Source organism: Harpia harpyja, chromosome 5 (assembly GCF_026419915.1).
Source record: "Harpia harpyja isolate bHarHar1 chromosome 5, bHarHar1 primary haplotype, whole genome shotgun sequence".
Lineage (NCBI taxonomy): Eukaryota > Metazoa > Chordata > Aves > Accipitriformes > Accipitridae > Harpia > Harpia harpyja.
This window is the reverse complement of record NC_068944.1, coordinates 60543366-60687544: the sequence shown is the minus strand read 5'-3', so window position 1 is coordinate 60687544 and position 144179 is coordinate 60543366.

The following is a 144179-nucleotide window of genomic DNA, read 5'->3' as shown; positions in this document are numbered from 1 at the left end:
GTTACAGGATGAAACATTTTTATGCTGAAATCTTTCATATTTTTAAATGACCAAAGACATAATGGTGGAACAATTTTCCACTAAGGTAGTTCAGATATTTCAAGGCCTATCATGTAACAGTAACACTCCCTCCTTGTTGACTGTTAAATGAAAGTACATCAATTAAATTTGCTGTTCTTTAATGTCATTTGTCATTCCAAACAGTCACAGGAATATATTAATTCATATTTTATTACTAATGTCAAATATTATATTAACATTATCAAAAATTTCTAATAGTAATTACATTCACAGCTTCTCCATCTTGTTAGAATAAGACATATAACAGACACTAATGATATTCCTTTGTGGGGACAGATTATTCTTTAAATGTTCCTTAACACATTCTTTTGATCTTCTGAAATTATCTAGCCCACATATGTATTTACAATTTTTATTTATGACAATGCAGTATATTTTTTAATCTAATTCTATTGATAACCTTATTTTGCTATCACTCTGTTTTGCAGTATCACCATGCTTAAAATAGTGTTGGATACTGAATATTTATTTTAATTGTTGCTCATAGAAACACAGCCTCACTGCACAACCACCTTATAATGAACTTCAATATTAATACTTAATTGTTATCTTCTCAACACACATTTCAAATGAACAGGCTAACTGCACCTGTTAGTCAAAACCAAACCTTTTTTCATTTCAGATATAACTAACGTATATTTCTGTCCAAGGTCATACATTTGTTTGTGCCATAAGAAACTAATAAGACTCAGGTAAGTAAGTAAAAAATATAATTGGTTTATGCTTGTGGAGCCTTTTGTATCCATTATGCTGAAAGCCTTCATATAAACCACACATGAAAATATTAATATAATAAAAATCTACTAATGAAACCCAGTTCACATATACAAGAGGAATTACTATGTCTTTGTAGTTATTTCCTCAATACCAGAAATCAACAAATTGAACATCAATATAAAAATGATCAAGACTAAGTTAAATATGTTATTGAAGACTAAAAAACTTACTTTCCTTATTTTATTAGACTTTTTTGGCTATCCTACCATTGGTGTGAAAAAGTCACATTTTCACTCCTGAAAAGAACTGTGACTGTTTTCAGAAAGCTCTTACACAATCTCAACATTCATGCAAGATAATTAGCACAGTTCTTGAACCAAAATGATCTGGATATATTTCTGATTTCCTACTTTACTAATTACTCAATTACAATGAAATAATAAATCCTATAGGCACTTTCCCTTTTCTTTTATGTCCAACTTCTGGACACAATACCTGCTCTGCCTATCAGACAGGAATGACTCTACCATGGAGCCATAATCACACAGGCCACTAGCTAGAAACACATTAGATTAGATTTAATTCTTTGGATACATATATAGGCTGACTTTTCCTCCTCTATGAAAGTTACTAATTACTTTTTCTTGTAGCTGTTGGCCACTGAATTTTACAGTTTATTTCTGCATATGCAAATTTTCTATTATGGTTACATTTCTATTTACCAACCTTTCAAACAAAGAAAGACTCCTTTCTTGCTGCACCAGAAGGTGCCATTTTACATGCAACTTGTTGCAGAAAAGACAAGAGAAATTATTATAGTCTTGCCTGAATTTTCATTTCTGAAAGAAAGGTCATTCTGACTGCAAGTAGTTATTGTTCTTTGTGTGAAAATCCTTTTCACTTTGTGTGAAAGTCCTGTGAACTTTGGGTCCTTCCATTTAGGAGTCAACTTATACCACTGAAAGAAAGGGGAAGTCATTCTGAATATTATCTACTTTTAATATATAATGTTTTCCCATAAAGCAAGAATGTCTCTTTCTGTGATTTTTTGCTTTAAAACCTCTAAGACTGGTTTTCATAATTATGTTTAAAGACATCCAAATTGAAAAAAGACAAGAAATGCTTCCAAATCCATGCAGTTTTAATATGTCTATCTCTAGAATCTGAAGATTAGAAGGAAAACTGAAGTAATTAAACTTCATGTTCACAGTCCTAACACATGAAATGGAATAAATTTATCTTTCTGTCTATCTTCTTATTTCTTTTAACTGCCATTACATATTATCTTGATTTATTTTTTTTTTAGATGACCATCATCAGGTCCACCTCCACAATCATTACTCAGGCATTACTCAAAGAAAATTCCCATTAAAAAAAAAAAAAAGATTTTATTGCATTCAGAGAAAAGAATTCCATTCACTGGTTGTGATTCCCATTAAAAAAATCCTTGATATCCCAAACTCTGACCATTGCATTTTGTTAAACCTTTCTGAAACAAAATATTCATTTAAAACTATATGAGAATTGTTATTAACTAGTAAAGCAGAAGAATGATGTTGTATGTACAGCTAATTTGCCCTTTGTTACAACCTAGTCATTGTACCTCTGTGACGAAATATGGCTATGATTTTACAGAGTGATGCAATGCTTTCTACCATTTTAATGAAAACAGCAGTGTAAATTGTGAAAAACAAAACTTTGGTTTGGGCAGAGTATACAATCATCTTTTTAGTAGTAAAGAAATGGTAACATTTCCAATGAGCATAAGAGATCAATAAGCTATTAATTTTATAATTTTATCTGTGTGAAGTTACTTGCACCAGCTCTGTGTCTTCCTCTCCCTGAACTTGGGTGCCCCTTCAACACTGACTCACAGGGAAAACCATCACTCACTGAACATGACCACTGCCAGGAACACTTGCCTAGAAATTTCACAGGAAATATATCTCTTAGATGATGGTTATCAGTTTGAGTGACCCGTTGAGGTCAGAAGCCAAAATAATATATGACAGAGTATTACTACACTCTCAAAGGTACTTTAGTAGTATCTGGGTTTTTTCTGAGATTTGGGGCCTGATCTTTATTTATTGATTTATTTAACATACCCCATCTCCACATCTGTCCTTCTTTTATTCTTCAGTTAACCTGAAGATTTGCTTAAACAAGTCATGAAGATCCAGCTTCCTTTATGAATCTTCTTACCCCACAGTCACCACGACAGCACCAGTAAGGTTTACAGCCACTTTGACTTTGCATAGATTCAGCCAAAATTATGTTGGCTGTATACTGAAGCAGGAAACTTTTCCTCCTAATGATCTCATTAGACTGTGATGAATAATCTCCCCAGGGAGGTCATCAAAGCCATGTCATCAGCATTATTTAAACCTTCTACCCCTCTTAATCATTTTTATTATAGCATTGTCTATGAACCCAAGCTAAGATTGGAAATCCCATTGTACTGGGTGCATGGTTAAATGCAGTCCTTGCCCTGAAGAGCTTAACATCTAATTAGATTAGACAGCTGTGACAGCGATGTTCAAAATGTCACAAACATTTTTAAGGCTTGCCACGTGTTTGCCACCAATACCACCTCAGGCTTGAAATGTGAAAAATGTAAAATAGCAGGACCAGGATTTTCAAACAAATCTGAGGCTTGCACACAGAATAGGCAATAGGTGCCTGAAGTGGGATAAGTTAGAGCCTAGAAGTTTATATTCACAGTTCTCACCCTCCCTTTTTTTGATTTGTGCTGCTATTTTCATCTCTAGGAGAATTTTACTGTTTTGACATACAGCAAATAATGCTTTCTCTAACTCCCTCATTTAGAAAGACTGACATGTTTAAGTAATTCTATAAATTAGACACAAACCTGAGGTGAGCATAATTAATTTTTGCTGTAGTTCTGTCCAAATATAACTTAAATCCTTATACACACATTTACACACAAAAACATCCACATCCACTGGTGCCTGATGGTATAAGCGTTATTAAAGACACAAAGGATGTTGCAACACTGGCAACATTTTTTAGTGGTTTATCTATCTAAGCAGATTTAACCCTTGGCTCACTGGAGAGAGGAAAGAACATGCAGTCACCCAGATCTGAAACCTTTTAGTTAAATGTTATGTACAGTTATCTTAGTAGGCATCTCAGTACTGAGTCACAAAACACTCACATACTTTAAGTGTAATTACTTATACCATTCTCAACACTGTGGTACCCAACTTTCTTGCAGAGGGACATTAGGCAGTCTGACCAGTATTTGTCAGCTATGGATTGTTCTCCACTTTGTCCTTTCCCCAAAAGACAAATTCTGTGTGCAGTAATGTAATTTGGTTTAGTAGCATTATATAAATGTGAGAAACAGGGGGAGAGAGAGCACACTTTCTTTATCTCTCCAGAGATATTACAGTGTGAAAGCATATGTGAATACGCAAGCATGTCACCTTCTTGCTTGGAAAAATGAGAAAACTTAATTAAAGTTTACACACCTGTGGATTATGTGTATTTTACCTGCAACTCATAAAACGTACATAGTAGATTTTATCCATTGTCTTGTGTATCACGCAACATGTCAGTGTATTGCTTTCAACATTATACGTCAAGCTGTATTTTCTATGTACTCTTATTTTGTGCCTTATTACCACCTGACTACATTTAGTATTAAATTTCCCTAAATGGTGAAAGAAGGATTTAGGAAGACCTCATATGGTACCCACTGATTAAAGAGAGTTATTGCCTAGTGGGCTGGGACAGAAAAGAAGAGTTAGAGTACCTGAGCTGTCTATGAGGCAGAAAGCATGTGTGAGCCCTGTAATCAAATGTTTCAGTGATTAAACAGAAAGTAAAGCACTCACCGTGTTCATGCTCCATGGGGACATTAGGCTTCAAACTTTTTCAGAGCTCAGTGAAGCAAACTGTAATGAGAAAGTCATTGGAGAGAAGATCAAAGAATGTTCTTTCTGGGGGGACCTAAAATCCATGTTGCCTTTTCATTCAGGAAAACCTTATTTAGGCTGTTGTTCTTGCACATACACCTCCATTGCTGAAACCATGTAACCTTTAAATGAATTATTAAATAGCCAAAAGCTAAGAAAGAATGGCATTATAGCGTGGTGAGCATGGAATTCCGCAGTCTGAGGAATATCTAGATCCCAATGAAAGGAGCCTATGACTTTTTATATTTATAATGAAAATCCAAGTGCTTCAGTAGTTACTCCAAAACAAAAGTTCAGTACAATACAGTTTAGTAAACTCTAATAACTGAGTATGGAGAAAATTGAGCAGACATAAAATCATGCCAAAACATCTAAGCAAGTTAAGAGAAGTGTTTTGATCATTTAGTTAGAAAAGAAGGGCTGACTATGGAAGTGTATAGGGTTTACATGGCAAAGTTCTGGTAGTGGTGTGAGGGAGCAGGGGCTGTGTCAGACACAGCTAGTTCCAGTCAGCCCCAAAATGGACCCAACACAGGATCATTAGCCAAGCTGGTAATGGCTCTGTAAGAAAGGCTAAAAACCACTGTGCAGCAGCTGTCAGACAGAGGAGCAAGAAAAATGTGAGAGAAACAGCCCTGCAGAGAACAAGGTCAGTGAAAAGGAAGGGGAGGAGGTGCTCCAGGGGTCGCAGTAGAGATTCCCCTGCAGCCCGTGGTAAAAATCACTGGAAAGCAGGTTGTCCTCCTGCAGCCCATGGAGGACCACACCAGAGCAGATACCCACTTTGTGCCCTGTGGAGGACCCCATGCTGGAGCAGGCTCCTGGCAGGACCTGCAGTCCATGGAGACTAGCCCACACAGGAGCAGGTTTTCTGGCAGGACCTGTGGCCCATGGGGGACCCATACTGGAGCAGTCTGTTCCTGAAGGACTGTATCCCATGCAAAGGACCCATGCTGGAGCAGTTAATGAATGACTCTGTTCTGTGGGAGGGTGTCCATGCTGGAGCAGGGGAATAGCATGAGGAGAAATGTGTGGTAGAAATGAAGCGTTATAGACTGACCACAACCCCCATTCCCCATTCCCCTGCACCACTCGGGGGGAGGAGGCAGAAGAGTCAGGAGTGAAGGAGTGAAGTTGAGCCTGGGAAGAACAGAGGATCCATCTCCCTGTCATTATCTCAACCTGGGAGTTTTTTCACCTTATTTTCTTCTCCTGTCCTGTGGAGGAGGGGAGCAAGAGAGCAGCTGGAGGGGGCGGTCTGGCAACTAGCCAAGTCAATCCACAACAGGATGAAAATCTTTCAAGGATGCATAGAATGGAAAGTGAGAAAGAGCAAAAGGGACATAAGAGAGTGGACTGAACTGTGCCTCAACTTGGGAAAAAAATCAGGAATTAATTCATAGGTATGAAGCATTTTTTTTAATCAGATTGGAATCAGTACTTTAACCAGAGTGCTAAGTAAGAATGATTAATGGCAGAAGTTATATTACAGCATTTTTTTTCTGAATTTGTTATAAATACAGACTTCTCTAAAAAAAAAGAGAAATTATACTAATTGCAAAGAAAATGTAATAAAGTATAAAAAAATCCATGGCTGCATACATCAAAAACAATTTGTGTCCCAATTTAGCCTGAAACTCATAAAATAAATTTGCTATCTGAAAAAGAATAAATGCCATCATCGTAAAAAGTCATAGCTAGTTCTTCAGACTTTTTTTGATATGACTTTTGGATTTTTAAATAGTGATGAGTATATACAGGGTATTTCAGCTTTTTTAAAGTTAGCTTCGAAATAAACAGTTTAGAAACAACAGGAAATGCCACAGGTTATTTCAGGTACTTCTTTTTATTTCCATATTAAAGGCATGAATCTATATGAAACAACATGAAAAACACAGCAAAAACAGTTAATGGAATGACTCACAGCTTAAGGTCATGATTCTACATATACATAAGCACATTTGGAATAAGCATGTACTTTAAATAAGAAGCTGCAGATTAAAACATTCTTAGCCAGCATTATATAAACTTGACAAATACAAGTCTTTGAATCATGAAATTCTGAGTAAGTGCTCACATTTAGAAATATTTCTCATTATTTTAGGTTTAAATTTGTGATTTACTGCAAAATACTATTGTCCTGGTTTCAGCTGGGATAGAGTTAACTGTCTTCCTAGTAGCTGGTACAGTGCTATGTTTTGAGTTCAGTATGTGAAGAATGTTGATAACACTGATGTTTTCAGTTGTTGCTCAGTAGTGTTTAGACTAATGTCAAGGATTTTTCAGCTTCTCATGCCCAGCCAGTGAGAAAGCTGGAGGGGCACAAGAAGTTGGCACAGGACACAGCCAGGGCACCTGACCCAAAGTGGCCAACGGTGTATTCCATACCATGTGACGTCCCATCTAGTATAGGAACGGGGAAGTGGGGGCAGGGATTCGCCGCTCGGGGACTGGCGGGGTGTCGGTCGGCGGGTGGTGAGCAATTGCACTGCGCATCATTTGTACATTCCAATCCTTTCATTATTTCTGTTGTCATTTTATTAGTGTTATCATTATCATTATTAGTTTCTTCTTTTTCTGTTCTATTAAACCGTTCTTATCTCAACCCACGGGTTTTGCTTCTTTTCCTGATTTTCTCCCCCATCCCACTGGGTGGGGGGGAGTGAGTGAGCGGCTGCGTGGTGTTTAGTTGCTGGCTGGGGTTAAACCACGACAACTATTTAATTAGCAAAGTTAAACAAATGCTATTCTATACCAGTACTATTTGAAATATTGAATTTTTCCAGGGTCATTTAATGCATGAAAGTGGAAGAGAAAGCTCTTGAAAAAGTAGCCACCAAAATAATTTTTGATGACAGAGGCAAGATCCGTTGCTAACTATGATTTGGGCAAGATCCTTTACTAACATTACTAAAAAATAGGTAGTCTAAAAAAATAGTTTCTGATTTTCACATATGTCAATGGAAAAAATAATCTCTTCACCTGCAGGAGCACTGTAATTAGATGTACTGTTTTTCTTTGTGGAAAATGGCTTTCAATGAAGCAACAGACACAGGTTATTTCAGGATTTAGATGATTATGTTTTCCACTAACACAATACACATTTCAAGGAATAGAAGAATGCCTGCTTTGGTAGTTTGGTTCAGATACCGGACATTATCCAGCATGTAATATCCTTTTCTCAGGGAGCAAAACACTGAAAAAAAGTTTCCTCCTTATAGCAAGTCTACTGAAAACATAGTTCCACTATAGGTGGCTTAAAACATGAGCATCACAAGAACAAAAATATTTTTGCAAAGCAATAAATGCAACCACCCTCTAAATTAGAAAAATAAACTGCTTAATCTTGTCTAGAATACTCTTGATGTTGTTCAATGGGTCCCATTAGTCTCTACAAGTCATTATTACATGATTTGTCATCAGCCAATGAGATAATGCATTGAAATAACTAAGATTATAAAATGATACATATATGATGGTGTCTCACACATGATAGCTTCTGAAATGAAAGGAAATACTGCTTTCAGCTGAATTAAAATGAGATTATGCTTTCTTGACAATTGATACATATTTAAATTAGAACCATATACAGTGACGCACTTATACAACTTACTTGCAGTAATATGTAAGGTATACTATTAAAACAAATGGGTTTTGTTTGTAAAATAAATGCAGAATGTTTTGCTGATATTCAGAGATACAGTTTTAAATGCTTTTCAGCTGTAATTTTTAGTATATTCAGGGACAAAAACATAGGTCTATCATGGGTCTATGCACATTTTTTTCTGGCAGTTACTGTACAGCAATGTTTACTACTTTTCAGTGAAAAGTGGGGCTGAGGTTTTCAAGGCAACAGTTCATTAAGCCAGAAAAACATTAGGTCTTATAAACTTGTCACAAGGTTGCAATATTTTCTTTTCTATCTTGCTTGTAACCCAAATACAATTTCTAGCAATGGAACAGTGATGGGTTTTGATTCTACAATATAGTACAAATTTAATTAAGTGATGCACATTCTATATAAAGAAAATGGTTTAGTCTCCTGACATTTCAAAGGAGAAAATTCAATCACAGGAACAATGAAGCATAGCCATTTTACTTATTTATTTATTTTACTCTTGATCTCCAAAGTTTTATTTTATTAGCCTGCCTTATATTTCACAACTACTCTGGCAGTCTGTAGATAACTGAAATAAGTATTGAACATATATTTATGGCAGATAAAAATGTCTTCATTCACTTTATCTCATCCACTGAGAAACTTTATTTTATTGTGATTATATTAAATCCCAGGCCAACTGCAATTCATGCTGTGGTCTAGTGAATGTCATCTCTGATTCTGAAGATGAGTCACACTTAAAATAGTTATCCAACTAGCCTATATAAAATTCAGCTAACATAGAATAATTTTTTTATAGCCATAATAAACTAATTAAAAATAACAGATAATTAAGTTGATTAAAGTCTTTCCAAATTATCTGTGGAGAAATCTTAGTTTGTTCAGACAAAATAGCAGGGCTCTATATTCACCTATTTCTTCCAGTGTAAGTACAGCTACCACTGCGTTTTGCCTGCATGGAGTGACAAACTATTACTGTCTCCATTTTCTTAGGTCAATAGGACTGTGTAATGGATTTAATATCTAGGATTTTGGGGGAAAAAAAACCAGTGATACCATTGCTGTGCAAGGATGCCTACAGGATAACAATGTGTGTCAGTGAAGAAAAACTAAAAGGCTGTAGTCTGAATACAAACAGTTTTACAGTACTTGAACATAAACTCACAAGAATATGTATGTACATACATGTGTATTAACAGCATATGCTTGGAAACAGTAAGACTTAGCAATTGAAATGATCAAGCAACAAACATACCATTCTGGCGATTCCTAATGAGGACAGGAAATAATATTTTATCTTAGCGTTGTTTTTAATCAGCTATTTACACAGCTTAAGAAACAACAGTTAGGAAAGACCCTACAATGGCCCACATATACTGTTAGATCGCTGTTAAAAATACATGCATTATTTGTAGCATCTGCTGAGACAGAATATGTGAGTTTTCTTAGCAAGCAATCTGATCTCATTTTTTCATAAGAGTACCAGTGCATAGCGGCTTTGTAAGTTTGAAGCTTGATATTTCTCACTAGTTTTTTCTAATGCCCAGAAGCAGCAAAGATATTCCTTCTTTTCCTTTGTTTCTATTCCTTCGTTTCTCCCCTTATCAAATTGTTAACGGTAAGTGAAGCCTCTTCCTATTTAAGCTACCTACCCTGCTGAAATGCAGGATAGATTAGACCATCTTTCCCTGGCCTGCAGTCAGAGATTTTCTGTTGGAACACCCACATGCATAAAGTAGAAGCTTATATGGGTCACATACCCATATGATATTCTTAAATCAGTAGCATTTCAACTTGTGCCACCCCACTTCTCTTGTTCTTTCACTGGATACCACTAAGGAGAAACTGGCTTCCTCTTCTTTACTTCCCCAATCAGGCATTTATACATATTGGTAAGATTCTCCTACCACCCCCATCCTACGCAATGAAACTGAACTCGCAACTAAGACTCCCACTTCTTGAAACTAAACAGTCCCAGCTCTCTCAGCCTCTCCTTGTATGTCAGATGCACCAGATCATCTTTGTGGTCTTTCATTGGCTTTGCTTCTGTATGTCCATGCCTCTCTTGTACTTGGGAAAACTGGACACAATACTCCCAATGTGTCTCACTAGGGTTTAGCAGAGGGGAAGGATCATCTCCCTCGACCTCCTGGAGATAGCCAGTATCCCAGGATACCATTAGCCTTCTTTGCTGCAAGGGCACATTGTTGGCTCATGGCCAACTTTGTGTCCACCATTTTCTGTAAAGCTGCTTTCTGGCTGGTTTTCCCCCAGCATGTACTGGTGCATGGGGTTGTTCCTTCAAGGTGCAGGACTTCGCATTTTCTTTTGCTGAACTTCATAAAGTTCCTCTCAGCCCAGTTCTCCAGTCTGTCAAGGTCCCACTGAACAGCAGCACAACCCTCTGATGTATCATTCACTCCTCTCAGCTTTGTATCATCTGTGAACTTGCTAAGGATGCCCTGTCCCATCAAGCAGGTCATTAATGAAGATATTGAACAGTGTTGGCACCAGTATTGAACCCTGTGGTATACTATTTCTGACTGGCCTCTAACTGGACTTCATGGTGCTCATCACTATCATTTAAGTGTGGCAGTTCAGTGAGTTTTCAATCCACTTCACCGTCTGCTTATCTAATTTATACTTCATCAGATCATCTATGAGGATGTTTTAGGAGACTGTGTTGGAAGCTTCACTAAAATAAAAACAAATAATATCTATTGCTCTCTGTTCAGCCACCATAAGCAATCATTTCATCATATGTTCTTTCACGGTTTCTAATTGTGTCTCACTTCACTATCCTGAACAAGTCATGTATGTGATGGATTTTGCATTTTCTTTTGTTTTTTACTATCTACACCTTTAGCATCATGTTCTTTTGTCTAAGACTGATTCTGAGTATTTATCGTTCTTAATTGTTGTTTATTTTGAAATACTTTTCTAAAATCTAAATATATCTATTTTTTTTTAATATGGAATGACTTCTTCAGTCTCTTCCCTAATGTGTCTTCCTATTTAATTTGCTTATTTATAAACAGTGTCCTGGAACAGAAGCCACAGCAAATCTCCTCCCATTCTGCAATAGGAAATACAGAGTTGCAAAAGTTTCAGCCTCTCGACTAATAATTGAATGCAGAAGATCTGCTCCATCCTGAAATGTACAGAATAAAACCAGACTAACCCTTCTTTTAACATGTAAACCCTGCATTTTAAATAACCTCTATATAAAACTGACAACAATACAACATTTAAAAATGTTAAAGATTGTTTCATACAGAGCAAAAAAACCAGCACCAGCTAGTGCTAACTTATCATAATAAAAGATATTTTCAAGTCTAGTTATATAAAAGTCATCACCTTTTTAGATAGTTATGAAATATCTTTCCTTTGTCCTCACTGAAATAACTGCTTCCTTCCTTCGTTCTCAGTATGTTTTTCCTTGTTTTGATAGGTTAGTAGTTAAAAAAAAATTGCTAGAGCTACAAGTATTTAATTAACATAACAAAAAAGTACTTCTATCCTTCTGGGATCTCCTTTTGACTCAAATACATTTAGAGATGATGAGAGGTACCTTTCATAGGTCTCTCTTGGGAAGTTATGTGCTCAAGTCACGTTTACATTAAAAAGATTTGTTTGTGTAGCTCCCTGTACACCATTTTGAAGACCTGCTTCTTGGAATATCAAATTATATTTTATTTGATAGATGTGAAGTCTGGTAAGAATAACACAGTGAATGCTGTTGCTTGCTTGTCCTTCAGTTCAAAATTAGCATTTTGCAAGTTATTTAACTTAGACTGATAGGCATATAGGAACTGAAACTACATGGGCTTACAAATACTTTAACTAAAATATTAACACATTTAGAAATCCCTGATAGCACTGGTGGTTTGGGTTGGTTGTTTTTTTTTTTTAATTACTATGAGAAATAACTTTTTTTTCCTTACTTTTAGAAGTCTCTGTTTTGCAGAGGACAAATAAAGAGGCATTCGAGATAAAAAAATACTGATGTTTAAGATCAGCTTTGATGGTGAAATATGCAGTTTATGTACCTGTCCTTTATAAAAGTAAGTCCAACAGATTCTTAAGCCAGAAAACCAATAATGTTCTAATTATAGTCAAATTGTGAAAAACTACAGTTTGTGTGTCAATTTAGGGGTCACACTGCAGTGGGTTACACTCAAAATGAGAGCAATTCCTGAAATCAGCAAAATGTCCTTATCATGTATTTTTAGATATATAAATATATTTATATATAGCTATATATTTAATCTTAGCATTAACTGAATCCTAGTGCCCTTAAAGAAAATATGAAGCCTCTGGCTGAAATCAATGGGGACAACCTTTGGTCCCTACAGGTTGCAGTAATGCTTCTTTTCTTAATGGAGGAAAGTATTTAAACCATAGCCTCTAACTTGGTGGCACTTCTTAATATTTTAGGTCAGATCATTTTGCTGCTCTGTGACTCTGGTTGTCTTCTTTCTCTGATATTTTTCCATTTCGTTCATGTCCCCTTCTATAACCTGAAATCATATTGACAATTAATGAAAAAATGTACTGGAAGAAGGTGTTTAAGGTGACTAACTTATTTAAAACATTAAGATGAAAAAGAACAGCTACTTCATCTTACTTCTTTGTTTTTCCCAATTAATATCTGTATTGATTAAGAAATTACTTTGAAAATGTAATTCTTTTAGGAGGGGAAAAAAAAAAAAAGAAGAAGAAATAATGACAACAAAAAGCCAAAACTGGACTGAAACATTTATTACAAGCCCATAATAATTTCCAAGGAACTCAGATGAAGGATTTCTTACTGCACAAGGGAAGTGTTTGGAGAAGGTGATAGGAGGTTGGTCAGTTTGCATAGGACTGAAATACTAGTTATAGTTACAGCATTTCTGTTAATATTTTTAATTGATTTTTCTAATTTATTATTTCAGCAAAAGTTCCTTTATTTCAGATAATAAGGTAAAATAAGGAAAAAAAATATTTGTGGGAAAAATTAGATTCTAATGTTTTTGCAACCCTTTGTTTTGATGGTTTGGTTGTTCCTGTGAACGCTCTTTACTGAACACGAAAAAAACCAATTTAATTTGCTCACTTCATAAACATCTGAATAACCACAATGTGCATCTAATCAGTAAGACTTAAATAGAGTGTAACAACTCTTCTTGTGCAGCACATTTGAGTTTCTTTCAATTTCTAGTGCTGGACAGAAGCGCAAGGCATGCATCATCCATAGAAAAGAACCTGAAAGGAGCCCATTGAAAGCAAAAAAACCTGGAGAGCTTTGCTGGAATTTCTTCATCAAGCTCTCTGAAGGTAAGGTATGGCTCTGGAACCCTGTCTTTTCTATGCTCTTGGTGACCGCTTAATAGTTTGATAGAGAAAAACAGAGGGCAAAAATTCAGAGCGGGGGAAAAAAAAATAGATTGGGACATGAAGTCTGCTGAAAGTGGGAACATAGGAGCTAGGACTGAGTGAGAAACAGGGCTGTAACTACATGGAAAAGAAATTACAACAGAAGGAAAGAAAAGTTGGAATTGGTTGGATATTGAGACTGTGACTAGTAAATGTGATAGAAGCAGCTGAGGAAAAGGGAGAGATGCAGGTAGAGGCTTGGGGTGGGAGGAGACAGGCTGCAGTGCAAAGTCCCTAAACAGAGAATGGGCTGGGTCAGCAATAAGTCAAAGAACCTGGTTGAACACTAGAGGATAAAGATGTGACACAAGACTTCAGATAAATGGGCAGAAGAGTGTGCTTACAAAGGCATACAGGTTGCAGATTATGGAAATGAAGCCATTTTCCCCTGATGTTTACAAGTATTTGTAGCATGTACTGGCACAGCATGTAGTGTGAACAGCGTGAGGTAAAATGTAAAGCACACTGAGAGAAAGACTTTGTCACATTCTTCAGCCTTTCCATTCTTTGGAGCTAGGAAGCTAAATGCAATACTTTGAGACGTTATCACTTAAGCATGAGTCTAACATGGTCTTGGAGAAAAAAACACAATGGTGTTACATTTTAAAAGATACCATATAGAAGGTAAGAAGTTCTCTCTGTTTTGCCTTTGTCATATTACTGATAGTTTGAAGAATTAGTATTGTATGCATTCATATGTCAGATAGTTATCAATATATCACTCACTTCATTTATCATTATTATCTTATAACAAATTCCATGATCAGATAAGAATGTATAGTCTCTATCTCGTGAAATAACACATACTAGATTACCTTCTATGTTATATTTAATTTTAAAAAAATTATTAATATTTTGCAAGATATTTTAGTAGGACATGGTCTGCTCCAATTCTTTGGTTAATTGCTACTCTGTGCTATAAACTGTTTTAGCAACCTTCATTTAAGAACCTCTGGCCCCTCCATTCACTGTGGTAGGCCTTTTCCATTTTGCACCTCAGGCTAAAGCTGTGCCTTTTCTTTGTCCCATGAATTTTGTTCTAGTTTAGCTGTGATTTGAAATATGAAGACATTATTTCCCTTCTCTCATTTCTCAGGAAAAGTGTAACATTACACAGTAGTAGAAGCTGAACCCAAATATTTTGGCTCTTCCGAAAGGACAACAGCAGCAGCAGCAGGTTCTGTGGTGGGAAGATGGAGAGGACAGCAAGGCTGGATGGGACTGTCCTCTCCTGGTCACAAAAGCTGTACTTACATTAATAAACAAAAGAAGATTGTGCCTTGAGTTTTTACAATGGTACATGATCATCCATGCTGTTTAATGATTCTTCTGTTTCCTGGAAGAGTTTTGGTCTGTACCAGCTTACATTGATGCAGACAATCCCTGGTTGTTATTGGGGTCCCTGATTACCAGAGATAACCTGATCCAAGGACCAGTCCAGCAGACTATATTTGCAAGGCACTCTGTTTTGGAGGGGAAGAGAATTTAACCACATGGACATAAGCCAGATTGTGCCATTTTCCCTCAGGCTCAGTGAATGTGACCTGGCCTTGTTCTGTCCAACACGTGGGGCTAAGCTCAGATTTGCCCATATTTGAGATGTAATGTGTGTACCTACACACACATCTGCATAGACACATAGTGTTTTCTCTAACAGTGCCAAGATGAGTTAGGTTAAAGTCAGGATATGCCATACTCATTTGTGAGTTTACAATCTGATATAGTCAGGGGACTGATAGATTAATCAGTACACATAAGATTTAAATTACAACAAAGAAACGTATTTGGCATTTCTTAAACTTCAATATTTGATCTTTGCAATCTAGCCAACATTTTCAGAGGTGCCAGATTTTTCTCCTAAGGAACATATAGACTTAAATTTTTTGAAAGTTTTGATGTCGGTACTGTCAGAAATCATTAAAACCTTAAAGACTCAAGAGACAAAAATCAGTGACAGAGATTTTAGGGGGGGGGGGGGGGGAAAGATAGTTTAGAACTACCTTCTGTGTTCTTGAAAAGAGATAAACATAACAGCAAACCAGAGTCTGAGAGCTGCTGGCTGATTTTCTCATAAGCTCTTCTTTTTCTTTTACATTAGTGTATTATAGCCTCTAGGTAGCATTAAAGTGATAGTTGCATATTATTTTGGGGGACACTTTTTGCCCTGTTAAGGTCTACCTCTTCTTATCTGTTTATTACTCATTTTAGCTAGATGCCATGTTGTATTAGTGTATTACTTATGATTCTTTCACTTCACAATTAAACTTGTAGGAACTTAAATACATCATTAAAAGCAATTTACTTGTTTTTTCAAAGATTTTTGTCCATCTAATTTAGCTACTAAGGAAGTTCTTGCTGTCCAAGATGTTGAAGTTTTTAGTCTCAGTTTTGGTTAACTCCTAGAAAATAAAAGTTAAAACCAAAAGGAAATTAAACCAGAAAGAGAGAAGTAGCCATCATTAGTCCTGAAGTGTATATGGTGGTCTATATGGCGCTCTGCTCTTATGCAGAATGGCACTTCTTTTGTGCTATAGATAACACAGATATAGAATCGTAGAATCACAGAGTGATTTGGGTTGGAAGGGGTCCTTTAAAGATCATCTAGTCCAACTCCCCTGCCATGAGCAGGGACATCTTTCACTAGGTGGACATAAGCTAACCTAATTGTCAACTTTTTATTCACATATAGATGAAAACTTTTTTTTTTTTCCCCTTGTCAACAAGTTATTCCATAACCATCTACTTCAGAACTCTTAACGTTATCTTGTGGGAGTATATGGACCACTGTTTTGCCTTTTATGCTTTATAAATCTGAACATTTAAATAACAAATCTTGTATTTAAAATGCTTTTCCTCTATTTCCTTATTATTTGGTACAGTTAAGTCCTATACATGGTGTTTCAAACCAAACTTATGTATAGATAAACCATTTTAGATAACTGGCCAGAATATTTCCTGTGGGAGCTTATGAAAAGAAATCTACAAGCTTCAAGTCAAATCTTTTGATCAAGCTCTCATCTTCACACTTTCCAAAAAAAAGAGAAAGAGAGAGGTGTAAACCTGAGGACCAAATGATTTATCAAGGGGAAAAAATTATTCTAGAGAAAGATCCCTGAGCAATCCAACAAAGAAGGTTTTTTACACCCCTCTCATTTTTTTAAACACAAAGCATAAGAGCTGGTTTGTTTCTTAGGCAAAGCTTGACCTATGACCCTACCTGCCATAATTCTCCCCACCATCTTTTTGCTTCATTCACCTTGATTCTGAGCTCAGTTTCTTTGCAGGCTGTTAATGACCAACTTGTATGGTTGTTTACTATGTTATTGTCAGTTATGCTACTGAGACTGTGCTATGCCAGGATATTGCAATCAAGGACCTGTGGTCCAAGGCACACTGTCAGTGCCATGAACTCACTTTCCTGCAGACTATTGTTGTTTCCAGACATATTTCCTCTCCTCTTAGACTTGAGCACACTTGTTTACTGTTCCTAAGCCTAACCCGTGGAAAAGATCAGTATTCAGACTGTCTCATGGAGGCACTGGTGCTGGTAATTGACCCATGAAGAGACCTTGGGAGCCTTGATATCTCCAGGTTTCACCATCATGTCCACTGTCACCCTGCTTGCCTATTAAATACAGTAAGGTAAGATATATTGCAGAGGATGTATATCAAACTGTTGTATGCATATAAGTCAGTTCAGATGTAGAAAACCAGTCTCCAAACTAAACCTCTGATCAAACTCTCAGACACATTATAAAGTCTAAACCAGAAGATTTTGCCCTATGAAACACAAGTGTTTTTCCTCATCTTCCACTTGTATAGAGACCCAAATTATTTAACTGCCAAATTCAGTTAAAATCTTTAAAAAGGTCTGTAAATGTAAGCTTTCCCTTCCCATGAAATATGACACACAAAACCTTTTCCAGAAATCATCATTCATTTATACAGTATTTTCCTTTTCTTTGGATGCTTCTGCCAAAAGTTCAAATAAGAGAGGTCCCAGTCTTCCAATGATCAGATTTGTGACCAATAGTCATCATAATTAAGTACAAATTTTGCTATACTGTAATTTCTTGGCCAGTTACTCAGTTACATCCAAATAAAGTAACGGAGTTCCAGTTACATTATGACATCCCATTTCCAAAAATACCTTAAACAGGGAAGAAATGTAAACTTTCAAGAAGGCCTTGTAAAACCTGTTACAGCATGATTATAACACTTCAGCTATCAGAGACAGAAAAAGATCTCTGTGTTCATCCACTATCAATAAAAAATTGATCTCCATATTATATGCTCATCTGTAATACATACAGCACTGGAAGGAAGATCCCATGAGTACAGAGCCTCGGGCTCTGCCACTGCCCTCTACCTTTTCCCTGAGCACATTAAGTGCCATGTTTTTCCTTTCATTGCTCTCCTTTTATCTACTCTTCTAAACCTCTTTGTTCCTCTGTTTGGTTTTCATCTATTCTGAGCTGCCACTGTGGTACTGAATCCTGATGAGACAATAAAGTATTCTAACTCAGAAGGTTATTTTTCAGCTATATTTCTTAGCATAACACAGTCATCCTGTATTTATATGGGGAATCTCTGCATCCAAGTACCATGTTAAGGGCAATTAACTCAGCTGCTTGCAAGTACCCTGGATTGTGAGGGATTGCAGACATGGGTCAACACTGCCACATGGACAGAGACTGATAATGCAACACCCTTTCAACTCATGTTGCTGATTCTCACCCTCTCCCTGCCTTCCTAATGGTTTGCTGGTTCTGTGCTTCTGCTGTTTCAGTCCTAGCTCTGTCACTGTCACTGTCCAGGTACATTCCCAGTCCCATCCCTCCTTTGCTGGCTTCTCAGGTCAGTCTGTCGGCATTTCTGATTCCTTTCTTGACCTGACTGTGCCAGTTACCACTTTCAACAAAAATATATGTACAGTTACATTAGCTCTGGGTTTTTTTGTTTTGTTTTTCAGAAGTGGAAAGAACAAAATTAAAAACCTAGGACTTAAGTGATCCTTCAAGGTCACTGAGTTCACTTCCCCCCACTTAAGAACACTTGTAGACTATACAGTAAGTGCAGAAGTAGTCATGGGAATGCTCATGTTTGTACTATGAAGACATACTACAAATTAACTTTTAACACTCAGCAAAATAATAAAACTAATCAAAGAAAACAATAATGCATTGTGTCAAAGAAAGCAAAACTCTCAGGAAATAAAGCCTTCAGAGGAAATAATACAGAGTTTTTAAACTCAGTCTCTATTTTTCTCCTTAATAGGAGAATAGTAAGGCAGAAGGGCTGAATTTGAACAAATAATATAACATATACATCATGTATCATGTGTATGGAAAAAAAAAAAGTCAGATTTCTTTCACAAGTTTCATAAGAATTTGACTTGAAAGGACCCAAAATAACTCAAGAAAAATTTTTAATTTTTTTTTGGCATCTCTTCTCCAGGAGGGCAAATCAAGAATATGTTGCATTGCTGTATGGTATTTAAGCCCCACTAAATTACATTTGAAACCTTTGAAAACAAAAGCTATTTTTTATTTTTCTTAGTTGCTTAATAATTTCCTCTGTAACTGATAGAGATAAAAAGCTGTCTTTTTCCACAGACAGTGCAGACCTCCTCTTTACCCTTTCCACTTCATAATCACTCATAGTGATCCATCTTCTAGAACAAACACAAACAAGATGCATTCAGCAATTTTTCCCATCACTGCAACCCTTGGCAGAATATAGATTAAAAAAAATTCAATTCAGAGAAGGTGAAAGCGGTGCTGATCAATTGGTGGGAGCAACTTGACGAAATAGGAAAGCTGAAGCTTTTTCAAACTGCATAGTGAGCCATAACAATGCTGCTGATATGCTATGCAGGTACCAGTTTTCTCCGCATGAGTAAATGTTATTATTTCTTGTAAAAGACACAAACTATCGAGACTATCAGATCTGCCAGTGCTGCTATAATATCAGACAAACACATGGATTTTATACATATATATATGTATGTATATATGGCTAGTAACTGAAGATATTCTAAGGTTATTCTACCATTTATTACCTCAATACAGAGCTCCTGCTTGTAGACCAGATAACTTTATGGAAAAGTCCACAGAATTTAACAAGGGTGAAACAGTATAAATTTACTGAAATATCATTTCCCTTACATAGAGGATTATATTCTTTCAAAAATTCTGTGCATGTAATTCTTTTTTATAAAAATTTATAGAGTGTTAAAAGTCTCAGGAGAGATTTTTGTTCTCTGCTAAGCTTTACAGAAATTTCCAATAAATATAAGCTGCTTCTAAAGGCACGTGTAGAGTGATGGCAGCAGTGATGTTTTTTCCAGGAAGCATGTTAGCACTGTCTTCTTAGGTTGCATCTGTTCACCTTTAGCTGCAATGCTGTTGTCTAGATATTCCAGGTGCTTGCTGCTTTGGAAGAAGACTCCTGTCTTGTTAGACATCCTGGAAATTAGCATCTGCTTCAAACAAAGACCAAGGACTGAAGAGAGGTTGTTGTTGATAAAGAAAAGGCAGTTCTGCCACCCTCTTACTAGGCATTATTTTAATGACATTCTCAGCACCCCTAAGCCTGATTATTTCAATGGGCTACTCCCCCAGAGGATTTTCGGTAAAGATTTCCCAGGTCTTCTATTTTAGACAGGAACGGGAGAGATTTAAGATCACTTCTGGCCCTGAATCAATCCATAAAAGTAGTATAAACATGGATTGTCTGAAGAATATCTAAAGGGGGTGGATGGTTGTTTCAGTTTACCCAGGAAAGATTGGTTTATGGTAGCAGTCAGGTGACAGTGAGCACACACTACAGCCCACACTCGGCTGCTCGGCTGGGTAAGCACGTCCTGTAACTCCCTCCCACCTGCCATATCCATGCCCCGACTGCTGCCAGCACCTGTGGATTCACTGGGAAAGCTTTAGAAAATAGACAATGAATGGCATTAGTACTGTTCAGACAAAAGGATTCTTTGATCCGAAAGATTGGATCCAACAGCATTACATTTTCTGTGAATTTCTCTAGAAACCCTTCAAGAATGATAAAGCAGAGAAATGTTTTGCCATTCTATGGATTTAAAGAAGAAAAGTAACATTTTTAAGATGTTACTTCTTTTGAAAATTTTGACATTTGGATCTTAAAAACTCGACATGTCTTTTGAGAGTTGCCTGTTCAATACATTTTATAACTGTGGCAGGTTGACCTTGGCTGGTTGCCAGATGTGCACCCAGCCACTCTCACCCCTGTCCTCAACGGGAGTTGTGGAGAAATAAGATGGAAGAGCTCATGGGTCGAGATAAAGACAGCTAGATCACTTACAAATTACCATCATGGGCAAAACAGGCTTCACTTGGGGAAACTTAATTTATTACCAGTTAAAAATAGAGTTGAATGGTAATAAATAAAGACAAGTTAAAACAACACATTCTCCCTTCCCCCTAAGCAGCAGAGAGGGGAGTGTGGGGCTGCAGTCAGTCTGTAAGAGTTCCTCTTAGCCGCTTCTTCCTCCTCAGACTTCTTCTCTACTCCAGCGCGCAACCTTTCCATGGGCTGCAGTCCTTTAGGGTAGAGTCCTTCTCTACTCCAACATGGGATCTCCCAGGCTGCAGCTTCCTTCAGGGCACATCTACCTGCTCCAGTGTGGGGTCCTCCATGGGCTGTAGTGTGGATATCTGCTCCACTGTGGTCTCTCCCATGGGAGGCAGGGGAATCTCTGCTCCGGTGCCTGGAGCACCTCCTCCTGCTTCTCTAACCTTGGTGTTTACAGGATTGTTTCTCATGCTTCCCCCACCCTTCTTCACTGCTGTGCAGTGTTTTTTACCATTTCTTAAATATGTTCTCCCAGAAACACCACAAACTCCTCTGCCAGGCTCAGCTGTGTCCTGCAGTGAGTCCTTTTTGGAGCCATCTGGAACCGCCTGTGTCCGGCACAGGGCAGGCCCTGGCTTCTGCTCACAGACAGCACCCCTGCAACTCCCACCATTACCAAAACCTTGCCACCTGCATCCAATAAAAGAAGTTACAAGATAAATGATAATTATTGCAAATATATAGAGTCACACATACACTGTTCCCAAACACACTGTGACTTCTAACCTTCCCATCAACTTGCCTAACATTGACGAGCTGAACATATTCAAACATTTATGAATAGGGACAATTGCAGGGACTGAACAGGGAATTGTGATACTTCTGGTAGGCATAATATTTAAGAAATTGTTTTGCATTTTCCCTGCATTTTTACGTTAATATAAAAGAAAACCTGTTAAAATCTACAATGCATGAAAAAAGGAGTGGTCTAGCACAGACATCTTTTAAAAGTCAATACATTTAATCAGTTAAAATTTGGTGCGGACCTAACGTCAAGATGTTTGTGTCTTTTTTTTTTAGTATTACATCAGATATGGAGCTGAAATGGACTGCACTAAAGTGCAAGGAGCTGAACTGTGTGCTAATCAAAAATATAAAGAGATGATTGCAGCACTGATTGTCATAGCAACTGGAACATAACAGACATGAAATATTTTGACATTATTCTGAGGCATAGGCTCTCTACTTATCAACTTGCTGACACAGTATGAAGCAAGCACTCACACTTAGCAGGGCTACCAGCCAGTGTAGCAGCGGGGAATGAAAGGTGATAGGAAATTATTGAGGATCTAATTGAAACAGCCAAAAGTCCTGGGATGTGCATTATATTTAGCCTATTAGAAAAAATAGATTATTAGAAACTCCATTCCACATCAGAAGATAGGGAAGTAGAGAGAAAACTAGAAATAACAGCTGACTGAGCATTCATATCAAGCTGCCAGTGTGAGTGAACGTGTTGTCTCCATGGTCTGGGGAAAGGATGAAGGATAATTGGCTCAAAGCCTGCCAGCACACATTGGTCTGGAAGCCTTCCTACAGTAGCCCCACACACCACCTCTCTTGGCCTGGTCCTTTGCCTTTGCAGGTGAGTTCACCTGTCTATGAGTGTAAGCAGTGGCAGAAGGGAGTAAGAGATGAAGAGAGTTGTGTATCGGAGGACAGGACCAAGAACAAATCTTATGAGGAGAGGCTGAGGGAACTGGGGTTGTTTGTTTAGTCTGGAGAAAAGGAGGCTCAGGGGAGATCTTATCACTCTCTACAACTACCTGAAAGGAGGTTGGAGTGAGGTGGGTGCCGGTCTCTTCTGTCAGGTGGCTGGAGATAGAACAAGAGGAAATGGCCTCAAGTTGCAGCAGGGGAGGTTTAGGTTGGATATTAGGAAAAATTTCTTCACTGAAAGGGTTGTCGAGCATTGGAACAGGCTGCCCAGGGAAGTGGTTGAATCACCATCCCTGGAGGTAGTTAAAAGACTTGTAGACATGGTGCTTAAGGACATGGTTTAGTGGTGGACTTGGCAGTGCTAGGTTAATGGTTGGACTCGATGATCTTAAGGGTCTTTTCCAACCTAAACAACTCTATGATTCTATGACCTGAATAAACTTTTTGCCATGGATTTTTAAACTGCTTCTCCCACCCTGCTATTGCACACACGAGCTTTGTCCTAGAGCCCTCCTCTGCTTTAAGACCAGAGAACTGTAGGAGCCATCTATAAACTGTGACAGGAGCTTTTCTAGAAAGAGCAGGAGACTACTGTGACAAAGCTAATGCTGGTCATATATTGTACTATTTGCTTATATAGCTAAGTGCCAAAAAATAAATTAATAGCGCTATATTTGGGCTCTTAAATAAGTTTAGCCTGGTTTTCAAGAATGCTGAGAAATATCCCTTCTCTGAGGAAACCCATTGTCTTCACTCAGCAAGAAGAAAAGAAACATTTCATTTCTGGAAAAGGTAAGCTTTTAAGGTGCATTAACATGCAAAAAATGTTTGGAGAACCTGCAAACTTCTATCTTGATTTTCAATGAAGTTATGGTTTAGCCTTAACATAATTATTTATATTAGTAAATTGACAAAAGGAGCTGTATATTCATTTCATTCTGAGTTGTATTAGTTATCAGAATTAAAAATATTGTACAGGTAATGTAAGGGATCGGAGGACAAAAATTTAAGATATTTCCTTGTTTGCCCACATCACATTCATGCACAGATTTTTAAGGCAGACTCCTTCACGACAAAAAATTTGCTTTTGTTTCAACTTCCCAGGGACCAAACACCAGCAGTTTAGTGTAGTAAAAACCTGACCATGTTAAATTTTTGCTGCTAACATCACAAGAGCCAGGAAAGGAACATAGCTATTTTACTCCACCATGCCAAGAATCATTGCTCAGCAAGATCTCTCCCATTAACTTCTGTTAAGATCAGAAGAGCTTAAACAGGTATTAAGATACTAGTGCAGACTACAACATTGCTATGAATAGTAGCAGTCACCTTCCGTAAAGAAGAAAAAGATTCTGAATAAGAGCCAATTTACATATATATTTTTATATATGTATATAATAGCTGGAACAGAAACTTGGGACTTCTCCATGTGTCAAGTCTCATTCATTTTAGCAATGTGGTGTCAGTATACTGCCAACATTCAAAACAGAACTGTCGCAGATGGTGTGTTTAAAATAGAACTGGCAAATTCTGTTATTTCACCTGAGGTGCATTGAAGTGGCGCAATACTTTATGGGAAACCTGAAAATGTTATTCTAGATTAGGCTAAGGAAGATTGGATTAACTCCTCAAATGTAATAGTCTCTTTTTTTAGCCAGCCAAGGACCTCATTATGAGGTATTGTGTTCAACATCTTCACCAGTCATATTTTGTATAACAATGCAAAGAGTACAAAATACTCATAGATTTCCAAGTTCCAGTATTTTCTGGATGTGTTTACCAAAGATATGGAGCTGAACCTAGAAAATCATTCAAAAAAAGAAACCTCATTGTCATCAGTGTGGATATGTTCCTGAGGTCGACAAACCCAATGTGTTATATGGTCCCTAAAACAAAATGCTGCAGAAACATAAATTAGAATAACAGTATAAATATGTGATTTAGACAGAATTACTCATTTGTCACATTTTACCATACCTTAAAAAGTTATTTCACCTGGAAAAACTGAGGAGGAGTCTATCATGTACCTTCTGAGGCCTTACGAGTGCTTTTTGTATTTTAGGTTGACAGAAAACAAACTTACATTATTTCTAACTTTAATGTGAAGTTATGGGTCAGGGGAGTTGCAAGTAGATGAATTTAAAATTGTGGTTTTATTTCACAAGGCAGAAAACTGGTTGTGTAGATAGAGCATAGATTTCTGCAATCTGTTCCTCTAATAGATCTCCATTAGGAAGGGACTACACATGAGAAGTTACTTCAGTCACAGCCACTGAAAGCTTGATCTTTTTTTTGTTTTGTTCAAAACTACCATTGAACACTATCACCTGATGTACTGATGATCTAGATAGGTCTCTGTCATAGTCCGAGACTAGGCAGTGGAAGAATAATGGACTTTCAAGCACAGTTTCAGACTAATTTAAATTAGTGATAGGATGATAAAACTTTTAATTCATAACATCAATTCTCTTACCATAAATATGGTAAAATATTACTGATGTATGACAATAAATGAGAGTCTAGCTTTATTGTTACAGACTGCTCAGGTATAAGCTTGTGCAGGCATTGAGTTTCACTGCACAATAGTAACATAGCGAGCAGATAAACCACTATTTCTAGTAATGTAAAAAATTCCTGAAGTAGAAAAGTATTATTATAGAAGAGCTGGGCAAACTCAACAAGGAATGTTGCAACATCTCCTGATTTAAATATTTAAGAATAATTTAAAATTAAGAAGTCACAGATGCAACTCTCCTTTCTTTGCAGTCCCCCTAATCAAGTCAGTTGCATTGATTACTCTTTATGCAGTTGTCCTCTCTTGCTATCCACTCTGCTCCCCATTCCAATCCTGCCAAGCCTGCCCTGAGACTCAAAGGTGCAGCTGCTCAGTGATGAACTACACCTGCCTGACCCACGGTCTGTTCCCTCTCACGCCTCCGACAGGTACCACGCTCACTCGTCACTGTCTGTGGAGAGGCTGGACCTGACCTTGGATGCATTCTGCTCACTTGGCTACCAGGGCAGTGTGGTAGCTTGGCAGCATGGCTGTCAGCAGCTGCTGACAAAAGCAGATGTGGCACACAGCTGCCCAATTCCAAAGATATCAACCACAATTCTGCTCAGTAAGTTATTTATATGTTATATCACACATTCTTCTATTGCTTATTCTCCTCTATCATGCATCCTACATTCAATTCTATTTGCTTACCCATATGCTAAACATGCATTGATAGTCTCATCATTAACAGCACCACATTTTGCAGTCATTCAATACATCCTTAGATGTTGTATATTGTCATTTCTCTGTTTAAAAATTGTCTTCATATAACACTACGGGTATTTTCTACAGACAACCTGCTTGTGAGTCAGTTACCTACACAAGTTCCATATTAATTCAGTTGCACAGCTACAATAATTTGAGATCAACTCTTTCAGGCTGGCATAACTTTTCTTTATCTTAGAGAATAAATTTGATTTCCTTTTCAAAAGAGATCTTTTAGAGTTCTTTTCCTCCTTAAAACAAATAAATAAATAATGCAGTGCTTCTACTAAAACCAGACATACTAAATATGGGACTGTATGTATTGAATAGCTACAAACATAAGGATACCATTTTGTAACGTTATTAAAACTGTTTTGAATTGTTTTCATTCAGTTTCCATACAGGAGAGAAAAAAATATATTGTACTTTTCATTCTGAACTCTAGGAAATGTTGAACATATTGAGGCTTTAGAGGTGGACGGGGTCTCCTTAAAGACCTGTGAATCTTCACTAAGTATTGGTTTCTCCCTTTTGTGCCATGTGGTACATTTATTATTCCTTCCAATACACTTTTCCTTTCCTGATATCAAGACCACCTCTGTGACTCTGCTGTTACCAGTGTCAGGTGACTCTCGATCTACAGCAGTGTTTTGGGTTTGTGTGGTGGGGTTTTGGTAGTGGGGGAGGGGCCACAGGGGTGGCTCCTGTGAAAAGCTGCTGGAAGCTTCCCCAGCTCCAAGTCGGACCCACCTCTGGCCCAGGCCGAGCCCATCAGTGATGGTGGTAGCGCCTCTGGGAGAACAGATTTAAGGGGAACCTACAGTGGCAGGGAGATTGGAATGTGAGAGAAACACCTCCGCAGATTTGAAGGTTAGTGAAGAAGGAGGGGGAGGAGTGAGTGAGAGGCTTCGTGGTAATTTGTTACAGGCTGGGCTTAAACCACAACAAGCTGATCTTATTCAAAGAAGAGCTGAGAACCTCAAAGTCTTTCTAATGCCAAAGGGAACACTACTTGCTTCAGGGAAGTCACATTTAAATGTATAAACACAGTTTACAGATCTGATTTTTAAGCACATATGAGAGAAATGTTTTGTATAACTCTGTATGCAATCCCTTTGTGAGTAAAAAAGACATCTATTTTACCCAAAGCCCTTCTTTTTTTGCTGTAGCTATAAATATCTAAAACATTTTGCTTTTTTTTCTTTCATAAAGCAAAGATAAACACTTTCTGAGCTGTTTCCTAAAACAATGGTGGGCTGTACTCTCACCAACTGTTTATTCTCTTTTAAAACCCTACCAGAGCTTTACGTTCAGTTGTAGTTCAAGCAAACAGCAGGGGAAAATAATACATGAACTATTGATTTTTTGTCTATATTCAATTAAAGATGTCTTGAATACTCTAACCCTAAGAAATATTTTGTGTTGTTAAACAATATCCTTCAAGGTAAAGCTTGAATTTATTAAGAATATAATCAGGTTTTATACCTTTTTCACTCTTCAGTCTGTAATCTACAACTCTCTTAGGCTCTAAGAACAATTAATTATAATTCAAGGATATGATAAAGAAGGTCTTGAAGGTTATTGGATTTTTTTAGTCAGCTTGTCTTTTAAAGTAAATTCATGTTCACAAATCCTAATATGTTTGTTGCAGTCTAGGATGAAATTCTTCTGACAGCTATTTTAAGAAGTAAGCGCTAAAGTAAAAGATGCAAAAAATATGTTTATAAATTAAGATAAAATAAGAAAAATTGTAAAAATCAAAGACTTCATAAATATTTGATAAATTCAGGTTAACACTTAAGCTTAATTCTGGATGGAGAAATAACAATTATGCAAGGTTTCACTTTTCTTTAGGTTGACATGAGTTTAGATCTAATTTACTAATTATGCATGATATTGGGGTGTATTGACTTTTGTCCAATAACTACGTCTTTAGATTAAGCCAATACTTCAACCATTTCCCTTTCAAAAATGACTTGGCTCCTTGAATTTGGATTCAATAGAAAGCAAAATAGAAAATTAATACTTAGGCTTCCATTTAACCTTTTTGGATATTTAGATACCTGACAAAATTACATCTAGACAGAACGTGCCAAAGAAAATGGTTATAATGAACAATGGTAATATTTCCCCCAAACTCCTCTTTATTTGTATATTCCACCTGATAGTGACCATTGGGAAAAAAAGTTGATGAATCTGAGACATGTCCTCTCTGTCATCTGCTATAGTTTGAAAACCCCATTTATCTTTGGCTAAAAATACAAATCTAGCCCCAGAATCCAACAACAGAAGGTCTAGTTAGGGCCTTCAAACACTAAAAGGCACAATTTGATCTTACATCAGCTATTCATGTTAGGACAATAACACAAAATACAGCAATAGCTGCCTGGTAAATCCTCAGGCAAGAGAAACTGCAAATCAGCAGCGATCCCCTTTGTCCTTCTGTGCAACCAGAAACCTCCCATCTAAGACAGTCCTCCAGCCAGACTATATCTTCTTGGTTAATCGACCAAATTTCCTACTTTTGCCACATCCTCACAGTCTGTTTTCTGGGAGTTGCTGACAAATTTTTCAAAAGGAGCAAGGGAACCCTGACAATATCACCTTCTAGGATTGTGAGCAATGCTCATCTCTCAAACTTAATTTTATGCACTCTGAAGACTCACATTTGTGTAGATGCACTGGTTATATTTGACTCATGTTTGAAAGCTAAATTTACTTTAAAGTAAAAGAAGGTTATACAGCAGTTACAGGATTTGAAGAGCTTGCATTCGAAGCTAAATCTGTAATTTTTTTATCTTACATTTGATGTGAACATGAAGATGAATACATTGCTTTCCCACTTTGTCCAACTTTATTAATTGATATATTTAAATAAAATAATGGATATGTATTTATTGAATGTATAAATGGACAAAAATCCCTTTTTATTCAGGATTCTTACAGAAACCACATTTATACAGGTGTGGTGTGTACATATGTGTGTTAGCTGAGGATTTCTGCATACACTTTTCACTTCTAATTTTTTTAATCTTTGGAAATTTCAAACAAATTTCAGTTTCTTAGAAGAGTAGTGATGTCACAGATATAAATTTCCCACATATTTTGAGAAAATAGTTGGCTAATGGATGAGGGAAAGAGGCACCCCACTGGGACAATAGTTTGTTAGGTACCTGAAAAACTAGAGTTGGACTTGTTACCGAACACCAAGAATTCACCAGGAAGAAAGACACCATATCTGCCAAAATAGCAGAAAAAAGCTCATCATTCTGTAAGATATTAGAGGATTCACAAACATGACAAAGCAATTGCAAACCAAGTTCATAGGTTCTACTATTCATGGAATTATTTTGAATTACTTATGTTCAAATATTAACATATGTGTGGGAACTGCATTTCAGAAATTAGTGATTCTGAGCGAGACTTAAGAGACAGGAAACTGATCATAAGGATGAAAGGTGATACAGTAGTAAAAGAAGACTAGTAACATTTTTTGTAGTATAAATACTGAAGCCATGTTAAGAGTATAAAAAGGCAGTTTATCACTATTGGTCAGATGGATTCCTCAATACAATCAGTTACATTTTCCGTATTGGTTACATTTTTAAAAGAATGTGGAAAACTTTACAGGCCATTCAAAAATCCATAAAAATAATTTTAGAGCCAGGATAGAACATAAAATAGTGGAAAAAATTAAAGAGTTAAATTGCTTTAACTTAATACAAAAGGATGTGTCTGTTGGGGGTGGAATTCAAAAGCTGACTTGGTAACAATGTCTAAATGTTTTTTGCTGGGGGGATGAAGACACTGAGTAGTAAAATGACTTCTCAAACTGCTGGAGAAGAACAGGATGTGAAGGGCAGGTCTGAAACCAAACATTCTAGTTTGTAAGGAAGGGTCAATCTCTGGTATTATGTTTATCTTTATTGTACCCCTGTATTCCTCCATGCCCTGTGCAGAACTGGTCCTGCAGAAGCACATAAGTAACAGCTGTATCAATGTAAAGTATATTATATATGAGGGTAAGAATCAATCTGCACAGATAATACCAAAATATATTATTTCCAACTTTCAAACACATACTTTTCCCAATTAGAATAACAAAATGTAAAAAAAAAAAAAACAAAAAACAAAAAAATTGACTATAAAATATTTAACTCTAATAATTCTCCCTTTATTTGTACTGTAACCAGCATTTGAGCAGTTACAAGACAGCAAAGCACCCATATAATTCCAGAACTGCTACTACTTAAATTTTGAGACCAAATATTATCTAAGATGGGAACAATCTAGTAACCTCTAAGTGAGGATGGGTCTGTGACATGTTTTGCTTTGTCAGAGTAGTCAGAGAACACATAATGCAGATGTCCCATTCTGAGGCAGCCAGAAAAGCATTACTACATGTAATGACCTCAGAGTAAAAGCTGGGTAGCTAGTGTCACTGGCCTATTTCTTACCTCACATACATGACAATAAGCTTTTTATAATAAATTTTCGACAACCAAAATAAAAATGTTTTCTATGCCAGTTCTGCCTATAAGAAACATTATTGTCAACTGTGTGTGTATGTCCTTTGAAAATGAGTTTAGAAGAGAAATTTTGATGGAGAGAAAATTATAAAATTGGCATCTGCCTGACAGTGGTCTTAAGGAATAGATAAAATAACTTCAGCTCCAGCCCAAGGACTGCTTTAAATGCTGAATCAAACTTTCAACAGTCACTCACATTACAGCTGATTAAAAATAAAATAAAATAAAACACTGGGGTTGCAGTTCTTTCTTTAGGTGACTTTTTCAAATTAAGGCAGAATGATTTCAAGACTCATTAGTTTCTTTCTGCATCTGGTTATAAATAAGTATCTAAAATATCAAATATCACCCATTTTAGTGCATTGAGTTTACAAGTATCACCCGGAAGTGAGGACTGCAATTTGAATGAATGATGTTAGGTATATCATAATTATCATTTTACTTTGGATTATGCTTTTACTAATTCACATTTAAAAAAAAAAAAAATCTGCCTATGAAACCACTAAAGCAAAACCTTCCATTTGTAATGCAATCCTCACTTCCTAATTTCCCTTTGTGAATTGAGTACAGGGTTGCACAAATGTAACTGAGAACAGAATTTGATCTGAGCTCTGACTTGCAGCATCTCATGTACTCTATTTCAGAAAATCTTCATTTCTGTTAAGAATTGAAGACATTGTTAGGTCAAAAATGATCAATGGTCTGAAAGTAGCAGTACAAAAATAATGAGCATTGGAATGCCTGACTTCTACATCTGGCCTTCTTTAGGCAAAAAAAAAGATCTCTATGGAAGAAATTATATTGCTCATTCCCTCTCCAACCTCAGGCTCTCATGTGTACTGCCAGGACGCATCTGCCTCTGCCTTGGAATTCCCAGCCTCAAACTTCCTCCTGAAGATCATGATTTTATCCTTTCTTTGAATAATAAATGTTATAATTCTTTTCAGACTTCAGTGGAATAGGTTGCCACTACACCGCCATCATCCATCTGCAACTCAGTTCAAAAGTAAAAGCATTTACCCATGATGTGGGAGATCTGTGGAGATTCAAGCCCATGTCTTTTATACAACAGTACGTGTATATATGTGACAGTCTGACAAATTATAGTCAATGTCTCAAACATTTGTTAAAGAACTTTGGTGGAGAAGACGGCCTCTGTAAAAGCGCTGGAGTTGTGTGAACAAGAAAATGTGGCTGGAGGAGAAGGCCCCACGGAGGGTGGGACCGCGCTTCTCCAAACCCGCAATTCCTTATCTCAAGCAACCATGAGAAGAAGCACAACATATGTGCCTGGAGGAAAGGGCCCCATGGGGGATGGGACTGTGCTTCTCCAAAGCCACATTTCCTTATCTTAAGTGGTCGTGCCCACAGGGAGAGAGAGGCAGCTCCCCAATGACCCTCCAAACCCACCGACCCATTTCCAGAGAACCCTGGGAATGTGAACTGCGCATGTCAAGACCACTGACTCATTTCTGGAACACTCCTGAGCTCACACTGTGCTTGCTCAATGATGGCAAACCCCACCTACAGGGACGGACCCTTTAGGTATAAAAAAAGGGGGGACGAGTTCTCAGTGTGCGCCCTCCAGAACTGGATCTCTAGGCTGGCTGGACCAACGCTGGGCCCAGAACTAGTAAAACCCTTTTCTTCTCTCTTTCTTCCTCTCTCTCTCTTGCTCTCTCTTGATCTCTCTCTCTTCCACAATCCCTACACCTCATCCTTTTAAACATAAACCGTTGACCAAGTCTGGGACTAGGAGAGGATCTAGCTGCCCCTGGGCTCCTCTTTGAGAAGAAGTCCAGAAAGCAAGGGGGGCCACTTTGAACCTTGTGACTCAATGGGAGGGCTCTCCTTCTGACACAGTTTCATGTTCCTTTTTCCGCTTCTTTTCCTACACCTCCCTTCTCTCTTCAAACAGCAGCTTAATGACATGGTGCGAGGTTCATATTGATAAGTTCACTTGTACTTGGGCAAGGTTAGGTTGGTTGAATAAATGTTGATTGCTGTTTGAACTCCCCTGGTGTCGTTTCACCTTAATTCTGGCAAAGGAAATCCACGAACCTGAGTCACTCCAACCTTGGGACACAACAATACAGAATCACTCTGACTGGACCATGGGCCATTTAGCTCTTCCATATAAAATGTTGATGGTAAGAACAACATGTTCCCATGGACAGAAGGTTTCTAGTTTGTACAGGAATGCTTCAGAATAGGTTACTGGAACAGCTTTGTTGAATTTTGTTAAATACTTTCAGGCAAAGATATAATTGAAAGCTGTGTCTCTGTGTAAGTGCACTAACACATCTATGAGCCTCATTTTGATAGAGTTAATAGAAACTGCATTTTCAGTGCATTGATTTGTTGACTGTATTTGAGATACTCTTACCAGCTGAAGCTGTTTAAGCTACACAAGATTAAGTACTGGTTCAGCAATGACTTTAAGAATCGTTATTCTGGAATTTGAAAGAGTTTAAAGGGTTAAGCAACAGAATGTACTTGAAGTTCTTAGTAACATGCCATCAAGATTTCTTTTGTGTATGCTTTTAAAAATACCTCTGTAAACTACATTTAGTATATTTTTTCTTGGACTTTTGTATACTTTGCTTAACACTTAGATGTTCTATTATGATTATTGTTATTATCACAATGTGCACAAATATGAAACAATTAAGCATTTTTACAAAACAAATAAATTTTAATAAGATTTTGTCTAAACACTTTCACAGATTCACAGAAATTCCAATCTCTCAGGGAATATTACCCCAAAAAGAGGAAGTTTAAGAAAAAAAAATATTCAAAGAAAAAAGCACAGAGAAGAAAGTTGAAATAAAAAGACAACAAATGTCTGTACCAAAGCTCAAACAATAGCAAGCATAACTTCTATTCACAAATTTATATGCTAAAATGAATGCTGTTTTTAGTATCATAGATGTGGTTTGAGAGAATATCTGCTTAGATTATTTAGAAGAAATTAGATTAGGAGGCACTTGGATAGCAAGAGTGTACCTACTGAAAACTTTTTTTTTTTCCATACCTTACCAGTTTTAAAGACAACTTGAGAAGCTCGTTATTTTGGTTAAAAGAAGTTTTTGCATTCTATATTACTTAATACAAGACAAATGGACCTGTTGTTCATACTTTCAATGGCTATCTTGCAACAAAACTAAATTTGATTGCCATTGTATATCTAATTTCTCTAAATGAGGCTGATCTGGATATCTCTCATAAAGAAACCCATAGTTCAATAAATGATCTAGTCTGTGAACTGAAGCTCCTAGTTTAATTTTACATTCAATGTTTGAAATCAATGAGGGTCTCCTAATTTCCTTTACTGTGGTCAGAAACTTCCTTCACATCCTTTGTGGTGCTTTCACAGTTTTCACAGGGAAAGGTACTTTGAAATCTCCCCATAGTTAAGTGTGTATATATATATATATATATCTCAGATGAGGTACGTATGAAATACACAAGCTAAATGTTCTAATTCTAAAATTTTTCATAGGTCTTACCAAAATACAGTGCACAAGCTTTATATAATGATTCACCTTTTCTTACTCAGATAGACTATGGGAGTAAAAGGTGCAACATGGTCCTTAATTGCTACCATTTAATGTAATTCTTCATGATAAAATAAATTGGCTCTGTTCTGGTTCATGTTCTCAGAAATGCTAATTTTAACCCTTCCTCATAAATAAAAAAGGTAATAACAATTTGTCTTCAAAGCAATTCCCAGTACTCACGAGTAACTTAGATTTGAATGTGAGGGGGTTTTGTGTGTGAAAGTTTTCCAAAAACATTCTGTGAAATGCTTTAATCAATATGCATATAATGATTTCAGATTATCTTCTCTATCGCATTATTTCAAAAGGTCACTTGTTTATGACTGTGTATATACAAGGCTCTATTACTGTTACTGCTATTATTAATAATACTATTTCTTTCAATTCAATTTTATGAGTGGAATAATTCTACTTGCTTTGACTAACATGCAGGTCTGGTCAGCAATTACTAGAGTTATCCTCCCATCTTTGTATTTATTTTTGCATTACTCTTCTGTGCAGAGATTTTTTTTTCCCCTCTTCTTCACTTTATTTGTTTACCTTAGAGACTGTTTTACTAAGTAAATCAATAACTCCACAATTCTCATCCATCTCATTTATTAATGGGCTTACTTTCTTATTTTATTCCCATCTGTCTTTTTTTTTTTTTTTTACTTTCTGTATAGCCTTTTATGCAGAGTGATATCTGCAAACGCATGCAAAATTAAATGACTTTGCTGAATCATCAAAGCAGTGTTACAGAGGACTATCCATAAGTGTAGGATCCTATCAATAGTTTTAGGAACTGTGTTAAGTATTAATGTGGAAACCAATATAGGCATGTTGAAAACTCATAGATGAAGCTTATGCAGAGCATTTCTAGAGCCAGGCACTACATTTATCAACATGTTCTCTCGAAGGCAAACAGTAGTACCACAAAGCATAGCATCTCTAAGGGCAGACACTCCATGGCTGAATACATCTTGAATGATGTGTCTGCTGCTACCCTGCATTCTCCTGACAGTCTTCTAGGAATTTGATGCACTGCCTGAAAATGCTCCAAGAAATCTGAGAGAGTGTTAATTCTTAAATCACAAATCTGACATCTGCGGGAAGTGCTGTTCATCTTTCTGGTGAACCTTACTTGACTTTCTTGCTCGGATGAGCTGAACATCTCTATGTTCAGCAAATCATTTTCTTCTACTATTGAAAAATGATGTATGTGTTCCAAACATTTTACTCAAGCAATAGTTCAAGAAACATCACTAGTTTTTTGAGAAGTTGAATTTATCTGAATTAAAGGCAATTTTAGCTATCAAGAAGGTCAAGCAATGTGATCAGCATAGCAAGCCTTTCAAGGGAAAAGTGTCTTTAAATTCTACTCTGCTCTGTTCTCTGGATAAATTTTAAAATAACTAGTGCTGTGACTAAACTGAATAAACCTAAACAAATAGTCCAATGCAGTATTCTGCATGAAAAGGACAATTGGCTACATCATTATGTAACCTCTTAAAAGGTTTTGTTCTTTAAAGTTAATTTTTATGGGCTTTTTCAACATTTGGCATGGCTGGTAAGTCATGTAACTCTGGGAGGGCAGAAGAAGCCCCTACATGAAACAGGCATGTTGTTTCAATGATGACTGTAAAAAGAGTTTATGAACAATGAAGAATTCAATTTCAGAAAATTGAAAGTCTTTTTAGGAAGTAGTGGTAGCTGTTACCAATGCAAGAAAAGATAATACAATTATCCATGATGTTTACATTTTCTTTATCTTACACCTACCAGAGTGGTGTGATCCCAAAGTTCACCACTCTGTCATGGTGAGTTTTGTAGACAATGTGTATAACCTGTGTACAGCTAAAATTAGTGGAACATAAAAGTGTGGAGATTTTTGGTTTGTTTTGTTGTTTTTTTGTTTGTTTTTAAATGAAGTATGATACAGATACTTACTAAATGTGATGCACGCATCCATGTAGTTATAAATTTGAAATATTCTTTAACTCACTGGCTTCAGTTCCACATATGACTCACTTGTTCTGCAAGATGTATCAAGAGATGAGCTAAGGGGCAAGAAAAGGGTGCTTTCCTACATTCCACCTAAGTGTTAAAGAATGTCTGCAGCCCAAGGTAAGGGAGAGGAAAATGGAATTAAAATAACATTACCTACATTACATAAAAGCACTATTAAAACATAAAGAAGACATTTTGTGATAGATTTTAAAATCTCAGTGCTTATATTAAAAGAAAATTGATAATTGTAATTTTGTTAGTGTTCTGTAAAATAAACACAAATGACATAGGGATCTTAGATTTAGGCAAAGGCAAATTCTGCTAGTCTTAAGTAATTACTGACTCCAGAGGATAACAGTGATTTCAGTGAAAGCCAGTGAACAGAAATAACTACTTTCCAAAAAAGAGTAAGATAGACTAGGAAGAAATCTACATTAGATTTGGCTCTCAAATATAAGATCTCTTAAACTTTAAAACTGCTGTCAACAATCCTGAAATTTTCTCTGAATTTCTTAGGTTTCTCTATTTTCTTTACTTTCAAAGCAACAGAAGAATGAAAGAAGGCACCTTAAGAGAAAATCAGTACTCAAAATGCAGAATAATAAATTTATATATTGATAAAGATAGTTACTGGCAAAGCCATGCTCATCAGGTTATTATTGCCTATAAACAGAAAAGATGAATATAGAGTAATACAGTGCATTAAAACCAAGGAGTTACTAGAGCCACTTGCGTAACTTCATTCATTTTCTTTTTCTTACTTGCTTAGCAAAACAAAACATTACTGAGAAAGTAAAGCCTATGAAACATCAAGTATTTGTATGCATCACACATAGCCAAACTCTACTTGCTAATGAACTGCTGATATTTAACCTGCTCATTTAGTTACCATGCCTTTAGCTAGGCATCCAGCTTTTCCAGTGATTTATCTTCTTGGCCCTACATCTTGTCCTGCTGTTACAATGTTGCCTCCTGCTAGCAGGGAATGCACAGAAGCTCTTTCACCTCTTTGAAGATAATTACAGGATTTCAGTCACCAGAGCAACTAATCAATGTTCTACTAGTTTTCTGGAGCACTCAATTCTCCTTTTAAAAAAAAGGAAAAATAATTGAAAAAGATAGAAAGAAAAATCTCATTACATGAAACAGTTTCAGAACTTTTGTACTTTAAGAGCAACCACTTTAATAATTCTGAAAGAGCTAATACTGAACATATTGGATTTTTATGGAAAATACTGTGGTTTTCTTAATTGTTTATCACTGCACTGCACATACACACATGCTGATATAAAATCCAAACCCAACAATATATCTTGATCATTACCACTAAATTTCTCTTACTCTAAAAAAAAAAAAAGAAAAGAAAATCTTATTTTTATCCAATCTTTAAAGTAATATTAAAATGCAACTCTAAATGGTAGTGCTATATCCTTTGCTACAAAATCAGTTCACATTTTCCCCACAAATAATATGAAATTAAAATATGTTGATTCATGCATTTCAGCATAATCACAAGTTTGGGATCTTGAACTATGCTTATTTACATGAGTAGTACTGTATGTGCTTAGGTTCCTTGATAGGCACAAGCTAGTGCTCAATGCCTGGTAGCACCAAACACAATCAGCACCTGCAGGAAACTCATGATGTGAGCTAGCTAAAATAGGGACCTCTTCTTTCCAGACCACAATTTTGAATGGGCCAGAAAAGGAAGAATTAAATGAATGGAGAAGAAAAATTGAGATTAGGTAGGATTTCTACTTGCCTTCCCCATGGATTATAGAATTAGGAATAAGGATGTGCCGCCTTCCCTTTTTCCTTCTCTATTTTTGTATTACCTCTTTGGCAGATCACATCCATCCCATTCATGCCACCAATGGATATGGGGAATAAGGTGGGTAGGTTTGGGGGGACTTAGTTATGGGAAGAGGAGAGGTAATGAGGATACTGTGATTTACTGGTTCAGCAAAACAGAACCTCTGGCTCTCAGATGATGCTGGAAGCCAGCAGATCTCCAGTTCTGTTGGAAAGGAACAAAATCACAAATGTGAAATAGTTAAACTGCTACAAAGTGTGTCATGTTCTGTCCAGCTACCTGGAGTCGAAAGGGATGAGTAAATTCTAAAACAGCAATAGATCCAACTTCAGCAAGGTCTGTCACAGTTGATGATTCAGTAAGGGATCTGTTCAATTGCCTGAAGGTGGATTTCTATGCTGTTTGAATTGCCCTAAATATCAGAGACATTTGCATGGGCCTGTCAGATACAGGAAACACACCATTTCAGAGTTCAGACAGGATACCTAGGATATCTCCAAGAACAATAAATGCTTCCAATTAGGCAAATGGATCAAGCCCATAGTGTTTAAATGCATGCCTTGTAAATCAGCAAGTTGAGTGGTATCTGATATGCACACCCTCCCCAGGTTGTTATGATTCTCCAAATTAAAATATAAACACAACTCCTTTGTTCTGATGTTGGCTATATCCTTATATCAAAAACCTCATGAGATCTGTGATGAAAACATATTCCATTCTGCCTACCATTTTATATGCACCAGCCCCAGGAATTTATATACCTGCTACTGAACTGCTGAAAAACAAAACATTTTTTGCTTAGAAGAACAGACACGATTTTAAAAATCTAACTTTAGGCAACTGAGGTATGATTTAAACCAAAATCCAGAAGTGAAATTTTCTATATCCCATCCCCAAGTCACAAACAAGAAGGTTCTGATAAGGAAACATTTGGGGAAAGGTAGAAACAGGTTAGAGCTCCAACATTTTGTGGGAGAACCCAAGCTTGTCACAAGTGCAACAGGTAGAGCTGTAGAATTGTTTGAACTGAACATTTTGTTAGTCTCAAAATTACCTTGTTGGTGAAAAGGAACACAGCAAATAGCTGGAGCTGGCAGCACCCAGAGGTCCTTGCCAGGAGGAATACAAACTTCATGGTTCCTTCTCAGTCTTGAGTTTATTGCAGTACCTTGTATTACCCTGGTCTGCTTTCTTCTCACTGGCTCCCAGCCCCGCCTCTGGCGCAACCTTCCCCAGCTCTGAGGGACATCATGGGTTGACGTGCGGAAACAGACTCTACAATCAGTGAGATTGTAAAGTAGGTATATTTATTCAGCGCTGGACAGCACGGGGGGTAGTCCCACCAAAGTCGTGCGTGCCTGACATGGCAACTTACTTCAAATTTAAACAGTCAAGTGTTACATATACATAAGATTTTCTAATACGCCTATACATATGCATGACCTATCCCCGCTTCATATTAAAATTAGTTCCAAGAAGTCATTTCCTTAAGTCCGTCCTAACTGAGTCTGCGCAATGCCTCCTTGTGGTGGTCGTAAAGATGAAGGCTGTATGTCTTCCTCGCGATGAACTCTTTACCTCTTGCTCCTGCACAGGCTCAGGCGCCCTTTGGCTTTTGTTCAAATCGCGTGGCCAATCTTGGCTGGTTCTTGGGGTTGACTCCTGCTTCTCATCAGGAACTATCCCTTGCTTCAGTTGGTTACAACAACATATACATTAATCATTGTCCCTCATCCCTTTCAACTACGTCTATTGCCATTAAAACTCTATTACAATTTAGATAATCATTAAACAGCTCCTACCCAAATCCATTCTTTACCATAATCATTAAACCCTTACCTATATCTAAAATAAGTAACCATGCTGATATATTTCTCCTAAAATTTCTAGCCCCCCGTCTCAGGGTGACCGCCTATCTTGTGGTCGCTGCCAAGTTTATCCGGCCTTGCCCATCTGTGACCATCACAGAAATTCAGTTCAGGGCAGACAATGGTCCTGTGGCCACCAGGTTGCTGTTAGAGCAAGCTGGCAACAGCTCCAGCCCAGGCAAGCCCTGCTATGTGCTGAGCACTGCCCTGGCAGCCCAAGATGATCTCTGCTGTCATTTTCTAGTAGTGGCAGAATCCCATTTACTGACTGACCATTTACAGTCATTAAAGAAAGGAGAGCAAGTTACAATATTTGGTTATAAATTTGGCCTTGAATTTTCTTTCAGTCAGTTTGGACACAGAGTTTTATGCTGTGTCTCTCAAGATACATCAACAATAACAAACATTGATGCTGCCTGCATTTATGTGCACTCCTTTGACAGAAGCTTCATCTTGTAGAAGGCTGAAGTGATTGCTGACCTCTTCAGTAATGCTTTGCTGCCTCTCAATTCCTGCCTGCACTGAGCACTCTTTCTTCCCTAGAAAGATTATTTAAGCCTAGCTTGTTAAGCATTCTCTTTTTGAAACCGCTAGTTTGGTAAATAATTTCAGCACCAAACCCACAATGCTCCAGATTAATGAAATGCACAATGTTTATTCTTGGCCCATTCACACATAATGTGAGTCAGCCTGTGGGATACAGATGGCCATACATGTTGACCTTCTAGAAATAACACACAAGAATGCAGTGACCTGATGTGAAAGACTGAAAGAGTTAATGTCTCAAACATTGTGGTGGGGCAAGTTCTGCTTAAAGACAAACCCTGCACAGCAAGGAACCAAGGTGAAAAGCCCATCAGCTCGGACATCAGCAACAGGAGGGGGAGGGAGTGCTGGAGGGTGCACAGCTCCCTGTTCTGATAAGCTGTTCTGATACAAAGATCAAACAATGGCCACTTCTGCAGGGAAGGAGAAGTTACTCCTCAAAGGACCCCCAAACCCAAAGGCTTACAAACTGTTCATTAACCTGAGGAGTTTGGGTGCCCGCCCAAAGGAGGGGCAGGGATGATAAAAGGACACAAACTGAAGCCCTGGGTGTGCAAGCCCACGGGACTGGACCCCTCGGCTGACTGAACCAATGCTGGACCCAGGACTGGTGAAATCTTTCTCTTCCTTTTTCTCTCTGTCTTCTCTTTTTCCTTTTCCTTTTCCACAATCCCTACACCTCATCCATTTCAAGACATAAACCGTTGACCAAGTCTGAGACTAAGAGTGGATCCAGCTGCTCCTAGACCCTTCTCTGAGGAGGAGTCTGGAAAGCAAGGGGGTCTGCTCTGAACCTCGTGACTCAATGGGAGGCATCTCCGTATTCCCTGAATTGATGTATATGGTTACACGGTTTACAGAAGTAGTCTTATGCCAATTCCTATTGTGAGAAACCCTGCCAGCTACTACCACGCCTCCCCAGTTCCGTTTGCTTCTGTCATGAATAAAATCTTTAACTGATTGTTTGGTGTCCTTTCACCTTAATTTAGCCTGAGGGAATTTCGAATTAAACAGGACTCCCTGGTCTGTCCAGTCTGGGTCATGACACCTGAGCTACCGCATTTAATATCAGAGCTCCTTCCTCTCTGTTAGACGTTTTGAAAGCTTGTGATCATTTAGAATTTTACTGGGCAAGAGACAAGGAAGGATGTGAAAACACACATTAGAGCAGCTTGTTTTTCAGGATGATATAAATAGAGGCTGTGAAAAGGAATATGAATTGCTATTGAATTTTAAAAATTGCACCCGTATATACTCATCTTTCAAAATGGAGGGAAAGAGATTAGGGAAACTAATATTTCTAAAGCTAGACACCAAGTGTCTTGGTTATGACTGTCATGGTTTAAGCACAGCCAGCAACTAAGCACCATGCAGCCGCTCACTGACTCCTTCCCCCTCCCAGTGGGATGGGGAGGAGAATCAGGAAAAAAAAAGTAAAACTTGTGGGTTGAGATAAGAATATATATATATATATATATAAATATATATATTATAATAACAATAATAAAAAATATAATAACAATAATAATAATTGTAATGAAAAGGAATATAACAAAAAGAGAGAAATTAGACCCAAGAAAAGACAAGTGGTGCACAATGCAATTGCTCACCGCCCGCTGACTGATGCCCGAGCAGCAATCCACCCCTCTTGGCCAACTCCGCACCGTTTATATACTGAGCATGATGTTCTATCGTATGGAATATCCTTTTGGCTAGTTCGGGTCAGCTGTCCTGGCTAGGCTCCCTCCCAGCTTCTTGTACACCTGCTTGCTAGCAGAGCATGGGAACGTGAAAAATTCTTAACTTAGGATAAGCACTACTTAGCAACAACTAAAACATCAGTGTGTTATCAACATTATTCTCACACTAAATACAAAACACACTCTACCAGTTACTAGGAAGAAAATTGACTCTATCCCAACCGACAATGGGACACCAAGACAAGTTTCATTTTTTAAAATAATTTGTGAATTCTGTCAAGGTATATAGAGCAATAAATGAAACTGCCTTCTGCTCTTGCTAATCTTTGATGATGTAAAATGTTAACGCTACAGTACAGTAATTTGTACAGGGAAAAGGGGAGGCATTTTACTGATCTAAAAGAATGAAAAGCTACTATATCATCCATTTATTAACTATAAATAATTGGTCATAGGTATTTGTACTTTTTTAACCACTGACATGACCTTAGTTTATGAAAATACCTGCTGGTGTCCTCTGGCGTCCTCCCTTCTGGCACTACTAGCATGCACACGACAGAATATGAAGCATATTGAAGATAAAAAAGACATATAGGTAGAAATTTAGCAGAGGTTGCTTCTTAGATGATAAGGATGTTAAACTGAGGCAGAGTGAGGATCCCTTTTCCTTGCCAATTCACTACACAATTGTTCTAACTCCTGTTGAATGTAAGGAAAGCTGTGTATACATAAGTAGGCAGTGAAGAAGAACCAGCAGTGTCTACCCTCAACGCCCAAGTAAGCAAAAACTCTGAAGAAGGGGAAGGATGGAAGCTGGGGAAGATTCCTGCCCCACCTAATGGATTAAAACTGCAAAATAGGTGCACCATCCTCAGAGTCGAAGAGGATCTAGATATGCCTACAAGCGAAGAACCTAGTCCACCTGACCCTAAACCATGCAAAAGCTACCAGGAAGAAATGGCAAGTCATCGTAATGCATGACTCCCTGCTGCAGTGGACAGAGGCACCCATCCATCAGCCTCACCAATCATCTAGAGTGGTTTGCTGCCTTTTAGGGCAAGAATCCAAGATGTTGTGGAGAGACTGGTGAAGCTCATCTGGCCTTTTCACTACTACCCCCTGCTGTTAATCTGTGTGGGCAAAAATGATACTGCCAGGAGAAACCTGGACAGTATAAAGTGACTAAAGAGCTCTTGGGGCAGTAGTCAAGGTAATGGGAGACCAGGTGGTGTTTTCCTTAATCCTGTTGGTGAAGAGAAAGGGTGTGAGAAGGGCACTAATAGGACAAGTCAGTAATTGGCTGCGGAACTGGTGCTGGCAGCAGGGTTTTGGGTTCCATAATGCTGGAACTGTTTGCAGATCAGCACCTGCTTGGGAGAGATGGGATCCACCTCAATAAGCAGGGCAAAGTTATTTTCACCAATAAGATGGATAACATGATAAGGAGGGCTTTAAACTAAAAATTATGGGGGAGGGAGAGCGTAATCAGCACTCCTGTGAGGGAGTAGCAGGCAGGATTGCTGAGCAAAGGGATGATGTGACAGGAAGGAATCACAAAATCAACAAAATGGGACTTAAGCAGGGTCACCCCCAATACTTGCATGTAAGCAAGGAAGTGCCTACAAGGCACCACTACAGAAAAATCCCCAAACACTCTCCATGAAGTCAACTTCCTGGGGTGCCTCTCTAAGGTGCCAGTGGAGAATAAACATGATGAGTTAGAGATCTGTGTGAAGTTGCAGGGCTACGATCTTGTTGGGATCACAGAGATGTGATAGGATGGCTTTCATGACTGGACCACTGCAATGGAGTATATAGGCTCTTTAGAAAGGACCAGATAGGAAGATGAGGAGGGGGAGATGCCCTTTGTGTGAGAGAACAGCTGGAGTGCATATAGCTCTGCCTGGGGATGGATGATGAGCCAACTGAGAGCTTTTGGGTTAGGATTAAAGAGAGGACAGGTAAAGGTAACATTATAGTGGGTGTCTGCTATATGCCACCTGATCAGGAAGAACATTCAGTCAGTGGTGAGGCCAGCAGAGGCAACGGTAAGTTGGTGGCTAAGCGCTAGATTGAGGTGGACTGGGAGGTTCCTGAGGCCCAGGAGTGCCGGGGAAGAGTGGAAATGTCGCGGTCGAGACAGACAAATGACACGTACGCATTCTTATAGTACAAGCAAAGAAAGTTTTTTTTTATTACTACAAGCCAGCAAATTTATACTCATTATACTTGTTACCTTGTACATATGTCTGTCCCTTATGGGCCAAAAAGTTGTCAGAAGTTGTTTTTCTCACCCCTCATTGGGTCACTTTTTCAGGTTCCTTATCACAACTGCAAACGGTCAACACATTCCTTAAACTTAGTTTCCCAGGCATGCTTCTCATTCTTTCTTGTTCTCTCATGGGAACACTGTAATCTTGTCAAGGTCAATATCCTCCCCAGGCCCCTTGGTCCAGCCAAGGTCCTCCACACAGAGGGACCCGGCCAGAGCTGGCGGCTCTCGAGAGAGATGCTAACATGGCGTGGGCATTGCCAGGCGCAACTGCAGGAGATTTGAACGGCCCTGAGGAGCACCAGCAACCAGGAGCGCGGCGAAGAGGGCAGGCAAACAGGGCGTGGTGTGTCAGAAGTGACGTGGCGTGGCAGTTTGCGCAACAGTTCACGCAGGCAGGGAGTGCAGGCAGGACGCGGCCCCCGTCTTCCTCTTCCAAGCTTGAGAACGCTACCCAAGTGGTGGGCGTCGGCCTGGAGTGAGACCCAGGTAGGGTTGCCACTCGGATGAAAGCCATTGCTAGGAAAAATGTGGCAACGCAGACAGAGGTCCCATGTAAACGTGCAGCTGTCCAGGTCTCTGCCTGCAGGGAGTGCCTGAGTCTATCACTAATGATGGAGGGCAGCGGGGACACCTCTTGTGTGAGGTGTGACCGGGTGAATGATCTGCTCAGCCTGGTGGCAGAGCTGAAGGAGGAAGTGGAAAGGTTGAGGAGTATCAGGGAGTGTGAGAGGGAGATAGATTGGTGGGCCCACACCCTACCATCCCTGAGGCAGAGGCAGCAGATGGAGGATCCACAAGAAGCAGAGGTTCCCCTGCCCTCCTGCCATCAGGCAGGAGGGGACCTAAGAGATGGAGGGGAATGGATACAGGTCCCTGCTCGGGGAGGCAGGCGAATCCCCTCCCGGTCTCCCTCACCTTCCCAGTTGCCCCTACGCAACAGGTATGGGGCTCTGGAACTGGAGGACCAGGCCAGTGAAGATCAGGGTGTAGAAGAAGCCCTATCTAGGGAGGTGCCTAGGCCCAGTCGGGCAGCCCCACGCATTCTCACATCCTCTGAAAAAAGAAAAAGGAGGGTAATTGTCGTAGGCGACTCCCTTCTGAGGGGGACAGAGGGCCCAATATGCAGACCTGACCCACCCCACAGGGAAGCCTGCTGCCTCCCTGGGGCCCGGGTAAAAGACATTACCAGGAAACTCCCTGGTCTGGTTCGGACCTCTGATTATTACCCATTGCTGGTTGTGCAGGTTGGCAGTGATGAGATTGCAGGGAGAAATCCAAAGGCAATCAAAAGGGACTTCAGGGCACTGGGACGATTAGTGGAAGGATCGGGAGCACAGGTAGTGTTTTCCTCAATCCCTTCAGTGGCAGGGAAATATGCTGAAAGGAACAGGAAAACACACCTGGTTAATACGTGGCTCAGAGGCTGGTGCCATCGGTGGAATTTTGGTTTTTTTGATCATGGGGAGGTTTACATGGCACCGGGCTTGCTAGCGACAGACGGTTTCCAGCTATCTGAAAGGGGTAAAAGAATCGTTGCTCGTGAGATGGCAGGGCTCATAGAGAGGGCTTTAAACTAGGTTGGAAGGGGGTAAGGGATAAAACCAGGTGCACCAGAGATGAGCCTGGGGGCAGCGTGACGATGTTAAGGGTGGATTCGATAATCCAGCTTAAATGCATCTATGCCAATGCACGCAGCATGGGCAATAAACAGGAGGAGCTGGAAGCCATCATGCAGCAGGATAGATATGACTTAGTTGCCATCACGGAAACATGGTGGGACGAATCCCGTGACTGGAGTGCTGCAATGGATGGCTACAAGCTCTTCAGAAGGGACAGTCAAGGTAGAAGAGGTGGTGGGGTGGCTCTCTATGTTAGGGAATGTTTGACTGTACAGAGCTACATGATTGTGATGACAAGGTGCAGTGCTTATGGGTAGGATGAGAGGGAAGGCTGATAAGGCAGATATTGTGCTGGGAGTCTGTTATAGACCACCCGACCAGGTTGAAGAGATGGATGAATCCTTCTACAAGTGGCTGGCAGTAGTCTCAGAATTGTGTGCCCTTGTTCTCGTGGGGGACTTCAACTTTCCAGACTTCTGTTGGAAATACAACACAGCAGTGAGCAAACAATCTAGGAGGTTCCTGGAGTGTGTGGAAGATAACTTCCTGACACAGCTGGTAGGTGAGCCAACCAGGGGAGGAGCCTTGCTAGATCTGTTGTTTACGAACAGGGAAGGACTGGTGGGAGGTGTGATGGTTGGAGGCCGTCTTGGGCTTAGCGACCATGAAATGATAGAATTTCCAATTCTTGGTGAGGCAAGGAAGGTGGTCAGCAAAACCACCACTATGGACTTCCGGAGGGCTAACTTTGGCCTCTTCGAGGCACTGGTTGAGAGACTCCCTTGGGAGATGGTCCTGAAGGGCAAAGGGGTCCAGGAGGGATGAACATTCTTTAAGAAGGAAATCTTAATGGCTCAGGACCAGGTTATTCCCATGTGCTGCAAGTCGAACCACCGAGGAAAATGACCGGCCTGGCTGAACGGGGAGCTTTTGCTAGGACTCAAGAAAAAAAGAAGAGTTTATCATCTCTGGAAGAAAGGGCGGGAACTTGGGAGGAGTACAGGGATCTTGTTAGATCATACAGAGAGAAAATTAGAAAGGCAAGAGCTCAGCTAGAACTCAATCTGGCCACTATTGTAAGGGACAATACAAAATGTTTTTACAAATATGTTAACAGTAAAAAGAATCCCAAGGAGAATATCTTTCCTTTAATAGATACAGAAGGGAAAGTAGCAACCAGTGATGAGGAAAAGGCCGAGGTACTTAATGCCTTCTTTGCCTCAGTCTTTAATAGGGAGACCAGTTATCCCCAGGGTACTCCACCCCTTGAGCTGGAAGGTTAGGATGAAGAGCAGAACATAACCCCCTTAATCCAGCAGGAAATCGTGACCTACTACACCATCTGGACACTCAGAAATCTATGGGACCAGATGGGATCCATCCAAGAGTACTGAGGAAACTGGCAGAGGTCCTTGCCAAGCCACTCTCCATCATCTATTAGCGTTCCTGTTCAACAGGGGAGGTCCCAGAGGACTGGAGTCTTGCCAGTGTGACTCCCATTTATAAGAAGGGTCAGAGGGAGGATCCGGGGAACTACAGGCCTGTCAGCCTGACCTTGGTACCGGGGAAGATTATGGAACGGTTTGTCTTGAGAGCACTCACATGGTAAGTCCAGGATAAGAAGGGAATCAGGCCCAGTCAGCATGGGTTTATGAAAGGTAGGTCCTGCTTGACCAACCTGATCTCCTTCTATGACCGGGTGACCCACCTAATGGATGAGGGAAAGGCTGTGGATGTTATCTTCCTTGACTTCAGCAAGGCCTTTGACACTGTCTCTCATGGCATACTCCTTGAGAAACTGGTGTCTCGTGGCTTGGACAAGTGTACTTTTAGGTGGGTGAAAAACTGGCTGGATGGCCGAGCCCAGAGGGTTGTGGTGAATGGGGTGAAATCCAGTTGGCAGCGGGTCACAAGTGGTGTTCCTCAGGGCTCGTTGTTGGGCCCTTTTCGGTTTAATATCTTTATTGATGATTTGGATGAGGGGATTGAGTGCACCCTCAGCAAGTTTGCAGATGACACCAAGTTGGGAGGCAGGGTCGATCTGCTTGAGGGTAGGGAGGCTCTACAAAGAGATCTGGACAGGCTGGATCAATGGGCTGAGGCCAGTCATATGAAGTTCAACAAGGCCAAGTGCTGGGTCCTGCCTGCACTTGGGTCACAGCAACCCCATGCAGCGCTACAGGCTTGGGGAAGAGTGTCTGGAAAGCTGCCCGGCAGAGAAAGACCTGGGGCTGCTGGTTGACAGCCGGCTGAATATGAGCCAGCAGTGTGCCCAGGTGGCCATGAAGGCCAATCGCATCCTGGCCTGTATCAGGAACAGTGTGGCCAGCAGGAACAGGGAGGTGGTTGTTGCCCTGTACTCGGCACTGGTGAGGCTGCACCTCGAGTACTGTGTTCAGTTTTGGGCCCCTCACTACAAGAAAGACACTGAGCTGCTGGAGCATGTCCAGAGAAGGGCAACCAAGTTGATGAGGGGCCTGGAGCACAAGTCTTATGAGGAGCGGCTGAGGGAACTGGGGTTGTTCAGTCTAGAAAAGAGGAGGCTGAGGGGAGACCTTATCGCTCTCTATAACTACCTGAAAGGGGGTTGTAGTGAGGTGGGTGTTGGTCTCTTCTGTCAGGTGGCTGGAGACAGGACAAGAGGAAATGGTCTCAAGTTGAGGGAAAGGAAATTTATGTTAGATATTAGGAAAAATTTCTTTACTGAGAGGGTTGTCAAACATTGGAATAGGCTGCCCAGGGAAGTGGTTGAGTCACCATCCCTGGAGGTATTCAAAAAGTGAATGGACGGGGTACTTCAGGACATGGTTTAGTGGGCATGGTTGATGGTTGGACTCGATGATCTTGAAGGTCTTTTCCAACCTAAATGATTCTATGATTCTATGATTCTATGATTCTAACAAATAGAACAATACATATGAGAGCAGCCTCTCCTTCTCAGGCCCTGGTCCTTGGGAGTGTGTGTGTGGGGGTGTCAGTCATCTCAATATCTTTTGGAGGGATGCCACATAAGCAGTCCAGGAGGTTCCTGGAGTGCATTGATGAAAACTTCCTCCTCCGAGTGACAGAGAAGCCAACAAGGTGAGGTGTTCTGCTGTCCCTCATACTGACCAACAAGGAGGTGCTGTGAAGATCAAGGGCAGTCTTGGCTGCAGTGACCATGAGAAGGTAGACTTCAGGATCCTGAGGGCACGGAGGAGTGTGAAATGCAAGCTCACAATCCTGGACTTCAGAAGAACAAACTTTGGCCTCTTCAGAGATCTTCTTGGAAGAGTCCAATGGGATAAGGCCTTGGAGGGAAGAAGGACCCAAGGAATCTGGTTAATATTCAGGGATCAACTCCTCCAAGTTGAAGAGAGTACCAACAAACATGACATCAATCAAAAATGCCAGGAGGCCTGTGTGGATAAGCAAAGAGATCCTAGCCAAAGTCAAACACAAAAAGGAAGCATACAGAGGGTGGAAGCAAGGATGAATAACCTCAAAGGAATACTGAAAAATTGTCTGAGCATGCACGGATGAAGTTAGGAAAGCTAAAGCTCAAATGGAATTAAATCTGGCCAGGGATGTCAAAGAAAACAAGAAGGGCTTCTGTAAGTACGTAGGTGACAAGGGGAAGATTAGGAAAATGTAGGCCCATTGCTCAATGTGATGGGAGACCTGGTTACACAAGGCATGGAAAAGGCTGAGTTACTGAATGCCTTCTTTGCCTCAGTCTTTATTAGTGTCATGGTTTAACCCCAGCCAGCAACTAAGCACCACACAGCCGCTCACTCACTCCTCCCCACCCAGTGGGATGGGGGAGAAAATCGGGAAAAGAAGTAAAACTCGTGGGTTGAAATAAGAACGGTTTAATAGAACAGAAAAGAAGAAACTACTAATGATAATGATAACACTAATAAAATGACAACAGCAATAATGAAAGGATTGGAATATGCAAATGATGCGCAGTGCCATTGCTCACCACCCGCCCACCGACACCCAGCTAGTCCCTGAGCAAAGATTCCCCGCCCCCCACTCCCCAGTCCCTATACTAGATGTGACGTCACATGGTATGGAATACCCTGTTGGCCAGTTTGGGTCAGGTGCCCTGGCTGTGTCCTGTGCCAACTTCTTGTGCCCCTCCAGCTTTCTCGCTGGCTGGGCATGAGAAGCTGAAAAATCCTTGACTTTAGTCTAAACACTACTGAGCAACAACTGAAAACATCAGTGTTATCAACATTCTTCGCATACTGAACTCAAAACATAGCACCATACCAGCTACTAGGAGGACAGTTAACTCTATCCCAGCTGAAACCAAGACAACTAGCAAGATCAACCATCAGAAACCCCAGGTCCCAGAGACCAGGGGGAAAGGCTGGAGCCAGGAAAATGTACCCTAGGTGGAAGAGGATCAGGTCAGGAAATACTTAAGCAAGGTGGACATATATAAGTCCATGTGCCCTGATGGGCACCCACGGGTGTTGAGTGAGCTGGCAGATGTCATTGAGAGGCCACTCTTGATAATCTTTAACTGATCATGGTGACTGAGAGAAGTGCTCAAAGTCTGGAGGAAAGGAAATGTCCTGCCTATCTTCAAGAAGGGCAAGGAGCAGGACCAAGGGAATTACAGGCCGGTCATCCTCACCTTGATCTGTGGGAAGGTGATGGAGCATTTAATCCTGGAAACCATTTCCAGGCACATGGACAAGAAGAATATCATCAGGAGTAGTCAGCATGGATTCACCAAGGGGAAGTCATGCTTGACCAACTTGATAAACTTCTACAGTGAAATGACTGGCCTGGTAGATCAGGGGAAAGCAGTGGCTATTGTCTGCCTGGACTTCAGTAAGGCCTATGACACTGTTTCTGAAAAGATTCTAACAGACAAGCTGTTGATGTATGCGCTGGATGAGCAGTGAGGTGGATTGAAAATTGGCTGAAAAGCCGAACCGAGAGGGTGGTGGTCAGTGGCACAAAGTCTAGTTGGAGGCCAGTGACTAGCGGTGTACCCCAGGGATCAGTACTGGGTCCAGTCCAGTTTAATGTCTTCATTAATGATGTCACCGCTGGGGCAGATTGTACTTTCAGCCGGTTTGCTGATGACACAAAACTGGGAGGAGTTGCTGAAAGGCCAGAGGACTGTGCTTCCATCCAGGAGGACCTTGACAGGCTGGAGAAATGGACTGACAGGAACCTTAGGAAGTCCAACAAGAACTGCAAAGTCCTGCAAATGGGGAGGAATATCCTCATGCAGTCAACACCTCCCCTATGAGGACAGGCTGAGAGAGTTGGGGGTTTTTAGCCTAGAGGAGAGAAGGCTCCAGGGAGACCTTATTGCTGCCTTTCAATACTTCAAGGGGGCCTACAGGAAAGATAGGGAAGGACTCTTTATCAGGGAGTGTAGTGATAGGACAAGGCGTAACAGGTTTCAACTGAAAGAGGGTAGGTTTAGATTAGATATTAGGAAGAAATTCTTTGCTGTGAAGGTGTTGAGACACTGGAAAAGATTGCCCAGAGAAGTTGTGGATGCCCCATCCCTGGAACTGTTAAAGGCCAGATTGGATGGGGCTTTGAGAAACCTGGTCTGGTGGAAGGTGTCCCTGCCCGTGGCAGGGGGGTTGGAATAAGATGATCTTTAAGGTCCATTCCAAGGAAAACCATTCTACGATTCTATATGCTGGGTGCCACCCAGCTGGGAAGCAGCTTGGCAGAAAAGACCCATGGTGGTCTTGGTGGACACCAAGTTGAGCATGAGCCAGCAATGTGCCTTTGCTGCCAAGAAAGCTAATGGTATCCTGAGCTCCATTAGGCAAAGTGTTGCCATTTTATTGAGAGAGGTGATCCTTCCCCTCTCCTCAGCACTGGTGAGGCCAGACCTGGAGTACTGTGTCCAGTTCTGGGCTCCTGTAGTGGTTTAACCCCAGCCGGCAACTAAGCACCACACAGCCGCTCACTCACTCCCCCCCAGTGGGATGGGGAGGAGAACCAGAAGGGTAAAGTTGAGAAAACTCATGGGTTGAGATAAAGACAGTTTAATAGGCAAAGCAAAAGCCATGCACGTATGCAAAGCAAAATAAGGAATCTTTTCACTACTTCCCATTGGCAGGTAGGTGTTCAGCCATCTCCAGGAGAGCAGGGGTCCATCATGCATAATGGTTATTTGGGAAGACAAATGCCATAACTCCAATGTCACCCCCTTCCTTTTTCTCCCCCCAGCTTTATATTCTGAGCATGACGTCCTATGTTCTGGAATATCCCTTTGGTCAGTTGGGGTCAGCTGTCCCAGCTGTGTCCCCTCCCAACTCCTTGTGCACCTCCAGCCTACTCACTGGTGGGGTGGGGTGAGAAGCAGAAAAGACCTTGACTCTGTGTGAGCACTGCTCAGCAGTAACCAAAACATCCCTGTGTTATCAACACTGTTTCCAGCACAAATCCAAAACATAGCCCCATACTAGCTACTGTGAAGAAAATTAACTCTATCCCAGCCAAAAGGAGCACAGCTCCCCAGTAAGAGAGAGACATGGACATACAGGAGAGAGTCCAGCAAATGGCCACTAAGGTGATTAAGGGACTGTATCATCTCTCATATGACAAAAGGCTGAGAGAGCTGGGACTCTTCAGCCTGGAGAAGAGATGGCTCAGGGAGGGTCTTAGAATCATAGAGTCATAGAATAGTTTGGGTTGGAAGGGACCTTTAAAGGTCATCTAGTCCAACCGCCCTGCAATGAACAGGAACATCTTCAACTACATCAGGTTGCTCAGAGCCCTGTCCAACCTGACCTTGAATGTTTCCATCTTATCACTATGTATATACACCTGAAGTGACAGTGCAAAGAAGACAGAGTCAGACTCTTTTCAGTGACAGAAGAGTCAATGGGCACAATTATATAGACTGAAGCATCAGGCTATGATTAATGGGATGAAATTTAACAAGAACAAATGCTGGATTCTGCACCTGGGACAGAGTAATGCCAGGCACAAGTATAAATTGGGAGAGGAGTGGCTGGAGAGCAGCCCTGCAGAAAGGGACCTGGGGGTGCTGGTCTACAGCAGGCTCAGTATGAGTCAGCAGTGTGTCCTGGCAGCCCAGAGGGCAAACCACATCCTGGGGTGCATCAAACACAGCATAACCAGCCCATCAAAAGAGGGGATTATCCCACTGTATTCAGTGTTGGTGTGGCCTTATCTTCAGTACTGTGTGCAGTTCTGGGCCCCAGAATTTAAGAGGGATGTGAAGGTCCTTGAATGCATCCAGAGGAGGGCAACAAAGCTGGTGAAAGGCCTGGAAGGAATGTCCTATGAGGAGTAGCTAAGGACTTTGGCCTTGTGTACTTTGGAGAAAAGGAGTCTGAGAGGTGACCTCATTGCTCTCTACAACTTCCTGAGGAGGGGAAGTGGAGAGGGAGGTGCTGATCTCTTCTCCCTGGTACCCAGTGGTAGAATGCGTGGGAACGGTTCAAAGCTGCACCAGAGGATGTTTAGACTGGACATTAGGAAGCATTTGTTTACCGAGAGGGTAGTCAAACACTGCGACAGGCTTCCTAGAGAGGTGGTTGATGCCCCAAGCCTGTCATTGTTTAAGAGGTGTTTGGACAATGCCCTTAACAACATGCTTTAACTTTTGGTCAGCCCTGAATTGGTCAGGCAGTCAGACTAGATGACCATTGTATGTCCCTTCCAACTGAAATAGTCTAGTCTATTCTAAACAAACTGAAACACAGGAGATTCCACCTGAACATCAGGAAACACTTTTTTACCATGAGGGTGACCAAGCAGTGGCACAAATTGACCAGGGAAGTTGTGGAATCTTCCACCTTGGAGTTATTCAAAAGCTGTCTGGTCATGGTCCTGGACAACTGTATCTAGGTGGCCCTGCTTGAATAGGGAGGTCAGACAAGATGAACTCCAGAGGTAGCTACCAACCTCAACCATTTTGTGATTCTATTATTCTGCGATAAATCAGATTAATCATGAAATTAGATCACAGACAAAAATTATCTCAACTCATTGTAATCTACATGCCCTGAAAGAGGATTTAGGTTTTTATTTTTAGTTTGTTATCCTGAAACTTGCATCATTTATGATGAAATGCTGGCTTTGCAGAAATCAACCTTCAAAATCAACTTCCTTATTCCAACCTTTAGCAAGTATTTCATCTTCTGAAGCACCCAAACCTTCCTCTACAGTCTTGGCCACTTATTTGTTCAGTCATATTTGTTCATATGAACAATACAGTTCATATTTGTTCATTATATATCTGTTCATTATATATTTGTTCAATCCCTTTATTTTCACTTACTTGTTTCTCACATGCATGTTTTCTACAGTTATTTTGCAGCCCATTTTTCATGTCCTGCTGACTGCCAGAGGCTCATAGGGTTCCAGAGTAACATGGCCGTTGCACATGCTACATTGTGGAGTGTCACCAAGAGAAGTGTGTGTTTACTCAGGCTCTCATTCCAGCCTCACCTCCTTTCTGCCTATGAGCAGCTCTACACTATGGATACACCTATCAGAGAACTGTTTAGCCTGTGAGTCAGCTCCTGGCTATCACACTGGATACTCACAACAGTTTACTAGGAATATAGAAGTAGCAAAGTTGTATGACATCAGAAATAATAAATTATCTGTACGGAAGCCACTGCAATTTAGAAGTTTTCTTCTCCAAATAGGAACAAATCACAGAATCAAACAGCTTTTTTACTAGTTGATTTAATCCTTCACTTTTAACTTCCAAAAATATTCCAGGTCATCATTTTTCCAATCTTCTTTTTTCCATGTACAATTTCAGAACTCTTGTATTTCTCCTTCATGCTAAAATGATTTTGTAGCACCCAAGTATGTCACTTTAATCAGATTTTTGGTGCACATACAAATCTGCCCTTGTTATTCTGAGGAAATGTGAATGTAGATATAGCTTCCAGTCTTCTCTTGCCTTTCTTGTCACCTGTTAGGCTTTTGCAAGAAGCATATTGTGCATGCGATGTGGCCTTTATAGCTGACCCATGAGCCTGCAAGACAAACTAGAAAGAACTCCACTTAACCTGCCATGGAGAGTTTAAATCTTATCTTACCCTACTTACATATGAACAAAAAGTCCTGCCTCATTCCTCTAGGAAAAGCAGGTAGTCTGGGAGCTAATGTTGTGTGCTTGTTAAGGCCACTTATGGACCATAAATGCAACTATCAGGATATCGAAACAAAAGACCAGTAGTTTCAGATAAATGATGTAATTCTATTTATTGAAAGTAACTGCATAATCTCTGCTTGATATTTCAATAACATGGATTTTTCTAAATAAAACAACCTGAAGAAACTGCCACAGCAATGCTGATATCTTCAAACAGGTCTGAAAAACTGTATATACAAGCAATCCTGGATTATTACATAAGGATATGTGGAATGTAAATATATACAGATGCCTCGAAAGCAGATAGCTGGTTTGTAAGTATATCTCGTTCATGACTCTTCATCATAAAAACTAAAACCATGAGAGAAAAAGTGATAAATCAAGCATGCAGGTACACAAACCAGAAGGAACAGGAGCTAACCTAGACACTAACAAAGGCAAGAGCTCTGAGATGTTGAGGAGGCTCAACCAGGTCTTTGCCACAGATTAGAAGGGGTCAGGGGAGAGGAAACAAAATTACCTTAAGTCTTATGGAAAAAAGCAAATTTATTATGGAACCTTTGAGGGGCTTGTGAGATTATGTAAAATTTATTATGCAATATTTTAAAGGGATTGCAGAAAGTGCAAAACTCATTATGGGATGTGTTGAGGAAAGTCCAAAAGCAGGGAAAGGGAGGGATCAGTGTGGATCAGGGCAGACAAGTCATCGGAAATCAGAAAGGAGGGGGATAAAAGGGGCTGGCAGCATGTAAGCAGGGGCTGTCAGTACACATCTCTGACTGTCTCCCTGCATGATCACAACTGTCAGACCCATTTTCTTACTAAACTCTATTCCTGACTATTTTCTCTGTGTGTTCTCTCTTCAGGGTGTGTGTATATATGTAACCACTGGCAAACCTCTGTCTGGACCAGCTGGTGAGCAGGAAGAGGTCAGGTGCCAGCAACTGGAGGAAGAGCCATTAGTCATAGCAGGTACCAACTGGAGGGACTGGGTTCTGGGGCCAGTTGCTGGAAGGACTCTGTGTGTGTGTGTGTCTGTGTCTGCTAGAAAACTCCTATGCTGATTAGCCCAACAGTAGGAACAGGATCAAGCCATCTGGGTTGCTCATGTTTGTGTGAGTGCTGTTGGTGTTTGTGCACGTGTGTGTGTGCACGTGCATGTGCACATGTGTAAGTGAGAAGATTGAAATAAAGAACAGTGTTATCTGGGGAGGGAAGAGACTGTGATTACATGAAGTATATATGAAGATTTTTAATAGACTGTGACAATTGAAATCTTTGCTAAACTTTAGCAATTTAGTGTGGCCATAGCAAATAAAATCACAGTTTAAAACTACTTAGCTATGGTATAATTATAACTACCATAATGGCAGAGAGTAGCTATAACAACCTTAGCAGCATACAGTTGTACAAGTATTATTGTCATAGCATTATGATTGTGACAGGTACTACCAAATCCCTAAGTTTTCCTAATGATCTGCAAGACCCATTTATTGGATCTTAGAGTCCCCATTCATGGCATGGGGTATGCAGGGACATCTTGCCTGTTGTTGGGGTGACCTGGAGATATTTACTGCTGTAACAGCAGATTCTCAGCTGCTGGCATTTTCAGTGATGATCGTCTTTTGCTGAACCCACCCTTTGAGTTGTCTTTTATCCCATCAAGACTCTGTGACTTTTGCCCTAGTGCTCTTCACTTCCTCAGTTTTCCAGACTAATTGTTCATTGTTTGTGCTGAGGCAACTGCCCAATGCAGCGATAGCTGGTCACGGTGTCCTTCTGTTTCCTCATCCTGCAGATGTTCCTCTGGGGAGCTGATTACCCAAAATTCAGCCAGAAGTAACTGTTCCTTTTTCCCTTGCTCTGCAGTTCTTTTAACGATTTTGCTACTGCATTAGTTTTCCTATATTCTGTTTATTGTGCTTAATCAGCAGTTTGTTAGTTCTTCAATATCACCATGGCTTGTAGATATTTTAAAGCCCCATGTTAACACTAGATCAATGATTTGGCTAGTCCTTGTCTTGCTGTAAGTAATGTTGAATATATTTGTGCAGGGTTAGCAAAAATTATATCAGGGACCATTTTGGCTTTAATAGTCCCCTCTTCCCTGCTATGGCGACTGGCAACATTATGTTGAGGCATATCACTTGCCAGTGGCTTTCTTTCCCTGCAAGTTATGCTAAGGTCTATCAGTTTGTCCTATTTCCATCCCCTGGCTATGGAACCAAGATCTATTTGTTGTTCTTAAATTTTCTCTGATAGAGAGTGTGTGTGTAGTCACGTGTCCATTGGGAATACATGCACAGGCTTGCCACTAGTTGAGCCTGGGGAAGGGGATCAACAGCAGCCATAGCTTGTGGGCTGGGACGGAAGGCACCTCTATCTTAGAGCCAAAAAATTCAGCTTCCTAAACACATTGTCTGTCCTTTCCCCAGTTGAGTATCTGTCATTTCATGATGTCAGCTATTACTGAATTGTGATCTCTCTTGTCAACAATTCACACAGACAAAACACAGGTTTTTAAGCCTCTTTTGCTTGTTTTTGATGAATAAGAAACAAAGAAGGTCTATGAATATATATCCCATCGTCCTGTGTCTATATAAACAAAATGCCATTACATACCAAGTGTTCCAGCCAGCTTCTCTTACTCAAGCTCACCTGTAAACCTCAGTGATAATTCTGAATCCACCTTCAAGCCTTTCATCACTGAAGAACTCCTTTCTTTTTGGGGAGTTCTTGAAACAGAATCTGTTTAAGATTGGTTTGAAACACTAACAGAAGCTTTAAATCTATGAATTGTGTTCAAAAGAATTGTCCAGAAGCACATGGACAGCTGTATTTACCTTTTGGTCAGTCAGTTTACCAAAAAAATATGATTCATACTACATAGTAGGGCTAATAGGGATATTATGGCCAAAAAGATCTTGCTGATACACAGTAAGAAAAATATGCTTACAATGTAAGACCTAGGACTCTTGCAATTCACATCTATTGATAGAATAAGTAGTTTATTGCTGATTGCTACATGGACAGGAATAGATAGGTTTTTTTCGCTAATTTTCCTGTACAGATTTACCATGTACCAATCACTTTTAATAGAAAATGTCATGGTTTAACCCCAGCTGGCAACTAAGCGCTACACAGCCACTCGCTCACTCTTCCCTTCACAGTGGGATGGGGGAGAGAATTAGGAAAAAAAAGTAAAACTTGTGCGCTGAGATAAAGATGGTTTAATAGGACAGAAAAGGAAAGGAAAAGACTACTACTACTACTAAAAAAAATAACAGAATATACAAAACGATTGCTGCACAATACAATTGCTCACCACCTGCTGACCAATACCCAGTCAATCCCCGAGCTGCAGTGCTCCCCGGCCAACTCCCCCCAGTTTATATATTGGGCATGATGTAATATGGTATGGAATACCCCTTTGGCTCATTTGGGTCAGCTGTGCTGGCTGTGTCCACTCCCGGTTTCTTGTGCATTCCCAGCCTCCACTGGCAGGGCAGTATGAAAAGCTGAAAAGTCCTTGATTTAATATAAACACTGCTTAGCAACAACTGGAACATCAGTGTGTTATCAACATTATTGTTATCCTAAATCCAGTTTAGGTCAGAGATTCTGGCCTTATGCTGCAAAGAAAAGCAAGATGAAGTCTAAAAGAACTTCTTATTGACTTCGTTCTTCTCATTTAGCACAACTTTCATTCTATAATCAGTGGGATCTTGGGAGTGGAGAAATCTTACCTATAATATTTACCTAAGATGCTTCTATATGCCTCAACCCTTGTGGCCCACTAACTTAATCTGGTTCACCTACTTTCCATGTCTGCATTTATTATATTTCTTTAAAAACCTGAATTAGTTAATTAACTCATTAACAAGCCTGAAAGTTTCCTGCAGTTAACTACATATGCTCAGAAATGCATCTGCTAGCACCCTGTTTTTATCTGAGGCTTGAACTTCAGGAAGCCCAGAAGTTTAAGATATTTGCAGCCAGGAATGAAAGAAATCAGTGGGCAAGGGGGAGAAAAAAGACCATGTTAAATGGACTCTACAGGTCTTCAGACTAGTTCCAAGCATGGACATCATAAGAAGTTTAGACAGTATGGAAGGTAGACTCAATTATCCTCCTCTTTACACCAACACCAAAATAAGGATTGAAAAATTACTTGGCATTAGATCAATAGTCTAGTTTTTCTAGTTGGTGACTATTCATGACTTGGAATATGTGGGCTGCACTATTAAGCCTTTCGTAGTCTTTTAGATACTTTTGGGGACTATACGATTAATATGTAAAATTTGTCTGAATTACACAATGATAAAAGAAGTTTCATTAGGTCACCATTAGAAATGCTTTACAAGGATCTTTCATCAAGACAATACCAAGCAAAATGTTTCTCAATACTTTGGAAAAAAAACCCAAACAAGTCAAACATAAAAATAATTTGTAACAAATATTTAAAGAAGATCCCCAACTTGTTATGAGGCAAAATAGTGAGTCAGGATATATCAATGGGTTTAACCTCTTTAGGCTTGTGCAGGTTACTGTATTCTATGTGCTGTGGTATTTTCTAAGATTATATTAAGTTTTTTACTTTGACTTTCAGAGATTGTATTTGGCATCATTAATATCATTTTCAAGCTTTCCACAAGCTGTCCTTCAACAAAATCAAATGCAAATAAATCCAATACGTAAGGACGCAGAATACAGGCTAGACCTCCAGACTGGGAACTTCATTTTGAAAACGGTGCCATTGAAAAGGGTTATAAAGACTCGTCAATGAAAGCAATAAAGATTAGAGTGACCATAAAGAAATGCAGAAGTACCTCACACCATTCAGTGGCTGAAAAATGAAATAGTATGTGAAACTTTGTGGGGATAAATTCCAACTGATGTACATGGGGGGAAAATAATCATTCCTAAACTAAGACACAAAATAGTGGATCCAAGCTTGCCATTACTATGACGAGTGAAATATTGGGGTTATGATAGAGAGTTTTGTGAAAACACCATTTTTGTTTATAACAGCAGTTAAAAAACAAGTAACACATTTTTCATTCCTTTCCTAATATTGGACAAAACATGAATTCCACTATATTAATCCTGATGGCAAGCTTCACTCACATCTCAAAAGTGATATGGTATGATATGATATAATGGAAAAGATGTCAGACAAGGGCAGTAAGGGTATATTGGCTTCTGTATTAGACACCAAGAAGTAAGATTCACTCTGGAAAAAAGATAAATGAGGAGTAATATAAGAGAGGTCTACCAAAATCATGTGTGTCATGGGGAGATTGGGTAGGGAATGATTATTGTTTCTCTTTTCCAGTATAGAGAGTGGATACAAGAGGCATGAAACATAATAGGAAGCACACCCACAAGAAGCCAAAGGAGATGAGACATCAGGCAACTGATGTGTGGACCTCCCTGCTGCAGGATGCTGTAGAATTGGCTCTGGTTGAAGGAAAGGCTAAGCAGCTTTCTGAGGGTTACTAAATACACAGAAACCAGGTCTCAATCAAGAAAACATTAACTGTAATGGATTAAAAGCTGGGGGATTTTCAAGGGGATTTTATGTGCTCACTCTGTTCTTATATTCTTGTCTATGTATCCATTTTTGGCCATTGTCAAATGCAAATGCAGTGTTAGCTGAACCTTTACCCAGTAAGGCTGTACTTACACCTTGTTCTTTTATGATGAATTGCTGAATACGATTGCTCTGTGTGGTGTTGCAGTGAAATGATTTTATGCAATTCTTTACTATCTAATGAGTGAAGGATTGCAATGAGGTAGAGACAGCAGGAATTCTGGCCTTGACTCCAAGCACTGTTGCAGGAACACTACATATGCTTTTGGTCAGTTCTTCAGCAAAAATATATTGCAAAAATAAAAAGTGGCCAGAGAAAGCTGTATGAAAACCTTTATGGTGAGGAATTAAAGAAACTCAGGTGATCCAAGGAAAAACTAAAGCAGTCTTCTGATCACTGTCAGCAGGTATACATACCAATGGGAAGAGATGTTTGATGAGTACCAATGGGAAGAGATGTTTGATGAGTACTTGTGCTGGTTTTGGCTGAGGTAGAGTTAATTTTCTTCATAGTAGCTAGTATGGGGCTATGCTTTGGATTTGTGCTGGAAACAGTGTTAGTAATACAGGCATGTTTCCACTATTGCTGAGCAGTGCTTACACAGAGTCAAGGCCTTTTCTGTTCCTCACACGGAGCAGAATATATTTTAATTAAATATATTTATGTATTCCCATTGTATAGGAAGAGGAAAAGGCAAACTTCAAAATCATGAGAAGCACACAAGTGAATTCTCAGAATTCTGGTACAGACTTAAACCATATATTTGTATTTTCAAAGAACAACCTATGATTTTAAAAAAAAAAATCACAACTTAATTATATTAGTATGTTTAATTTCTTTCACTTTTTAGTCTGTTTTTAAATGTTTTATGTGGGTTGCTATAAAGAAAGTATGGGGTATGTAACCCTCTAATTGCAGGATAATTAATTTTTACTTGTTAATGTTCTTGTGATTGGGAAAAAAATGAAATAAAAAAAAAATCCCATCAATCAGTGGAAAAGATGCCCACTAGCATGACTTGTAGGAAATCAAAATCTATCCAGTTCTTACTAAAGAGAAAATATTGTATTTCTTCATTTCCAGGAATGAAAACACTGCAGTTTTAGTCCTAATGTAATTCAAACCTCCTACCTATACACTGAAACTGCCTATTAATATATAGAAGAATTACTAGGGAAACATATCTTTAGAAAGGAACAAACATTTTAGAAGATATATCATAAAACATGTTGAGCCTTATATCAGGACATCAAGGAAATAAATTGTTAGAATAAACATTTATCTTTTGTTTCAAAACATAACTGAAATTTCCTTGCTCACGAATGGAGTTCTTAACAAGAGTAATAAATCTCTTTAGATGGGATCCAAACTTCATGCTAAAAGCTATACAGCGCAATATGGCACTACCATTTAAATTAGTTGCCTGGCAGAATTGGCAAGGGTGGATTAAGAGATTTAATATAAACATCTTGGAAACAAGAGCGCAGAATTAATGAAAACACCACTTTGTCTGAGATATTCAATGACATAGCATGTGTTTCACAATGTTTACAGCCTGTACCTGGTGGTATCCTGGGAATGAAGAATACATTTAACTGTCAAAGGTATCAATTGTAGAACTGTTCCCCTACTTGGAAAGGAAAATCTATACTCTGGGACACACTATAGGACGAAAATACTGATGATGAAGTGCACTGTATTCATATTCAATCAACATTCAAATATATTTCATAATGAAAAACACATTTATTTTAGCTATAGAAATGAACTCATCTCAGGATAACAAGCTGCAGTGGGATGTCCTGGCCACCATCAGTTCCATTTGGAAGAGGCAGAAGTATTCATGTGTCTTCCAGAGGCAATACAAACCTTAGATTTAGGGCATAATCATAGTCCAGTCACCTTTTCATTTCAGCAAAACCTCTCATCCTTGATGATACAAGTCAGCATTATAGCATATAGTGTAAGAATAATTTTTCCTAAAGGCTGTCTTCAAATGTTATTTTACCTTGTGCTGTTAAGTTAGCATACTCTTTGGAAAATTTACTGAGGTGGAGGGAATTAGAAGGGTAAGATTGTTGTTTATTATTTTCCTTACCCATTAAAGTTGTGGATCTGTGGTTAAAAGCAAACATCATAACTAGAAGCCTTGTCAGTTAGTATTAGAGTACATAAATATATCACAAACATATTGACATTTGTTGACATTTTTACTTGTACTTTATTTTCTAAGTGTCACAGTTTAACCCTGGTAGGCGGCTCAGCCCCACACAGCTGCTCACTCACTCCCCCCTGGCAGGATAGGGGAGAGAATTGGAAGGGTAAAAGTGAGAAAACTTGTGAGTTGAGATAAAGACAGTTTATAGGCAAAGCAAAAGCCATGCATGCAAGCAAAGCAAAGCAAGGAATTCATTCACTACTTCCCATCAGCAGGCAGGTGTTCAGCCATCTCCAGGAAAGCAGGGGTCCATCACACCTAATGGTTACTTGGGAAGACAAACGCCATCACTCTGAAAGTCCTCCCTTTTCTCCTTCTTTTCCCCAGTTTTTATTGGTGAGCATGACGTCCTATGTTCTGGAATATCCCTTTGGTCAGTTGGGGTCAGCTGTCCCAGCTGTGTCCCCTCCCAACTCCTTGTGCACCTCCAGCCTACTCACTGGTGGGGTGGGGTGAGAAGCAGAAAAGACCTTGACTCTGTGTGAGCACTGCTTAGCAGTAACCAAAACATCCCTGTGTTATCAACACTGTTTCCAGCACAAATCCAAAACATAGCCCCATACTAGCTACTGTGAAGAAAATTAACTCTATCCCAGCCAAATCCAATACACTAAGATATGCATTTTTGCTTCCCTCCCACCCCCAGATGTACTTCAGAGGATTAGAAACCTGTCTCCTACTAGCTGTAAGTATCTTTACTACATGAGAGAGATTTGGTTTTTGTAACATTTTCTATTGTACATCAGGCTCTCTAGTTAATAAATTTTTCCTTCTACCAACTGCATCCACTAAATCTTCTGAAGCCTATATCTCTGTTAGGGCTTGACCTGTGTAACATATGTCATTGAGAAAGACATGATGCAGAACGTTCATTATTCTTAAAGGCCATATATATTTTTTGATCTTTTGTCCCTTACAGTAGATTTTGATACTGCACTAAATACGTTAGAGACCAGATGACTATAGCATAAATTCAGGGTGTGGGCAAACAACTTGTAAAGAGGCTATCTTTGCAATGTGAATAAAGACCATATGTGCTTACCATAGTAGTAAAAGCCTGATTCAGCTTCCTTGAAAGTTGATGTGAATCCTTTCACTGACTTCCACAAAAATTGAGTTACATCTTCAACTATCGTAGAACTTACTCAGGAGGGCAGATTCTTTGGAAGGAAAAATAAAGATTACTTACGAATAACAATTTCAGGACTGAGTTCACTAAAACAAATAACAATCTTCTAGATTACACCATTATCTAAATGCAGCAATCTGGAAAACAGTGCTATGACTGTGTTTTTGTGGGCTGACATTAAATTAATCTAGTTGAAATTTTATGCAGGAAGAACAAATTTAGAGAGAATATGAAAAATCTTGTCTTGCATATCAGTACTAATACAAAAATTAACTGGGAGTGACTTAACCCATCAGAAAAGTATTAGTCAGAGTATCATGGAATAACTGTTCTCCAGTAAGTATTAGTGTTCAGCCTTTTACAGGAGTGATGGAGAAAAATAACTTAGGTTGTGCATGGGAGGATTTTTTAAATTCTTTTTTATTTTATGGTTTGTTGTTGGTTTGTTGTTTCTTTCTAATTTTGGAACATGTAGCTCTTGTTGTCTGTGCTCACTGAAACTTGGCCTCTGTTAGGAACAGCACTTGTACCCAAGAATTTTCTAGTGAAACTGGTACAGCGAAAGCTTGGTACAGGAAGTGGAAGGAGACAGGGATAAGGATTTTGACTTATTGGGAAAAAAAGCCAAACCCAAACTATTTTATGTCAAATATCACAAGCTGTTCAATTACAGATAAACAGTTCTTAATACAGATTTACCAGCCTAATTCTTTCATAAATTGTTTTAAATTTGGTATTAGACATGAAGGGTACATACAATGAGTGTGGAAGAAAAGCAAGGTTATCTTAAATTTAACTAGAAGATGGTTTGGGGCAGTGTCCCTCTGTGAGGAAAGGGCAAGGGCTGCCCTTAGCTGGATGCAGCTGGTCCCAGCTCACTCCACAGTGGACCCATGACAAACACAGCTGAGACCATCAGCCAAGCTGGTGGTGCCTCTGTGGTAACATATTTTAGAAAGAGTAAAATGCCAGAGAGCAGAGATGAGTGAGGAGGTGGAAGAACCATGAGAAATGATCCTGTGAACACCAAGGTCAGAGAAGAAGAAGGAAGGAGGTGCCTCAGGCACCAGAGCAGCAGTTCCCCTGCAGCCCTTTGTGAGGACCACACCAGAGCAGCTATCGACACTGTAGCCCATGGAGGTCCCCACACCGGAGCAGGTGAGTATTTCCTGAAGGAATTGAAGCCCATGGAGAACCCATGCTGGACCAGGTATACCTGAAGAACTGCAGCCCATGGAGGACCCACATTGCAACAGGTTTATCCTGAAGAAGGGATCCCATGCTGGAGCAGAACAGCGTGAGGAAAGACAGAGTAGCAGAGATGAACTGTTATGAACTGACTGTAATGCTCGTTCCCCATCCACCCTGCGCTGCTTGGGGAGGGTGAGGTGGTAGAGAGTTGGAAATGAAAGGGTGAAGGTCAGCCTGGGGAAAAAAGTTGTAGGGGGAAGATGCCGTTATAGTTTTGTCTTTGTTTTTCTCCTTCCAAATCTGTTTTAATTGGCAAAAAATTAAATTAATTTTCATGAGATCTAGACTGTTTTGCCCTTGATGGTAGAAATGTTAAGTGATCTCCATGTCTTTATCTCAGTCCATGAGCTTTTTCATCTTATTTTCTCCCCCTGTACTGTTGCATAGGGGGAGGAAGGGAGGAGCTGGGTGGGTGTTTGGCAGTCAGCCAAGGTCAAGCTAGCAGAGCAGCATAACAAGTCACTCAGAAAAACTGGAATCTTCATTCTTGGAGATAATCAACACTTAGACAAGACCCTGAACAACCTGATCCAGCTTTGAAGTCAGCTCTGCTTTGAACATGATCTTGAAGAAGATGACCTCCAGGGTTTCATTCCACTTAAATAGCATAGTGATCCTAAATACAGAGGGATTTGTTTAGCATTCACATTTTCATTACATTGTGCAAAACTATTTGAACATAGTCACACCTTTTGATTCAAGCAAAATCAGGTTTTCCTGTCTCAGGGAAGGTAATCTATAGGTATTAACTGTGAAATAAATCTGCTTTGAGATGTTCACTAGAAATATAATATTGATGGAGTCCCAGTTTTTTATTTTTTAACCCAGAATTGAGGATAATCATTCCTCTCTCACTTCTGTCCACCAGAAGAGAAAATAAATATAGTTTTTTTAGCTTTAGGTCCATCACATAATGAGATAAATATTTTTATAGTGTTAATCCCAGGTTTAACACAGGTGTAGGAATAAATCTCATCTAGTTATTCTTCAAAACCCACACAGACTGAGAATGCAGAGTAAAGGATTTCCCAAATAATTTACTTAACTATAAAAATAAATATAAATCCATGACTGGTGGGGTAAGTGGGCCCTAAGAGTCTTTGGACAAAATGCAGTAAAACCTGAGACGTTATTTTTTAAACCATTTCTTTATAGACTTCAGTGGTGAATAGTCTGTGTAGGTCTTGCAGATCCCTTTTTCACCCTCACAAGACCTTTTCTGCCCTAATGTTTCTTAGTTTACTTGTTGCTCTATTAAATATTCCATATAGCTTTAACTTCCAGCACAGTATGTTCAATTAATAATAATTTAAATGCCCACTTGTGGGATATCAGCAATGGGTAGAAAACAAGCTTGAGTGACCTATAGCAACTAACTATTTTCTAAAGGAAGATAGCTGAGGGCAGAATGGTGACCTGTGCCCTAACAATTGTTTTAACTTCCAGATAAACTAATTGTGTTTTCCTCCAATTAAAACATATGCATAGACTATCTTGTTTGTTCACACATGTGTTCAAGATACAAGAAAAAAGATATTCTTGTACTCTACAAGGTCTTGCATGTCTGAATGTAAAGTTACTTGACACAGGAGAATAAATTACTATCTTTTTCACAGAAATCTACTATTCATAATGAGTGTGCTATTCAGCAGGAAATTGCTAAATGGATTAAAAAGACAATAGGAAGTTTTCTGCCAACATCTTTATTAAAGGAAAGAGAATTCATATAGTTTAATCCAATTATTTAAACTACTAAAAGCATTGTGTAGTGAACAAGGGAACGTATCAAGAGATACCATTCTGGCTGCATTACTTCATTGTTTCTTCCTTTAATTAGTTTTTAAGTAAATTTAGATATTATAAAAAGGTTTCTTAATTACAACACTAGATACAGAGATTCAAGATACAGCTGTCTAAAATAGGACCTAGCTGCCTTAAAAATAAATGATTTAATAAACAAGGTCCTTAAAATAGCACCTTATCAGTTGGTTAACCCAAGGTGTCTAACATCTATAGGATTTTACAATGAAAGGTTATACATTCCTTTTTTTTCTCAACATTAGTTAACTTTCATGGGATATTATTAAGGAAGTGTGTATCAGTGAAGAAAGTACTTCAAAATACCATTCTAATGTTTTTATATTTTGTACAAAAAGCATCTCTCAGTTTCCCTACATCTAAGTGAAAGACTTATGAGACTTCTTGCCTTTAAAATCTAGAAAGTTATTGTAATAAGCAAATCACATATACTTATTATTTACTACAATAATAAAACAAAATGCAATTTACCAAGAAAACATTCAATTAGGATGTGGTGGGTTGACCTTGCCAGGTGAGCACCAAGCCACTTTATTACTCCCCCTCCTCAGTAGGACAGGGGGAGAAAATATGACAATTCCCCCTGCCCTGCCTCGTGTGTTGAGATAAGGACAGGGAGATGCTCACTAATTACTGTCAGGGGCAAAACAGACTCAACTTGGGGAAATTAATTTATTTCATTGCCAATTAAAAAAAGATAATAGGAAATAAGAACAAATCTAAAATCACCTTCTTCCCACCCCTCCCTTCTTCCCAGGGTCAACTTCACCCTGACTTTTCTAATTTCCTTCTCCCAAGCTGCACAGGGTGATGGGGAATGGGGGCTGCAGTCAGTTCGTAATGTTTCATCTCTGTCACTCCTTCCTACTCATGCTCTTCCCCTGCTCCAGGGTGGGGTCCCTCCCACAGGAGACAGTCCTTCACAAACTTCTCCAATGTGGGTCCTTCCCATGGGCTGCAGTTCTTCAAGAATTGCTCCAGCGTGGGTCCCTTCCACAGGGTGCAGTCCTTCAGGGACAGACTGCTCCAGCATGGGTCCCCCATGGACCACAGGTCCTGTCAGCAAACCTGCTCCTGTGTGGGGTCTCCGAAGGCTGCAGCTGCCTTCAGAGCATATCCACCTGCTGCACTGTGGGGTCCTCCATGGGCTGCAGGGTGGATGTCTGCTCTGGCGTGGACCTCCACGGGCTGCAAGGGGACAGCCTGCCTCACCATGGTCCCTTCCACAGACTGCTCTGGCATTTGGAGCACCTCCTCCCCCTCCTTCTTCACTGACCCTGGTGTCTGCACAGTTGTTTCTCTCACATATTTTCTCTCCCATAGCAGTTGCACAGCATTTTTACCCTTTCTTATATAAGTTATCCCAGAGGCACTACCACCATCACTGATGGGCTCTGCTTTGGCCAGCAGTGGATCCTTCTTGAAGACGGCAGGCACTGGCTCTGTTGGACATGGGGGCAGCTTCTGGCAGCCTCTAACAGAAGCCACCCCTGCAGGCCCTCTGCTACCAAAATCTTTCCACCTAAACCCATACATAGGAAAAAAGAGAAATCAAACTTGTATCAGAGCTTTGCTCAGCAGAAGAATGTGTCAGACGCACCATTTCCTCAATCTGCAGCCCAAGCTCCCTTTACACTCACTAATTTCTGGTAATATAGTAATTAAGCTCCTCAGTAATTAGCCAGTTCAGAACACAGAAAGAACTACTTATCTATGTATTTACATACAGATTTCCTACACTGAAATACAGTAGAGGAGGAAATTATTAGCTGAATGAACTTTAGGGTTTGAAAACTGAAATAATCTCTAACTGCATAAAATGTCATTCATACCAATCACGTTTATTGACATTTGAATGCCAATTCAAATTAAGTGAAATCCCACTGAAATCCAGACATATTTGCTTTGGGGAATTTGAAGTGTACAAGAAGAAATAAGCAATGTTAATGTACTTAATGCAAACTTAAGGGTAGATATATATGTGTGTGTGTGTGTACATTTCTTGGATTGTTCTTGATTTTAAAATCTTCTTCCATATCTCTGTAAAAGACAAAAATGAGACACAGTCCAGTATATTAGCTAAAATCAAACAAAATATTCTCCTAAAGCTCATTCCTGACTTTTCCTATTTCTAAGTACAAATAGACTGCCATACCTTTTGTTTTATGTGATATACATTCACCTAGTGGGTGACATGCTTTGACTCAGACGTCTTGAATTCTGAAGAGGAAAGGCAAGAATTTTCAACTATTGGCTAGTAGACATGGAGCAACAGCTCCAGCCTTCTGCCTTTTCACTTCACTCCCTGTCCACTAGTTAGTTCATGATGCAAAAAGTCACTCTCTGCAGTATTAATCTATTTTAAATATAGGTGTACCAAATAGTATAAGATTTGGCAGAATGTCATTTTCCCTACAAACATGAAGTAACAGACATGTCAATTTAAGAGTATTGAGCAGTCTGGGTTTCTTTCTTATTGCATAATTTTGCTTCACAGATTAATAGAGTTGTGTCTGAAAAGTCTGCAGTTACCTTCAAACCTCAACCATTCTGTGATTCTGTGAGTGTAAAAACTAATATTTTGATAAATAACTAAATACATAACCTTTTCCCAGACAGTTTGAAAATCCCATCATACCTGAAAAATCAAATAAGCAAGATGGATTACAAAATGGCTTTAATACTGCTGTGCCTTTCATTTTACATGAAGTTAACAGAGTAGTCACAATTTTTTCTTCTGTGTTTGGGAATCAACTGTAACTTCAAGCCTGCTTTAGGCTACTCTAAATAAATATATTAAAGCAAACCATTTTGTATTTTCAGGCTTGCTGCTTTATCTCTTCTGTAACATTATTGTTCATGTACACAATCTTTTTTTCTTTAAATGACAATTTGTTTCTAAAAATTCTAACTGAGCTACCAGTTTACATTTTATGAAACTGACCTTTACGTGATTACTATTACTGCTTAAGGAATACAATTGGGTTTGACCAGTATTTTCTCTGGCAAGGAGCTTCAAACAGCAGTTAAAAGAAACCAACTGAGTATGTATGTAGGAATATATAACACAAGACAAAACACTTTTCTTTAAACTATAGGACTTTAGTGGCACTGATCTGGTGCAGCTCCCATTAATGGACCTGTTGTTTCCCTGCCATTTTTTTCCAGCCCATCCCTATTTTATCAAAAAAGTTAAATCACTTGGCAATTTCTATAGATGGAATAAAGATTGTGTACATTTTGTGTAAGTTCTGACATTGAATTCTTTAAAACAATAAATCACTGAGGAAGAAAATAGTTGTCCATAAGAATAGATTCTAAAGATATAACCAATGCAATAGCATATCTAATATCTGCTGCTGAAAAACAATAAATTATTAGCAAATGATAATGGAGTAAAGGATGTTGTTGGGTTCTTTCAGATATTTAGTAAAAAGACATCAGTTTCAACTTGATGTACAGAAAAATTTCAGAAAAGAGTGCAAGTAGACATTTTATAGAAAACTTAAAAACTAGAAACAGCATGAGAACAGTGTTTTTGAAGCCTTAAGAATACAAACTTATCATTCATGGGTTCAGTAAGAAATTCTTAAAGTCCTACACTCTCCCACAAAACATGATGAATGATGCTAAAGATGCAGGATAAATGGCTTGTAACAAATTAGTTTGGAGCTGAAGGATGAGACTAAAAAAACATGACTTTGATGAGATACCAAATATTCTAAGGTTTCTGCCTGTAACTACACACTGAAAAGTGAACAACTGGGGTAAAATATGCCAAAGAAATAGCAGATATACATCACCATCAAAAACTGAGATGTTATTGAAAGCATAACATATTTGAAGATCCTAAAATTTTATAGGTGCAGGATCACATGATGGTAACCCCTTAGATGCTTTGAAATTTTATTTCCTTTAATATTGCAGTACCAGAAGCTCCAGGCAAACACAGAATAGATGAATTTTCAAGTTTTGATGCTGCATGACTGTTTACTATGTACTCATAATACCAAGAAGACTGTTCATCTCGCTCAGACAGTGCTGTTGCAGTGTTTAACCTTATTTGCACTTTGTCTCATTAAGTAGTCTCTGCAATGACTGTAAATCATTCTTGTGTAGGAAGTCAGCTAAGCAGACAGTTTCTGAAGTAACACACATACATTTCACATCTGAGGAAAGAGTGCTGAGAAAAGCAGTTCTCCATCACCTTTCTTTGCCCTGTGCTGCCACTATCTTGTGATGACTCTTAGAGCACAGGTAGCCTTGCAGATGGGAAAGGGGTAGCATTTCACTGGGCAAAATATCTGTCCTGATAAACCTTTTCCAGCTCTAACATCTTATCTTTACATTTTCCAGAATGTTTTTCATAGACATATGTGCATGCACATACAATGAGGAGATGGACCTGTTGGAGTGAGTCCAGAGGAGGGCCATGAAGAAGATCAGGGGTCTGGAGCACCTCTCCTGTGAAGACAGGCTGAGAGAGTTGGGGTTGTTCAGCCTGGAGAAGAGAAGGCTCCGGGGACACATTATACCAGCCTTCCGGTGCCCAAAGGGGGCCTACAGGAAAGCTGGAGAGGGACTTTTTACAAGGTAGTGATAGGACAAGGGGTAATGGCTTTAAACTGACAGAGGGTAGATTTAGATTAGATGTAAGGAAGAAGTTCTTCACTGTGAGTGTGGTGAGGCACTGGAACGGGTTGCCCAGAGAGGTTGTGGCTGGCCCATCCCTGGAAGTGTTCAAGGCCAGATTGGATGGAGCTTTGAGCAACCTGGTCTAGCGGACGGTGTCCCTGCCCATGGCAGGGGAGTTGGAAGTAGATGATCTTTAAGGTCCCTCCCAACCCAAACTATTCTATGATTCTATGATTCTGTGAAATTTGAAAGGTACTTTGAAAATTAATTTGGACTATCTGGATACATTTTGAGGGAAGATTAATTTGTTATTGATGATATAGAGAGTTGAAGTTCAGGAGTTTTTCTCATTAGGAATATATCTTTGTAGGTGTAAATTTCATGTCTTTGTCAGGCTAAGCAAATGTTACTCTCCGTTCCATTTTTAGAACTTTTTCATGCCCATAATTTGAACAGGAAAATATTTATCTATTTATTTTTTTACTTAAATGCAATTCTTCTCCTATCTCAAGCAATGACATACCAGTACATACCACAGTAATGGTATCTTGAATAGGTAGGAAGTACTGTGTAATTAATGAAAGAGGATGTTTGGGATTTATCTGAATTGCCAAAAATACTGATCCACTTAGCCCTTCAAAAAACCCAAACACATAATATTGCAATGAATTTATACCCTCTCACCCACCCCCAGAAAAACACACATTAAAACATTTTCACTTCCTTTACTATGAAGCCACCTCAAAATCTACACTGGTCAATGATCTGAAACAGGCAAGATTTGCAGGAAGATGTAATCTGTCATTATAACAACTGCTATAGTGGAAAAAAAGGACAAGCTCTTGAACACATAAAAGAATGGTCTGTTTGCCTGGAAGGTTGCCTGTTCCCTACTCCAACAGTATTTTCTATTAGAAGAACTGGTATTATCTTTCTCACAAACACTGTTCACAAATATCCTTAACCCATCACAGCTAGCTAAAGCAATGTCATGACAAGAACAAAGATTGTTATAAAAGAACACACCCCAAGCCTTACAAAAGACTCAGGCACTGAGTGCATGCAGTGAGAAATCTTTGCTATCAGATGCTTCAACCTGTTTGAACGGTTCTGCTTCTGCTATTTAAATTCCTTCTACTAAGCATCTGTTGGTAGGAGTCAATTAACTTTCTATTTCTTGTCTAATTTTACATCATGCCAAATCTCCACTTGTCATCGCTTATAACACTAATATTTTCATGCAACACCTGGATAACAGAAAAATAATAACAGCATTAATATCTGTGACAACAGTTTTCAACACTGATGGCTTATACTGGATGTTGCAGTCTCTGGGTGCACAGGCTGCACTGGGGCCCCAGAGAAACATTTGATTAAGAGGAAGTGGTGAGCAGGCACCTCGCCCGGCAATCCTCAGGGGCTTTCAAATCAGGGTCAGCAAGAAATGAGGCAGCAGGTCTGTGATATGCTTTGTATTCTTTCATAGAGTGAACTTCTTTTATTTTTACATCCTTGGTTACCAGATCTATGCCAAATCAGATATGTTATAGTCTAAAGTTAATATAAAAATGAGTTGAACAAGTACTCAAGCTGTTTAGCTACTGCAAAACCCTGGAGTCAGTGGAGGTATGTTGATCTAACGCAAACCTCTTCTTCTAGCCTGTTCATAGTCTCCTAAAACAAACACGAAGAAAAACCCAAAGCTCTTTCACCTGAGATTTGTGCTGAAGAATCGTTCCTCAGACTGGGCATTAGCCAATGTACTTCACAGTTGGTGTCCTAAGAGGATTGCTGAAGAGGATGTTGAAAATTCCATAAATAAAAAATAAATGGCAAAGGAAGCAAGCACAAAACCTTCTTTACTCAGATTATCTATACTGTAAAGAAACTCAGGACAATCATCAGTTTTTTCTCAATGCTTTAAGTAGTGGTAAGCACACCAATGGAGCTCAAAAAATAAACAAAAGTATTTGAATCTCACATGCAGTGAGGATTTAAGTAAATGAAGGCAGGAAAAAAAAATATTTGCAGAGGGAACATGCACAAATATGTAGACTCCTAACACATCTCAGTATTGTCCAGACTCAGAATAAGGCTCAGACTTACATACATTAATTTTGATTAAAAAGGGTTAAAGCATTATGTTTATTGCAACTTGCACCTTAACACATTACTGTAAAAATGAGTTAAAAGAAAGTTTTAAAATAGACTTCAAATTGTAGCCTAAGATGGCATCCTGATGAAGTTCAATAATACAGTAATGCATTTAAAAATGTCTCTCAATAAAAATGAAGACTCAGCAATTCACAAAGAAGAAAGATGTGCCACACTGAAAGAAACTGAACTTTCTTTCCAAGAGGAAAGTGCTATATGTTAAACACAAGGGATTTGAAAGAACTAGGCTGAAAATGGGGGGGAGGGGAGAATCCATTCTGACTACTTCTGAACACAGATAAACTGTAAAACCCTGACAAATTCCTTCTTTCAGACTGTCACATTTGCAAAGGCAAAAAAATAAAGTAAGTGTAAAAGCAGAGGTAAGTTCACATCATCAAAAAAATTTGAGGGCTTCAACTGTGCAGTGGAAACTTCTGAGGCTGAAGAAATGGCACAGGGAATGTAAAAATGGGATTTCAGATCACCTGAGGTTCATGTACTGCCTGCAGCTAGACGAGTACAAACAAGATCTGTAGTTTGCCTCATTCCAAACTGGTATATATCACTTGGACCTTACTTGTCTTGTAATCCTCCCTGGACCTCAATAAGCCTCATGGAGCAGTGTGAAGAGAGAAAATAAATTTGCTCTTGTGAGAGATTTGAACAATGTGAAAGATGTGTGAGAAATTTAACACAAATGAGAAGAGTGGACAGAGCACAACCATCAATTTACTGAGATGCTGGAGGTGATTTTAATCTCCATCCCTTCCACGAGCTCCAGAGTGGGAGCTAGCGTCAAAGAGATTTCTGTCACATAGTGGTATGGCCCTCTTTGTGGTCAGGTTGAGTAGAGACTGATCCTGGTAAACTTGGTCAGTTCAGGACCATCACCAACATATAACTTAAGACTATAGTGTAAGAACATGACTGTTTTGGGAATGACTCTTTCAAGGTGGTACAGGTAGTTCATGTCATCAGGGATTTAACAGCAGAGTTCTAATTCAAGCCCCAGGCTGAATGCTTGTATACAGATGTAAAATCACTGCATATTCTACTTGTGTTTTATGGTACTAGATTAAGAAAAATTATGTTAATACCATCACAGATTTAGTGTCCTGGCACAGCTACACGTGTAAGTACTTGCAAACGTAAGAAATTATTTAGGAAATGTATTGGCCTTTTTGACAGCAGAAATGTAAATAATGGGTTTACTGTGTGATTTCTCTAAACTCTTACATCCAGAATAACATAAAGTGAAATAAGTTTCCTTTGCCATGTTGCTTACCAGGAAAAGTAAGACCTTCAGATGATACTTTATCTACAGAGGATAGAGTGATTATTTTTTGGTAAATTCAATAACAACTTTTCAGAAAACACAGTTCCTAGCATGAATAACTGGAAAGAAAATGCGTATGCTCTTCTTGTATTTTAAAGTGCTTGGTAAGTTCAGTTGTATGTTCAGTTACTGTGCCTTAATACTCATATGAGGGCACCTGGACTGTACATTGTTTTGCTAGTTCTTTCCGTTTCTGTTCTGTATTTTGAACATTGCTGCAGCTGATCAGTCTGTTGCCCTTGTAGCTCTAGTGGCTCTGTATCATCATGTTAAACAGATGAGTTACCCTTCCTCAGATGCTGAGGAAAAATCCACACTCTTGGAGTTAAGGTCAATGTCTTTTACCTTGTCTTTTTTGCAATGTCTGTTGCACCATATTGTATTTCGCACACTCAGAGAGATGTCCTTGTTCTCTGTGGGTAAGAATAGTTTCACAAAATGCTGGAGATGAAATATCAGTGTAAGAGGGATATAAGTCTTCCATTCAATGAAAGGGGGGGAAAAAAAGGAGAAAAAAAACCCCACAGTGCAGAGTTGTATTGTTGTATTTTGCCAATAAGGAGAGCACAAGGAAATGGATTTTCAGAGGGCCTGGATCCAAACACTGATATCATGAGGAGATGATCAGAATTTTCTCACAACACTATCCTTGAACCTTGGTTTATGAGCAATGCCACCAAGTCCAGAGAAGACAACAGAAATTGGAGAGCGGGCATGACCATTTTTGAAGTGTAGCACACAGTACTGAGCAGTGCAAATTTATACCCCACATACTTATAATGTAACTTCAGCACTGGTAACTTTAATTTCAAGAAACATTAAAACAGTAAGTTTAATACATATACAGAAGGAGAAATAAATGATTAATGTAAAAAAAGAACCAACCCCCAAACAAAAAAACCACCACAAAATTGGAAATTAGGAAATAAGGCAGTGAGGTGGCATAACATCTTTCCCTATGATATGTACCCTGGCCACACTGAACCTCTTCTGGAAAACTACCGAGAGACTTTAGAACAAGGTGGACCAAATGTACAGAGGAGTGGAAAAGAAAAAAAGGCAAAAGGGAGATATCTCTTCTTTCTTGTCTGAAGAACATGTTGTCTTCACTTGCAATGGTGAAAAACTTTCATTAATTTTTTTTTAATAATAATTTCTGTTCTTTGGCACGGCAAAACAATCTCATGGCTTCTGTTGTAGTCCTATATATCACTCTGCCAATAATTTCTGACCATGGGATCCTCCACAGGGAACTAAAAGAAACTTTTCTTTTTAACTAACTTTCCCAAGGTTACCAAGCAACACATCTTCAGCAAGAATTTAAAAAAAAAAAAAGCAAATTAAATATTTTTCATACCTAATTTGAATGGATAATGTTGACCTTTTTACATTGTCAGGTGCATTGTTGGAAGTAATTCAGTGTTGTTGCCAGTCGTTTTGAAGCTTCATATTTTCGTACACTATCATTTGTAAAAATGAATAATTTTTCTATAAAATTGTGATTTTTTTAAAAAAGCTTCTTTTTAAAATGCTCCATATGACCACAGTTTCTAAAGTGCAGTACTCCTAAGAGCTGTCAAGAGATGAGGTCTCAAACATAATGTTATAAAGAACATAAATGTATCCAAATCAGTGAAAACAATTCTCACATTTAAAACTCATTTAAAACACATTTAAAGCTTTTTTAAATAAAAGCTTTTTTTAAACATAAGCATACCATATACAAAAAAACTTGAGCTTAAAATATTCCATAGAACATCCTTGAAACGTTAATTATATATTTCACTCAAATGGTCTCTGAATTTCTCATGAGATATTCACAGAAACTACACAAGAGGTAAGGAAAATAATATCCAAGAAAATTTGATTTCCTGTTTTAAAAAAAAAAGTACATAAGACTGCATAACTGAAGGGTCATTTGCCCCAGTAAACATTTGGAAGAGGGTATCTCACTCTTCATCATAGTAAACCTTAGTCTCCCAGCCCCCAGCCAGGCACACCTTCCTCTCAGATATGTCCTCTAATACAGAGTATGTAGTTACAACCCTGAAAAGTTATTAGTCATCTTTAACCTACTTACAAGACAATGAGCTCTCAATTTCCCAAAAGCACACTTCAGAGTCCTTTAAAATACTCCTTCAGCCAAAGTGGAAGGAGAAAGAAGGGTGGGAGAATGTTGAAACTACAAACACTCATGAGAAGTGACCACAGGAACAAGCCTGTCACTCTCCAATTAGTGAAAACAGGCACAGGTCCTCAAACAGCTGAGCCTTCCCACCCCAGATGCCCTCACAATGGTGGATCAAACATGATAACCACCTGTCATTACTGCACAACCCTCTTTTAGTAAACTCAGACCTGTATCATTTAATACTGAAAGCCAATAAACCTCTGCCCAGTGTGCACTAAACCTCACCAGCAAACACATCCAAACCCACCTTTGAGGTTACCAGAAGAAAGGAGACAGCACTCCAGTTAAATTTAACTTTTTACACATGAACACCTTACCACCAAGCAACTTATGAGTGGCTCATTGATCTCATCCCTCTCTCCAGGGGTCCAGCCTCAGGAGTAATCGTGGCACTGCAGGAGCAGAGTCGTGCTCCCATTGAAATCAACGGTGGCTCTGCTATTGATTTTACATGACATCAGAAATATGCTCTCACTAGAGAGTTATGGTATCTGCAGTTTAATGAAACCATCTGGATAAATTGTAATTGAAGATACCTATGTTTTCCAGACCAGCTCAGTTCCTTTATTGATTCAGGCAGCAATTGCCTAATTTCAAGGCATCACAGGTAAAAGAACATAAGTTTTTATGCAGAAGTATTTGACACGTTTTCACCAGTGCAAGTAACACAGTTTGATGAATATCCAAATCATTTTTTCATATTTTATCATCTACCCAATATAGCAAAGCCCAGGAATTCAAAACCCAAAGCTCAAATCAAACAGAATTTGAATCAGCCCTCATGGCAGACATTCAGCAGTTTGCTTAATTCTATACTGAGATCATATCTTTAGAAAATATACTCAGCTAGAATACAAATTAAGATAACTATATGAGCTGCATCTTTCCCAATGAAAATGAGCGTTGCTACTTAATTTTAGTAGCTGTCCGAAGGATAACCTCTCTGTAGCAAAGTTTGCTTGTCAAAAATAATAAAATATCAGCTTCTGTCATAAACAAGTATTATAAAAAGACATGAGATAGATAGATCTAAATAAAATCAGCCTTACATATGTGGGTTTGACGGTGTCTGAACAATCTCATTTTCCATTTGTTTGCTGTACCTAAAGAGAGGTGATAATTAACTAGGAAATATGCAGATGTAAAACTAAAAGAGGAAAAGCTGCCACACATAAGGGACACCTTGTATCAAGCTTTGTCAGGGTCACTCATTGTGGTCAAGTATTGAGCTGAAAAATGCCACATTCTATAAAACATAAATGATCTTGAACAAACTCTCTTGTCTAGACTTGGCACCCTGAAAGGAAGCTGCTGCAGCTAGAAAAAGTATCTGGCCCAAATACATATATTGATACCATTGATCAGGCATTAATATCTCAAAAATATATTAACTTAGTTTAAAAATGTCATTAAGATATCACTGGTGTCTCCTTCATCAGCTGCTAACAAAATAAAAATATTAAAATAAAAATAACCAATTAAAAATGCCCATAAATAATGTGACACTTTAATGATGTATAGAAACATAACTAGTCATTAAAATAGGCAGTGAAGATGATCCTAGTGGGATAGCATAGATGTTTCTCCTAAGCTTTACAATTAGTGGCTACTTATTGCAGTTACAGATAGACTGGAAATACTGATAGACAGATGACTGATGACTCTCCTTGGATGTCTTCTGTGACCAGTTTTGGTTGTGTCACAGAATTGAAAGTCATAGCTCATTTTTAACCTGTTGGAGGGCAAGACAATTAACAAAAGCATTTTTAAGATGAGAATGCTGTATAGCGGCCACAGTAAGCATATAGTAGGATGTGTATACACATACATACTTGCACACACACACATACATACAATTAAAGTAGTTGATAAACCTGAGTTTAATCAAACATGAAAAAAATAATTCCCTCCAACTTAAACCTATAGGGACTAAGTTCAGGTTTTGTGCAGAAAGCTATCACTGTCAGAATAAGGTTGCTTTTGATATAGATTCTATTCCAGGTTTTCTAGTATGTTTGACCTCAATTATAGTTTCTTTCGGAATAGTGCTGGTTTTGGCTGGGATAGAGTTAATTTTCTTCATAGTAGCTAGTATGGGGCTATGTTTTGGATTTGTGCTGGAAACAGTGTTGATAACACAGGGATGTTTTGGTTACTGCTGAGCAGTGCTTACACAGAGCCAAGGCCTTTTCTGCTTCTCACCCCACCCCACCAGCGAGCAGGCTGGGGGGGGGCACAAGGAGTTGGGAGGGGACACAGCTGGGACAGCTGACCCCAACTGACCAAAGGGATATTCCAGACCATAGGATGTCATGCTCAGCATATAAAGCTGGGGGAAGAAGAAGGAAGAGGACGTTTGCAGTGATGGCGTTTGTCTTCCCAAGTAACTGTTAGGCATGATGGAGCCCTGCTTTCCTGGAGATGGCTGAACACCTGCCTGCTGATGGGAAGTGGTGAATGAATTCCTTGGCTTGCTTTGCTTGCATGCATGGCTTTTACTTTACCTATCAAACTATCTTTATCTCAGCCCACGAGTTTTCTCACTTTTACCCTTCTGATTGTCTCCCCCATCCCGCTGTGAGGGAGGTGATTGAGCGGCTGCGTGGTGCTTAGTTGCCAGCCAGGGTTAAACTGTGACAAATACCTAGCCATTTTCTTAATTAAAGCCAATAGCTAACGATTCACATGGGAACACAGTACTATTTTTTTTTAAGAAGTTAATTTCTATGGTAATAGATTATATTATTTCCCAGATCTTTTCAAAATCTATTTTAATAAAAAACAATTGATTGCATTTAAAAGCATTTTTTATATCAGTGTGATGATTTACATTACATTTTAAGAATAATTGTCTCCCTGAATGAGAAAACATCATCTATTCAGGAACATTTCTTCTTGGTTCGCTTGACTCTTTGCTAGCAGGTAATCAGTTAGTTATATTGTAAACAGTTAATTTCAGGTTAGTTGGAGAAAAAATTGCCCTCCCCCAGTTCTGTTTTCCTTTTCTTGGTATTAACCCAAAGAATTTCCAATGAGATCCCATATTTTTTATTTTTTACCCCCTTCTGTTATAAGCCATCTTTATAATTGCTTTTCTGATGTTTTTTACAAAGATTATTATATCTACATACAGATGATCCATTTATGCAAAACTATCACAAAGTTATTATTCATAGTAGGACAGGTCCATCGTATAATGCAGTTTCTTGATCTTGTTTTTCTCTTCATCTAGACATTTTATAATATTAATATTCATCTTTTTATTCTGAAATAAAAGATTGTGAATGCATTCATCATTTGCTTATTTGTGGGTTGGGAGATCATGTCAGTTCTTTTGTGCTATGTGACAGTTCCCTTTCCCTCTTTTATCCTTAATTTAAAGCCCACTTAAGAACACATGGCAGTTTTGCAAGCTTGAGGTCAGTGACCCTTTTTAAATGCAGTGAAAGTATTCAGAAGAAATTTTCATCCAATGCTCCAAAACTGTGTCTCAAGGTTGCTGTTGAATCAGTTGCACTTGGTAATAGGAATAAGGCCTATATTTTTCCTAACTTAATTTTCATTTCAAGTATTAAAATTATTTGTAGATTTTAAAATTACAATCATTTCAATATTTGACTACTTGAGAATCTTGATGTGTTCCTTTAATGTTACTTTTATGGTCTATGTTTAAAAATCTTTATCTGCAAAGATTACTAAAGCCCTTATGGTTTGTTATATTGTTTGAGTTCATTAGGAAATTGTAAATGTATGCTTGTGTATTTAAGAGAATAAGTACATTGCACCAGGATTTCGCAAACTAGTTAGGAAATAAGGAACAAAATATTCTTTCTAGAATTATTAAAAGCTTGTATTTGTAAACTTGTTATGTATCTCACTTCAGTATAACTGCAGTTGAAATACTGGAGCTTGTTTGGTCTTTCTTCCTCAAATGGATATCTCATGAAAGAATGCATGACAATGACCATTAGATTGAAGTAATTAAAATTTTCTTAACCTAAACCGGCTCTATGAATGTGAAACACAAGAATTATGCCAGACAGCACTATAGCCACAGAGAAAAGCACTTAAACATGATTTCAGAGAAATCTGTGTTGCGTTCCTTGTGTCAAAGTCCTCCTCAAGTGAGCATGACAGCTTGCTATTTCAAAAGTATCACTCTAAAAAAAAGCTTAAAACAGAAAGTCACTTAAGAGTTCCAAAATAAAAATAATACTCAATTGTCCTCAAAGCTGACCATATAAAGCTTAAGTAAATCAGGACTGAAATTAAAACAAACAAACAAAAAACCCTCATGGATAGAACACTTCCAGCAGTCTGAGCTCTTCCTTTCAGTGACTGTGTGAAGTAAGAATGAGGAATAAATTAAACTGTAAGAATTATTCTAGAGTTTCATCTAATCAGTGACCATAAAAGATAAATGACTTAAACATTATGTATTATAATACCTAATTACAGGTCAGAATGAAGGTCGTTTGGTTTCCTTAGTGCAAATGACAGCAATATGATGCCAGTTACATATGTAGTCATCAATCAGAATGATCAAGCACAGTCCTGACAAGGATCTCCAGAGGATCCCAGTGCACTGCTTATGTACCTCCAGGTATAAGGATCCCCTCAAGTGTCTCAAGGCTGGATGTCTAGCAACAGGAAATAAAAAATGACTTGTCAAGATGAAGTAGGGAAAAGGAAAACAGAGATTCAAGAGCTGACACTGTGGCAAAATCACCGCAAAAAATGGTAATGGCAATACCAGCAGCAATTATTCCTGCCTGTGTCCAGACATAAAATAAAATAAAATAAAATAAAATAAAATTAAATTAAATTACATTAAAAAAAGCTCTAGTGATCAGGTTAGGGAAGAGTTTGGGCAGAAGTTCTGCTGATAAGACAGAAACTAACATGTTTAGTTTAGTGTTTAGAACCATGTTTTCAATAAGAGCAGATACAGAGTTATGTGCACCTTGCCATCTTTGTGACTAGAATTCCTTTTCCTGTTAAGTGACTGCACTTTACTGGGGAAAAAAAAGGCTCAGAATCATGTAGTTAGATGGGGACAGCTTTCTTGACTACACACAGTTTAAAGCAGCCTTAACGTTAATCAAATCATAAACCACAAAGAAAAAAAATATATATCCAAGGGTTCAAAAAAAAGCATGAATTACAGGACGGATAGAAATCCAGCTGGGGAATTAACCCTAGCAGAGTGTCAAAACCACAATCAGTAATGGAATGTCATATAGGACACCTATGGGGTTTCAGTGGCATAGTGTTCAGTTTTTAAGGATCAGTATTCCTGTTGCAAATTCCATTTAACAGTTATTATTAGAAGCTATAAAATATATAATTAACATTAATCATGCAGTAATTTATTTTGGAAGTAAGGATGGTTTTCTTTGTATGCAACTTTACAGTGGCTGACTTCTAAAGTGGATGTGCTGATAGGAAACCTTTTGTAGCTTATATATTTGAATTACTTTAGTAGAATACTTAGTGTAGTTTTTCTTGCTTTTCAGAAACCCGCCTATCATTAAGCAAACCTTGGATAAATGCTAGGTTGAATTATTCATAGCTGCAGACCAGTAAAAAACCAGGGGTTATCCTTCCTTGCTTTATCCCCTGACAGAATAACTGTTAAGTCTACTCACCACATGCCAACAGCAAAAGATCAGTTAGATATTGCAACTTGAAATAATCCCAGAGTTTGTTTTGAGCAGATCACTCCTGCAAAGGATAAAAAAATTTTACCATGGGTGTAAGGAATGTAGTAGGTCTAACTCCTGACTAGTTTGAACAACCCTTCAGAAGAGCAGGTAGCTCTGCAGTACAAACCTAGATGAAAACACAGATAAAACTCTTAACCACCTCAAATTCATATGTGGTCTTCATTACTTTCTAAAAATCAATGAAGTCTAAAAAAATTAAAAGCATCTAACTGATTTCATGTGATACATGCATAAACAACTAATGCTGGCACATGAACCAGTAATATCGCACATGCTTGGCTAAAATGTAAATTTTCATTAAGTATATATAATATGCCCCTTATTGCTCCTCTTAAAGTTCTGGGGTTTTGTGTTAGGTTACAACATCTGGTGACCTTTTTTTTAATAAAAAAACTCTTGTTTAGATCTTGATCTGATGGAAAATGGCCTTATTCAACAAAACCCAAGGATCCCTTGTTTTTCTGAGGTAATTTTCAGCCACTCAAAAGAAAGGAAAATATCTTTTACTAAATTAAAGATTTTTTATTTCTGTGTGTGACTTAACTAGAACATTTCTGAAAAATTAGTATCTTTTTTTGTTAAAATTTAATTTATTCTTATTTTTTCCACAACAATTTCAGAAACTTCAAAACCTATTAAAGCAATGCAATAACAGTAAAACTGTATATAACAGTAAAACTGTACAGCTTTTTCCAAAGTTCTTCATTCATTCTGGGTACTTTAAGAAAAAATCCACAAGTAACCTTGACATCAATGAAATTTTGAAGAGTTTTTAAATCTGTTGATTGACTACTTACCAGTTAATTTGTCCTTTGACACAGCTCACTTTCAGAAGGAAAGGAAAACATACCAAATTTTAGTCAGCAGATAAGATAGTTGACTGAGATAAATCAATTCTGTTCCCCTATAGTTAACGTAGCTAATGGTAGTAACATCAAGGGATAATCTGCCACATTATGTTCTTCCCTCAAATTACTGTTGAATTTTGAGACATATTAAGATCAATACACGAGTGTCTAGGATAGGAGGAATATTTCTGGACACTTGTGACAACATCATAGTACTGTACAATTACAATTTAACTGTATAATTTAAATTTAAAAAAAAATAGATTGGAAGGCACCTCCAGAGGTCATTTAGTCTACTCCCTGTCTTTAGACAGGTCTACTTAGATGATTTTGCTCAGGTTTTGACTGTCTCCAAGAACTGAGATTTCACAGCCTCTCTGGGCAACTCCTTCCAGTGTTTGACCACCCTCATGGTAAAAAGTATTTTTTCATATCTAATCAGAATTTCTCATGTTGCTGCTTGTGCCCACTGCCTCTTGTCATATGACTGTGCACCTCTGAGAACAGTCTAGCTTTGTCTTCACTACAGCCTCCCATTCAGTAACTGAAGAAAGCAAGATCTCCCTTAGTCTCCCTCCTTAAAACTGAATAAAATCAGTTCTTTCAGCCTTACCCTTCCCTTTGACAATGTACTTCCAGAAGCTCTCATTTCACATCTCTTGTGAGTGCCACCACCTGCTCAACTTTGGCTTTCTGCTCTCCAACCCAGCACACATGAGCAATGCCTCTGTGGTCCTCCCAGGTGGCCTGTCCTTGCCTCCACCCCCTTTGCACTTCCTTTCTGCATTGCAGTTCCGTCAGGGACTCCCTGTTCATCTGTGCTGGCCTTCTGCCTCACCTGATCAACTTTCTGCATGTCAGCATGAACCATTCTGTGCTTTGAGGATGTTGTCCTTGAAGATCAACCAGCTCTTCAGGGCTCTTTTGCTCTTCAGGCCAGTATCCCATAAGATCTCAACAAGCAGATCCCTAAACAAGCCAAAATCTGTTCAGAGGTTCGTGGCTGTAATTCTACTATTTTTTATTTACTCATTTTTCTCAGGATCTCAAACTGTCCTGTCTCATATTTGCTATAGTCAAGGCTGCCACCAGTAAGCACATCACCAACTAGTTCTTCTTATTCATGAGCAACAGGTACAGCACATCCTATCCCATAAATTGGATGCATCAAGAAACCGTCCTCAGTACTCTCCAGAAGTCCCCTAGAGTGTTTGCACCTGTCACACTGCCCTTCCAGCAGATACTGGGGTGGCTGATGTATCCTATGTGAATGACGTCTTGGGAGCATGAAGTTTTCTCCATCTGTTTAAAATGGCTTCATCTAATTCCTCACCTTTAACAGGTAGTGTGCAGCAAACACTTTACCACTGTGTCACCATTGTTGGTCTCTTCTCTGACCCTTGAGCTCTCAATTGACTTGTGACCTCTCTGTAAGACAGGATAAAAGGAACAAACAAAAAAATCTTTTTATTAAGAAGTACTTAGGGAATTCTTACAGAAATGGCAGTTTAATTACAGTTAAGTATGTCTACATAACACAAAAAATATATATTTCTTGCTCAATAAGGTAATTTGAATTAACCATTCAAATTAGAGTCTATATGGGACATCATTTACACTTGAGTTTCTGTATTGGGTTTAAATGGCAAGGGTTTGATAGCAGGGGGGCTTCAGAGATGGCTTCTGTGAGAAGACACCACGACCTGCCCCATATTGGACAGAGCCAGTTTCAGCCAGCTCAGAAATGGACCCACTGCTGCCCAAAGCTGAGCCAGTCAGTGAAGCTGGCGACACCTCTGTGATAACATACTTAAGAAACAGTAAAAAATGCTGTGCAGCAGCTGTCAGAGAGGAGCAGAACAAATGTGAGAGAAAAACCTTGCAGGCAACAAGGTCAGAGAAGAAGGAGAGGGAGGAGGTGCTCCAGGTGCCAGAGCACGGATTCGCCTGCAGCCCATGGTGAAGACCATGGTGACCTAGGTTGTCCCCCTGCTGCCCATGGAGGACAATGCTGGAGTAGAAACTCACCTTGCAGCCCATGGAGGACCCCACAGTGCAGCAGGTGTATGTGCCCTGAAGGCAGCTGCAGCCCTTGGAAAGCCCATGCAGGAGCAGTTTTTCTGGCAGGTGCTGTAGCCCGTGGGGGACCCACACTGGACCAGTCTGTTCCTGAAGGACCACACCCCATGGAAAGGACCCATGCTGGAGCAGTTCTTGAAGAATTGCAGCCTGTGGGATGGACTGACACTGGAGCAGTTCATAAACAACTGTGTCCTGTGGGTGGGACCCTGTGCTGGAACAGGGGAAGAGCATGAGTAGGAAGGAGCAAAAGAGATGAAGCATTATGAACTGACTGCATCTCCCATTCTCCATTTCCCTGCACTGCCTGGGGGGCAGAGGCAGAAGAGTCAGGGGTGAAATTGAGCCCAGGAAGAAGGGAGGGGTGGGGAAAAGCTGTTTTTAGTTTTGGGCTTTTTTTGCTATCCTACTCCCTTATTAACTGGCAATAAATTAAATTAACTTCCCAAGTTATGTCTGTCTTGCCTGTGGCAGTAATTGCTGAGTGATCTCCCTGTCCTTATCTCAACCAATGAGCTTTACATCTTATTTTCTCCCCCTGTTCTGTTGAGGAGAAAGACTGAGAGAGCAGCTTGGTGGGCACTTAGGAGCCAGCCAAGTTCAACTCACCACAGCTGCTAACTCAACATAGAAAAGGCTGTTTGGTTTTTTGGCTTGATATTTTCATCTAAATTAATTAAATTCAGATTCAATTAGTGAATCATAATGAGGACAGTTTATATATGGTAATTTAGATGTTGTCTACCATATGCATTTTTAAGGAGCATTGAACTGATCCTACAAATAGTAACAGGTTTTCAGAAGAGAATATTTTTCTCCTCTTTTATTTAGTGTGATGTTTTGAACTACAGCTGGTCTTGTTGAGTGTTATCAGTCATGTCACCCTGTTTCATAACCTATGAACAGTTCAATAGCTTATGTCAGGATATGAAAACACCTTGGCTTGAAAGGTTTGGAAAGAAAGGGTTTTGTCCACTTATATCACCCCAAAATCAAGAGGTAAAGTGACAGATTACAAACTAAAAAATAATAGCTTTGAAGTGTCTTTTTATAAAATCTATTTCCTGTAGCAATGGGATGTTCTTTCACTCTCAACTTCTTTGTGTTTTATTACACCTGTCACCTGAGAAAAGTACATTCCTTCCGTACCCCTAAAGAGAGTCTTCTATAGGTACTTGGAAACTGGTGCACCACTGCTTCCATGGACAATAATATTTTCAGACTGCTTTTCTGTTTTTTTTCTTAATTAGGTGAAGCATCTTGAAAAGCAAATGTTCTTCTTATCAGAAGACATTTTTTTTCTTAACAGAAACATTTTTTACACTGTTCCTTTGAATCATAGCATACAGCTGCTCAGCCATGAAGGACTTATTTTCTGGCAGTACTGTTTGACTGGTTGGCAAGTTCCTTCAGCAGTTTGTGCTAGCAGCTCTGGAGCTACTTTTGGTCAGTCATTTGCTTATGCAGCTGGTAGCACTTTTGTCTTCCCTAGCCACAAGTAAATACTTTTTTTTTTTTTTTTATCATTCATTCTTGTTTCCTAGAAGGCACATTCATTCAATGTGGCAGTTACATTGTTTGAATAGATGATTTTAAAAATAGCTCTAAAAAATCCAAATATTTCTCTGGCTACCAGCAGATGCTTCATTTTTCCTTAATTCAGGCTACAGAAAAGATTTTAATTAATTGAGTGAGAGTTAAATGGGTTAGTCTTCAGTTCAGTGATCTGAATTATGGAATGACTTAACTGTGTATGCAGAATAATCTACTGCATATAACACACTACATAGATCTCTCATTGACAACAGAACATTTTTGCATTAGATTTTTATGTCAAGTTTATGGTTTCCTGTAATGTGTAATTATGTTTATGTATTTGTTCAACATGCCTGCCATAGATTTTTCATTCAAGTTATCTGTGGAAAAGTATATGCAATGCTAAGTGAGGAAGGCTCCAGAGTCATAAGAATTCAACCAACCCAAAACTTTTTACTGATCTAATTTTTGTCACACAAGACTACCTGTATCAGATGGGCTTCTACACATATATTTTCTCTGATGGAGCATCTAACCCTGGAAACCATTTCCAGGCACATGGACAAGAAGAATATCATCAGGAGTAGTCAGCATGAATTCACCAAGGGGAAGTCATGCTTGACCAACTTGATAAACTTCTACAGTGAAATGACTGGCGTGGCAGATCAGGAGAAAGCAGTGGCTATTGTCTGCCTGGACTTCAGTAAGGCCTATGACACTGTTTCTGAAAAGATTCTTACAGACAAGCTGTTGATGTATGCGCTGGATGAGCAGTGAGGTGGATTGAAAATTGGCTGAAAAGCCGAGCCCAGAGGGTGGTGGTCAGTGGCACAAAGTCTAGTTGGAGGCCAGTGACTAGCGGTGTACCCCAGGGATCAGTACTGGGTCCAGTCCAGTTTAATGTCTTCATTAATGATGTCACCGCTGGGGCAGATTGTACTTTCAGCCGGTTTGCTGATGACACAAAACTGGGAGGAGTTGCTGAAAGGCCAGAGGACTGTGCTTCCATCCAGGAGGACCTTGACAGGCTGGAGAAATGGACTGACAGGAACCTTAGGAAGTTCAACAAGAAGTGCACACCTGAAGTATTGTGTTCAGTTCTGGGCTCCTCAGTACAAGAGAGACATGAACATACAGGATAGAGTCCAATGAAGGGCCACTAAGATGATTAAGAGACTGGAGCATCTCTCATATGATGAAAGCCTGAGAGATGGGACTGTTCAGCCTGGAGAAGGCTTAGCGGAGGGCCTGTTAATATATATAAGTACCTGAAGGTACAGTGTCGTGGTTTAACTCCAGTAGGCAGCTAATGACCACACAACCACAGAGATGGTTATTTTGTTTTGGGGGGTTTTTTTGGCTTTACACTGGAGGTCCTACATAACACTATATAGTTGCAACTTATGCTAGGCTTCGTAGCCACCATAGTAAGATTGGATGTATTTATGCTGGATTAGAGTTGTTCCTCCTGATCAGATCCATTATATCTACTGCTTTTGGGGAGGTAGGAGATGTATAATGAAAAAGAATGAGGTCTTGTACATCCTAATCTTTTATTTTAGAGAAGGGATTTAGAGAAATTTGTCCCATCAAGTTCAATCTCTACAATTATTTGAATTCATTGGTCAGGACTCAGTCTTCATCATTATATCTGAGTACTTATACAATACCTGAGCACCTCAGACATACATCTTTCAGTAACTTATTTTCAAAAAATATGCTGCAACATTTCTGTTCTGTGTTTCCCACTTTAGAAGATGACCCAGTTATGTAAAATTGCAATCACTTAAATACTATTATCAGTAACTGCCACAAAACATTAGCCTGTAAATATCAGCACTTATATCTAAATAATTTCATTTAGAGACAGGTTGTGAATATTATTTCTCCAGATCCTCAGAAAAATTAACAGAATTCAACTAGAGAATGCATGTTCTTAGAAATTCAGTGCATTTCTTGTAAGGGTGCCCCAGATTTGGACCAACACCGTATAGTTCCCTATTGTTCTCCATTTATGAATATTTTCTGAAATCATAGTGCGGGCATATTATTGTGCTCAAAATATTGTGAAGGACAAGCAGAGAAATATCCTAGATACAAGTGAAGCCAAGAATGTATTTACTAGTCTAATAAAAAGTTTTAATGGCATAATGAAAGCACAAAAAAGTTTATTATTAAGTCAGGTACACTGATACTAACACTCACAGAACAAATACTTTGATTAATATGCATCTCCCTAACAATATTACATTTAAAAGTTGTAATACAAAAAAGCCTGTCTTATTGTCCACTCCCCTTTTCCTCTGGTGCTAGTTCACCCTTCCACTCCTAAGGCTGAGTGAGGGCTTCCGCCTTGGAGTGGCAGGGAAGAATTACGATGAGTTGTCACCAGTCTGGAGCCTTCACAGGGAGAAGTATGTTGTTTAATGGTGGATGTTCCTCCTTCGCTTTGTCAGAACTAGCATGATGTTCATGCTTCCTTCTCAACAACCTAAGGTCCACTTGGGGTCCTTTTTTTTCTGACATGCTTCATAGTCTCTCTGCACCAGACCATAACTGATTTTACTTTTGACTTTTTTAGGTATCATATGTTGAACATGAGTTAGATACTGGTTATTTATCTTTTGTGTTTCCCCTAAAACTGTGAGGTTTTTTTATAAATTTGCATTTGTATCCATAATTCACCATTGGTGAATTGCTGACAGCTTGGCACCTCTGGTATCATTTAATTACTTCCCTCTTCTATGTTGCACTAGCTTTCTAGAGCCAAAGTTCATTCTACATATAAGTAATTACTTGTTATTCCTATCTTTATGGAAATTATTTGTAGTAGGAATTACAACACAAAATAATACCAATTTAAGAAAAAAACCTAATTAGACAAAAGCCACATGGTCATTAGACAGCTGTTAAAGCTAAACAAGTTAAAATAAGCTCAGGCCAAGAAGTCCAGACAAGTTGTGAGATTCTGCACTATCAAGTCAACACAGCCTGGGGCCTTTACTGATAGTTGAAAAAACTACTTACTGGGCTACATTATCTCAGGTTTCTTTTCTAGAAAACACTTACTTTCTTAAAAGCATCCTTGGATGCTGTAGAAAAATGTGTAATTCTCTTGTTTTGAAAAATCAACAGCTCAGGAAAAAAAGTTATATGCTTTGGGTTTAACAATTTCTTTTGAGAGAGAATCTGAGATCTGTTGTATAACTGTATTTTCTCACTCCCAATAACCTAAGAAATGATTCAAACAGCCCAAGTTCCTGGATAAAAATACGTTATATTTATGTAAAATATATTGTGAATAAGAATAGGGAAAATTACTTTTTTATTTCAGAAAGTCAAAACCAGTTCCATCTCCTAGAAATTCAATAGTTATATTGTGAAAAACTGAACGTTAGATTTGCCTCTGCTGTTTGAATGGATGGTCTATGGAAGCAGAATAACAGTTTCAAACACATTTCTCTGATATCTAAGAAATTACAAAAAAACACAGTAGTAAAACTATATCATTTGCTGTACAAAATATTTAATGGATACCATAACAGTAAGCTGTCACTGTGGATGCAGATGTGGTTATATTTCATTATAACTAGCATCATTACAAATACAAGTATTGGTCATAAAATTATCATACTTTTTAAAAGTTCCAGCTATAATATTTGACACTGTCATCATCTGATGTAGTTAATTATAAAGGTTAGTTTTCAAACTACTCAGAAATGTATTTTCTTTTACAGTATATTAAAGCAAAAGATAGGCTATTCCACTTTTATATATACACCTATCTTTAGTAGTTTAGTTTACTGTTGTTTGTATTTGTCCTTTCCTTCTAAAATTAAAAAGTTTTACTTTAGAAATTTCTCCTACTGCAGTTTTACATTATGTCTCAGACCATGCATATAATGTCTTCACAAAATCACAAGCATCTGTGTTAGTTATCATGTTTACTTCAGTGTGTAATTAGAAAAGATAAGCATCCAATTCCAAAATATATAGCCTATCTTCAAATGGTCAACTGTGTGAAACTACCAAAACTTGATTTTCCCTAAGAGACATGAATGACATTTCAAAATACACATATTATTAGGTCTCTGCATATCCCTTATTTAGAAACATAGTGTTAATGTATGAAAACCAAAAGCCAAACATAAAGAGTAGTAGAGAAATAAATATACACAGGACTTGAAATATGACCTGATTCATGACTGGCATCTTAGGAGCTAGAAAAAAAAAATTCAAGTATGGAGAGAAATACTAAATAAATATTTCTAAAACAATAATTCAGAAAGAATTGCACAAAGATATTTTTGCTTTAAGTTAATAAAGAAATCTAATTACTTCAAGCATCAAACTATAGATTTGAATCTGAGCTGTATTCAAAAATCTGACATGAACACTAATATTGAATTTCACCCTTCATACACTTCCGATTCAAAATTTTTATGACAGTATTAAAATGTTATAGATGAATTTCACACTTGTCAGTATTAATCTGTCCAATACCGATATTGATAAGAAAGGTAGGAGAACATAAAGTTAGACCATCAGCTTTCAGAGGAAAAGCAAACTTGCATCTCTTCAAAGTAATGTCATTTATGCCAGAGCTTGTCCTTAGTGCTTAGCCAGCAGAAGTTTCTAAAAATATAGTTTATCAAAATTAACAGTTAAATTCATGTCATAGATGAAAGACAACATTAGGCTTTCTTCTAATGTAGTAAAATTACATGAGTGTCTGGAAAAGATTATTTTGATTACTGGCAGAAGCAAAAATGCAATACCCAAATTTCTATTAATTTACAACACCACTAATTAAAATACATTTTAAAATTCAAAAATTTTTCAGGCATTTTTCACATGCTCACCAGTGTTCCAACTACCCATTCAGCTTTTCTGGAGCTATCAGACTATCCTAAGCCTCTGAGAACATGCAACACATGCAGTACTTAACAACTGCCTGGGTAAGGTTTATTTTCTAGGTTTTATTGACAAGTGCATTGGATGATCTATAAGGCTGACTAAAGGTTTTGTCACTTGTGACTGATGTAGCCATCCCGTGCTTATGCTGATAAAACCTTTATTCAGCTTTGCACTGTCGTACATTTTCTTTTACCATGTATAAAACAAATGTATCTGTTTGACTGGCTATCACTTCGTTTATGGTAAGACAATCTTTTTTTTGCTTCAGCTTTCCATGAAAAGATAGTAAAAGCAGTCTAGGTAAAATGAATTATTTGTTCCTTAATAATTCCAGTTACCAAGAATGAATGACACACAGTTACAAGATCTACTTATTGCTGAAACTTGTCAAAGTTCAACATATGTTATTCTTAAGCAGTTTCATGTGAAGTGTCCCATTAAGAGAAATTAAGTTTATAGCGTGAAAGTTATGCTGAATAGCTAAAGGCATGATATACATATATGTCTTTGAAACTGTCAGATATTTTTGTAACAATAATAATACCAGCAAAGTAAAGCTGCTTGTCTGGGACTAAGACTGTCAGAAATAAATTTGACAGGCCAACGGAGAGTGTCAGGTCTACAAATTTGTAATGTGAACAATCCAGAAATCTATTTTGCCTCTTTTTATGGCATCCATCAAAGCTACATAATCTCACAAAAGGATTTCTTTTGAAAATCCATAATGTATTCTCTGAGAGAATTAAGGATTTAAGAACCTATGTATTCCAATCTTTGTACATCTCTAACCCTTATATAACTTATATTTCTTTCTGAAAATTACTTTCAAAGTAAGAATAGACATACTTCAACTAGTATGAATACAATTAATGCAATTTTAGCAAATTCAATAGCTGTTTCAGATTTTGTAATGCTACTGGGTCCTTTTAAAAACAGCTATTTAACTGCCAAGAATTCAAAAATCTCCACGGACAAAAAACAATTCTGATGTATGAACCATGCTTAAAAAACAATGGAAGTTACAAATAAATTAGAAAGCTATCTATCTCCATGAAATCATCCTTCAGGCAGAAAACCTTTACTTTAGAGGAGTTAAAACCTCCACTAAGAAAATTGCTGCTTATTCTTCTAAAAATCAATATCTGCTATAAATCTGTTTCACAAATTAGTAATCTCATTCTTCAGAGGTGGATTCCCTCATTGGGCATAACCTATACAGAAGCAAATAAAGCATTTTCTACCATTTTTTTCCTTCATCTTTGCCATAAGAAGGAAATAACTACCTTTCCAGCAACAAAAACTCTTCCAAGTTGTATATAAAGTGTTATGTCACTATGAAGGAAAACAGAGACTGATGAGAAAACAGAAAAACAGAATGCAGATTACTTCCAGTGCTACACATTTCCTTCAAATCAAATAGGAACAATTTATAGTCTCTTTAGTGCTCATTGAAAATTAGCACCTGAGTAAGAAGCATTTCATTAAAGTTAGATTAAAGCAAGTCTGGACTAATGTTAGTGTGATATCAAAGGAACCTGAAAATTTTTTTATAAAGTGATTAAGTTTAAAGTAAATTGAAAACCGTGAATGTTATCTGACAATTAAACACAAAGATTTACCTAAAAAGAGATCACTTTTGTAGGTTTTTCTAGATATAGACTGATATTAGAGTTTAAAAAAAAAATAGTACTGTCACGTATATTCAAAGACAATGGACTGAAGATAAGTGATTTTAACTTTGGCAATCCCTGATTATTATTTTTTTAAAAAGTGAGTTTGCTTCTAAATGTCTTTTCTACCAAAAGGGAAAATTATATATTGCCATTACTTTTACCAGCCTTATGGTCTCCTAGCTTTCCAAAAAGCCTGTCATATGCATATCAATTCCAAGCATCCTGAGGTGTTCTGCTACACTGTATAAAATGACTTATTCCATGTACTTTTTTGAAAGAGATATGTCAGCATCTGAACTTAATATTAACTTTCACTCTTCCTTAAAAGTAGCATCTTCCATAACTTGCTAGAGTCTTATCATTACTCTTCAGGAAACTGAGAGTTGCTGAGTTCCTTTGTATCTTAGCAACTATACATTAAAATAATGGATTTCTTCACTGTACTACAAACTATGAGGAGATATTAGCGATATATATTATATGCCATGTTTTAGTAGAGCACAAAATCCCCCAAAGTACCTTAGGGCCATGGTATATACTGACTACACCAGTGTACAGAATTTTGAATGGATCACAGCAAAGGTAGATGAAAACCCATATTTCATAGCTTAGTCTCTTTCACACTATTTCAAATCCAACAGAAACTGCATCATCACTGCAGCAGAATATGAGAAATACCGATATAAAAAGTAGCGTGCTGGGATGACCAGTTTCCAGTCAAATTGTTCTGCATGCAATCCCTCACTCTCTTTTTTTACTATTAACTGTCCTGCCCAAAATTCCTCTCACACATCTGCAAGTTTCATTTTTCCTAGCACTAGTCTGACATTGGAATGTTAGAGATTTTTGTAGCTGTAACAACATACATTCTCAACTGTCTGAACAAAATACTTTTTTCAAACCATCTGAAGGTGTAATTGGAACCATTTGATTTTTCTGAGTGCATGTTAAATCATCAAACCATCCATTTTACCAGTCTACAATGTTTTTACTCATGGGAGCAGTGAATTATGAAGCCAATAAGGACACTGAGCTACCTGGCTAACCAGTGAGAAAATATCACAGCAGTATTCTCTTGGAAAGAATTGGCCGGATGTTCAACATAACTGGGGAAAGAAAAACTTCAGGTAAACATGAAAAAGGCTATGTTACAAATAATTAAAATGTATTTTGACATTTGCATCACTAATGAATTGGGAAGGGGGAGTGGGAAACAAACCAACCTTTTTTACTTCAGTGCATGATTGCTATCTATCTTATTTCCCCAGAAAACTATCAAGATGAAACATCCATACCTCAGCAAACTGATATGAGGTAAGCCTTGTGTTTTGTCTGTCAAGGGGCTAAGAATCAGAATAACTAAGTCAGTATGAAGAAAAAAAAGAAAAAGAAAAATCCCACCTCCTTCCCTCCAGTAATTATTTATGAAAGCAAAGCCTGAGAGATCCATCTGTTGACTTCAGAAAAATAACAGAATGGCATGACCAAAATCTCTATGGGAGTATTTGGAGCTTTAAGACAAGAACACTACATTACATCAACACAACAAGAATTTCTAGAGCTGTCTCAAAGTATTTCTATGTGTCTACTTAGTAGTGTCTTTTGCATAGATATTACCTTCTATAGTTGCATTGCTTCAGTAGTGTTGTACAGCTGCTTTTCAGGCCAAGCACAGTTAGTTTGTCTAGACAGATTTGAGATTTAAAACAAAATGCAAAATTGTATCATGTAATTTAAGTATAGCCATAAGCACAGCTTCCCTGTGAGAGGGAGAAATCCAGATGGACAGCTGAAAAGAAAACAAAACACAACAGGATATACTGATCTGGTGTGGGTCACTGCATTTTCTGAGTCTGAGTTAAAGGAATATAAACTGGTTCTGTTCTGTCAGGAACAGTCAAGAAAAGTCAAGAAAAAAGCTTGTTTAACAGAGCTTTCAGTAGAGTAAAACTAAGACATTAAATATACATGGAGGATTGTAGCTATTTAGAAGTGCATATTCTTATGTGTTTTTTAAATTTTTAATAAAAAAAAAAAATTCAAGAATGCTGTTGGCCACTATCATTAGTTACTAGGTCTGAGGTGAAAAAACATGAGTCGCAAACCCTAGAAGCATTATATGGTAATACAACTTGTACATTACATGTCATAGCTTCCCTGAAGTTTAATTTGTGCTGAGATAAAAACCTCATGAGTATTCAAACGATAGATGCTGATGAAGAGTGAAGAGTCTGCAAACTGAGGTAGGTTCATTCAAAGTGATAAGGAAACTACCAAAGAATCCATATGACTCACTTTTGGATGATGACCATAGGGCTTCAGTGCAGAAATTTTCTAAATTATACAGGTAACTTGAAGGAAGAGCATCTTTAACTCGCTAGTCTTCTGATAAATCATTTATCATGTAAATTAAAAGCTGCTTTATCCCATAAACTTATAAACATCCTCCATACTCACATGGTTTCTGTATTGCAGGCAGAATGCCCTGTAGACATATATAAAATTTTAAACACTTCCTTTTAATTTATTTTAAATAGTGGTTTAAATTCCCTTTCCAACCAGGAGGCATTCTAAAACTAAAACTAAAGGAAGTGGGAGTTTCAAACTTCAAACATGGCTTGAGGGATCTTTTTGTCAGAGGAGACAGCACAGAAGGAAACTTTTGAAGCAGGAGGACTTCATGCTATTAAATAATGGCATTTTACATCTTGTATCTTGTGCTAAATGATTTGTACGGACAGAAGATAAGGAACGCGGATCAAACAATGCTCAAACTTAGAAAACAATCAGGACTCTCCTTTGACTAGCTTACTTAAAATTTTCTTACGAAAAAAATAAACAGAATTGCCTGAATTAGTCACCTAGTTAATACCTGAAGGGCACTAGATGCTGCAGTTCTAGAAGGAGTTTCCATTATCAAAACCAACATAAAATATATATCTTATACATAGAGACAGCATCTTATACTAGATCCTGTTAACTTTATGAATGTCGTGGTTTAACACCAGCCAGTAACTAAGTACCACACAACCACTCACTCACGTCTCCCCAACCCAGTGGGATGGGGGAAGAGAATCAGGAAAAAAAGACAAAAAACTCATGTGTTGGGATAAGAACAGTTTAGTAGAACAGAAAGGAAGAAACTAATAATGATAATAACAACAATAATAAAATGAAAATAATAATAAAAGGATTGGAATATACAAAACAAATGATGCACAATGCAATTGCTCACCACTCGCCAACCGATGCTCAGTTAGTTCCCTAGCAGCGATCCCCCCCACGCCAACTCCCCCCAGTTTATATACTAGATGTGATGTCACATGGTATGGAATATTCCTTTGGCCAGTTTGGGTCAGCTGCCCTGGCTCTGTCCGCTCCCAACTTCTTGTGCCCCTCCAGCCTTCTTGCTGGCTGGGCTTGAGAAGCTGAAAAATCCTTGACTTTAGTCTAAACACTACTTAGCAACAACTGAAAACATCAGTGTGTTATCAACATTCTTCTCATACTGAACCCAAAACATAACACTATACCAGCTACTAGAAAGAAAATTAACTCTATCCCAGCTGAAACCAGGACAATGAATTTATCATAAAACTTGAGAAATAAGAACACAGGAGAAAAGAAGCTTTATGATATTAAATAACTTTCAGGAGAGAAAGTAAGTGGCAGGTGCTTTATGTATGCATATATTTATTTTAATGCTAAGAGAGGTAAAGATACAGTCTGCACTGGTTTTGATCCCATATGATCAAGCCTCAGAGATCAAGTCTCAAGTCATTTCTTACGCAGAAAGGCCTCCCAGTTGTGCATGACAGGCAGAGAAAAAATGAAGAATTTTTCTTTAGTGATACCCATTTGTCTCTGGTTAATAATAGAGTAGCAAAATTGATGTTTCCATAGATGAATCCAAAATACTGGAAAAAAAATAGTTGGAATAAGAGATAATTTCTTCTTCAATTTATTTTAAACCAACCATTAAAGAGCAGCAAGAACAAGGCTGCTTCATGAAGGAGATAAACTGGGAGTCGAGTGTGACCAGAGTGCAGGCCATATCCAGCTGAGGACTGAGATTTCTGTAGCATTCACCCTATCACACAAATGAGAAAATTAAGCCCCACAGTCCTTAGTTCAGTAGCTACTTGGAGACTGCATTGTTCTCCTGAAACTTACTCTCTGTAAAGGAATAGTAGCTATTACTTGTGGTAATGCTTATGTGGTAGGAGTTATATTAAAAGTGAATACTGGAAATAGAAGTGAATAGAGAGTTCTATTTTTTGAGGGGAGGCAAACCTTACTAGATGAAAATGAGGTCTGAATACATTAACAAAAATATAAAATAGTTAATAATTTGCATGATACTGGTAGTAAAATAAGTGTGGGGAAAAAATCTTCAGAGTTTTAAATGTAAAAGTTAGCCCTAACAAAAGTTTCATCCACTTCATGCAAGTGCATGAAAGGCAAGTGCCCAAGGGAAGCTCTGCCATTGATTTCTGCAAGACCAGACTGGTCCTCTGCAAATGGAACATGAGCCAGTGCCCTGCGAAAGCAAATTAAAAGATTCCTATGAAAAAATTCATCTGAATAGTCATCTAGATGTGAGCAAGACACCTTAGCTTACTTTACCACTTACTGCAAGCAAGTCAGTAGAGGTTATGATGAAATTAATTGGACTATTCATGGCATAAGCTCTCTAATACCTACATTTAGTGAGATGAATTACACTCTTGACTATATCTGTATTAACTAGGACAGCATAGATAAACAGATTCAGTTGTAGATGCCTATAGTATAAGATGAGCATTGTGGGCAGGTGCAATTAATTCCATCATAAGGTAAGAAGTGCATAATAAGTGAACTCCACTTTTCCCAAACCAAAACAATCTATGGTCACAACATTGATGCCAACTTCAGAAACAAAAGAAAAGAGTAAAGTACAATTTCTTTCTCTTTGTTGTTCTTTTTTTTAAACAATACATTTCAGCATTTTGCTCTCAGCTTTCTGTGTCTTAAGAAAACATGGACTTCCAATTTTTTAGGTTACTCTGCAATATTGAGGACTAGAAATGAACAACTCTGAAATGAAAGCTGAGGATTATTTTCAGTACCTGACAGTCCTACATGATGAACAAGATGTGTCAGCCACCCACTTCCAGATTCATTAATAACCAAGAAAACTGCAGTTACTTTCCACCACTGTAATTCATTCTTTAGCAAACAGTATCATAACTTCTCCTATCCTTTAACTTACTACTTAAAAGTTCCCTTCTAATAACTCAGAAAACAACCATTTAATAAAAGCTTAAAAGGTGTGCCTACACTGACAAGTATAGATTGATCTCAGTTCACTTTGTGCAAGTGAAAGCACAAAGTGATGGAAGCAAATGCACAAAGTAATTCAATGCCAATGTTGAACTTCTCAGACCTCAGTCCTGATGCAGTATTAATGTGTATTCAAGATAACTCCTGCCAAGATATTCAGCTAATGAGTTAGATTCATATCCAATAAGATAGGAAAGCATTGGTTTGGGCCATGTAGGGCTCCAGGTTCAAAGCTTCCAGTAAACTGGCATCTCTGCACTGAGCTCATTCAGACACACACACTGGTAGCCTGAACAACTAATGATTACCTGCTTGTTCCATGTGTACTATTCTGCGACCAATTTATTTTTTCTTCCCTCAGAATTATTTACCTTATTCATGTGTTGTATTTTTCAGTGTAAACAGTAAACTCTTTTATTGATAGGTTGTTATTTTTCATAAATTCATGGACTACATAGTACAATGGGTTCCTATCTGGTTGAGTCATCCACCCCAGAGCATATCCGTGATACAAATTTTAGAGCCACTTTGAATGGGGATAATGAATCACAGCAAGTACTGAAAAGAAATAAGGTCAGTTCTGTTATAATTGCCTGAAAATCATCATTTTCCAAACATCTCAGTCAATGTATCCACAGTCATTTACAAATGATATATGACATGTTACCATACTTGGCAGCCTTACACTCTAGATTGTGTTTGAAGGCCTCTAAAAAAGCCTGTGATGATATTCTTCTGTGTCCATATGCCAACTTTTCAGACCACATCAGTTAAATGCTTATTGATGACTATACTGGTCACAGATACCCTGCCAAAGAAATTAATAGGAAAATTTAGATATAACAATAATAGTTTCTTAAAGAGACAGCTAACCTCAGGCCTCTTTATAATGTCAAATTATCATCATCTATTAGCTTCCGCAGATAGAATAAAAAAGTTGGCAGAATCTTTTCTACAAGATTTTGATTGGCGTGTTTTTGTTCAGTTTGAAAGAGCCCACAGGTTTCTGTTCGAATACTTTCCAAGAGACAGCATAAAAGCATTGGAAGTTGCAACCTAGTATGATTTTAGGTAAGACTGGGAAAAAGTGTTTTTCAATGTTGTATGTACATACTATTTAAATATATTCATAACTTGTCATACAGTTCAAGCTGAAAAAATGAACTACAAGTTAAAAGAAAAAAAGAGAAAACGAAAAAGCAATCCTACAGGATAGTATGGATCTGAAGTTATGTCAGCCCAAGAGTGTGGGGAAGCTGTCAATTCAGATGAAACTATGAAAAACGCAGTCTTTTTAAATTTATATGAATGTTATCTCATAAAAGAAGAAATACCTATAGTTTGGCTTTAAAGTTCAATTGCAATATTTGTTGAAGAGAAGAGTTAAAACACAGCCAGAAATGATGCCAAATTAGCTCATCAGTTTGATTATAAGTCCTTTTAATAAGAAAACAATCTTAAAACAGTCTGTAAAACAGCACAAGAAACATCACATGTAAGTATAGATTTTTAAAATGCTTGCTTAGATATAGTATTGTTAAAACTAAAACCAGAAAAGGATGTAGCCAAGGCTCTAAACACACCAAAGTACTTAAAGGGGAATTAGCATTGAAATAACTTGAGCAAGAACCTAGCTAGGAAATTGCGGCTAAATCAAGATAGTGATTAGCTCTTTCAATATGTCTGAAGCACTGACTCTTCCATCCTAAAAGACCCTAGCAAGCTTTTGGATTTTTTAATAGGATGAAATGCTCATCAAATTTGAACCACTGTGGATCCATTACATATTCATTGACTCAGTTTAATTCTCACCAGCACAGGAATATAAAGACAGTCATTCTGCACATAAATTTTAAAGGTAATTTAATTTCACAGAAAAATTGTTTGGAAGTTGAAATAACAAACACAATATAAAATTAATTAAATTCAATTTATTTATTTTTTAAATGAAATGTGGTCACGGTTCATCTTAAAAGTAGTTGGATATTTTTCCTTTCTCACTTATCCTCTAATGATTAGAAACCTTTTTTCAAAATTTACAGCCTGTCCAGTTCATGGCCAATTTATAGCCATCGCACCAGTGCCAACATTGTCCTTCAGCTTAAATAACTGTTCTCCCTACCTCCTGTTTGCTTCTGTGATGTATTTATGGAGAACAGTCCGATCTCCTCTCATTCTTCATTTTGCTGGTTACACAAGCCCAATTCTTTTAATCCTCTTTCATAAAACTGGCTTTCCACTCTCTGGTAAGAGTTCTTATCTCTGCCTATTCCAAGTTTTAACTTGTCTTCCATAATCAAGGTAACCAGAATGGTATACAGTGTTCTAGATGAGGTCTTAGTACCCATCCATTCAGATGCCATATATCTAAAAAAAAAAAATATATATATGTATATTTCTCCTAAAGTCATATTTGTGTTTCTTCAGAAATGTACAACTGTGTTTAACTGATCCGAATAACTAATATTGTCAAATTGCTTTGATCCTCCTTCCTTTAAGCCTCTTTTCTAGCTGGTCTTTTTTAAAAATAGTTTTTAGGCTTCATCCCTAAAAGTACCATAAAACGTTTGTTATTACATTTTGTCTCTATTTTACATTTTTAACCTTTTAATTCTTACAGCCCCTTCTGCAGTTATCAGTCCTTTCATCTTTTTAAGTATCATCAGTGCAACCTTACTTTTTGTGTTTAACTTAATAATCCATGGTTAGTAAAAAAAAAAAAAAATTAAACAAAACCACAACAACAATAAACACAGCACCTCATTCTGAAAATCTATCATTGAGTTATTTCACCACTAGAAAATTCCTTCTTAACTCAAAAGTCGCAGTAAAATCTATAATTATCTCACTTTCACTAGTTCTTCAATCACTTTCTTGTGTTAAGGACTGCACGTTTTCTTGGTCATATTATAGCAAATGCTCAACTGAATTCTTACAGATTCAATCTATTTCCCTAATTTGTACAATATTCAAAAATACTTAAGAAGTCAGCTGTGCTGAATATTCACGATATACATTAGCAAAACTGTGCAGTACTCTATCCAGTTTGGACTTTATCTGCATTAATCACATGATCAGGGTTTTTTGGATGATTAAAAAATATTTCAGAACTGGAAAAAGTCCAGTGATTTATAGATGATTAAAAACATAATTTTGAACAACAACAAAAAAATTAAAGCTCCAATGCATTATTAATTGGATATGTTTTACCCAAGCATTGCATTTTATATCTAGCTGTGACAGTTGGGCACATATTATCTGGATTTATGATGAGCTGAGGGAGTTATGGAATCATGGCTTTGTTAGCACAGATGTTCCATAAATGGGAATTTATTTTGAAATAAGTTAATCAGCCTTCAGATCCTGAAAACTCATATCAGATAACTATTCACACAATTTTATTGAATATTAAGATATTTAAATACTAAAATTAAACTGTCCATCATTCTGTCTAGGTAAAATTTAAAATTTGAAATTTAGATCTAGTGTAGTCAGCTAGCAGCAGCTTTGCCATAGCTGAACCATAATAGTAAAAATATAAAAGAAAAAAAGGAGTAGTAAAAGTTCAAATGTTAAAAACTGTTATAGTTCTGTAAAAATTACTGATTGTTATCAATACATCCCAGGTAAGAATCTATGTTGATACTTTATTTACATAGCAATACAGGTTGTTTTGGGTTTGTGTGGCAGGGTGTTTGTTACCGGGGAGGGGCTGCGGGGGTGGCTCCTGTGAGAAGCTGCTGGAAGCTTCCCCAGCTCCAAGTCAGACCCACTGCTGGCCAAGGCTGAGCCCATCAGCAACAGTGGTAGCGCCTCTGGGAGAACAGATTTAAGAAGGGAAACCGGTAGTGAGTAGGGGGATTGGAATGTGAGAGGAACCCCTCTGCGGATACCGAGGTCAGTGAAGAAGGAGGGGGAGGAGGGGATGTCCCTGCAGCCCGTGGTGAGATGGCAGGCTGTCCCCCCCCAGCCCATGGAGGGGAGCGGGGGAGCAGATGCCCACCTGCAGCCCGTGGAAGAGCCCACACTGGAGCAGGTGGATGCCCTCCAAGATGGCCATGACTCCATGGGAAAGCCCAAGCTGGAGCAGTCTGTGACTGAAGATAGGCCCACGGAAGGGACCCATGCTAGAGCAGTTCGTGAAGAACTGCAGCCCACGGAAAGGACTTACGTTGGAGAAGTTCGTGGAGAACTGTCTCCCATGGGAGGGACCCCACGCTGGAGCAGGGGAAGAGTGTGAGGAGTCCTCCCCCTGAGGAGGAAGGAGCGGCAGAGACAAGGTGTGGAGAACTGACCCCAAACCCCATTCCCCATCCCCCTTCGCTGCTGGCAGGGGAGCAGGTAGAGAAAACCGGGAGTGGAGTTGAGCCGGGAAGGAGGGAGGGGTGGGGGGAAGGCATTCTAAGATTTGGTTCTACTTCCCATTATCCTTGTTTTGATTTGATTGGTAGTAAATTAAATTGATTTTTTTTTTCCCCCAAGTTGAGATTGTCTTTTGCCGGTGACCATAAGTGGTGAGTGATCCCTCCCTGTCCTTGTCTCGACCCATGAGCTTTTCTTTATATTTTCTCCTCCTCATCCCACCAGGGCTGTGGAGGGGAGGAGTGAACGAGCGGCTTTGTGGTGCTTTGTTACCAGCTGGGCTTAAACCACTACATAGGTGTAAAATTCTAATTTTGAAATCTGTAATAAAATCCTAACTTTTCAGTTATTCTAATACAATCTATTCATACTACACATATTGTACAGTGTGAGCTATAAAAAATATTCACAAATTACTCTATTCCTCTGAGATTTTTTTCTTTCATAAAATTTAAAAAGCAAGTATTTCATACCTAAAAAATTGTAGCCCATTGTTAATGTCTCAAACATGTGGTGGGGCAGGTTCTGCTTAACGACTAACTCTGCATAACAAGGAACCCTGCCTAGCAAGGAACCCCATGTGAAAAGAAGCCGATCAGCACCCATCAGCAACAGGAGGGGGAGGGCTTGCTGGAGGGTGCACACCTCCCTGTTCTGTTGTTCTGTTCTGATGTGCTGAACAGGACAGCTCACCATGCAAAGAAGGGGAAGTTACTTCCCGAACGATCCCCAAGCCCAAAGGCTCACAAACTGTCATGACACCTAGTTAAAATCATAGAATCATTTAGGTTGGAAAAGACCTTCAAGATCATCGAGTTCAAGCATCAACCATGCCCACTAAACCATGTTCTGAAGTACCTTGTCTACATGCTTTTTGAATACCTCCAGGGGTAGTGACTCAACCACTTCCCTGGGCAGCCTATCCCAATGTCTGACAACCCTCTCAGTAAAGAAATTTTTCCTAATATCCAGTCTAAATCTCCCTTGCCACAACTTGAGGCCATTTCCTCTCATCTTATCACCAGCAACCTGACAGAAGAGACCAACACCCACCTCACTACAACCCCCTTTCAGATAGTTGTAGAGAGTGATAAGGTCTCCCCTCAGCCTCCTCTTCTCCAGACTAAACAGCCCCAGCTGCCTCAGCCGCTCCTCATAAGACTTGTGCTCCAGGCCCCTCACCAACTTGGTTGCCCTTCTCTGGACACGCTCCAGCAACTCTATGTCTTTCTGGCAGTGAGGGGCCCAAAACTGAACACAGTACTCGAGGTGCAGCCTCACCAGTGCCGAGTACAGGGGAACAATCACCTCCCTGTTCCTGCTGGCCACACTATTTCTGATACAGGCTAGGATGCGATTGGCCTTCTTGGCCACCTGGGCACACTGCTGGCTCATATTCAGCCGGCTGTCAACCAGCAGCCCCAGGTCTTTCTCTGCCGGGCAGCTTTCCAGCCACTCTTCCCCAAGCCTGTAGCGCTGCATGGGGTTGCTGTAACCCAAGTGCAGGACCCAGCAGTTGGCCTTGTTGAACTTCATACGACTGGCCTCAGCCCATCAATCCAGCCTGTCCAGATCTCTCTGTAGGGCCTTCCTACCCTCAAACAGATTGACCCTGCCTCCCAATTTACTGTCGTCTGCAAACTTGCTGAAGGTGCACTCGATCCCCGCATCCAAATCATTGATAAAGATATTAAACAGAACAGGGCCCACCACCAAGCTGTGAGGAACACCACTTGTGACCTGCCGCCAACTGGATTTCACCCCATTCACCACAACACTCTGGGCTCAGCCTTCCAGCCAGTTTTTCACCCACCTAAAAGTACACTTGTCCAAGCCATGAAACGCCAACTTCTCAAGCAGTATGCCATGGGGGACGGTGTCAAAGGCCTTGCTGAAGTCAAGGAAGATAACATCCATAGCCTTTCCCTCATCCACTAGGCGGGTCACCCGGTCATAGAAGGAGATCAGGTTGGTCAAGCAGGACCTGCCTTTCGTAAACCTATGCTGACTGGGCCTGATCCCCTTCTTGTCCTGGACTTGCCACATGAGTGCTCTCAAGACAAACCGTTCCATAATCTTTCCCGGTACCAAGGTCAGGCTGACAGGCCTGCAGTTCCCCGGATCCTCCCTCTGACCCTTCTTATAAATGGGAGTCACACTGGCAAGCCTCCAGTCCTCTGGGACCTCCCCTGTTGACCAGGAACGCTGATAGATGATAGAGAGTGGCTTGGCAAGGACCTCTGCCAGTTTCCTCAGTACTCTTGGATGGATCCCATCTGGTCCCATAGATTTCTGAGTGTCCAGATGGTGTAGTAGGTCACGATTTCCTGCTGGATTAAGGGGGGTATGTTCTGCTCTTCATCCTAACCTTCCAGCTCAAGGGGTGGAGTACCCTGGGGATAACTGGTCTCCCTATTAAAGACTGAGGCAAAGAAGGCATTAAGTACCTCAGCCTTTTCCTCATCTCTTGTGGCAACGTTCCCTTCTGTATCTATTAAAGGAAAGATATTCTCCTTGGGATTCTTTTTACTGTTAACATATTTGTAAAAACATTTTTTGTTGTCCCTTACAATAGTGGCCAGATTGAGTTCTAGCTGAGCTTTTGCCTTTCTAATTTTCTCTCTGTATGATCTAACAAGATCCCTGTACTCCTCACAAGTTGACCACCCTTTCTTCCAGAGATGATAAACTCTCCTTTTTTTCTTGAGTCCTAGCAAAAGCTCCCTGTTCAGCCAGGCCGGTGATTTTCCTCAGCGGTTTGATTTGCAGCACAAGGCAATAGCCTGCTCCTGAGCCATTAAGATTTCCTTCTTAAAGAATGTCCATCCCTCCTGGACCCCTTTGCCCTTCAGGACCATCTCCCAAGGGAGTCTCTCAACCAGTGCCTCGAAGAGGCCAAAGTTTGCCTTTCAGAAGTCCATAGTGGTGGTTTTGCTAACCCCCTTCCTTGCCTCACCAAGAATTGAAAATTCTACCATTTCATGGTCGCTAGGCCCAAGACGGCCTCCAACCATCACACCTCCCACCAGTCCTTCCCTGTTCGTAAACAACAGATCTAGCAAGGCTTCTCCCCTGGTTGGCTCACCTACCAGCTGTGTCAGGAAGTTATCTTCCACACACTCCAGGAACCTCCTAGATTGTTTACTCACTGCTGTGTTGTATTTCCAGCAGACGTCTGGAAAGTTGAAGTCCCCCACGAGAACAAGGGCACACAATTCTGAGACTACTGCCAGTCGCTTGTAGAACGATTCATCCATCTGTTCAACCTGGTCGGATGGTCTATAACAGACTCCCAGCACAATATCTGCCTTATCAGCCTTCCCTCTCATCCTCACCCATAAGCACTGCACCTTGTCATCACAATCATGTAGCTCTGTACAATCAAAACATTCCCTAACATAGAGAGCCACCCCACCACCTCTTCTACCTTGACTGTCCCTTCTGAAGAGCTTGTAGCCATCCATTGCAGTACTCCAGTCACGGGAGTCATCCCACCATGTTTCCGTGATGGTGACTAAGTCATATGTATCCTGCTGCATGATGGCTTCCAGCTCCTCCTGTTCATTGCCCATGCTGCGTGCATTGGCATAGATGCATTTGAGCTACGTTATCGAATCCACCCCTAACATCGTCACGCTGCCCCCAGGCTCATCTCTGGTGCACCTAGTTTTATCCCTTACCCCCTTCCAACCTAGTTTAAAGCCCTCTCTATGAGCCCTGCCATCTCACGAGCAACGATTCTTTTACCCCTTTGAGATAGCTGGAAACCATCTGTCGCTAGCAAGCCAGGTGCCGTGTAAACCTCCCCGTGATCAAAAACCCCAAATTCCACTGATGGCACCAGCCTGTGAGCCACATGTTAACCAGGTTTGTTTTCCTGTTCCTTTCAGTGTATTTCCCTGCCACTGAAGGGATTGAGGAAAACACTACCTGTGCTCCCGATCCTTCCACTAATCGTCCCAGTGCCCTGAAGTCCTTTCTGATTGCCTTTAGATTTCTCCCTGCAATCTCATCACTGCCAACCTGCACAACCAGCAATGGGTAATAATCAGAGGTCCGAACCAGACCAGGGAGTTTCCTGGTAATGTCTTTTACCCAGGCCCCAGGGAGGCAGCAGGCTTCCCTGTGGGGTGGGTCAGGTCTGCATATTGGGCCCTCTGTCCCCCTCAGAAGGGAGTCGCCTACGACAATTACCCTCCTTTTTCTTTTTTCAGAGGATGTGAGAATGCGTGGGGCTGCCCGACTGGGCCTAGGCACCTCCCTAGATAGGGCTTCTTCTACACCCGGATCTTCACTGGCCTGGTCCTCCAGTTCCAGAGCCCCATACCTGTGGCGTAGGGGCAACTGGGAAGGTGAGGGGGACCGGGAGGGGATTCGCCTGCCTCCCCGAGCAGGGACCTGTATCCATTCCCCTCCATCTCTTAGGTCCCCTCCTGCCTGATGGCAGGAGGGCAGGGGAACCTCTGCTCTTGTGGATCCTCCATCTGCTGCCTCTGCCTCAGGGATGGTAGGGTGTGGGCCCACCAATCTATCTCCCTCTCACACTCCCTGATACTCCTCAACCTTTCCACTTCCTCCTTCAGCTCTGCCACCAGGCTGAGCAGATCATTCACCCGGTCACACCTCACACAAGAGGTGTCCCCGCTGCCCTCCATCATTTCTGATAGACTCAGGCACTCCCTGCAGGCAGAGACCTGGACAGCTGCACGTTTACATGGGACCTCTGTCTGCGTTGCCACATTTTTCCTAGCAATGGCTTTCATCCGAGTGGCAACCCTACCTGGGTCTCCCTCTGGGCTGATGCTCTCTGCTTGAGTAGCCTTCTCGAGCTGGGAAGAGGGGGGACTGCGCCCTACCTGCACTCCCTGCCTGCGCGAACTGCTGTGCAAACTGCTGCACCATGCGCTTTCTGACACGTCATGCCCTTTCTGATACACCACGCCCTTTCTGACACACCACGCCCTGTTTGCCCGCCCTGTTCGCCGAGCTCCTCGTCGCTGGTGCTCCTCAGGGCCGTTGAAATCTCCCGCGGTTGCCCCTGGCAACACCCATGCCGCGTCAGCCTCTCACAAGAGCTGTCGGCTCTGGTCGGGTCCCTCCGCTCTTCCCCGGGGCTCCTGGGCCTCGGGAACCTCCCAGTCCGCCTCAATCTAGGGCTTAGCTGCCAATTTACTCTTGCCTCTGCTGGCCTCGCTGCTGACTGAATTAGCCTAATGCCCGCCCGAAGGAGGGGCAAGGATGATAAAATGACACAAACTGAAGCCCTGGGCACACAAGCCCTCAGCTGACTGGACCCCTCAGCTGACTGAACCAGTGCTGGACGCAGGACCAGTGAAATCTTCTTTTCTCTCTTCGTCTCTCTGTCCTCTCTCTGTTGGTTTTTTTTTTGTGTGGTTTTTTTTTTTTCCATAATCCCTACACCTCATCCCTTTAGATATAAACCATTGACCAAATCTGGGACTAGGAGTGGATCCAGCCGCCCCCAGGCTCCTCTCTGAGAAGGACTCTAGAAAGCAAGGGGGTCTGCTCTGAACCTTCTGACTCAATGGGAGAGCTCTCCTTATTGTCTTTCTTGAACTGATTCCCAAATAAGCAAGGTCTGTAATATATGTTTGGTGATGCATGGTTAGCACGTTACACAGTTTACTGACAGTTTCTTGCCAATTTTTGTTGTGAGCATACCAAGTTCTGTGGTGAGCATGCCAGTTCTTGTTGTGAGCAAATAAAAGTTGAGTTTTGTGAGTTAAAAGATCCCTGGTGTTTCACCTTAATCCTGACCTGGGAATCAGCAAACCTGAGTCATCATCCTGACAAATTGGGACGTGATACCCATTAGTGCAACAGACCATCCAAATTAGCCAATCAGAAATGCAGCATGTTTTCAGTCATTTTCTGTTAATAACAGCAGAGTCTAAATCTTTTATGTACCTTTTCATCTCAGAAGATACATTTGCAGAATGTAATTTTATAAAAGGATGCACCTTTAAAAAACAAAATAACCAAAACAAAATCAACTAGAGCCATCTTTGAGCAATCTGAAGTCAAAGAATTAATTTTTGTTTTAACAATGTCAGGGGTGACACTCACTTCCCCTAAATACCTTCGTCCCAATCAGAAAGTGGGAACAGCAGGCAACTGACATTTAGAGAACTCCAAGCTCAGTTAACTGTCAAACATCATTACCACAAAATAGTAAAAAGTCAGTTTCTTGCATCTTAAAGCTTACAAGACTACAAAGTGTTCAACAACTATCATCTGAATAGCTACTGAAAATAGCTGAAAATAGCTGAGAAAGCTAACATAGTTGTTAGTAGATAAGCATGATACAGTTAGAATTAACTAGAGAAAATTTAAGTGTTGAATTGCTTCCAATCTATGTGTGAAATGGAGGAGTCTAATTTGTAACTAAAGAAGATACGGGTTAAAACAAGAAGGCTTAAATTTAATGTAAGAATTTCTGAACATCACATCTTTTAGAGAAATAAATGCCTTTTTCACTACCACTACAGTCTATACATAGAACAATGATTTACTTGAAATCATTTCTTAATGCCAACTTTGTTAAAAAAGAAACAATTTCTCCAAAGTTGGTGTCAAATATTCTTGTAATAAATATTCAAATTCTATCTGGATTAAACTTCAGTCAATTCACCTTCATCCATCAGATCTGGGCACTGAAAGAAATAAAATACTTTTCCATCTGTCTCTAATCCAAACACATGAACTTTGTAACATCAACATTCAGATTACTACATAGTCAGTCACGTGAGAGAGTTTCCTCAGGTCTGATGAACAGCATTCCAAAATTAACCTCCATGAGACCACTTAAGTAGTCTCTGTTCTTCTTGATGCTTTGATTAGAGACAGTGTATTAACATAGTGTAACCAACCAAAAAAATACATGGCCAGGCACAAGGCAGGAGATTTTGCAAAAGTATGTGAGCAATGTGACCATGAAACGTACAAAGATGCATGTAGTTGTGCATAAGAGGCACCCAAGTAATAGAAAGTTGCAAGACAAGACAAGCACAAGGGACAGTAAATAGATAGGGCATCCTGCCAAATACACCAGAACAATGAGTAGGAAAACCAAAAACAAGACAAGGAGACTTGGGAGCAAACTTCCCGCTTATGCGAGGAAGGCAAGTAGCACAAAAACATCAAGCAAAGGCAAGCAAAATCAAAGAAAAGACACTTTTATTCCCACTTTTTTCCTAAAAATGTTCATGACTGATGTCTTTGACCTCAGTGACTAAGAACCACCAACAACTGCAGTCATCAGTGCTCACTGTACAGCATCAGCTCTGTGGTATTGTATGCACATGGTTAATTTTAAAAGACAAGTATTAAAGATTAACAGATTTGTAGGTGTAATAGTGATGATTAATAACAAGAACTAACCATTAGTACAATACGTGATGTTATTGAACTGAATTAGTAAAGTTTAGTTTTAAAGTTTAAAACTGTCTTGATTTGTCAGTCTTCTAAACATTCCTGTCAACATGATCTCTATTTCCCTAGCTGATATATATAAATATGCATAAATGAATGTGCAGCTTTAACAGTTTTCAATCACCGAATGACAGCCATATGATGCAACATTTAAAATAACCATCTTCAAATACACATTATATACATATATGTTCTTATCTGAAAGGAAAATTTTTGCTTTATAATTCTGTTTCTCTATTTTGTCTAACAACTGTTCACAGAATTTACTACCTCATCTAGAAATTATGCCTAAATAACATTAATCTTTACCCATAATGTCACTTACATTTCTTCTACACAGGACTAGCAATCCACAGGGAACTATTCAGCTTACATGGAATTAGAATAATCTTTGTATCACAATTCAGTTCAATTATCTGTATTTTCTTGCACTCATAAGAAATCTTTAACAGGTTGAAAATAAAAAAGTCACAGGCTCCATTCCGAATCAATAAATTTTACTAAAAACAGGTCTATTACTAATTTTTCTTCCTGGCTAATCCCAGTTTCTAAAACTTCAAACAACTGGTTTTTGTATTGTACCGTGTTAAAAACATGAACAAAGACATGCTTCATTTACCTGCTTTGTAACTGTAGTCTACTTTATAAAATAAATGCAAAGCTGCACACTAGCAATTCTGTCTGCAGAAACTAGTTGCCTGTGTTATTTTCTTACAGAATCTCCCTTTCTCATCATGTTTATGATGGATTAAGTTCATGCAGTGGCAACTACACTGCAAGTCTGGAGAACTGTAGTAGTTCAGAAGTTAAACTAGTCATGCTGTTAACTGTAATGACATGCTTATTTCTTTTTAATTAAAGGGGTGATTAACTATTGAAAGAATGTAGAGCCACAGGAACCTGCTGTGAATGCTGTGAAGCCTGCAGGTATTTAAAACTACCTAACTGAGGCTGCACAGATCAGACTAGTGTTAATGGGAACCCTCTAACCTCTAAGTAAATTTATGTCTGAGACAAGCTATCAAGGAAAGAAATGGATTGTTCATTTTTTTATTGATTCCCTTTATAGATCATTATTTTTTCTGGCAGATATCTTTAGTCATATTTGGAAGATTTGTGCAAGAATAGGTAAAATTCCAGCTTCTCTCTTCAACACAAGACCACAACAGTGCAGTCTAATAACATTAACTCCTATACCATACTTGCAACATAAGCATAGGGAAAGCCATTGAACACCATTTAAACTTGCTATCATGTCATATTCACTTGCTTTATGCTGGGCTAGGCAACACAGAAAAAAGGCTAGTAAGTACAGCATTACTAATCTGATTGAGGAAATGAACTGCAGCATCAAATGTCTGTTGCAGAGGATGCAAAGTGCCTGGAGTGTCTGAGTAGATATCTTGGATACAATCAAGATTTATAAGCCTATTAACATAAACAATAGGGTTAGACAAGTTCATTTAAATTTGCTCACAGATGGCCACAGATATGGCCTTAAGATCTGCAGAATACTCAGATGTTCCAAGTATAAGTATTACAACTGTATTAATTAAAAAGATTAAATGAAAAAGTTTATTTTAAAACTAGCATAGCATTTCACCCAATAAACATGAGTATATGCAGAATAGATTCCCTAGGCACCTTTCTTTACCACTGACCCATAAATGATATGCAGAAGAGTAATTAAAGCTTTTTTCTGTTTCAGCATGCAGTCCCATTGGGTTCTCTCTCTAGATCTGACCCCTGAAGGGTACATACAAGAATAATTAAAATATTTATTACACCATGAAGTTTGTACTTTGTAGATCTAACTTGAAAAGGTTTATCTATGCAAACAGAGAAAGGATTTGTATTAAACTTATCTTTGCTGAGGAAAACATACTACCTATTAGAAAGAACAACCCCCCCCCCAATATGTTAGAAAATAAACATACTTGAAAGATGCTAATTAAAAGCACTAACGTTGACCATCCTACCTCCAGCTTAGTGGGTGAAGACGTTGCCCCAAAAATATACATATGTTTTATATATATGTATGCATACACAACATATATATTTTTTATTATTGTTATTAGGTTTTGAACCAAAAAGACAATCAAAATAATTCTTGCAGTACATGTCTCCAATATTTCAATGGATACTTCATTCCGTTAAGGAAAATGTTCCCAAATAAAAGTAGCATGGTAGAGTTCCTTGTTCTACATATTGTCTTAGTGCAAGACTGCCTATGCAGTGCACAAGAGAAAAATACACATAAGTAACACTACAGCCATTTCACACTCTTCTGTTTGAGCAGCATAGTGGTTAAAGAGCAGCACTACTGGCTAAGCAACTCCCTGTTTCTGAGACAGAAACAAAAAGCAAAAGTAGATAGAACAGACAGATGGACAAGCAGCAGGTGAAGTGTGAAACAGAATTCTTCTAATAGCAAGGATGGATTCACTGCAAGAAGGTCAAAGTCTTATCTTTCTTGTATGAGGCAACCTAATAACCAGTATGTACCAAAACCTAGAAGGTTTTACCTGTGATGCCAGAATAGACTGGTGAAACAAAGATGAGACATCTACAATTTCTATTAGCTCTTTATCACCTCCTGTTTTATGGTAGGTGCAAGAGAACTATACCATAGTGAATGAGGTGTGACCACTGCATTTGTTATCACTTCTTTTGATGCAAGTTCTGAGAGTCTTACTGGACTTTGTTGTACAATATGTCCTGATGGCATCACAAAGTGTGTAATTCACATATATTTGCCCTCTAACCAGTTGTGAAGTTGGAGATATATAATTATTTTATTGTGTAACATTAATTTATCACCAATAAGAGTTTTTTTCTTGAGCTCTGTGAGCTTCCTAATCTGGCTTGGTAAAGAAGATGACATGCAAAGAGTTCCTGGAAGTCTCTGCAGCTCCAAAGCTTATGCAAAACCTAACTCTTTTGCCAAAGACAGACAAAACTTGACAGCACCTATTTAACAACTCTTTTAGACAGAATAGTGTTTGACCTAAAACCTCCTGAAATTAATAGATGTTAGTGAACTGTGGCAAAGGCTCTTAATGGTCAGGCTGACTTACAGTATTCTAGTCTGTTCTCTGAACAACCATTAGGAGATTGATCTTCCACGGTACAGACAGATGGGTAAAGGAGTAGCTATTGCTTCATACCGTACTGGATTTGATCCTGAGGACAAAGCTGTATTCACAATAATGTGTCAGCAGTTTAGAGCAAGGCATTTAATTTTTATTTGCTTCAGTTTTGATCTGTATAATGGAGATATTAACACTACCCTTCTCAATATTGGACCCCTTCAAAATACTGGAAAGGCATTGAATGAGCTTTATGTAAAAGGGGTCTCTGGAATGTTACCAGTAGTCTCATTACGCCCACCAGACATCACTTCTGTGAAGTAGGTTAACAGAAATAATTCCTCTTGCAGACATCATAAAAGTATACCTATTCAGTAACTTGATGCATGTTACATCAATTTCCCTGTTTTCATTCCTGAAAGTTTTATTTTGCTTGAAAAATACAGCTGTTCTTTTTACCTCTTTCTGGCCAGCCACTAACATGCAGTGAACATCCATTAGTTAAGATTTTGTTAATTTGCTTATTTCAATAGAATCACAGGATTGCTGAAAGGACTTTAAAAAGCTGTCTCATTCATTCCTCTATCCTAAGATTGACATTGTTCCATAATTTTGATGGGGGTTTTTTTGATTCTTTATAAGCATTTTGATTTGCTTCATTGAATAGTTTCCCCTGGTCTTGGTTATACTTAAAAATACACTTTTCAATATATAGTTCAGCCATGTAAAACATAAAATAATATAATGATCGTTTTTGCATGTATCTTTCCTTATTATGTAATTTGTTTTTTTATAAAAGGTTAACTGCTGTAGTGAATTATTCATCAGCTACAGTGCTCTCATGTCTTTATCTGCACCACACCACACAGAAACTTAACACATATATTAATGTGGATTTTGTTAAGAGAAGCATATCAAGATTTTACACATTTAATGTATTTGGGAAGTTATCTGTCAACCAAGTAATTGACTAAGAGCAAAAAAAAGTTTAATAAATTTTGAGAAACCTGCTGTTTTGAGAGGGCATAAGATGGAAATCAAAATCCTTAATAAGGTTTGTGGAAAACAGAAATGTCCTCAGAAGTCCTTCTTTCCCTTATTCCTATGATTTGCAGATGGTAAGAGAACATTGCTCACAAGTGCCATGATACTCAGTGTGTGTTTTGTGACAAATTATGGTTGGTAGGACTTGATTGTCTTCCTCACATAATCGTTCCTGAATAGTTGATTACATACACAAAATGTTCGATTGTAGTTATTTTAGAATACCTTTCTATTCCAGTACAGCAGTGGTATTTTTCTCCCCTCTGGTATAGTCATTCAACGGCCAAAAGAGAGATGTAATTGCAGTAGTAGGTCACTTCATTAGTGTATATTACCAATACAGTAAAGAGCAATTATTAAGGGGAAATTATTGAGGAAACTGTAGTAGAATATAATTATTTCAGAATAATTACACCAGTTAATCTCCCTCACTTAATAAAGTCCACAGAACTGCACCTGCCCACAAAGATCTGCATCTGCTTGGGATTCAGAAGTACAAGCTGTGCTGCTGAAGCAGTTCCTGACTATGTAAATCCTCCTGTTCAGTGCAAGATGCTGTGATGCATCATTAAGTAACTTCTCTCATACTTTATGCTAGATTAAAAGATTCTGCATTTTCCACAGACTGAAGAAATCCAGAACCTAAATGTGACCAGAATTCGCTGCAGAAACAGGATTTGTTAGTACCTTACTCCACCAAATCTGTCTGTGGTAGTCTCCCTACCCTAGGCCCTTTTCTCAACCAATATCGAACTTTTCTCCCAACTTTCATCAGATCTAGTGCAGGATATTCATGAACACGACAACTGACAGCACAAGGAATCAAATAAGCAACATTTAGAAAAATCTATGACAGACTATGACACAAATGAGAAAGTGCAGAACTTTTACATTGTGGTTATTAATACCTTAATTTGAGATTGTTGTCATTGTTTAACTACACTAAACATAATTTCATGCTTTCTGTTTCACTTAAATCAGAGAATACCTTGACTCTTTGTCTATCACCAGGTTTTCAAATGCTAAACCAGCATGTGACTGGTTGAACTTATTTCTGCTTGGTTTATAAGGACATTTCTCTGTAGAATTGTTCAGAAAAAAAATGTCTGCAGAACAGAAATTCCAAAAGCGCAGGAAAAATAAGAGATGTTCTATTTTGGAAATTCCAATGGGATAAGAATTTTTAATCGTCAGAAGTTTTTGACTTGCAAAGTTTTGATAGGAGTCTGAGCCACAGAGTACAGCTCACCTTAGTACAGTTCCCAAGGCTCCTAGCATGAAAACTGGCAATCTAAAATCTCTAGACTGGGAAATCTCAAAGTTTCCAGAGTTCCTTGTTGCAGATACAGAAACGAAAAGGGAACAGTAAAGGTAGCAGCTCTATAACCAGAAGACTGAAGTTGCTTTGGATTTCCTAATTGCACATCAGATTAGCATTTCTACTCCTAAAGCAATGGTCATATTTGCATTTCTGTTCAGAAACAGAAACTTTAGGTCCCTGAAGGCTTTCAGCCCTGTGTCAGTCTACACAGCAGCTTTTACCTGGAGCTACAGGCCTTGAGAACTCCATATTTATTAGGCAAAATTCCATTTAAGTCTCCTCCTGGGCTCAAGAAATAAAAAAAACCCTGGACTTCATGTCTTTCCTTGGAGAGAAGTAGTAAGTGAAACAATTCAAATTTTTACTTATTGAAAATGCAGAGAATAAAACCAACTTCTTTAGTTTGTATCTAGGTCATTGAATGGTTCCTGTTCCTGGTTACAAGTTATAATAAAGATAATTAGCCACTTACAAATTTAAAAAACAGGAAAAGGAGCAATTTAACTTCCAGTTTGCTTTTTGCAAGCTGAGGGAAATTTTTTCACCATGCTTCTTAGCTCTATGAGTCAATGTGATATTATTTGAACTGCAGCAAATTTCACACTGGTTTTTTTTTTACTTCATATTTTCCTAACCTAAACCAGAAAATAAATGTTCTTTTTCTCATCTGAGTCTTGGAGCTTGTTAGTTACAATGAGGCAGCACTGAAAGCCAAGAGAAAATACTCGAGTATCAAGCATGTCACTGTAAGGCAGCTAGCTGATTTGGAGTCAGGATCACCACTTTTTTCCCTCTCACTGCAGACCTCCACCATCTTTCTTGCTCCTGAGCTGGCTTACCAACTGGCCAGGAAGGGGAGGCACACCACAGACTGGGTGATGAAGGGAAAAGGAATATGGATGCAGCAATCTCAACTTAAATCATCTTAATTGCTGCAGAAGGATACCTGTAGAACAGCTTAGCAGCCGTTGAAACTGGACTAAATCATCGTCCTTTCCACAAAAACTCAGCACAGGTTGTTCTCATCCTTTCCCATAGTTGGTCTGACACCTGGGTAAATGGGGTCATTTCTGCTGGGTTAATGTTTTGTTTTTCTAGAAAACCTCCATGGGCAGACAAACAGCTCTTCAAAATTCTAATGTACTTTACCCAGCTACATGAGATAAAACCTTGCAACTCAGCAGTGATGCGTACTAGGGAAATGTGATGAATGGAAAAACAAACAAACAAACAAAAAAACCCCCACAAAATCAACCCAACCAAACAAAAAAACCCCAAAGCAGTATTTTCCTGCTAAAAATGAGAAAGGACCCACTGTAGATAAGAAGCAGCATTGACCAGACACAGTGCCCTTAACTGGGGAGATAATGCTGGAGCATTTTAATTTTCTTCCTGTTTTCACCATATATGGGATGTTTAGGATACATTGGATGAAAGTTGTTTGTTCTCTTCACTACACTCTAGTATTGGTTCCACCCACCTCTCAAGGCTGTATTCCTTCGAGAGCCAGTTAGTGACTGTTTATGATTTGTGTTTATACTCCATGGGTCACTGGTGTGGTCCTGTGTCTGTACTCTCAAGACCTCTGCTGTCATCCTGCAATTGTACTCTCAGGCATTGCTGCTACAGAAACTAGGCTCTCTGGATAGGGAAGTTTGTGAAACTCTTCCTTCCACACATGCAGTCTGGAATGGTTTAGCAGCTGAGCAATTATCTGATGCCAAACCTAATGAAGAACTACAGCTGAGTGGGTTCTCTGCTACATGTCAGACATTCCTGAGTCGTCTAGAGCATACCCACAATATATGCAGACAATGGTTCATATAAAAAGGTAGAAAGTCAACTGCTGCCTTGAAATGCAGGCAGAGGAAGATTACCCCTTCAAAGAATACATTACTGCCTGAATTGGAACACACTGGAAGTTGAGATCATGATTCAGGTTCCATCATATTTTCAGCAGATTCAAACACATTCATCCCACCTCTACTGACACTGCCTTCACCACCACATTTTACAGTATCTGCTGAGTGAGAAAAAAAAAAAAAAACTCCAAAATTCCTGCTGAATGTTTTGCTGCAGCATGGCACGACACAGCTTGAGACAAAAGGTAGGACTATGACTCACCAGGTCAGTGGTTACAATGCTCTTCATGGACAACATAATTCACAGTTTTATCACTAACCTAAATGTTTCTTGGGTATTTCAGATAAAGCAACAACTTACTTAAACATCAAAATAGATCTGGGAAACAGAAAGCATACCTCCACCCTACAGTAACAATTAGAGTACTGGATCGCATTGTTTTTCTAATTAGAACAGTTCATAAATTTATGCTTAGACCTCCACCTTGCAGGAGTCTAGATCCCTTCAGACTGAGAAGATAATTTATGATGAAGCTAATATAACATGGCCAACAACATAACTACCTGACAGATTTTAAAACAAAGTAGCTGCTGGAGGCATATTCTGAGAGAAACCAGATCCCACCATTGTGCTGTAGAGAAGCACCAGGAACATTCAATAGACCAATCCCCTCAGTGGATCTTTGGTTGATTTCTGCCTTTCCTCTACCCTGTTCCAAGATCTCAGTTCCTAAGGCCTAAAGACTAATCTTTTCATACTTCAATTCATTTGTTAAATGTACCTTATTTAGTAGCAATCTGCTCCAGAAATCAAACAGACTCCTAGGATAAAATCTACAGAAAATATGAGAATTTTCACAGTTATCTAGAATGGGTAATTTCTTCTGTCTTCTTTCAATGTAAAATATATTTCATGCTTATAGATTTTGAAACTGTACAGGGCAGTGACTAATCAATGTTTAAATCTCCTACAAAAGCCATGTACCATAGGTTATTTTCTCTGCTTATACAGAAACAAACAGGGCACAGAGTCATTAGATCAGGCACTCAGAAAAACAATACAAGAATGTATTGAAAACATAACTCCAATTTAAAAGAGGTTTTTGTACAATATCCATTCACCTCCCCCAGCTTCTGTGATGAGCACAAAATTAAAAAACATGAAGATTAAGAATATTGTCCTAAATTTCACTGAGTTAGTACTAATAATCAGACTGAACCAATGAATAAGACAGAGTTGTGTAATTTCTTCAATGGCCAGAGTAGAACAAATGGAAAACCAGTGGACAATGGAAAACCTTATACAATCTTCCTTTGGAAAATATTTGAAATACCTATGAGCAGAAATGTAATAACTCCTCACACCTACTAATTTCTGCAGGGAAAGGAAAGGCAAGAGAACACATCCATAGAAGTAAAACTTCAGAGGTCTTTAAAGCATGACCAAATACTTAAATATTTTTCAGGTGTATTTGATTTTCTGGAAAGAAATAACAACAGATTCTGGAATATAGGGGGCCCTGCCATAGGACCATGACATGAGGTCTCTTTTGCAACCCTGATTTGTATTAGATAAAGTATGCTGAGAGATGAAAGAGAATCTCATATTTCACATTATCACAGAAGAAAGTATTTCTCCATGTAGGATCATCTTTTTCTAAAAATTAGTATTGACTTATGCCCATGCAAATTATATTTGAAAACTCCTCTATTCACAATAAATGTATATGTTGTAGTAACTCTTTCAGTGTAACTCAACTCTTGCTTTCCTTCCTTTGCAATAGTACATTTTTCATTGCATCTTTTCAGCTTCGCGCTACTGCTTTTGTAATATTTTTTGAGAAACATGTCATCATTAATTCTTTTTTACCAGTAATAAATTGTTGTTAGGGATTATAACAAGAAAATACAACTACAAGCTTTGAAAGCCAGAGAGATGCTTTATCAACTTCATAGACTGGAACCGCTTTCTTAAATAAAGCATTTAAAGGGTATTTTCTGTGGATATAATATTCACCCTTGAACTTTCTTACATCCCATTGAGCACAGTACGAAAGTAGAAGTATTTCATTATAGCTGAATGCTATGAACAATCAGTGAAACTGGTGTATCCAAGATTAAACAAATATTGTCACCAATACTTTATGAAATCTCAGGATCATTTCTGCCTTTTTTTCTCTTCAAAAAAAAAAAAAGAAAAAATAGTCATCTGTGAGGTACAGCTATTTTAATGTCAGAACTTCAAAGAAGTCAACCAGTAGAGTTCACATCAATGTCCTTAGGAAAAAAATAAAATTAAATACAGACATAAAAGTAAGCCTTACTTTTCAGTTCAGATGGATTATTTTGAATTAGTATCTCTTGCCACTTTATAAAAAGACAAAGCTAAAAGTTCAGCAGATCAATGTTTAACATAATTACTGTGTGCTCAGATTCAAAGATAGATGGCAGATTATATATTTGTTTGCTTTGCTGAAGAATAAGTGATGATAGGCCTTGTAATATTTTGGGATAAGATGCATAAGCACAATTTCTTTTCAAGCCAAAACTTAGTTCAGATGCATTCAAAAATATGCTGAACGCTTTTCAGGAACTCAGTATTAGCCTTAGCTTTGGGCCAGCTCATTAGTCTGTTTTGCATTTGAAAGGAAGATAAGTAGAAGGAAATAAACTGCAGTTTGAGGTTTTAATAAGTCCTTTCCTGTGTGAACTCAGGATTTCCTTGGAGCATACAGAGTACAGACCCTGCATAACCATACACAATGGTAAGCTAATGAGAGCTTCCAGTGACTCATGACATGTGTCATAAAAACCCAAGATGTTTTAATTTACCATTCCTCAAACAGTACATATCAGTTTATTGTCAGAATATTAGTCTTTATTAAAACCTGAACTAATAGCATTTAGAATACCATTTGATTATTATTCCCCAAATTCACCAAGACATCCTACCTTACAAGCATATGGATTCCATCTAAGTTTTTGGAATAATTTTAGTTCTCTTATTTTCTGGATTTTCTTTAGGAACTTACTAAAATAATACTAATGCACTGTGAGACACTGGAAGGGGTTAATGCCTCAAACACCCATTGTGATTGACAGGGACCAGGGCCTGCCTTTGCGGCTGAGGGGAGGAACGGACCAAGGTCTAGCAACAAGGCAAGTTCTGCATAGCAACATCACATGACACAGGACGCCGGAGGCATGTCAGAGGATGCGCAGTCCCACGCCCCAATGAACTGAGCAGGACAACTCACCGTATATGGTCAGGGGTCACCCCGAATTTATCTGGGGAAGGAGGTCCCGACCACCCCCCATAGTGATGCCTGTGCAGAAGATCGAGAGTTCCATCAGTCCTTAGGGGCGGTGCACAGAAAACCAAGGGGGGGGGGCATGATAGACGTGAAGGAAGGCGGGAACTGGGCTGTGAAAGGTGCAGACAGAGGAAGCCCCACGCGCGCCCTCCGGGACTGGACCCCTCGGCTGGACCCCTCAGCTGACTGGACCAATGCTGGACCCAGGACTGGTGAAATCTTTCTTTTTCCTCTTTTCTTTTCTTTCTCTCTCTCCTCCTCTCTTTCTCTTTTTCCATAACCCCCACACCTCATCCCTTTAGACATAAACCATTGACCAAGTGTGGGACTAGGATTGGATCCAGCCGCCCCTAGGCTCCTTTCTGAGAAGGAGTCTAGAAAGCAAGGTCCACTCTGAACCTCATGACTCAATGCAAAGGCACTCCTTATTGTCTTACATATGGTTACCACAGTTCACTGACATAGTTTCATGCCCATTCTCGTTGTAAGAGACCTCGCCACCTACTGTTAATTCCTTCCAAGCTCAGTCTGCTTCTGTCGTAAATAAAATGCTTAACCAATCGTTTGGCATTTGGTGTTGTCTCACCTTAATTTAGCCCTCGGGAATTCCAAACTCACCACAACCCCTCCCTGGTCTGTCCAGCCCAGGTCGTGACATGCATTTCTTACTAAATACTGCTGATGTATTCATGTGAGTTATCAAGAAATTTCAGGGGTCACACTCTTCTTTCTTTATAGATACAAAAGTTTCCACAGTACCAATGACTGTTTTCTTTAATGCCTACATTCCTTTCTCATGGCAGGCGTTACATGTTCTCTCCAAAAAAAGAGCAGAAAAGAAAAAAAAAAAAAAAAAAACCCACTCCACTGTATTTAAATTATTTTCCTTTCTAGATTAACAGTTTTGATTTCATTGTAAACACATTTGTTCCCCACTTGTTTCCTGAATAAAAAAGGAATGAAAAGAAGGAAAATAACCCCACAGTTGAAGCATCTCCTTTTTAAAAAAATGTCTTTCAACAGTATTACTAATTCAGCACACTTTGTATCTAGCCAGAATGATTATTACTGGTAGCCAAAGAAATCATTAAAACTGAAATCTTCCTCATATTTTAAATACTTTGCAAATAGATCTGCAAGTAGAATATGCCAATTGATCTGCAAGTAGAATATGAAGTGCATCTGAAAATCAGACAGAATGGAGACAGAAGACCATACAACAGAATTTATCTGACTGGAAAAGACAGACACAGAAAAACTTCAATAAAGTTTAGGGACATACAAGTAAGAGATGGTAACGTCTGATTATTCCTCAGCTAAATGGGGCCACTGCTCAGCTATTAGCTTCTCCACAAAAAGATGGCTTTACTCTGAGTCAAGTTATGCATAGATCTCAAAATCTACAGGAAAAAGAGGAGGTGAAGTGGGAGCACTAAAGAGTAAAGCATGCAGAAAGAAAAAAGGGAAAAAAGGGACTGTATAAAGAACAAGACACTTCACTCCTAGTCACATCGCTTCTTTGAAGACCTCCACAGGTCCACACTGGTTTCCTGGTTTGTTATGAATGACTTAAAGGTTCAGTCAATTGCTTTCTGGTGCACCCAGACCAGGGAGAGGAATTAGCCCAACTTTTTTCCCCACTCCCAGTCCAGAAACAGGTAACCAGGCTTCTTACGTCAGTGCACTGATAGGTATAAATCCCATAAAGTCTGTCTCCTGACCTTTCACGCTTTTCCGTCTTGCACTCACCTTAGTCTTAAACTAATTTCCATTCCAGAAGAAGGTGTTATGAAGACAAATCCTCATCCGTGCAAATGGGTTGTCTCTCACTAGTCAGGATTTTTAACAGCTGATGATTTTGTCCAGAAGGTTATTCTGAAAGGTGCAGTACGTTTTGGCACCGAGACACTGCTCTCTAGCCACACTTTGGTGCATATGTGTTTACATTTGTACTAATTCTTTCTAAGTCATGACAAGCAGTCTCAAAAAGATACTTTCCATATAGACTATAGCAAAGCTCTAATGACCCCACTATTACAGGTGTAAGCCTCCTACAAAGCAATTTGCTATAGAATCTGGGGGTTGTGTAGAAGTAGAGAAAAGAGTTCCTCTTACAGGCTTTCGTAAGTTCCACAGGGTCATCCTGCTTTTGCTCATGCTGTTTTACTAGTGTACTAAATCTGCTGTTTTGTCGCTTGTGTAGGCTGCTTGAAATGGGTAATCCATCTATATCATCCATCTTCCAAGGCCATTGTCAAATGATTTTCTAAGTTTACAAGATCAGACTCCTTTAGAAAGCAAAGCTGGCTTACAAGAACATTTGAATATATTTAGTAGTTATTGAAGAAGAAATTGAAGCATGCTTTGAAAACTGTAATATCTTTTACTAGCATTTCTCCCAAAAGAATTTTGTGTAACCTTGGATAAACCACTAAACCTCAGTGCAACTCAACTCCCCTGTCTGTTTAACAGAAATAATAATATAATCAAAGTGATAAATAACAACTTCAAAATTTTCACCTTCTCTTATGGTCCAGAAGAGTTAGAAGTCAAATACAAGCATTAAAAATTCCATTCCTTCTCTTGGTCAGCTGAAAATGTATATCTGAGTACAGACATCTTGTCCTCGTGGTTGAAAGATTTAAAAGTTTTTTTTCAGAAGGAGACCAGACAATGGAGGGTACACTGAAGCAATACGAACCTCTCATTTTACAACAGACCAGTGAGCCTATTAACAGGGTATTCTCTCTCACATAGTTGCCATTTTTCGGAGGAATGTGTCCAGCTCTTGCATTGTTTCTAACTGTGCAATATTAGTTTGTCACAAGTTATAGCTTGCCAACTGTGGCTCTAAGTATGAGGTTAGACAGTGAGTTTTAATTTTAGATAGAATAATATACCATGGCATTTGTATCTATAAGTCTCATATAATTTTATAAAGACAGTTTTATTAAAAATTTACTCAAAACTCATTATTTGGGTTATTAGGTAAAATTATTTTTAAATCTCAGCTTTTGTTTTATTTGATTTTTTTTTAAAACCCAGTTTTTAATACATGAAGGGAAGGAAGATTGTCTTCGTAAGGAAAGACATACCTCCATCTTAGCAGGCTATTCATTCACCTTGGTGTGTAAGATGTGTTCTTGCAAAGAGGTTGAAAACAACAAGAGGAGAAAGCCAGAGCTACATCTCCTGTTTCTGAGGGAACACATCAACCAGCATGTTCCTGAATAAAGATAAGCCAGAGCAAGGAAAACCTCAGTGCATCATGTGAAAGGACTGATTTTCTAGCATTTCTTTTCTTTATTTAGGCAGGTATCCAAAATCAGGCTCTTATATGACTTGAGGGTATATTGACCTTTTAGGCCTGAGAGAGAATTCAGGCCCAGTTAAGCACCAGTCACTCTGTCTTCTATGATAGTTTTAAGTGATAGCTTTAAGTGTATGCAAAATCACAGCTCTGAAGACTCTGATTTACCTTTAACTTCACAAAAGGACACATAAATTACATGGAGATAAGCAGGTATTTTCAACACTATAATGTTGGATTTTGGCATCATTTGTCTTTGGTATTTAGGTATTAAAATATTTTACTGGAAAAAAAAAGTGGTGAATAAATAGAGCAAGAAACTGGCCCTTGTATCCTGGAAGATTCAGTTTTATAGAAGCAGGAGATTAAACAATAAAAAAGGAGAAACATACTTTCGTTCATTAACAATAACCCCATCACTGGGAACCTCTAGGACATTTTTAGTACCATAAGCAAGAATTTGTACTCTAACTCAGGAATGCAGAATAGATAGCAGAACATCTCACCACGCTTCTCACCTGTAGCCTTGCTGAAGCATACTGCTAGAACCTAGTCCAAGAAGGTCAGCAAGTAACTTAGTTCATCTTACCAGAAAACAAGATTCCTTTCAATGATAAGAAGTATTTTCATGCCAGGAAGCAGAATTACTACCACAGATTTATTAGTCAACAGTCAAATATTAAAGAGCTGCATAAAGACTAATTTAATAAAAAGAAATGTGTCTTCATATTAAAAATCCACAAACATTTTCTACACCTTTCCTTCTAAGCTGCTTTCTGACCAAAACCATCACAATCTTTGTTCAGCTGCTACAGTGTAATAGACCACACCTCAGCTGCAGTCTGTTTCCTCCCATGTGATTTACATAATCCTTAATTCACATATTGAATCTGGTTACAAAGGACATTGTCACTTATGTAATAGCCCAGTAGGTTTTATCTTTTGTGACACTTATCAAAATCAAAATGTTCTAAAAATTACTCCATAATACATTTTACCATTCCCATTATGAAGTATTCCAGAATCGGGTTAGTTATTAGCTCTGAACAGTGCTTTATTAAATTCCTCTATTCACTCAAATCACCTTTTAACTGGACTGAAAAATTCAGAGGGCACTTGCATGAAAAAAATCTATATAACACTTCTTTTTAATAAATTCAATTCTTGGGCTGGTATATCCGGCCACCTATTTAAATCATGTTGGTTTCTGATTAAGTGTTGTCATGACAATGACAAACACTTTTTCTTACAAATAGCAGTAACTTTTAAAATATGTTCACTGGCATTTTATTGTGTAAACATTTTATTGAGTGTAAACTCAAAACCAAGGACATAATCTATCTTGATTGCAGCTATGTATTTCTGTGAAACTTATGCTAACCTTTCTTAAGGTATTCAAGGTGGCAATTTTAAAAGACATATCAAGGTTTGTAGCTCAAAAGGGTCAGTGTGTCTGTTCTGGTGTCACACTCACAGACAAGCTCTTTAGAATGACTCGGCAGATTGCTTTTGTAAACACATAATTGACTGGCATCTATGTTATTCAGCAAGTCCTCAATTAATTTGTGAGAAGGCACCATGCCAGTCTAGGAGATGAATAGGAGCGTTGGCAGGAAAAACGCTATGAAAGAGTAGGTGTAAAGACATGATTCCCAGCTTGAAATGCTTATTCACCTGTGACTAAGAGGATGTGTAATCATTAGCCTAGCTCTAAGCCAAATTATCTTTGAAAAAAAAATACCTACTGTGCAGCCAGGTATAGTGAGTTTATGACCTTGGTGAATTAAATGGCTTCCTGTGTGTTTTCCATCTATGAGCTAAACCTCTGCTTTATCATATTGCACTCAGCCAAAAGCAAGGATGCAGTTCCAGAATAAATCAATAAAAGGTCATTTGCTAGTGTAGAGCTTATTCTTAGCAGAAAGCCATAAGAAGAGACTTAAACAACACAAGATTTATTCATATATCCCTTTAAATAAGCATAGGAGACTTAAAGCATTTAATCTTCTGGCCACATATGCAACACCACCAAATAAAAATACTGGCTTAAAAGAACTGAACTGTGATGAACATAGATTTTCCATTCCAAAAACCTGTTGTAGGACAGAAGCCTAAATCTTCTCAGAATCTTGCTTAAGCTGATGGGGCTTTGTAGGAGCTTGCTGATATACTCACAAACACTGTGGGTTTGGGAGACTGATTATCTCCTTTTTTTTTCTGGTTTTGTACTATTCTGTTTGAGGACTCTGGCACAAAGTTGAATAATCTTAGGTCAGCTGAGCTGTTGCATACATCTAAGCATTGGCTCTGTGCAAAAATGAGGTGAAATGTACTGACTTGCATATGAATGAATAACATATAAGTAGTTAGATTTTACTTACAAATTTGTGTGCCAACTAACATGCACACAGTTACTAGGTGTATCTCAGCTAATGCTCATTAGTGTCTATCCCAGATACCTAAGCCCTTATGGACTGCATCTTTCTCCTGAGGATTCATGATTTCATTTGAGAAAGATGACAGTGAATGGTTTCTTGGAGAATGGGTCAATTTGTTACTCTACTTCCTTCATGTTCTACATAAGGAGCCTTCAGACAGCAGTCATAGAATCATAGAATCATAGAATTGTTTAGGTTGGAAAAGACCTTTAAGATCGAGTCCAACCATCAACCCAACACCACCATGCCCACTAAAGCATGTCCTGAAGTGCCACGTCTACGCATTTTTTGAACACCTCCAGGGATGGTGAGGCTGTGTGTGACCTGTTGTGCCTGCTCTTGAAATTCTCCTTCTCAGGAGTGGTTCAGGAGTCAGTGGGGAGTGACAGCAGACCTGGTGGCAGCAACAGCCAGTCCATGGCTGGTATCTTTCATGGGCCCTACCCCTATGTGAGTATCACTGCACCCAGGGAAATGGCACCTATCTGCCTCAGGGTCTCATCACAGAGCGGGAAAGGGTCTGTGGTGGTTTGCAGCAGCCACCCTGCAATGGCACATGAAATTAAAAGGCCCAGCCCATCTCACACAGAAAGATGTCATCACAGAAGTAATAAATATGGAAATGAAATTGTTCCTCAAAAACATGTCTAACAGATTTCCAGTGAAAATAAGCGAGGCACAGACAGAAAAGCTGTGTAATTAGTGCTGACAATATAGAACAAATGACAAAATTATTACTAATACTCTGTGTCATTACTACTTGTGAGGCCAAGCAGCAAAGTTAGCAATGATTTTCTTTTTTACGGGTTAAACTGTACTAGAAGTAATAATCATGAGACTTTACCAGCTACTCTATTCTGTGAGTGATTTAAATTAGAAGGTAACTTTGAGCAAGATAGATGAAAGTCAGTCTAACTATTTTGGTGGCAGATGATAGCCAGAAAAACACCATTAGTATCCTTGTGCAAGCAGTAGGTAGAAACTGTGATAAAAGAGGATAGCAGATAAATATGGGAAGATGAAGTTCTGGAGAGCATTGAAAAGAAACACAAGAAACAGTTTCACTAAAAGGTCTCAGGAGAAAGAATCTGCTGAATGGCACTTCACTGAGGAAAGTTAAAGCTCTTAGTTGGACCAAAATCCAATGAAGTCAGTGGACTTCTGATGACCTCACAGGGCATTGCACCAGGCCCTTCTCTGAAGAAGAGGCTGTTTGGTGGCCAGAGAAAAGATTAAAATAGTCTGAAGAAGGAGTTATATACACTAACTACATGAGACAGCAAAAATGCTGTACTGCTTAAATTCGGTATCAGCAAAACCCAACTTCTGAACTCATGTTAGCTGTGAATTCAAGAGAAACCTAATGTTTTCTAATGCCATACTCTCCTAGAAGTAATTTAAAATGACCTGGCAGGGCTGAATTTCATTTTCTGTTCAGGCAGAGCTGAGCAAGCCTTCATTCAGGTCCTTAGAGGTTTATAACCTGACTGTAACTGTTGGCATATTTTCCAAACTGTATTCAATTATTTTGATGAATTAGCTTTTCTGAGTTTTCTTATGAAGAAAGTGTCATTTCATCATGTTTTTAGATGTTTTGAATTTAGTGGTGTTCTATTTCTGTCATTTTAATAGTTATAGACACTTTTAAATTTATTAACATCTGGTCCCAATTCTTTCTTTAGAAATTAAATATGACAATTGAAAATCCTTAGTCATCCCACAGAAGACCAAGTGTAAGAGATTGATTTTGGAGTATGGAAAAGAACAGTTACTAAAATTGTCAGAAGATAGATGGGGGTGTGTTACTTCTTAGATGTGGAAAAGACTTTAGCTTCTTCCCCACTGTACACGTCCCCAGCTCACAGGGTGTTAAGAACTTGCTCAGTTGACTCCTCAGCTCACCATAGCAAGTAGAGCTGGTTTAGACTGGAGACTCTAGATAGTTTTTTGTCACACAACATTACAGACCAACCCTTTCAAGTCACATCAGTTTTGGCCTGTACAACATTCCAGCTTATTTCAGAGCTGTGACCGTCACAACATACATATCCTATTTGTGAAAGGATTTTAGAATTTCAGAAACTGGCTTAATTCTGAACAAAAACATAAAAGTATTTCTTCTTCTCTGTCTTTCTTTCTCTCTGTATATAGATAGATATATTTATACACATGCTTGTGTGTATGAACATTTTGTCAAAAAAATAGCAGTTTTACTTTTAATATCTTTTAATACCAATGTCCTGGTTTTGGCTGGGATAGAGTTAATTTTCTGTCTAGTAGCTGGTAAAGTGCTATGTTTTGGATTTAGTATGAGAAGAATGTTGATAACACACTGATGTTTTCAGTTGTTGCTGAGTAGTGTTTATACGAAGTCAAGGATTTTTCAGCTTCTCATGCCCAGCCAGCAAGAAGGCTGGAGGGGCACAAGAAGTTGGGAGGGGACAGAGCCAGGGCAGCTGACCCAAACTGGCCAAAAGGGTATTCCATACCATGTGACGTCATGTCCAGTATATAAACTGGGGGGAGTTGGCGTGGGGGGGATCGCTTCTTGGGAACTAACTGGGCATCTGTCAGGGGGTGGTGAGCAATTGCATTGTGCATCATTTGTTTTGTATATTCCAATCCTTTTATTATTATTGTCATTTTATTATTGTTACTGCTATCATTATTAGTTTCTTCCTTTCTGTTCTATTAAACTGTTCTTGTCTCAACGCACAAGTTTTACCTTTTTCCTTCCGATTCTCTCCCCCATCCCACTGGGTGGGGGGAGTGAGTGAGTGGCTATGTGGTGCTTAGTTGCTGGCTGGGGTTAAACCACAACAACCAAAAAAAGGAAAAACATGTATTTCAAAACTTTTTTAAAAAATGTCTTATTTTCTTCAAAGCAAGTTTTTTAAAAAATCAGAACGATTCCTTGACACGTATGAAAGCAATGTAATGTACTGCATTTCCCAAACAGTTTTGCTAAAATTTTTGCACAATGCTTTTAAATTTAACAAACTGCAGTTCGCTGGTCAGCCACTTATGTAGCATCCATGAAGAACACCATGAATGACGAAATAATTAAAATACTTCTCAGACAAAGCAAGACTGTTTGGGAAAGTACCTGTTAAAACTCTCCTTTTCAATGATCTTAATTGCTGACAAAAACCATTTGTCTTAAAATTAAATGGACTTTTAATCTTCAAATACAGTCTACCCTAATACATTCTGCCTACAAGGACTTATGCAGAAGATTAACTTTCAGGATGCATGTCATGCATTGTATTAGTGGGCAGTTCACTTGAAGTACAAACACGATTCTTTGCAGGTTTTGAACTTTGAGTTTCTTCCTGTATTTAGCATTAAGCTCCATTTTTAGAGGTTTACATATCTATTCGGGGATTGTTTAGGGAGATGAGAGAGAAAATAAGTAGGTCTGAGAGCTGCTGGAAGCTCATGTATCCTAATATATTTATTCTAACTTACATTTGAAACCCAGAAATTATTGCATATTAGCCTCTAAGCTCAACGTGACACATGAATGCTTTGATTATGTATATGTCCTACAGCAATCAAAACACAATTGTTCTTTTCATTTTTCTTAATTTGACAGTCTATTATTTAAGCCTAGGTAAGTTTTATGCAGTTTTTAAGTTTTCTGCAGTTCCCCATGATGGGGAAAGATGAATCCTTCTTATGACACCTACAGAAAATTTTTACTAGATGGACTCCTCTCACCATTTCTAGTTAATGATTTTTGAAACCAGAACCAACTGCTACTCTCAGTTTTTACACTGCCTGTCACTACAGGTCCTTTTTTACTTATCTCTTAGTGAGTGAATAATTATTGTTTGTAAATATATACATTTAAAATTTATATAAAATTACGTAAACTGTTGCAACATTAGCAACTGATAACTACAAAAATTAAAATACACACTGAGATTATGAGGCTGATTATCAGAAGCTCTTGAAAGAGCAAGAAAGGAAGGCAGGTAGTAAGGAGCTAGTGCTTGCAGCATTGTGAAATCTATACCCAGGTTATATACGGATGTACCCATCACACACCCAGTGGTCATAGTCATTCACATGCAGAGCATAACGCAGTAAAGGTCATCTGAAACATTTGAACTGGAAGCCAGGGAACACCTCCCTTTATCAGAAGGATTTAGTTCACACTCCACAAAAATTATTACAGACTTGTGTGAGAAAGGCTCAGCAGGATAAAAAAACATACCTGACTGACATTCATAGAGAACAGCCTTACAGTATTTCAAGTCAACAAGCATACCCAGAATTTATTGGTGCTCAGAGTGACAAGTTCTTGATTTTGGATATTGCAGTCCCAGCAAAACTACAAGCACTGATGTGCTGTGCTCTTAGCACACCTCACTGCTGTTTGGGGTTTGGGTCCTTCAGGACCCCCCATTCCCCCTTCCTGGCCTGCATCGAGCTAAAAAGAGCTCATGTTTTCCAAGTGGTTCTCCTAGGTTTCAGATCCCCTCCATCTCCCTGTTTTTCTTAAGGCTCTCCATGTATAAAGCCTCTTTGAGTTAGTGGTTCTTGATTGTTTTCAATCTGGGAAAGGTCCGATGCCAGTCTGGACAACAGATGGCTTATTTCACTGAGCCTAAACAAACAGTTATCAAGCGGTTCCATATGATGTCTCCAACTGTATTAGTTGTACAAAGATGCCAAAATCACTACAATAATTTGCTTCCAACAGTATGACAAAGATATCTACATCTGCATTTTTACTCACAGATTTTACCATATTTTTAAGACAACTAACAACTCCTTTTTCTTTTTACTTTTCAAACTTAATTTTAAAGTTCCTTTCCTTCTATTTTTTAGTGTGTTCAAGCTTATTCCCACATAATTGGGATTAATGTGCTTTGACAAAAAGGGAAGAATTATTAAATTGACCTTATTTGTAGTGATATATATTAGTCAGCCCAATTACTGGAGGGGTCTAAATGCATTAAAATGATACAACATAGCTAAGAAAGTAGTCTTCAGGGACTGGAAATTATAACTTTTTTTGATATTCAAGTAATAGTCCATCATTCCTTCAACACTCACTTGTGGCTGAATTCTTCTAAGGGTATATTGTGACATTCAAACAAAATTCTGGTTTTGTTGTTACTGTTAAGATACTTGTTTAGAAAAAAACAACAAACCCCACACCATTTTGAAGCTTTTTGCTTTCTATTTTAAAATAACAGAAAAATTATTTCATCACAAACCAAGTCTCTATTATTTATTAACAAAATAGAAATATAACAAGAGAGACAAAAATATTTTCCAAATTCCAGTCACAAAAGAAAAAAATGAAAAATTAGCTGTCCTCAACTGTCACTGTCCCAGATGTGGGTTTGGCTTGTTTTGGTTTTTTTTTTTAATTTTGGAAAGAAAAATGCACCCATGTAGTTAAGAGAAATATTTGTCATGTATATTGTTTCCTACTTTGGCAACTTCTACAGAATTTAAGTAATAATTGTGCTAAAAGGATGGAAACCAAGTTTCTTCTACAGTTATAATTGTGGTGTAACTGGGGTATCAGGGTTTTGCCTGTGTACATACCCAGTGCAATTAGTCATTAATTCCCTGGGTGGCCCAGGATCTCCCCAGATGTGTGGCTAAAACAACAGACTAATTTGAGAGAAGTCACCAGACACAACGTGATTGCCTGAAATTCTAGTACCTTCACACCAAGGCATTTGACTCCTTGTTGCAGTTCCTTGACAGGTGGGAATTTGGAATGGTCCTGGAGACTCCTCCAAGCAGCCCCTGCTGTGTTTGCTAATTGGTAAGTACTATTTGTGTGTTTCAGTGTGATGATTAATATCCTAGATGGAAAGTCTGGCTGTCTCAGACAGTTCTCCAGACAGTTCCTGCTGTTGAATAGATTAGGCTGCACATGGATAATTTCAAATAGTAGAAACTTCCTGTAGGCTTAGGAACAGTCATATAGGATGGTCCTTTGTGCATAGATGAGACAGGAGATGTTTTTACAGAGCTTAAGATAATCGATAGTGGTGGATCATGCAGGTAGTCTTACAGGACCATGGCTCAGCTGGACACAAGAATTTATCAAAATAACAGTTTGGTTAAATCTTGCCTAATGCAGCTGAATATGCCACTGCAAGGACTTTTGCAATGGAGATTCCTGTTACCATCCAGACAGTGACTAACCATCCCATTAGAGAGAATCAGTTCCCCACATGACCATTATCCCAGGCAAAAGATCACAATAAATTATACAAGATCACAATAATTATACAATAAATTATTTTTTTAACAAACTCTTTTTCTGAGACTGCCTGTGCAACACTGCTTTCCATTCTCTCTACCATGCTTGGGTGATCCAAGCAAGTTTTTTGCCCTTCTGTTGTAACAAGGAAAGAGTTATCCATAATACATTGAGTTATTGGCAGTTCAGGTACCTGAGCTTCGATTTGTACAAAAGCATGGAGTGAACTCTTGTTTAGACAATAGGAAGAATGAAAAATCCAATAATTCTCAGTACTGTAACATTATGAATTGCAAATATAATCTTTTGGGGAAGGGCAAAATATTTTTTTAGTTAAATAATAAACACTACTTTTCTTTTTTTTTATATTTCAGTTACCTTAACTTGTGCCTTCTAATGCTTGTACCACTTGAATTTGTACTAAACTAGGAATATGCATATAGTTACTTCCTCCCAGTTGACAGCCCTTAAGTTCCCACAGAGACTGGTAACTTCCTGAGAAGTTTTGGAAGAATTATTTGTAATGATCTGACCAGTTATTGCGAGCAAATTGAGCTTAAGTTTTTACACTGTCATTTCATTTTTAGAGTACTCTGGGTTATTGATGGATTGCACCAAAACAGAAAAAGCAAAGACACACCTTGCAAAATACATATATTTCAGAAGAGCCAAAAACATGCCTCTCAAAAATATTTCAATATAAAAATATTTCTATATAAAAATTTCAATGTAAATATAAATGAAGACAAGTAGAAAATCAGAATAAATGAACTCTCAACTGCTAAAAGAGGAAAAAAATAATCAACTTTTCTTTCTGTAAACCAAGCAGTAACACATTGGCAAGTTTGAGTCTTAAGGTGGCAATTTCTGTCTTTCAAATATATTTTACTAGATGATGAAGCTAACCCTGCTAAACCTCTTATGCCAAGATGCCTCTCACTCTTTTTATGCTTCTTTTGCTGTCTGCTGCAGAATTTAGGCTACCTCATTGTGTGTCTCTCCTTGTATATGAAAAATAAATGGGGATTTCCACCTTTTTTTTTTTTTTTTCTTTAATCAGTGCTATTTTAGCAAGGGGAAAAAAAAGGGAAATCATAATGAAGCAAAACCTCTGGTTAACTCCTCTCATTCTTTTGCTCTGTTCATGCTCAGCTAAAGTGTTTTGGCAATAATACAATTATATAAAGTATTTAGAGAGTAACTCCTCTTGAGTTGGGAGAAATATTTTTATAGAATGGTACCCAAAGCAAAGATTAATTCATTTTTAATGAATTAATACAATTTAATGAATTAAACACATTGGGGTTTTGTGTTGGATTCTTCTGGTTTTGTGTAACAATAAAAATTAGTAAGCTATATATTCCACACTTTTTAGCATTCTTACTGTGTAAATCATCACTAGTTGATAACATTGTAAATTCAGCTTTGCCCTTTGTCAAAAAGTTTTGATCAACATCATGTTGAACTTTACTCCCAAGGTCATGTTCCAGCAGCATAAATTCTTGCAGGGAAGACAAAGGTCTTTACAAACATTGTGAAGATACTAAGAACACAGAACAACTCCTGTTAATAGTTGGGGAACGCTGTTGTGATAAATGACTGTCCAAACTTAAAAGCTATTACAAAAGTGATCTGCAAGTATGTGCTGGATTTCAAGCCAAGAATTTATTCTGACATTATTTATAACTGTTGTTATTAGTTTCCACAAATACTCCTACCTAAGATGTTTTCTATCTGTAAGACTACTGTCTGAGAGAAAGTTTCACTAATGCTTTTGGAAATATATTTGTTCAAAGATCCTTGGCAGAAGAGACAGTATGAACATCTTAAAGTTATTTTGATTTCTTTCCTGTTTATAAATTATATTGTGATCAGAGCAGGGAGCAGAAACAATTGTCTATAATGCAAGTAAGTACCTTCATTGCCGGTAAATAAATAGCCTGATAATCCCAAGATAATTTGTGCAATCTAAGGCTACAACAATAATGCATACACCTAAAAATGTATGGTTCACCATGGTACTTTGAGGAATGAGAATATTAGCCATTTTGAAACACAGAGTAACAATCAATAGACTGAAATGAGTTAGCATGAAGAGTTTGCTGTCAGTTATGAATAATTAATATCTTTTGAATTAATCCTTTTGAGAAATAATTTCGAAAAAGAGAAGAAAATAGTTCTTCACTAAACTGCTTACTCTGAACAGTTCATAGTGCTAACTATTTTTTGGACAGGTGTTTCCTGCTTCCTAGTACTCCTTATTATGAAAGCCTATATTAGTATAAAGCAGTATGCGGAATTAAAAATTATATGTCTAATTTGTTTTGCAGTACCTTTTGTTTCAAATGTCTGTCATTGTATTAAAATAGATATTGTATTAAAATAACATGTCAAATATTATATTTATATTGAGTCCTTATATTTGTTCTAATCCACCCAATGTTTGGGGTTTTTTTTTGTTGGAAACCAAAAGAAGTAGTCCTTTATCATCTAAATCATCTAGGCATTTATTCATGACCTTGAATAAATTACATTTTCAATTGGAAAGATATATTCCATATAATGATTAGCTGTTAAATCGTATTATTCCAGGAAAACAACAATTTGTCTGTTTGGACTGACGACTAAAAATCCATAAATTTACAAGAGAGCAAAAACCATGAAAAACAGGATAGATTTTTTTTTTTAAATATAGCTCTAACATCAATTACCTAAGTTGACAGCAGCACATGTGACTTAAAGAACAAATGCTTAGATAAGCAATGACAGAAGTCTGCCACTGCATCAAAAAATAATGGTTGGACAAGTCATTAGTATGTAAAGATTTTAAAGACAAATGTTTTAGAAATTATGTCCGAAAAATAATGGCACAGATAAAATATAGCTTTGGGGGTTCTAATGCTATTTTTGGAGTGGAAAAGTGCAAGTAAAAGCAAATAATTTTTTTTGATCTCCACAGTGAAATTAAGTGTAAGGACAAAGAAAATGGTACTGTGAATCAGATATCTGGGATTCAATATCTGGGGTCTTGACTGTAAAAGCATTAATCTTTGAAAGTATGTTTGACACTTATTCCTATATGGCTGAAGAAGAATTATGCATCTAACTTCTGGTGCAGCATCTTTTAACTTGAAATCCAATCAATTTTGGTTTATTTATAACTTCTGTGAAGAAAGTGAGAAAACCTTTACATGTTAAAGTGTTCTACATTTTAAACACTGCAACTATATAAATAACAAACAATAAAATGGAGAAGGCATTAGTGATCAGTCAGTGAACAGCAAACAGCATTATTTTGGTGGAAAGGTGAATGTTTCATTTCATAAACCACCCCCCTATCAAAATAACTAAAGTATTTCTGACCATTCTGGAATGAAAGTAATGTGCTCTCAAAGGCATGGTAAATCTCAGGGAAAACTTCTTTCCAGTTCTGTGTCTAGTGTCCAGCCTGTAGGTAAGCATACAAAACAAACTGACATTAACGAAAAATATTCTCCACCAATAGAGAATCACAAGGCCACTTTTTCTAAATCCTCAGCATCACCTCCTTCTGCTACCTAATACTTGAGGAAAACACAAAAGCAAGCAACAACAACAAAAGAATGTACTTGACCACTTGTATTACCATTCCCAATGCCTGAAGATGAAGTGCTACAGAGTATTGTTTGATTACTAAATCAACAGGTAGAAAGAACTGAAACTACTGTGATAATATTGCAGATATTGTGAAAATCCATTCTGTTACTGGTCTGCTGTGAAAGGGCATATTCACAGCTATATAAATTCCCCATCCAGGAGAGATTGCCTTGAGCATCCAGTCTCATTCTGTGAACACACTTTCTTAGAAAGACTACAGAAAGAATAAAAAGCATGTAACAGAATCGTATTTTAGAGTTTATCATAAATACCAGTGCATGTAAATAGTTAATTGTGCTAATCCCACTGCTAAGAACATGTGTCTTTTTCATGACTGCATTTGGCTACCCACAGTAGGCTGTTATATCCTGTCATATCTTGAGCAGGAAGCTCAGCACTATTGTACCTTTTTTCGATGTTTAGCTATGGATTTGTAATAAAGTCATGAATCAGTTTACTTTATCACCCTGAATTACATCATCTGTGTAAGCCATATGTCCTAGGCTCATTTTCAAACTCTATAATAATAAATTCTACTTTCTTCCAGAGGCAACAGAACATGGCAACTTTTAATGTTCCAGAAGGTCTTACCCATGCTGTATAAAGAAGCAAAAAGATGTATACATTCTAAAGTATACTTTAAGTTGTCTCAAGATATGATTCCAACCACTGGGCCAGAGGTGGCCAACCTATCTGATTTTATGAGCTACACATCTTCACGTGGCTGGAAGGTACAAGATATTCACCACACATTGGTCGTCAAAAAATGTGAGCCTACGTTACCTATGTGGCTTATTTCTCCCTGTACCCAGCATTGTGAATTACCCAGAAGCCTTCTTGCCATAGCATTGCTGCTATTCAACTATCCAATATAATCAAGGTATAAGATCCACACTTACACTAACAAGAAAGAGGCAGACCTACAATAACAATTTGGTACCTCTGTTCAAAATACAATTAGCAGTCTTTCTCCTGAATATATGATCTTTATGATCCTGCATTTTGCCATTTATGACTATTTAACTGAGAACTTCATATCCCCTTATAAGAAGAATACAATCTCAATATTATTAATTACCCCAACAGTGTCTGTTTTGCAAATTGTACTTGCAGAGACTTTATACAGTCTGCATTGTTGATAAAACTAGGTAACAAATTTATTTAGTATTCCTTGTTGCAAGGAGACAGTTTAAAAAGCTCTAAATTTTTATTTTAATTTATGGGGAATTAATTCATTCTCAATGAGTAGGTTTGCCACTTCAAAATATTTTTTTTATAAGCCTCTATCAGAGACATATTTTACTATATCATGACAAAATCATTACTCATTTTTACAAGTCCTTTATTCAAATGTTACATTCTGAAAGGATAGTGTGTAAAGAAACTCTATTTTTGAGAGAAGCAATGGGACCAATTTAAAAAGTGATGGTAGAAATACGGTCAGGAAAAAAAGATGATTCAGCTCAGAAAAGTACAAGGTTATACATCTGGGGAGAAATAATCCAAAATCAGATTCTGTAGAGGAGAACTATGGAGAATAAGAATGCTTAGAAAGACATAAGGACAGTAGTATACAGCAAATCTTCCAAAACGTTTGTATTGCATTAACATAATCAATAAAGCAAATCTATTTCACAAATCTGCAAAGATCAGGAAAAGTTTATTGAATCTTAATATAGTTTAGTGAGAGCATACTTTCCCAAAATAATCCTCAGTGCAGCATTTCTGTGATGCAGGGAACACTGATGTAAACATTGACATTTCACTCTTAACTTCACAGGTTTCTCACATAAAAGAAAAAAAACAATGAATGGCATCACAATTTCACCAAAGAGGCAACTGTTCAGGAAAAATTTTTTTAAATATCCATCACTGGAGGTCTGGATAAGAAGAAAAATATCACAATTTGTAGATGGCTTTCAAGTAGAGCTGGAAGTGGCATAAACCAACACTTTAAGTGAACAAAACAGGTTATCCAAAGTTTTACCCTCAAAACAGCTGCCTGGAATGTGATAAATTGCTAGAAGATAGTTTTGCACCTGTATTTTCTGTATGATGTGTCAGTATTTTCCCACACATTTTTCATCTCTCTGCAGTAAGCTAGCATAAAACAACATCCTTGTCTGTTCCTCAAAATCTTGGTTTCAATAAGTCAATATTTTCTCAAAAAAATATTTTGATGTAAATTCCTCAACAGCTCCACTTTTAAGCTCTTTGTATACACAGTGGGAATATGTAGGGAATACATATGCCCTGAGGAATCTCTGAGATGATAGGAATAAAGCTTTTCCTCCTATATTTGGCATGGACATATGTCTTACTAGTTAGTGTTGACCAGAGGACCACCTTAGCCACCTTTTCTACTTCCTTTAGTAAATCTCCTATGACATGTGCTTCACCTCCCTTGGTGAATTTGAACATGGAAGCCATTTAACTTACAAACTATTTTAGGACTGGATTAGATGCTAGGTCTGATTTTAGGCCTGGAAAATACACAGTAATTGTTTTGTTGCTAGGAGTTTTTTTAAATTAAATTAGTGTTCTGGTGTCTTATGCCATGTCAGTATCCCTTTACACTGGATGATGTGCAGATATTTGGCTAAAACTTGGCAAATGTAGATGTGAATAAATATTAGCAGCTTTATTTATTTGTCTTATCAGCATTGTGAGCATTCAGAACGCTTTGATCTGAATGCAGACTGAATTTTAGCCAAAACCAAAATCATATTTATTCATGTTTTTATGTGAAAGAAAGATAAGCACTATTTTATTTCATATTATTTTATTTTATTTCATTTTATTTTATTTTATTTCATTTTATGTGACTAAACAAATTTTGAAAGTTGAAAAGGCCCACTTACTTAAAAGTTAGAGACTAATGAATGTTTGGACATGTTAAGCCTGTAAAAATAATTTCTGCGTCTTGAAGTACATCATGTTCACTGACCTAAACAACTACAATAATTTTAATTGCTTACAGACAATAGACCTGAAAATACCAAAAGAAAAATAACCCTCTTACCAAACCAAAAGAACTGTACTGTAAATATAGATTATATGAAAAAGAACATGAAGACACAAATCTCTTAAAGGAGAAATTAATACTATTGATACCAGAATAAATGGAATGACAGCACAATCCCATTAATAAATTTCCAACAACTTACTGCCTAGGAAATGCACTAATATCAATATTCTCCAAATGTGATTTTCCAAACAACATCTTCCTGTGATGAATGCAGCAGCTTTCATGGAGTCCAAGAAGGGTTTTGATTTAATAGAAGAGGAAGAAATATGAAAAGAACAGTAACAAAATAATTTAGCGGTTAACTTATCTGGAGATACTGAAATACATGCATCATAACATTGCCTTCAATATACAGTGATACAGGAAAAGTCAAAAGGAAACAGAGCAAGACTATGTAAGGAGTAATTCTTTAAAAGCTATTAACACTGCAACCATCCTTTCAAGGGATAAAAATTAGCTTGAACAGACCAAATCAAGACTGCTTTAATTATCAACAAGATACTAATCTCAAAAATGAGAGAGAGAAATTAGTATGGAAAGAAGAAAGAGAACAAATAAAAAATGGTTTCTCTGTATTGGACCCAAATTTTTGTTGCCGTTCTTTTTCAGGCAAATTTTCTGCTGATTTCAGTTGTAGTTTTGAAATTATGAGAATAACAAGCATTCTTGATACTCAAGCCAGTGACATAAGAAATATGAAAAGCTGCAACCCCAAGCTGATAAAGCACGAAGAGTGAGATCTGAATAAGTCTTTCCACTTTCAAATTACTATTATCACTGTTTTTCTGGGACAGCTTGCTTGCTTTTTCCCAGTCTGCTATCTTCAGATGTAATTAGAATCTACTTTTGTTTAATTAAAAGCATGTTAAAAAGATATACAGAAATGTTATTAAATGTATTCAGGCTATTGCTGCTTGAAGTCATTCACAATAAAAACTGTTTGATCTGATATCCAATCTAAGGCATTACTTCTTCAGGAGATATTGTGATTCACCCTTATTTTCATTCTTTGCTGTATTCTTCTGAAATTTAAACATAAAATCTAATTTACCATGGTAACTGACATATCTGTGAGAGCAAAAATTTTTCAAGGTTTAATGATCCCAAGTTTATAAATGTTCAACAGTCATTGAAACCTCAATTGAAACTTTCATTGAAAAAAAATCAATCATAGCTGTTAACTCTATATTTAAAAGATGTTTTGGTGTGTTGCACAAAGAAACAAAGAAATAAGGCTATCAGTTTCAAGCAGACAGGGTACACACATCCCCTGTATCAATAATCTTGCTTAATTTTACCCATCATCTCAGCCTTCCTCTCTTGAATATGTATATTCACAGAAGTCTGTGACTTTGTGACAAAAAAGGTCCTCTTTCCAACAATGTTTCAAGAGGCATCTTTATTACAAATGTCATCCAGAAGAGAGGTCAAGGGTCCACCAAGTTGACAATATCATTACCCAGTTCACTGTAGCTCAAAAGTATAAGTGGGAAAGGTCTGTTAAGCCCAGCCAAACCAAGGTTTATCCCTACTTTTCCAGCAAATATGAAAGGCCTTCCAAACATAGATTTCTTTCTTTAGATAGCTTTTCATGATTGTTCTTCACTGCAAGCTAACCCTAAACAAAACTGTCAGAGAAATGGCACTCTGGTATAGTAATTGAGTAATATATCTTCAAAGTAATGTGCTCTGATAATGACAGCTATCTGGGAACCATGCTAGAGCACTGCTGTCATTTAAGTTTTCTTTTTTCAAGATCATTGTTATTGATTTTCAACACTTAATTACTTTTAATTATTGGAGAAAGAAAAAAACTGGTTCCAATTCAATAGTATGTAATTAGATAGACATCTTGAGCATATCAGAATAGCTTTTACTTGCATGTTCTCTAACGGTCTCTTTTTCTTCCACATATACATGGATGCATGTATGCATAGAAACACCTAGCAAAATGCACATACCTTGAAATCCAGTGGAAAACTGGATTCTGTTGAGCTAACCTTGTTGTGTTTCAAAGGTCAAAAACGTTTACTTGGCTAGCAGTATTGAGGGTAGTTTAACAGAGAAAAAAGAAAAAGGACATTGGGGCCAAAAAACTAATTCTGAAGCATGTGCTGGGCAAGCCAATTGAAACAAAAAAATTGGTTTTCTATAGACAGAAAAAAAAAAAAAAGTTGAAGTACAATGTGTCCTATTAGTAAAACTGATATGGAAGGGAAGTCAGGAAGTTTCCTCTCCCTCTTAGAATCATAGAATCATTTAGGTTGGAAAAGACCTTCAAGATCATCGAGTGCAACCATCATCCATGCCCACTAAACCATGCTCTGGAGAGCCTTCTAGGGATGGTGACTCAACCACTTCCCTGGGCAGCCTATTTCAATATCTGACAATGCTCTCAGTAAAGAAATTTTTCCTAATATCCAACCTAAACCTCCCTTGCAGCAACTTGAGGCCATTTCCTCTCATCTTATCTCCAGCCACCTGACAGAAGAGACCAATACCCACCTCACTACAACCCCCCCTCAGGTAGTTGTAGAGAGTGATAAGGTCACCCCTCAACCTCCTGTTCAGAAGCAATGCAACAGATAACAATACAGTGAAAAGAATGGTGGGTGAAAGCAACAGTATTAATGATCTTGGAGGTTGAAACTAGAATGCAGACAGCCAAGTCTTCAGTTTTCTTTCACTTATAAAGATGTATTAAATGAAACACTTTAGGAGGATTAGAACAAGCTGGGTTAAATCCAGTCTGAAGCACTGTACAACTTTCCTATATCCTGTTGCCTGGACAAACTATTACACCATTACCACATATTTAATTTAAAGTACTTCAGATTCAATGGTTTTGGAAAAGTTAAGATGAAATGCTAGACAAATTTTATTCTAATAAAAGGTTTTCTGAAATAGTACTTTTGGGTGGAGAATCTGAAAATAAACATCACCTTAAACAACAGAACTGCTCTGAGAATACCTCATCCTCAAAAGGATGCAAATAGTATTGACAAAAGTCCATTCACTTATTTTGTTATGCCCATATACAGTGTGTCAGTATTTGGGGCTTGTTACTATAAACAAAGTAGTATATGTAGCCTTTATTGTTCATCCTATTGGAAGTGCTAGCGGAATGTTTTGGTACTGTGAAATATAGTCCTAGTAGATACAAACTGTACCATTAACTTCAGTAAGATGCTAGGTGCGAAGACTCATTTTTCTCTAATGATTATCATTGTCCTCTATGGCAAAAGTAGAAGTTAAAGATCAGGCTTGTCTTATTTACTCACACAGACACAATCTGCTGAAAGATGACCTAGGTACTACTTTCTGCTAGTCAGGTGCCCTGACTTAGTTATTTTCATAACTTGATTATTTATCAGTTAGTTTACTATCACTTTAAAAAACTCTTAAATGTCTCAGGTCAACAGAAGACAGGGAAAGAAAATTTGTGTATAAGAACATTTAAGCTTTCAAAGATCATAATTTTAGCAGCTTACAGGAAGGAGAGTAATGACATTATTTCAAACATGAGCTATTGAAACACTATTGCTGAAATACACATCAGGAGCTAAT